This window comes from Hippocampus guttulatus, chromosome 14, assembly GCF_054856545.1.
Source record: "Hippocampus guttulatus isolate MCC_2025c chromosome 14, RoL_Hgut_1.0, whole genome shotgun sequence".
Lineage (NCBI taxonomy): Eukaryota > Metazoa > Chordata > Actinopteri > Syngnathiformes > Syngnathidae > Hippocampus > Hippocampus guttulatus.
Window position 1 is genome coordinate 5,041,442 of NC_141274.1, and position 130,165 is coordinate 5,171,606.

Here is a 130,165-nt window from a genome sequence, read left to right on the forward strand (position 1 = left end):
GTGGTGATTCAGTCATCTGATTGGTTGCCCTCTATGTCAATCAAGCAACGGGATTGATGATAGGCTGACATAGTACGTTCTGTGTATTAAGCACTGTTGTTTGAATGGCATCGCCATCGCCGAGTCGTTTTCGACGATTGTCGTGTGAAAGCCTGGGAGCTGCATTGAACCAGCCAAAGAGCCGCATGTGGCTCGCGAACTGCGGGTTGGCCACCCTTGACATAGGGAATGCTCTGAATTGTATCTAGATGTGCATGTGAGTGGTTGTTTGTTTATGCGTGCCCTCCAATTGGCTGGCAAGCCGTTCAAGGTGTATCTCGCCTACTGCCCGAAGACATCTGGGATCGGCTCCAGCATGCCCATGACCCTGGTGAGGATAAGTGGATTAGAAAATGGATGGATGGATGGATAGATATTACTGGCGGGCAAAAACACAAGATTTGGCCTATTTCTGAAAACAAAATTACAATCTATTTTTATAAGTCAAAAAAAAATCTGATCTTTATTCAATTTTGCTAATCCATCGCTTGTAGCGTCATGCAGCCTGAAAGACAACAGAATTATCAATCCACCCAGCTCCGGGCCATCCTCTCACTCAAGTTTGGATCTCGCAAACATGTCAGTCCGACATCATTACGAGCTTGTAAACATAAGACACGACTCTTAGGTCTCATCCCACAATGCAATGCGGTGCTGAGGCAAAGCGAGTGTGACCACAAGAATCTTTTGGAGCCACCGTGAAGCATCTAATTGAGCCGACTGCTGTTAATTTGCATCTTGCGCTGCGAGGGCACTTCATCATCATGCCGATGGCGTCCATGCATGTATCTGTGTTTAAGTGTGTTCTAATGATGCAGGAGAGTCTGCTTAACGACGCGTGAACGTGCGCGCGAGGGTTGCAGGCCGGCGTGAAGCCACTTTCATTTGAGAACACAATCTGTTCATGGCGAGATGGCATCGACGTCCGCTCAGTGGCGCACACCAGACAAAAGGACATTGTTTCCTGCCTCCCTGCTTCATCATAAATTTGCATTTGTGAGCCACAAGAGGTGTTGTTTGGTTGTCCTCAAAGTTTCCACAAAGGAACAAATTTTGTGTGACTGTCAGGCTTGAGGCGGAAACTTTTCAATTTCTGCATGTCACAGATTGGACAGATGAGATGCTTTAAAAAAAAAAAAAAAGTGAAATGCTCAAAGTGCTCCGGAAATTTATATTCAGTAAAATGGTTTCATTTGACAGTACATTGTCATAAAATGGACTTCGATATTTTTCATTAAAGGGGAAGTCGAGTCCAATATTTTCTATGCTGCCTCACTAGTCTTAACAGGATATACAGATTAATATTGTGGTTGTGGAATCTGAATTAAGCAGATGAATCCAACCGTTTTATCCATTTCAGGGGCGGGGGGGGGGCATTTTGCATTGCACTGCTACTTGCCGTCGACTGAAAATGACATCACAGTGCCTAAGGGCTTAGGTCAGGGGTGTCAAACTCATTTCACATTGTGGGGCACATACGGACTAGCTGTCAAGTGGGCCGAACCATTAACATTATAAAATACCTATGAATCACCAAAATATCATCTCTTTCCTTTGGTTTGGTCTCAAGAAGCATTGATTGGTGCTTTCATATCATTTGCTCCGTTGGGTCTATCTCGGTGACTGACTGAGACTGCTGTTTTCTTCCCCGATCAAAATAATGTTGTCTTCTACTGTGATCAAAACAGTGTGCCCCCTCGTGGATAATCCACAAATTGCATTTTATTTAAAATATTCATTCTGTGTCTTTAATACATTTTTTCCCCACTTTTACATTATCCCGTGGGCCGGATCGAACCTCCTTGGGGGCCGGTTCTGGCCCGCGGGCCGTATGTTTGACACCGCTGGCTTAGGTAATGGCTGCCATGGCTCGCCTGTTTTCTGGGAGTATTATGAAAAAATATATAATAATAATAATAATAATAATGATAAAACTAAATTCATTATCATGAGCTTACAGCTCTAAATGTAAAAGATGGTGAACAGTGAAAATAATGAAAGCATTATTTATTCATTCATTCATTTTCCGAACCGCTTTTATCCTCACTAGGATCGCGGGGGGTGCTGGAGCCTATCCCAGCCGTCTTCGGGCAGTAGGCGGGGGACACCCTGAACCAGTTGCCAGCCAATTGCAGGGCACACAGAAACGAACAACCATTCGCGCTCACACCCACACCTAGGGACAATTTGGAGTGTCCAATCAGCCTGCCATGCATGTTTTTGGAATGTGGGAGGAAACCGGAGGACCCGGAGAAAACCCACTCAAGCACGGGGAGAACATGCAAACTCCACACAGGGAGGCCGGAGCTGGAATTGAACCCGGTACCTCTGCACTGTGAAGTCGACGTGCTAACTACTCGACTACTGGGCCAGCATTATTTAATCAACATAAATATAACAGTGTGAATTACTAAATCCTGACCCCTCAGGAATAAAATATAAGCCTTCCAATAATAATAATAATAATAATAATAATACATTTTATTTATAAGCGCCTTTCAAGACACCCAAGGACACTTTACAATAACAAAAAACACAAAACAATACGGGTTGAGCAGCGGCAGCCAAAACGCGCCAGCGTTCACTCAACCCGAAGGTCAGAAAGAAACCACAGGGGAGGGAGAGAGGGAGAAAAAAACCCACGCTCGAACTACCCTCATTTTGAGGATAATTTGAGTGAGGCAAAAAAAAACTCCTGCACAAGCATATGACAGTTACAACAGGTCACAAGACATAAACAATGAAGACGGTGAATCAAGGGTATGTATGAGTGTCAACCTTACAATTTTTAAGTTATGGTTTATGAATCAAAGGATGACACCGTCAATTTGTTCATTTGGTCCGGTGGTTCCGCGGCTAGTAGTTAGCGGCTAAACCACTATCGTTTATGTTTTCAGGCTGTGCAAGCCGTTCTCATTTTCATGCTTTCCACACCAACACGTGATCAAATGATTCAATAGGATTGTTGTCTTGGCCTTTTTTATTTGAGGACATACCTTGCACAATTTACTCCATGTTACTTTGGGGGTGCCGCCACACACAAGCAACAGTAAGGAACTTCTATTGTCAAAATAGCTTGGCTAGCTATACAAAATAAATCAACATGGAAATAAATACAATTTTTAAAAAAAAAATCCTCTCCCTGTACGGCCTGGTACCAATCGGTGGCCAAGGACCAATGGTTGGAGACACCTGATATAGTGGCCAAGGTTTCATACAGATCGATATTGTTTTCCTCAAATAGACGTAAATGGTTTTCATGTAATGATACGGTGTCATACAATGGACATACTGTATAGGTTGTTCAAAAAATGGGCATGTCAGGTTTTTATGGGACGGTGACCATTAATTGCTGTAGGAAAACTGTTTTGAAATACAAAAAAACAAAAACCAGAATGTGTTCAACATCAGTAGTTTCACTTTAAACATGGCATTAATGAATGTTGGTTTATTTCTTGCTTCCATAATTGTAGGGACATGTTTCTCCATCACACAGCGATACATTCTGATTGCCTCTGATGTCTCGACTCCTCCTTGATGCATCCTTTTATGAGAGATGTGCCGTCGTTTGGCAGTAAAATGCAAATAAATAACATTCGCGTGACGCTACACATTTAAATGCCGGTTTGGACATTTACAATCTCCCTGCCTGCGATGAGAACACATTTTTCAGCGCAGAACAGGCATCTGCCTACCAGACAAGCATAATGAATATGTTAAATGTGGTTCATTCCACCAGCAGATGCCATTGCGGAGCATCTTTTTCTTGTGCTTGGCGAGTAGTGGAATCCCTTACAATCAACATCCTGATGAATTTGAGGATTGGGGCTATTCAAACAGCCACAGCTCCGAGAGCAAAAAAAAAAAACCTCCTTAATTCCACATTTCACACACAAATTCAACCCGTCAGAGAGGGGAAGGCAACAGCCAAGCCCAGTAACCCCGTTGGCAAATTAATCTTTCCCAAGATCAAATCTTATTGCTGTGAATATCCCCACGTTGAGGTGAAGCTATGCGGTATCATAACATTTTTTTTAAAAATCCTGTAAAATGGAAATGCTCCCGAGACATATATCAATTATTTCACAGTTTCATATTGCGCATTCGATTTTTGAGTCTTTTTTAAATAATGAGATAGTGACGACTGGTTCATATATAAAGCACGTGATTATAAAATGGACATACCGGTACATGATTTTTACATGCACGTGGACATGTGGTATTCATGTCAAAAGTGGAAATGCATGCTTCTCATAATGTGGACATACTGCACAGTGCATGTGACAGCGTATGCATAAAATGAACTTGGTTTTCAAAACATGTACATTCAAGGTTTCTCATGCCCCAATCGATTCACAAAAGGACTGCTCCGTTTGACCGAGAAGGAGTTTCGACTTTCATCCGAGTAGCCTTCATCAGTTCAGTTGCACGATCTGATGAATCCTTCTTGGATAAGAACCAAACAAATCTTCTAAGACAAACAGAGCAGTCCAGGAGAATAAATTCCAAAATGTTTAAACCCCCTCCCTCCACTACACCTCCCCCCACTTCCCACCATTGTAAAAAAGGTCATAATTGTGATTGTGTATGTGGTAGTGGGTTATTACGGCCCCTTGGTATTGATTTGTCAGCACTCCAGAGAGCAGAGCGAATGGAGGTGGTGTTATTACTCAGGCCAGAAATAATGCCAAAAAGCTGTTGTGAGATCTGAAATCCGCCTTCAAGCGATCGATGACGTCGCCCGTGATTGGCTGCAAGTTAAAGTTCATTTCACTGTGAAAAGAACATCAAGTAATGGGGGCACCAGTTTTTCCACGCACAGATCCAATGAAGTGGCCAGTTAACCCGCCGCCGTCTGGAGACTTGAGTTGACTTTTGCTTAGCTCGTGTCCTCCAAGTGCAGGCCGTCCAATCACAGTGCCGAACACTGGTGTGATGTAGTAACACAGATAAAAGCACGCGCGAGATGAAGCTTTGCGGTCGTGTGCAGGGGTCAATTTGACCCGGGCCATAAAAGGACATTAGACAATTTAAAGATTTTTTTTTTTTAAGGTGATATTTTTTCACCAAGTTTTACAACTTTAACATGGGTCAGTTTGACCCACTACGTAGTATAAATCTTTTTTTTTGTTTGTTTTTTTAAAACATTTTTCACTTGAGTTTTTAACTGTAAAGTTGACCTGGTACTGAACAAAAGCATCCATTTCAACAAATATTTATCCTTGTATATTATTTCTGGTTTTGCAAGCTTTAAACTTTACAGTGGTTCAATTTAACATGCTATATTAGCAGTAAAATGTTTCAAATGTTTTTCGAAATGTTTTGAACTAACGGGTCAATTTGACCCACTGTACAGTTTAACAGCAGGCATCAATTTCAAGAAATATTTATTCTAATGGTAAATCTTATTAATATTGCATTTTACACGTTTAAATGAGTCAATATGACCCTATACATAGAAGATTAGGCAATCATTAAAAAAAATGTAGCCTAAAAAAAGGTGTGGGGGGGGGGTTCCCCAAAAAATGTTTAAAACACAAAAACTTAACAATATGACCTGATTCATAACCTGTGGTTTAATATTGCTCAATTGAAAAAAAACCTGTCAAATGTTATTATTTGAGTATTTTTTGTTCCTATTTCTAATGGAAAAAAATTACCAATGAGTTGAAAACAAGTGCAATTGATGGCTCATCAAATTGCAACTCTTCAGATATGATCATTAATAATTGCCGATGATTTTCTTTGCCTTTGGGATTTTCTGGACTTTATTACCACCGCATCGGCTTCTCATTTCCTGTCCCACGCAGTCAAATCATCTCATCATCTTTCTTTGGTGCCGCTTTCCTCCTCGCCTCAAATAATACCATTGAAAAAGTGCGGCGGCCATTCCGAGTGAATAAGTCATGAACGTTAACAAGCGGCCGTGGAAATTGCAATAAAAACACCCCCTAAGCCCTCCCTCTCTTCTCTTTTTTTTTTTTTCCCAACGGAATTATTTCAAGGTTCACGCGCCTTGTTAATTTTCCGCCGATGTGTTTTTTTTTGCTCGACTGACTGCGGTGATGCGGAAGTAATTACTGGCGTATGCAATTTACAACAACATGGAATGAAATTAGCTATTTCAAAGCCTCCATTAAATAAAAAAAAAGGGAGCAAATTGTCTCACAGTAATTCCACATTAATCCAATGGTGGGATTCAAAAGTTTTGTGACAAATTGACTTTTTATGGTGGTGTATGAGGTGGTGGCGAATTCCATCCCTGGAACATGACAAAGTGTTGAGTCCCCAGCCCCATCCTGGGCCTACGAAAAATACTACCCCCTCATAGCATGGTCTTCTTTTGAGCCCCCCAATTATACCTTATGAGCAAAATTTCGGCAATTTGTGTGTTTAGACAAAAGGAAATTCATTGTCTGCCATAGGTAGAGGGACCCGGGAAGGCGATTCTACCGATCAGTTGATGCAGAATCCTGAAAGCAAAAACCTCACTTTGCTCATTGCCACTAAGATGAGTCTCTAAGCAGGAGAGGAGAAACGACAGTAAAACAGACCAAAATCCATATGTCAGGGGAAGAGGTTAGTTTTACACACGGTGTTTTAACCATATGTCGTGAAATACGTCTTAAGTCAAGATTTACAAAATTCTCCAGAGTTTTCCAATCATCCACTGACATTGTTCGTTGCCCATGCGCTAGGAATCTATAAAAGACCATGCATGATGGGAACTATTGTCGAAATGTAGTTCAGGGTAATTTTGAGGGCCAGAAGCAGACCAAGCTAGGAAGGTAGTACTTCCCAGAGGTCCAGAAACTGCAGATTTGAACATACTTAACTGGAACAGTTTTGTCACAGGAACTAGAAGTATCAACAACTGATGGCTTCTAGAGTCTCAGGTAGAAAGGCTTCTTAAGTCAAGTGCTATAACTTTACCAGCTATGACATTGTTGCCCTTTTGTCTCTGTTCTTGCCTTTTCACTGCAAGCTTTTGAATTACTGTACCATTTTGTGTCTGAAGCACAGTCCTCCAAAAGTACCTGGTTCCAGGGAAAATGCCTGGTTTCAATTGTTTGAATGCTATACTGCTATTAGCCGATGATGAGGCAGATGTATTTATTTTTTTAAATTACAAATTGTCAAAACAAAATTCCGCAAGCAGCAGTGGAGAAAGAGCAAATGGCCCAGAAAATGTTTGGCTTCAAGTTAACTGTATGTGCGTGAGACACATGCAGAAAATGATGAACAAGCAGAGTCGATCTTGTAAATGATGCCAGCAGCTGCTCGGAGAGCTTTTTAAAACCGAGGAAACTGTGACAATTTATCATCTTTTTTACTAGCCGACTACATTGGATTCGTTTGCAGTGTGGACATTTTCAGCAAATTGAGTACTGCTGAAAAAGGAACGTTAGATGCCCTGTCAATGTTTAATATTGTATAGGACAGCAACAACTGGATTGGCATTTGTTATTTTATTTGTTTTATTTTTAAATCTTTGTTTTGTATAGCTTTTAAGCAACTGGCTCTAGCTATTTTCTAAATTATTTTAATTCTTGCATTTTTTTCCCAATGATAAAAGTATCTGTTTTAATCTATTTATCTATGTTCTTTTTGATTATTTTTCTTATTCTTATTATTTTCTGTATTTTCGTAATTACTTTAAAACGAATAATGGGGGAGCCAATGATGAGAGTTACTGTACTGCATTTAAATGTAATTCAGTTAGATCAATAAATATAAGCAATACCATTAAAATAAATACGTATACCCAGTACATTTGGAATGATCAATCAAAATCATTTCGAATTTAATATTCCGTATTTTCGCCCTCATTTTTAGGACACTGGATGATGGAATTTCCTTATTCATATTCTGTCATACCATCATCGTTATTGGTATTTATGCTACATATAAAGGAGTTTCATTCTTATAGTACACCTGCAGCATGCTTTATATTAGGAGACGAATGTCAGTCGAGACACATGCAGCACAAATAAGAAGAGCGCATGCGTGCACACGTGATGTGCTGTACAGGAAGTAAATAAAGCGTCTTCCCGCGTCGTCGCGCGCTTTCGAAACGCGGCCTAAATGCAATTATTTAACAAAATGGACGAGCTTTATCTGGATAACATCGACGAGTACGTCAACGACCACGACAAGATCGTAAGAACGATGTTGTGTTGCTTGCTGTCACGTTCCTATTTTGTATTGTTGCAACGTTTCAACTAATTACGCTTCGGCGCGTAGCAGACAAATGTCCACTGACAAAACTGACAAAATTAAAGTAAATCTCGATAGAATGCCGTTCACATGGCGAGTAACCCACGTTGCTCAATATCATATTGCTTTACAGAATATGTGGTTTATTTCGGCTTCGATTTCATCTCTGGAAACACATTAAAACCCGTAGAAAATGACACTGAACGTTGACTGTGTGTATTGTAGCAGACGAATGCATGAATGAATAAAGCGTCGATTTAAAACAAAGCCGCAGAGTGCTGTTCACAAATGTCCTGAAGTTCAACGTTTTATTGTTTTTGGGGAATCTAACTCGGCGTTGGCTTTATCTCTGAAAAGACGTTGAATGGGTATAAAATGTCACGAAATGCCAACAATGCATCAGTTTGTAACTGATGTTTTGCAAGATAGAATTACTTTAAATGGAATAAACTAGGCTCAAAATGTTGTTTTTTAAACGTCCCTTCAATGGCAACAAGACTCGTTGCGGTATTTCCATGTTTGGTATTGTTTAATAACAATAATGCTTTTTTACTGATGAACAGGTCACCTATAAATGGCTGAGTCTCACTCTTGGAGTCCATGTCAACACAGCTAAACAGTGAGTCTTTTCCCCTCCCTTTAACCATAAAATGACATGGAAAAAAAACCCCAAAAGCAATAATTGATTTTATTTTTCTCTACCCAGAATGCTCTATCACTACCTGGACCACAAGAGGAAGGAGAGTTCAGCTCAGCTCCATGCAACTTACTTCGTTTCGGGAAAGTGTGTGGACAATGGTCACACGGTGCGCTCAAACAACCCAAATCCTATGTGTTGTTTTATTTTAGTTTTTTTAACGATTTCTGATTATTTACTCAAGTATTGTTTCTTTACCAGAGTCATAAGGCGTCAGTGGTGCGTGAGGAACAGCTGGAAGGTGTGCCATTTCATCTACGTTTTCGGAATCTTGTAGATAAAAATGTGCACTCATTGTTTTTTTTTGTTTCGTTTGTTTGTTTTCGCAGAATTCAAGTCCAAGATGAGTTTGATCGTAAGCGTGCACGTTTACAGCGTCCAGAAAGCTCTGCTGAGGGACAGCGGACCGCTCTATGCTGTCGACTACGACGCCGTCAAAGACAACCTCCTCAGCTGCAGCAAGTAAGTCGATCTCAATAGCTCACTTTGCAGGGTCGCTAAAGACTCTTTTTAATGGGAATACAAATTAGAATTTGCAAGAATAAATCAGGATCCTTTTAAATCTAGGTCAAAATATTAAATTTTACACCTTATCTGATACACTCCCCTGTTGAAATGCCACAATTAGTGACATTTTCTTCGGGTATCGCAGGCAAAGAAAGACAGTTTTATTGATTTAGCACATTTCATACGCAAGGCAACTTATCCTCACCAGAAACGTGGGCGTCCTGTAGCTTTTCCCAGCTGTCTTCAGGCAGTAGGCGGCATACACTTGCTGCCAGACAACCGCAGGACACACATGGACGAACAACCATTTGTGCTCAATTATGCGTGTTCAGTTAACCTATCATTGATATTTTTGGAATGTGGAAGGATAAAACCCATGCATGCATAGGGAGAACATGCAAACTCCACCTTGGAAGGCTGGAGCTGGATTCCAACTCATGACCGCTGCACTGTTAGGCAAACATGCTCACCAGTCTCCCACAACGCCACAATAAACGGAGTTCCTCTCACAAAAGATGATTCTTGTAGAGCTAAACTTTTTTTTAACTTCCTTTTTTGTCTTGAATGCCACTATTTTTTACCCTTTAAACTGAAAAAAAAAAATCACTTGCATGTGTGATGAGTTTGTGTTGTGTTTATCCACAGGTATAGCGCCATACGGTGCTCCAGTGCCGTTCCCATGTCCTCGGTGGAACGCAACGCTCAGCAAGCTCCGCCTCCTCCTGTTCTCGAGCCTCAACAGAGCAAGAAGCCTTCCGCTAATGGAGACACCACTTCCAAAGCCAGGCCGGCCAAAAGCATCATGGGAATGTTCGCTGGTAAAGCTGCGGTCGCTAAGAGCCAAGATGGTGGCAAAGAGGTGAAGTCAGAGCCTCAGGAAGCAGCAGCTGAGGTTTGTCCCCCAGTAAACATTTATAAAGCAGTGAAATACGTGGAATTGAATCTTCATGCAAACGTACCTTTGTGGCTGGACCAATTCCTTCTGCACTGAAGCATTCCAGCTATGCAGTTTGAACAAAGCAAGTTTACTCAACTGTAGCTTACCTAACTATTTCGCTTGCTATTGCCTTTAAAAAAACATCCAGACTTTCAGTCGTCATCTTGACATAATGCCGCGCGGCTTTTGCCCATCCCACTTACCAGGCAGTTCAAGAGATTTAATAAGATTTGTTCAGAGGCAAATTTTCATTTGGTTAATGATGTGTGAAAATAACAGATGACATCAGGACAAACCAATAGTCTTGATTTGTGGGGGAGGGGGGATATGGAACTGACCATATATGGACATACGGGGGTTCACCCCCACAAGCTCCCCGCACAACAGCGGCAGATTTTACATTTGAAAAATTACGTGGCGCCCCACCAAACAAAAATGTGACAAAAACTAGATATACCGATCTTGTCCCAATTTGCTCACAAATGGACTTGCTTCTTGAATGTGTAATGGCTCATTCTGTGTATGTATGTGTATTCTGTCTAGAGCAACATGTGGCTCCAGTAGTTAATTATGGGCCTTCCACCATCTAGTGGAAGGATGTTTATTTGCGCTGCCTGTCACTATATATCACTGGCATTGATAGATGAACAAAGATATACTGTTTTTTGTAAATACCTAATTTTCAATCCCTTATTTGGCAAGTCTGTTATATATCTTATTTATTTATTTTTAGGTGGATGTCCCCAAAGGAAAAGCATCGGCAAAGTCCAATCACATGATGAACTTCTTTGGCAATCAAAGCATGAGTAAGTGAACATTGAATAACGTTCAAATAAAATAATTAAAAAAAGAAGAAGAAGAAGCTCAAATTTAGAAGACTGTTTTGTGTACCACACATTTAAACAGATGTGAAATAGGTGTAAAAGGAAAAGTAAATTCTCCTATTTCAGAGAAACAAGAGAAACCTGTGAAGGAGGAGGAAGAAGTAGCAGTGGAGTCCTCGTTGGCGGAACCACGACAGCTTGAAAAAGTGAAAGTAGAAAAGGTCACTACAGAACCGTCAAAGTACAACAAGAAAGACTCAAGAAGGTTTGTGACAGTGTACAATGACCGGACAATTAATTAGGTACACACGGGTTATGCGATCCAATACAAAATTTTGCCAAATTATGTTCTACTTTTGAGGTTCCGTCATTTTGTTCAAACACTGAACAGAGCCAGATTAGGATGTGACAGTGCGGCAAATTTACCGGGTAACCACCCCCATGCTCTTTATCTGATCATGAATTTGAAGCTAGCGTTTTGTGAGGCTCCAGAGTCACTTTCAAGCAATGGCTTAGATTGTTATGCTTGGCGGGGAGTATTATTGTCTGCTGTCTGCTGCATGGGCCACAACACAGAGCTGCACACTAAAGAGTAATTTTTTAGTTGGAGATCAAGTGCTGCATTCACCAAGGAAAATGCTGTTACTGTTCCTGGTTTATGTGTGCTCGCTTTCAAGACTTCAGAAGGATTAATAATCATGAGATTGTGTACCGAGTAAAAAGATTCCCATAGTGTTTTAAATATTACGGCCATGATCTCTTGCAGCCTATTAAGTTTTTTCGTCTTCTTCATCCTGAAGCAAAACCAAACGTCTTCAGAGTTCGGACAGTGAGGAGGACAAAATGGAGAGGAAGAAACGGCGAAGGATCAAGAAGCCTGTGCCAGACAGCAGCGAAGACGAAGATGGTAAAAAAAATAGTTTTACCGTTCTGCTTGATTGGGCCGAACTGTTCCATTGGAGTCTTGTAGGTGGCCGTCATGGGCATAACAATAAATGGATGCCAAATGCAACCTATAGCCAAGTTTTCTACTCGACTTGTTTGGTTCGTGCTCCAACATTGGCCTGAAGTAAGTTAGCTGTAACACCTAAGCGTATGCATGTAACAAATAAATGTAATTTAATACAAATTTATGAAAACTTGAAAATTAAATATATAAATATTTTTATAACGATTCAACAAATAGTGTTTATTATTATTATTCTATTTTATTTTATTATTATATACAGTATATATTTTTTACTCGCTGATGTTGGACATGGTTGTATAAATTCTGACACAAAATGGGATTTATATCCACAACAAATTGCATGTGTCCATCTGGTCAAATTGTAACTGCGTACCACCAAGGTGATATATAAATGTATCTTTTTATCTTTTCTGTATGATCAAAATCCATAAATATCCCAGTAAAAATAAGAAATGTCTGCAGTCATTCCAGATTCACCGCCACCAGCTGCTGTGAGAGAAACCTCACCACCTCCCACCATGGAACCCGCTTCACGTGTAAATATGACAATAACGTTTATGCTTCACTTGTAAATAATTCAGATAATGAAAAAAAATGTTTCTTTCATTACAGCCGGGACTTTCTGAGACGACTAAAATACGCAAGCGCAGACGTGTCCTGAAATCTCGAACCTTCGTGGATGAAGAAGGTTGCATTGGTAAGCAAATTACAAATGTCAACTTCCTCCACGGTTTATATTTCTGATTCTCTTGTGTGGTTGCAGTGACGGAGAAAGGCTATGAGAGCGAGTCGTACTCGGAAGACGAAAGCACCGCCAAGCAAGCGGCGACAAAAAATCAGGCCAAAACCAAAACGTCGGCAAGCAACGAGAAGAAGAGTCACAAGAAAACGACAGAGAACAAAGCGACGAAACAAGCTTCCATTATGGGATTTTTCCAGAAGAAGTGATGGACAAAAACCACAGACATGTACAAACACACACTCACACACTCATTCTCCTTAAACTTACGGTGCTGTCATATAATAAACACTCATGGAAAAATGTTTGTATTGTATTGATTGTCAGTGGCATTTTTTTAGGTGCCTTTACACTAATGGATCAGCTCCAAATTAAATATGATTGAATGTTGCTGCGAACATCAAAGCCGATTCCATTCAAATTGAATATAAAGACCCTGACTATTATGTATGGTTGTGTTTGCAAGTTGGGATCTGACACACAAGCACCAGCAACATTCGACACACCCTTGAGGCAAGAGCACAAATGAGCCTGGTCGAACTGGTCTTTCCCAAGAAGAAAATGATCTCTTGGGGCGTGGTTTAAAAAAAAAAAAAAAAGATCGAGGCCTCCCTTGCTATGTCGCCTGGTGATTTTTTTGGCTGTGGCTCCTAAAGACAGCTGAGTCACAGTGCATGGGAAATATCCTCTTTGCTCTACACAATAGCACCAGTATTCCTGCTATTTCACTTCCTTCTTTCAATTTATTTAAAAATAGAAATAATGTTCTGACATTTTAGTAATCTGGGGTACATTTATATCTCGTATCATGTATTCATCAACTACATTCGGGTTAAGATTAATCTTCCAGTCTGCCTATGCAAATAAGTCCTAAGTATGTATAGTGAATAAAAAGGGGGTTATGTCAATATAATAGAAATGATTAGAAAATATATATTTTTTAATGACCTGAAAACTAAATGGACTGGCTGAATTTATGAATAATAAAATTCACTCATGATATTGTCTTGACACTATTTAGTTTGCCTTTGTAAAGTAGTCTTGTCAATTTCAAGGGGACATCAATCCCCAAATGTTCTTGAGAATATGTTTTATGCGCCTTCACTAGTCTAAACAATGCATTTTGTGTTTGTGGTACAGCATATGCGTTACACAGCAAAATCGACCTGTTTTTAGCCAACTCTGGGGGTGGCCATTTCTTCACTTTCAGTCAACAGTAAGTGGCAAATTGTGCCAAAACAGATGGACAAAACTGGTAGATTTCAAGGTTTAACTCATATTCCACATATGCAGTAGTAATCTGAATCCCGTAAACATTCTTGTAAAGATAAATTTTGGGTTGACTTTTCCTTTAACCAACTAACTTGAAATAACTAATGCTTTTCATGGGATACATATATTTTATTTATTTTATATACAATTATTAAATATTTTAAATGTAACGTTTATTTTTTTAGGTTTTCTATTTATTTTTTATGTTACTTTTAATAGATTTTTATATTTGTATTATTGTTGATATTTTATTTATGCATATATTTGTCATTCATGTTTAAAAATGTATGTTAATATATTATTTGTATTACGTACCTGTATATAAGTGGTATATTTCATGCATTATTTTTTATGTAATTTGTTGTATAATTGTAACGTTTTTCAAGTAAATTATTCTATCCATGGGTCAAAATATATTTTTTTCTCCCCACCCCAACAATCCAGTCCAAGTATTGCCAGGAGGGAGTGACGTCATTGCGATGCACACGAGCAGGGCGGGGGCGGTGGCCAGGCAGCAGCAGCCAGGACTCATCCACCGGTGTCATGGCTTCCTAACAGTCGGGGGGACTGAATGAGAGCGAAAACAAGCCCGCTTGTCTCCAAGGCCCGACGCGCTATCACCCTTTTCCCATCGAACCGAGGAGGGGGGGCTGGCCCGGCCTCGATTTTTGCTCAGGATAGACCTTTTCAAATTATTTCTGTTGCATTTGAGCCTTCAATTCCCCCCGACGTTTAAAGGCAAGCACCGCGCTGGTGGAAGATGGCCGACCCGGCGGAGTGCACCATCAAAGTGATGTGCCGTTTTAGGCCTCTCAATAGCTCCGAGGTTACTCGAGGAGACCGATACATTCCCAAGTTCCAAGGGGAAGACACCGTTATTATCTCGGTGAGTCAAACGCCGTCCAAGGCGATGATTATTTACCCCATTAACCGGGGCTCCTGAGCTCAAGTCAGCGATGCGCCATTTTAATTGTCTTGTAGCTTTACGGTAAGTTAGCGCCCTTAGCTTGTTAGCACGAAGGGTTCACCCTCTCCGCTACTTGGGAAGAAGCAACCGGTGTCCGGTGAGCTGTCACCGGGATTCGAAATGTAATATCCGATATCCGGTCCACATTTTGGGCTTGGTGTCACCCTAAATGTCAGTCCAGTTGGCTAAGTTAGCCTCGGCCACAGCTAACCAGCTGTCAATCAACAAAGCCTCCCAAGACAGTGTCAGTTAGCCACGTTAGCCATCTAGCGTGCAGCACATTTGGAACATATTTATTTACGCATAATAAATATAAAAATGGTGGTTAATACTAAATACTAAGCCATTATTAATGGTCAAGGGCTGATCTTTGATTTGAGAGTGGCCAACAGTTATCTACCAGCCGGCCTTTTGGCTAAGCTTGACCGGTCTTAGCAGTTATTTAATGAAAAGCTTACTTAGCACTTAGCTGACCCAGCTACTTCACTTAACGAAAATGCTTGGTGAAATCCATACATTTTATGTGTGTGTGTGTGTTTCTTTTAATTGTAAGGAGAAAAGCCGACGATATTGGTCTATCGTAGCCAATGACGTCAGTGGAATTGTCTCCTTTTTGACGTAGGCCCCCTATCACGTGACGCTGATTCATATCCATACCTGCAACCCACCTTTAGCGATTTATACGTCCGAAGAAAATGCTGCAATCCAACTAAAATACGATCGTTGGGTTAATTAAATGTTTGAAGTATATGGCTCACAGTACTGTAGAATTTTAAAAGGCTACGGTATTGATAAATGTCAACAGTGACACCAGGATCCATTCACTTGTAAATGGTACACTCCCTGGTGATTGTTTCGGTTTAAATACAGGTAGCTAAATTATGATGTCGAAATGCAGCTAACATCCACTGTCTTTGATTCTCTTTAATAATGTTTTTAGTGAAACCTCTCAGGTGTCTTTCTTTTCTTTAAACTTTTTATCTGTCATGCTTTAAAAATTACGTTAAGGCAATCTTAGTTTTTAAGTGAATTTGGACAATTTCCCGTGCCATACCAGATTATCTCCCATGATACCCACTGCCCCAAAACAATATAATATCGTCTCATTTTACATCATTACCCTTACAAATAAGTGGATGGCAGATTATTTGATTTCGGAAAACAGCGCACTAGAGATACCAGGGCGCTGGCGTGTGTTACAGTTTGAAAAAATACCAATTGCTGCTTTTCTTTTAGCCATTTTTATTCAATTTTCCAGGTGTTGTACCTCTGTGCTTGTCACACTGATTTGTGAGGGGCCCTTAAGGCTGAATTAAGAAAGCAAAAATCTACTGCAGCACACACGCAAATACTGTACACTAGCGCTGCAAATAATAATTATTTTTAATAAATTATTGTTTATTATTTAATTGATTATTCAATGAATCTCCTCAAATTTATTTCAAGCTGCACAAACATGATTATGACTCCGTTATTGGTTTGCTTCCAAACGTGAGAAAATGGGCATACATGTTGATCAATGTTTTCCAAAGTAAAAGCAGGTATTTGCAAATCTTATCTTGATTCGACATGTGAAGATAACCAGTTTGCTTTTGTGGAGGATAACAGAAATCTGCAAATATTTATTATTATTATTGTACATTAAACAACGTCTCAAAATGATCATCAATTCATTTGATAATGGATTAGTTGTCGATTGATCGTATTGTACCCCAGTGAATAATTAACAGCTTGAAGCATGCATACTCCACATCTTTTTTGCTGAAGTGCACCAAAGTACTTTGAAAAAAGACATGCTACCATTTCATTTTTGACAGATAGGCATTGTGGTACTTCTTTCGCACCTTATAACAGTGGTCCCCAACCTTTTTTGTGTCACAGATCAGTTGAGAAAAGTACATGCTGCTCCATTGCATTTTCTGTCAGAAGAGGGCCAGTGATCGAAAAATGATTGCTCCTCACCATTTGAAAAGTGCCATCTCCAGTTCAGGATGTGCTGCGCCCCAAGGCCGATTACGATCATCTTTCAATCTGTTGGCCTCGAATTCTGCCATGATTTTGTTGCCATTACGCATGATTGTCGAAATAATTGACTTTGCCTAATTATAGTGTCGGTTGAGCTTAATTTGGGAGACTCCCTTTCGAAAGTTTGAGACAATTTCAGCCTTGAAAATGAGCTACGTGAAATCGGGACTGTGAAATGTGAACGTTATAGGGGTGAAAACGTAAACTGGGTACGTTGAAAAGAGGTTCGATGATATTTCTGTTTACTGCTTCTTCTTTCATTTTTTTGACAGATTCTGTTCATTTATATAACTTGCAAACTGACATTTGAAAGGGGACTCCCGAGTGGCTCGAGTCACGCATGTTTCTGCCATCTCTGATGGAGTAAATTTGCTCACAGATCGCAGGTCTGTCTCTGTGCGGCGCGGTCCCAAATGGGCCGAGCCCCGGTACCGGTCTGCGAACCCTGTGCTTGGGACCACTGTGTTATAGGATTCAATCCCAACAAGTATTGCAAGGGACTCTCTATCTTTAGGTGAGCACTCAGGATACTTTTCCATTACAGGTTCCAAAACAGTCTGGTCCTACTTTGCCCTGACCTGGCGTCCGTTGCTTTTCCAGTCCAACCGGCGCCAATCAATTGTGGCGGGATCAGTGAAAATGTGCAGGGTTCTGTCGCAAGATTGCACAAGTGGTCAAGACTGTTTTCGTGGCAATCCGAATAATCGCAATTGGACAATGTGGTAACGTCACGGCCCTCCTTGGCCTGCCTTCTAGAACCTGGTTGGAGGAGGATCCGAGGAACGGTGGTGCCGTTGTCACCACTCGACCTTGAAAAAGTGACCACACACAATGGAACCGGTACAATGGAAAAGAGGCATTAATGGAACTTTAACGTTGAACCATTAGCTGCTGATGAGTTGTTAACTTCATCCACTGCCACTTGCAGTCTGGACACTTGCCAGCATCATTGTGAGATGTTTGCTCCCCTTTTTTCTCTCACACTCCTTGGTTGACTGGGGTAAGACAGGGTCACAGAAAGAGCACAAACATATGTGGATTGGCATGAATATATATTTTTGCGTGTGTGAATAGTTTTGTTAGCTTTGACAGGAAAAAAAAAGTTAATGGTGAGTCACAATGCGGCTCAGGGGCTGCAAATTGAACGGACCTTGGAGATTGTTTTGGCTCATGTTTGAATCCAACTAAAATCCACTGTCTTTGATTCATTTGACTCCTTCTTGGGAGTTTGCTCACAATATCAAATAATTATAAAGGTGACATTGATAAATATTAACAGTGAAGTCTTTGGAATACTCTTTGACGCAGAGCCCTGTCACGGGACATTGGCATTCACCTGCAAATTGAACAAATCTGGGCAGTTTTGTCTCATAAAGATAAATTGTTATAATGTGACTAAAATTCTGCCTTTGTTTCAGTTGAATGTTTTGTGACACACCTCGATCATATTTCAGTCACAATTTTGTACAATAACAAACATTACGATGTTGATCAACCTTGCAAGTGTTTTTTTGACCCAGGCTCTGTCACATCCCGTGACACTGCATCATATATTTACCTTTCACTCGAATGCACCTTGGATGCATCTATGTTTAAAGTAAGTGGAAGTGTAAATTTCTCATGAGTGCTTTGGATCTGTCCATGGTTTTCAGACAAAAGCAAGAAAATTAATTTTTGACATACAGTAGGTGTAGATTTAATTTTGTCAACGTTGTGTTGCTATGTCAACTTTTGGCATTGGCTCATTTTATAAAATGGTGGTTAAACATTGAGTGCCTTGATTGCTCTTTTGGACTTTGCTGCTTGTCAATTGCTCACCTTCTTAAGTGCTCTGGAATGATAGTCATAAAATCAAAGCCTCACAACATTGAATATGTATTTTTGCGTGTGTTGGGGGCGGGGTGCAGACTTCAGCGCAGTTGTGATTTGAAGACTATCGTCAAGGCCGACTTGAGGCATCTGACTAATAACAGACTTGCGATCAGCGCCCCTTCAGGCCCGGGCCGACCTGACCCGGCCCGGCTCAGCTGCTGACGGCCTGCCATAGTGTCAAAAGTGCTGCGTGCTTTGTGACTGGAGCAAGTGGTGTGTGTTTGGTGGAGTGGTGACTTTGACCAGTCACAGCTGCATGCAGTCAAGTCAGATGCTAAATCAGTCATCCTGGCAGAGATGGCTGGTTATTGTGCGGTGCTTCAGTGGAGGATGTGCAGGAGTGCTGCATTACTTTTAAGTCAGCTCGCTCTTGGAAAATGTGACGCAAAGTCTTATTTCTGGAAGTAAAGAAGAGTGTCCACACATGGCATTACGGTCTCTTTGGTCATGTTCTTGAAATAAATGGCCAAGTGTCGCATTGTTTGAGCTTTTTCTTTTTTAACTAGCTCGCAGCTGATTTGTTTGCGTGACCTTTTCATGAGTAGCATGCTGGTTCCGAATGGCGACCTCGGATAAGAATGCTAACGTTTTCAACACAGCTTTGGCGATCACAAAATTGCAACCAAAAATGCTGAATCCTTCAGCCATAGTCGAGGCTTTTGTCCGAAACACAGTATTCTGTGGGACTTATAAGATCATTCAAAATGCTGTAATATGGCAGGCAGAATGGGCAACATTTGCCAGTGAAGTAGTTAATTTATTCCAAAAACATGGAATCATGTATTGGACCAAGAGTCACAAATATAATTTGAATCTGAACTGGTGTATCATTACAGCCCTAGTCAATACTGTGTTATCCGCACGAAGGAAAGAAAGTGGAAAGTTGTACGTGTGGGTGTGCCATCCAGGTGAGACCATTGTGAGGAGCTGAGCTATCGTGTTGCGTTCTGCCTAGCAACAAAATCCAGTGAGATTTCTTGCCATTGTGCAACGTGAACACTCTCACCAGCAAAGCCATCAGGAAGTCCTTTCACGTGAGCGTCCTCCCGCTCCTCCTTGTCACTGTAATTTTGTTTTCATTTTCAGCATGTAATCCCATTAGACTCAAATTTAGGTAATAAGGCCGGTGGCCACGTTGACAATGAGGAGTTGACAAAATGGGTGCCGCACTATTGTTTGCCTCCGACTTCTGCCGTGGCCGATAGTGGCGTCGCACCTTGCCTACTGGCAGGTTTACACGCAAGGAAGTGAATGATCAGCCTATTAACCAGACGAGCGGCGCTTGACATGCGAGCGCCTGTTTCCCGGAGATTATATGAGGCGTGGTGCCAATCAAAGACATTGTGCGCTGGCTAACTGTGGTTCTGGAATACAAAAAGCCTCGGTCCGATTTACAATATATAGAAGCCATGTTGACGTCGTTGAAGAGCGAGGTGTGCAGTGAAACAAATAAGTCTATTCAATAGCAAATTATTAAACCTGTTTTACACTAAAGCTTGTAGTTCGGTGGTATATCATGCCTGTGCTGGGAGGAGGATGACGTGGGACAGAGCTTGTGTGTCAAATAATTCCTTCATGCCGGGACAGCCTTAACGCCTGACACTGACGTCCCCCCTCCCTCCCTCCACTATTGAAAGCAATTACTGCTGACGGCTTGTTAGCCGAATGTAATGATGGCTTTCAAGGAATAATGAGTGCTCAAGAGCAGCGCGTTGGCTTGGAACAATAGTAGCAAGGTAGAACTACATGTTTACACGAAGCTCACGGTCATCAAAGCATTGTATTGACGTTTCACATCCAAACATGAATAATTCAAAGGATAATGGATAATGTAGCCTCCCCGTTTTGACCAGAGTGCAGCGGTCCAATTTGGTTTCTGCTTTCTGTGCTGACATTCACATCCTCCACTCGTGATTTACTTACAGACTAGACTGCCTTCCTGACATGGTCATTCATGGTTTACTTCAGACAGTGATCTCATACTGTGTAGCTCAGTGGTCCCCAGCCTTATTTGTGTCAGGGAGCGGTTGAGGCAAGTTCATGCTGTTCGTGGACTGGCAACCATTTCTTTCCCCCATTGCTTTTAAATTGCCAGTTTTAAAGCACCGCTACCGACAACAACAATAATTATTCAACATTAGTAGCAATTCAAGAGTTTATTTATTCCTTTCAAACAGTGTTATTCTACTGAACAACAAATGAAGAATAAAACAAAACGGTGAATTACTAAGAAATGGACCAATTAGGAATTATTGACCTTGTAATGTAACAATCATTTTGAAGTTACGATCTTACATACGGCGTAAGCATCGTTGCGACGTGCAATTGGGATTGATCAAAAGATGACCCAATTGAGTGCTGCTTTCATCCAGTGGCTGCTCATTTTTGGGGAGCTGTCCTCGTGGATAATTCTGAGTGAGGCATTTAGTGCCTGTGTAGTCTTTACAGATTCCCTGTGCTTTGTCTTTCAGAGCAAACCGTACATGTTCGACCGAGTCTTTCAGTCCAGCACGAGTCAAGAGCAAGTGTACAATGCCTGCGCCCAAAAGATTGTGAAAGGTAAGTCACAAATAATAAAACAAACAAAAAAGTCGGTCTAAAAACAATGCTTTATGTTGTTTTGTAGATGTTCTTGAGGGATACAACGGGACGATTTTTGCATACGGCCAAACGTCCTCTGGGAAAACCCACACCATGGAGGTGCGCGTCAAAGAAACAAGTGTATAAATAAACTTCCCCATTTTTTTTCTGATGTTAACTTGTGCTGTATCCTCAGGGGAATCTCCATGACACAGACGCTATGGGCATCATCCCCAGGATAGTGCAAGATATCTTCAACTACATCTACTCCATGGACGAGAACCTGGAGTTTCATATCAAAGCAAGTTACCAGACCAGCTACTTGGATGCTGGCTGATATGAGGTTTATACTCATTATCTTCTTCTCTTTGCAGGTTTCCTATTTTGAAATTTACTTAGATAAGATCCGGGACCTGTTGGATGGTAAGTAGGGCAGACTTTGCAGACCATTCCACTCCGGCTTTCTTATTTTTTTCCATGTGATTGCAAAGCGAAGCACACACACAATGAAAAGCACAGTTGGATGTTTGCGAGCGCACCCCTCACATGCTTCAAAAGTCTTGCTGTCATCAGCAGAGATGGTGCATCCCCTAAAAAAGGCAATTTTAAAAAAGCATTTGTTTATGACGGTAACAGGATCAAAACCTGAGCCACACACACCCTTGACATGCCGACAGACAGTGCGCACGCACCCATCCCAAATGTATTTTAGATTTCAAAAAATATAGCATCACTTTCTACTGTGGTATCTGTGACTTTGGAGTACGATGGCTTTTAAAGGCGGGCCCTGGCCTCGTGAGTGACATGGGTGGCCGTAAATGAGTGTAGAGTTGGCTGGCTCCTAATCCAATCATCCCTACGAAGCTTCGATGCAGAGATTTTGCCTTGAATTTTTTTGTAATCCAGTTATTTGAGTTATTCAAATTATGGTTGCGGCCCTACAGTGCACCCTCCTCTTCTCCACACTCCCTTAAAAAGTAACTTACCAAAAAAACAAAACCATACCCATTCGTCGGCCAACATGACCAAAACGTGGGATAAAATGATTTTGAAAATGAGCTGCCAAAAGCTTGTTAAAGTTGTTTTTGACTGACTTTTTTTCCAGTGTCAAAGACCAATCTGTCAGTGCACGAAGACAAAAACAGAGTACCTTATGTGAAGGTGAGACACACCACACGGGTTGCTTAACCCGTCAAGAGCATGCGACTAATTGCACATGGTCTTGTGTCCACAGGGTTGCACCGAGCGCTTTGTATGCAGTCCGGACGAGGTCATGGACACCATCGACGAAGGCAAATCCAACAGACACGTAGCAGTCACAAGTAAGATATCATGTCCTCTACCACATAAACTGCATGTTGAGCCGCTGAGACTGAACTGGACCTTTCTGCTCCCCAGACATGAACGAGCACAGCTCCAGGAGTCACAGCATCTTCCTGATCAACGTCAAGCAAGAGAACACCCAAACGGAGCAGAAGCTGAGTGGGAAACTCTACCTGGTTGATCTGGCCGGTAGCGAAAAGGTGTGCGGCGCAGCTAGCCCAAGTGAGCCCAGAGTGATTTCAGTGTTGGCGTGTTTGGCTAATGCTGGTTTATCATCAGGTCAGCAAAACAGGAGCGGAGGGAGCTGTGCTGGACGAAGCCAAGAATATCAACAAGTCGCTGTCATCCCTGGGGAACGTCATCTCGGCTCTGGCTGAAGGAACGGTATGTATCTTCATTTCATAGCCATTGATAAGATAGATGTCATAAATGTAACATGGGTATTTTCATGAGCATTAAAAAGTGCTAAAGCCACACTATTTTTCACTAACATATCGCCGAGCCCAAGTGGAGCATTTTAGTTGACACCTGCTATATGCGTGGGGAGAAGTGCTGGGCTCAAAAGTTGCAAAAATCTGCATTTAATTGAGGCAAAAGTTATTTTGCCGTAAAAACAGCCGATTAATTGATTCTAAAAATATTCAATAGTGACAGAACGACTCTAGGAGTCACAAAGAATTTAATTTGAGCTGACCTTATTATTGGAAACTCAATTACTTGATATCCCTTTAAGTAATGCAATTTCAAAAGCAATTGGATTATGACCTGGAAGTTAGTGAGATTTATTTGTAGTTTCTGTTGTAAATTGATATTTATTTTTTTTAATCAAGGTTCAGTCTCATTTTTTTTAAACTAGCAGTATTCTACACCCCCTCATTTAGGCTTTAAAAATAACCTAAACACTCCTCCAAGCAATCGGCTTCCTTTCGTTTCACCCTTTCCACTTTGATCAATGTTTGTTTGTTTGTGACACCTCTTGTACAAGTCCGCGGGTTACTCCGTCAATCATCATACAAACGAGTGTGATGGGTTATCGGTTGAACGCGAATAATGCCTTTCAACCACCAGATCATATAACATGTCAACACACACGGAAGCCAATGGGAAATGTGATGTTTCACTTTACTTTCGTCTACCTCAGCAGCATGTAGTAGGTAGTCTTCGCTGTCCTTCACCTCTTCCTGACCCTGCAGCTGTCCTGCTGCATAAGCAAATATGAGATAATTGGCAGAGTAAATAGATCCACTGCCCCCTGACACACATTAGCATTAAAAGAAAGATGATTTCAGAAATCGTCTCTCTTGTTCTGAGATGAAATGATTTATACACACAATATGAAGCACAGACGTGAATATTGTGCATCCAGAGGTTAACACCAAGGTTGGCCGCAAATCCGACTTTGCCATTGAGATCAATTATATTTGGATTAATTTGTACCAGAGGCCAAACTTTTGCATTCATAAAAGCAGTGACTACACAAGCAATGTTACAATTAACATATTAAAGTTCTTAACAGGGGTTTCCCTTGCTCAAATTGAGTCCTTGGTATTGGGTCCTATTTCTTTTTTTTGCCTCACCATTTTTGTTGTTGCAAAGAAGTAAATAAAACAAAGGTGAACCGCTCTTAACGTTAATGATGGATGAGGTAACATTTTTTAAATAAAATGTGTATAAACGTAAATCTATTTTATGTAAAATTTTACATGACCCAAGTGACAAAGCATATGATGGCTAGCTAAGTTAGCCTTGCATTGAATACATTTACTAAACTTGTTCTATTGACATGTGCTTTTTATCAAGGCATACATCCCTTACCGAGACAGCAAGATGACACGTATCCTTCAGGATTCACTGGGCGGCAATTGTCGCACCACCATCGTCATCTGCTGCTCACCCTCTTCCTACAACGAGGCTGAAACCAAATCAACCCTCATGTTCGGACAAAGGTACGCAGGAAAAAAAACAAAACTAAACATTGCCTTGAAAATGAATCATTTCTAAATGGAAATTGATTTTGTCTGTTTCCCCTGTACAGAGCAAAGACCATCAAGAACACAGTGACTGTGAACGTTGAGCTGACAGCAGAACAATGGAAGCAGAAATACGAGCGTGAGAAGGAAAAGAACAAGACCCTGAGGAACACCGTCACTTGGCTGGAGAATGAGCTCAATCGCTGGAGAAATGGTGAGATGAATGGAACTTGATGTTTGCTCAATCATTAGAGTCATTACCCCGAGAGTGTGCAAACATCTCTAAAATCACATGTCCAAGGCGAGAGCGTGCCGGTAGAGGAGCAGTTCGACAAGGAGAAGGCCAATGCTGAGGTTTTGGCCCTTGACAACATCCTCAACGACAAGTCGGCATCCACGCCCAACGTGCCAGGCGTGCGCCTCACCGACGTGGAGAAGGACAAGTGCGAGGCGGAGCTGTCCAAGCTCTATAAGCAACTGGACGACAAGGTAAAGAGCTTAAATGTGTGCGTTTAAAAACCTGGGATATCTTATCACCCATCCTGTCCCAAAAAATCTAAACCCTACTTTGCATGTAGCTACGTTAATGTTGACGCCGTAAACCAGCTTTTCCATAACATTTGGGACACAACCTACCCCTGTTATAAAATATCAATAGCCTGTGCACTATAATGGTATGGAAAGTAATGTAATGCCCACCTTCAGTGGTAGGGCGGTGCCCTCTATTGACCAACTGCCACTGAATAACTGAAATATTTGTTCTACAGTATGAATTTCTCAGCTGTCTTGCACTGCACACCTCGGCCGCAGTGCCAATGCCGTGCCACGAATACTAATGCCACGACACGTCTGTTTCTGTGCAGGATGAAGAGATCAACCAGCAGAGCCAGCTGGCTGAGAAGCTGAAGCAGCAGATGCTGGACCAGGAGGAGGTCAGCCTTAAATTTCCAAGCTGCCTCCCCCCCCTCTTGCCATCTTAATGCCCAACTTTTTTTAAAAACTCAACTATATCTTCATCCAGCTGCTGGTATCCTCACGCCGCGACCATGAGAACCTCCAGGCTGAGCTCAACCGCCTGCAGGCTGAAAACGAGGCCTCTAAGGAGGAGGTGAAGGAGGTGTTGCAGGCTCTGGAAGAGCTGGCTGTCAACTACGACCAGAAGAGTCAGGAGGTGGAGGACAAGACCAAGGAGTTTGAAGTTATCAGTGAGGAGCTCAGCCAGAAATCGGTGAGGCGGTGTGGGGGGATACCTGAAAACATGAACTCGACCACTTTAACCTTGAAAGGAGCCATATTAGGCATTTTTGTTTACAGTTTAAACAGGTGTAATTTCTATGCAAAAACAAAAAAATCTAAATTTCCAATCATTATGAATTATGTCACATTTTTCCACATCTCATTTCCTTTCTTGCAGACGCACAGTCACAAATTGAGCGGCCAAGATTTGCATTGCATTATCATTGGCGCATGCAACATTTCATCACCAAGCCACCCGATTCTCTAAACTTGTCAATTAGTTTAGCAATGTGGCACATGAACTGACCAGACATGACATGTTTTATGATGTGGTACTTGACTTGGTTCTTGATTTGATACTTCACTTTTTGAGTTATTCTGTTTTTTTTCCACCTGTTTCTTGACAGGATTGTTGACTTGTTTTTTGGTGTGGCAGTTGATTGCTTTTTGACTTGGTTCTTAATTGATCCTTGACTGTTTTTGGGTTGGATTCTGTATTTGATTTAGTTTTTAAACATGGTCCTGATTTGGCTTTTGGCGAGGTTCTTGATTGGTTCTTGGCATGGCTTTTGACTGTTCTTTGACATGGTTTTTGACATAGTTCTTGAGTTTTATTTTTATTTTGTTGTTGGTAGTGGAATGTTTTTTGGCTTATTCATTTTGTATTTTATTTATTTATTTTTTTGACAATGTCCTTTAGTTTTTGATTATGTTCTTGATTTCATAAATGGGCAAATAACAAAGTTTACTTGGCTGTGTAATTTCACACTTAGTGGCTGTACAGGCATTACACAGACACACAAATAAATATTTGTACCCAAACATAAAAGGTACATTTTCACAAGCTGCCCCTTTTAATGAAGGAGCCCCAGAGTTGTCAGTGAAGTCTTTGTCATCTTCTCTGCAGTCCATCCTGTCATCGTTGGACTCCGAGCTGCAGAAGCTGAAGGAGATGTCCAACCACCAAAAGAAGAGGGTGACGGAGATGATGTCATCACTTCTCAAAGACTTGGCTGAGATCGGCATCGCCGTGGGCAGCAATGACATCAAGGTGAGGAGCAGCGGGAGAGACAAATGTCGATCTTTGTGGGTCTTCCCACTTCATCGTATTCCCTCTTGTCTGTAGCAGCATGAGAGCGGCAGCGGTCTGATCGACGAGGAGTTCACTGTGGCCCGTCTTTACATCAGCAAGATGAAGTCGGAGGTGAAGAGCATGGTGAAGCGCTGCAAGCAGCTGGAGGGCACCCAGTCGGAGAGCAACAAGAAGATCGACGAGAATGAGAAAGAGCTGGCCGCCTGCCAGCTGCGAATCTCGCAGGCACGTACCGCCTCCGCCAGCCACACGGCACGAGAACCTCATTAAATAACTCAATTTTCCTCGTTTTGCAGCATGAGGCAAAGATCAAGTCCCTGACGGAGTACCTGCAGAATGTGGAGCACAAGAAGAGGCAGTTGGAGGAGAATGTGGACTCGCTCAACGAGGAGCTGGTCAAGATCAGCGCTCAGGGTACGTCCGGTCACACCATAGAACCGTGCTGCAGTCAAAACCGTTGAGAAGTTTGAAATAATTGAAGCTTGATGCACCATTTCAAAGCATTCCAGGAAGAGCAAGTGAATAGTCCTTGTCCAACTATTAGAAGCGTATCGCTGCACTATGATAGAAGGAATCCTGAGATTAATTACACAGCCATGCAGCTTTTTTTTTCTGAAACCCTGTGGATAAAAAGACTCAAGCTTCTGTAGAAAGGCAAAAAATAGAAGAAACTTGAACTCATAACACATCACGAATTATTTAAAAGTAATGACTAATATCAGTCACGTGTCAAGGAGATGCCGGCCGGCTATTCAGGTTTCTTGTCGTAGTGATATATCTCCTCTTGTGTTTTGCAGAGAAAGTCCATGCCATGGAAAAGGAGAATGAGATACAGACAGCCAATGAAGTCAAGGTGCGTGACTCAGCTCTTGTCATCCGCGATCTCTCCAATCACCCCCTTTGCCTCCCCCCCAAAGAAATTTACATTTGTTGTGTCACAGGAAGCCGTGGAGAAACAGATCCACTCTCACCGCGAGGCTCACCAGAAACAGATCAGCAGCCTGAGGGACGAGCTGGACAACAAGGAGAAGCTCATGACAGAGCTGCAGGAGTAAGACAGCCCCATGCCATCGCTAAGCCTCCTTTCGGAGATACAGTACTTTTTCATAATGTCATATTCTCCAGCCTGAACCAGAAGATCATGCTGGAGCAGGAGAGGCTACGAGTGGAGCACGAGAAGCTCAAGTCTACCGACCAGGACAAGAGCCGCAAGCTGCATGAGCTCACGTATGGCCCAGTTTTAGTTGACTTTAAAACTGACAAAATACAACCAACAAAGAGAATTAAATAAAATCACTACCAGCTGTTTTGAGGCATATATCGTAATGTTGCCAGCTATCATATGGCATTTTGACCACACAATGTTGTGTTCTGTGACAATATAAGCACCAGACTTACCAAAAGAACGAGTAGGCTCTCCTCTTTGACCAGAAAAGAAAAAGAATAGTGTCTAGCTTTTTAGAATGCGAGAGTCAGTTACTTTACATTTTACATAGTTGATATTAAACAAAAATTGAGAAGCACTAACACTATCCGTTATCCCCTGTCCATCCAGGGTAATGCAGGACAGGCGGGAGCAGGCCAGGCAGGACCTGAAGGGTCTGGAGGAGACAGTGGTGAGTTCTTATTCATAGACCGTCTCACTTTTTTTAAGAAAACCTTTATTAGTCTCGCAATGGAGAAATTCTCGATTCACAGCAGCAAAGTTCCTCATGTTTTCTTTTCCCACTTGTCCTTCAAGGCAAAGGAGCTGCAGACTCTGCACAACCTGAGGAAGCTCTTTGTCCAGGATTTGGCCACACGTGTAAAAAAGGTGAAACAAATATTGAGTCTATGCGAACAGGATATGTGCCACTATGTTAGCATTTTAGCAGAAATAGTAGCGAGCATGGTATAAAATCCTTTTGCATCTCATTTCCATCCTGTGCTCTCTTACTGTGTAGTGCCCAAGGAAAGGTCTAAATGTCAAATCTTTCATCTGCTACACAGATTTCTGTCCTGTGGTTCCTATTTAGCAATACCCACTGTCGGGATGTTAGCAATTTATTGACTAATGTTTTAAAACCCACTTGGCTCGAACTGTGATGATGCCAAATCCTTTTCAGTCTGTCTGGTTTTTTTGTAAGGATTTGTCTTTTGTGTACTGCCTGCTATAATGTTAGCATTTGAAATGGTACCCAATCACAGGGCATAAAGTAAAATCCATATGGATCTGTCGGCGTGCCTTTTGTACTCCAGTTCCAGTCTTGCAATATGTTAGCATAACAATGTTAGCGTTATGGGCCATTCTGCATGTTAGCATGCTGGGGCACGCAGCATCCTTATCTACCCACAGAAAATACAAACTCAGACCAAGTCAGCCAAAAGACAGTGACACGAGAATGTCTCTGTCGCTCAGTCCCACTTTCCGTGTTTGCTTGCTAATGCTACCGTGTTTGCTTGCTAATGCTAACACTCTGTTGTTTTTTTGTGCAGAGTGCCGAGATGGACTCGGACGACACTGGGGGCAGCGCGGCTCAGAAGCAAAAAATATCCTTTCTTGAGAACAATCTTGAGCAGCTCACCAAGGTTCACAAACAGGTAGGAGGTTTGAAATGTCACGTCCACCGTCCACTCAAGCACAGTATCATAATTTCACTATGGTTGTCTTTGCTGCTGCCAGCTTGTGCGTGACAATGCAGATCTTCGATGTGAGCTTCCGAAACTGGAGAAGCGCCTTCGTGCTACGGCTGAGCGGGTCAAAGCGCTGGAGTCTGCACTGAAGGAGGCAAAGGAAAACGCCGCCCGCGACCGCAAACGCTACCAGCAGGAGGTCGACCGCATCAAGGAGGCTGTCAGGGCCAAGAACATGGCCAGGCGGGGACACTCCGCGCAGATTGGTCAGTGGGAAACGGCGATCTTTCAACTAGTGCAGCCAAGCAAAAACAATTTTGTCAAATATTTGCATAAAATGGATTCCTTTTTTGGCAAAGCCCTCAAAATATTAGTCTAATGAAAGAAGACAGAGCAAAAATTTCTATTCAATATTAATAGTAGTTTTTTTTTAAAAGCAGAACAAGCCCCGGAATATAATTTTAAAAAAAACATAGGATGTAAATCAAAGTGCAAAAAAAAAATAGGAGTGATATGTAAATAAGCTTCAAAATGATTTAGCGAGCAAAAAAATTTGTGTTATTAAACAAATGGATTTTAAAAGGATAATTAAAAGTACTTTCTCCCCAAAGATTAAAACTAGTTAGAAATGGAATCAAAACTGGGATTCAAAATAAAATGTTACCGTGGCAATATTAAATAAGTATATCGGAAAAAAAGGGCAACTTTATCATCAAGTGCTGAATAAATTATCATTTTACTATTAAAATGTAAGCTTCAAAGTTTCCACAAGTGCAAAAGAAAGTGTTTCAAATACCGGTAGTTATAATTTAATATGGACCTCAAAATGGAGACTTGTTAACCAGCCTCTTTTTTTTTTTAATTAAATATACTGGACTGGTAAAGTGGCATGTGAGTGATGATATTTCCTGAATTTTTTGCTTGAATTGTATATACCACCCAATCTAACTATTTCTTGGCTGTTGTCGTCTTCCTCTCGCACCGTCGCAGCTAAGCCCATACGACCTGGGCAACAGCCGGTGGCGTCCCCCACCCACCCCAACATCAACCGCAGTGGGGGAGGTTTCTACCAGAACAGCCAGACAGTGTCCATCAGGGGCGGCAGCTCTGCCTCTACCAAGACGGACAAGAAGTATGTCTACTGATGTCTCTTCAAATTGTGCAGCAGTCACTACCAGGGCGATAATAATTTGGGAGTTGTCATGATAGTTTGTATTTTGTTTTGAGTTTAGTTTTTAAAATTTAGTTTGTTCTAATTAGCTCTTAAAGCATATTTGTTAGTTTTTATTAACTTGGAGCCCCCCTCCCCTCAGTGTCGTAAGTGATGCTGATATCATCCATCTTGGTGTATTCATTCCTATTGTCTTCCTTCCTGTGTTTAGCTGAAACGAGCAAGATGACGGACGACACCACAGAAGAAGCCAATATCATCCGACTCCTGTCCCCTCCCTCTGTGCCCACAAGCGGCCCATGTTGGCCCATCATTCCATTACTGCTTCCCAGCCACCCAGGAGTGAGTGTGCGGATTATAAATATATATAAATATTCTCGGCTGTATAGCTCTGACCCGCTTACATCCCCGTCACCACAAAAACAAAAAGATGACAGATTAAGTTTACAACACAAGCAACTAAAAAACAACAAAAAAATTATGAATAACAATGATATCCAAACGACCAGTCTTGAACAGCCGCAGCAGCCTTGGCCAGCAAAAACTGCACGCGACTTGAATGTGTAGCTTTCCTTTTTTCCTTTCTTTTTCTAGTTTATTTTATTTTTATTTTTTGTGGCACACGTCTGTCATCGTGGTCGTCGTGTGAGTAGTTGAGTTGTGCACTGCTGCCCCCCATGCCCCCAAGCTGAATGTAACACTAATGTAATAAATAATAAAAGGTAAAAAAAACAAAAACAAAAAGGAGAGATCCTACGGCCAGCCAGACATAGCTTTGTAGGCAAAATTCAACGCTGTACAATTACACATTAGCCACACACCCGTTTGTCAACATAGATTTTTTAAGGATGACATCATCAATATAACATATATAAATATAGATACTGTATATACTTATCCAAGGTGGGCGGAATGGATGGCAGACACTTCAAAAGGGTTTCTTTTTTTTTTTTTACATTTACAGCTTTTCCATCCAGACCTCCTTTCCTTCCCCTGCTGAACATACTTTTCTGCCTTTCATCCTTGCTTCCTTTTAGTCTTCCTTTTCTACCATCCATCCATCCTTCCTTACATCCATGTTTCCCTCGTTTTATCATCTTGCCTTCATCCCATCCATTCCTCCCTGCCTGCCTTTGTACCGACCTCCCTCCATACCTACCTACCTAACTCACTCCCTCCTTCCCACCCTCCTTACCTACATTTCCACCTTCCTCCTTTTCATACTATCCATCCTCCCTATCCCTTCTCTCCTATATCCATCAACTCACTGCCATCCTTTGTCCATTTATTTTCTTCCAATCCTTCTTTCCTTTCTCCCTCCCTCCCTTCCTCCGCTCCCTCCTTTCTCCTGCCTCACCTGGCTCCTTTGATAAATTGTTTTCTTTCTGTGCGAAAGCCTCCTCCCTCCAATCAGGGAGTTGAAAGTGAGTGTCTGCCTCCTGTTGTTCCCGTCACATATCTGAAATCCAAATCAAAAGTTGTCAGCTCGCAGCTTGACATCCTCCTCACTCTTGTCGTGCATCTTTTACCTTGTACAAAAATTGTCCAAATTTGTCAGCCCGCCGCTCACTTCCTGCTCACGTGACCGTAGAGGAGGAAGAGGAGGGGGGAAATAAATAAACAACAAAAAAAAAAAGCCAAGGCGTGCAAGTGTGTACTGTAGATGTATGTAACTGGACACCTGTGGAGGCCAATTGTTTTTTATGGTTAACTTAAAGCTGTATACTTGTTGTGTCACAAAGGAAAGGAAAAGGAACGGACGCCGATGATCCAGTCCACGCTTTTTAAGGCCCGCTAAGGCTTAATCTGTAAAACTACGTGTGTTTTTACCCATCATGACGACTATTTATAGCCACCGTGGCCGTTTTGTGCGTCTTATGTGCTCCTTTGACTGCTTTGGATGTGTCCGATGGTCCTCACGTGCTTATGAGAGGGGACAGCTGCTAATGCGACGCTCAGCAAAAAGCAGCATCTAAACACAAGTCATCACAAAGGTTTATTTAATAAATTCAAAAGTAAGGGTTTTCTTTCTTTTTTTTTAAATTCACATTGTTTTTGGGTTATGTTGTTCCCCCTCTTTCTTTACCGAGTGAAGCCTCAGTGCGTTGTTCCAGAGGACTATTAAGGTCACGCAAAAAGGATAACATTAAATAAATGCATACAATTAAAGTTGTAATTTTTTGAGAATAAAGACCTATTTAAATTACATCTTCAAGGGAAAAGGGTTTTTTTCCAAAGAAAGGTGATTTTTCAAGTCTGATCATTTTTTCCCCCCAAAAATTGTCGTCGTATCAAAGTCATTATTTTTGAGGAGAACAGTCTTCTTTTTCGAGGGAAAAAATGGCATTGGAAGAACAAATGTCAGATTTTCCCAAGAAAAAAATGTCAGCTTTGTCAGACAATTAGTTGCATTTTTTCGAAGAATAAAATTTTTCTGAGAGTAAAAGTAGAATTTTTTTCTGAAATAAATGTTAAGAAAATAATTTGGATGTTTCAGCGTATAATTGGCTTTTTTTCTCAGACTAAACTTAATATTTAGTCTTTTTTTTAATGTCTAAAATTATTTTAACCTTTTTCCACCTTAAAAATACATCTGTAAGAACATGATTTTTCCCCCCAACTGAAAATATGACTGGAACAAAATCCTTAGAAATAAAACTTTCTCAAATTTTTTTTTCAATTTTTGAAATACAATTTTCTTTGAAAATATTTTTTGTTCTTGAAAGTATGACATTCCTGAGGATTTTTTTTTTGGGTTTTTAAAGTATGACTTTCTGAAAAAAATTACTTGATAAAATACGACTAATTAGAAAAAAAATATCACCGCCTTTGCAAAACAGGAGTACAGTATATCGAAATGTGACTATTTCTCAAAAATGATACATTTTCTCACGTTCCTTGTCACATTTACTTTTTTTAATTTTTTTTGTCTTTTGGGTGTGGCCCTAATATTCCTTAAGTGCTTTGTAATCACAGCATGAGGACGCTAACACCATGTGCAAGTGCAATATATACTGTAAGATACACTGTACATCACACAAACACCATGTAATATTTACCATACAAAAAAAACCCAGGATCCACTTATTTAAAGATGAAAATATTTCAACATGGACTTAACATACATGTACAGCGAGCATCTAGCATTGAAAGCACTCCATCTGTTTAGATTGGATTCTAGTGTCCCCTCCTCCGCGTATGTGACAGGACAGTTTATGTCTACAGGCGCTTTGCCATAATGTTCACCGATGAAACAAATAGACGAGCATGGACCTCCAAATGTGTCTCCTGTCTTTCACTTCCCACCAAAAACTGGATATGAAATGGAAATTAAGTTAAAAAAGTAAATAAATGACTACAAATAAAGAATATCTGTGGCTGCCATTGAACTTCATTAGAAATTAAAGGTAAAAAAAAACACACTTGCCACTTTTTTTTATTACTGTGTAATAGTTAGTCCATTTTTCAAGGGTTGTTTTTTTGTTTTTTGTTTTGGTGGGGTGAGGGGGAACGCGATGAGTGGACAAAAGGTACTGGATCATTCCTGGCTAACTGGGACACAAAGTTGGAGTTTTGACAAGGATGCAGATGAGATCACCTTTTTTTTGTTTGGTTTTTTTGGATTGACTGCATGATGTAAATGTATGTGTGATTAAATAATTATCAGTAAACAAATTCAACTCTTGTCTCTGGGCTTCTTTGGACATTTATACACATGTTAAATTTCTTTCTTTTTTTGGTAAGTGTCCGTTTTAAAGGTGAGATTTCTTTTCATGTCTTTTTTACCCTCCTGCTCTTGTAATTAGTTCATTCTATCAATTTTGAAGCCGATGAACAAGGTTAATTATAGTCATCCTAATAAGTTTATATTCTAATTTGGATGTATTTTATTACATTTCCCATTTATGTATACAGTACTATTTATTTTTTGATGTTGGTAGTCAATTTAAATCCATGTTTAGATTATAATTTTTTTTATTACGTCTTTTTTTAAACCCTGGTTTTGTTTTATTAGTAAACGTGTAAATTAAGTAATTTTAATTTTTTGGGGGTTTTAGCTTGTCATTTTCTAAGCCTATATAAAAACATTACAGTAATGTTTTTTTTGTGTGGTGTGTGGTTAATTGATAAAAAAAAGTGTCAATTTTTAAGGCCGAAAGTAAAAGTTAATTTTTATACATTTGGTGACAGCAAGTGTCAATTTTGAAGCCCAATTATTTTGCATTTTAGCGCAATTTCACAAAAGTGGTGTTATACTAATTATATTTTTCTAATAATTAAAAAAATAAAATATAACTTGATTATATTCAGGTTGTCCATAAATCTGTGTACTGCATATGGTTAAAAAACAAAAAAAGACTTCTTAAAACAAATTTTGAAACAATATTTTCAACATCCATCCATCATCTGATCCGCATATCCTCACAAGGGTTTCGGGGTGTGCTGGAGTCTATCCCAGCTGTCTTTGGGCAGTAGGCGGGGGACACCCTGAACAGGTTGCCAGCCAATCGCAGGGCACACATAGACAAACAACCGTCCGCACTCACACTCTCACCTCGGGACAATTCAGAGTTATCCTTTGTTTTGGAATGCTTGTTTGTTTTTGAATACATGTTTTTGGAATGTGGGAGGAAACCGGAGTACCCGGAGAAGGCCGGTGCTGGAATTGAACCCCATACTTCTACACTGTGAGGTCGACCCTATTTTCAACATGATTTCTATCATTTCTAATGCATATTTTAATGTGCTATGCAAAATCCAGTTGAACTCGATGGAATAGGTTTACTTTGCCGTCGATTTCAGCGCATTGACTGGTAATCGGTTCTGATGTGGTTTTTAATCATCGAGTACACTTTATATAAGTATACCTTAAAAAAAAAAAAGAAGGGGGAAAAAGGTCAGGAGAACGAGAGGACCACTCCAATCTCCTTTGTACCCAGACTTAATGGAAACGCTGTACATTGTAAGGGGTTCGTCCAATCGCTATGGAAGCATATTTAATTGGCATTACAGTACTGGTTTTGATCGGGTCCACAACCCGTAATGTTGTTGTATTCCCACGTATTAATGCCTAGGGGGCGCTACCATTTTGTTGACGAAGAAACACCTGAGGCGCACGAACCAAACGTAACATAAATCTGAGATCTTACTCCATAGGTTAATCAGGAAAGTATGTGATTTAACTTTTGGTCGGTAGGTTTCTTAAACAAAAACAACCAAATTGAAAATAAAATGAGTGAAATTTAAACTCAACTTTAGCCCGCCGGTTTTCGCGTGTGGAACCGTGACGTCAACGAACATCGGGTTGCTCATCAGAGTGGCACGAATCACCTCTCGAGACAATCTTGGGCTGGGGAAGGTGGCGAGTAGTTGAGCAACTTTGAGCGGACAGGAAGTGACTGCTTTTCGGCGTCAAGCCTTGACAGGTGGACGGCTTGTTCATCAGCCACACACCCTGACCTGGCTGAAGTTGACCGGGATTTACGCACCACTACAAACCAACCACCCAGTCATGACCACCGGGATGTGTTTGCTTTGAGGTAAGTGACTTTGACATGACACTTTTTTCCCCTCTCCGCTCTAGGACGTCCAGGTAGCCGCCATGCTAATTACTTAGCAAACCTATTTTGAAAATACGTTTTACGGCGTTTTATCAACCTGTTACGTATCATTTTGACGTGACTACTTTTTAGAAATTACAGTACTGTTTTTTTCCAAAAGTCGCACGCAGCGTAAAAGTGTCAGGAGAAAAAGATATCCTGGTGGCGGAAAAAGTTGGCTGGAATGTTTCAGGAAGTGTTACAATCCCATCGGGAATTCGCTTCGAGGTTCGTTTGCAGGGCTGGGTTGTTTGAAAAAAAAAAGTTAATTTTCATAATCAAATCCACTCGTCTATTTTCTGGAGCTTTTCCTCTCATCATGGTTGCAGGTGAGCTGGGGGAATTTGTGTTTAGATTCATGTGGCGTGCACCTGGGTCAGAAAATGTGTTAATTTGTGTTTTTGGTTAATCCTGTGGGCAATTCTGACAGAATATATTCACTGAACACTGGAATCACTCGCGAACATGTCTGTATGTTGGACGTTTTTTAAAAAAATATTTTATTTAGTTATTTTTGACGATCTATTTGTTAGAGACAGAGTTTAAAAAAAATCCAGACAAATTTTAACATGGCAGTCTGATGTGTGCATTGCAGTGAAAACCAAAAACAAACAAACAAACAAAAAACAGTTAAACTACAAGTACTTATGAAAAGAGTTATATTTACACAACAGCAATATTTACACTGCAGTTAAATGGATCAAATCAAAAAAGTTGATCACTGTGGAAGCCTTGGTATTATTGTTTTGCTGTTATTATTTTTCCTTTCTTTCCTGATTTTTTTCCTTTTTACACATCAGTGGATACCTCAGGGTCTGAAATAGGGCTGCACAATATAGATGGAAAAATATTCATAAATTCCAATAATGGCACGTGCAAAACGCGTATCGCTAAGATTAATACTTTTGTATGGAATTGTATGCATTTGTCTGATGAGAGGCAACCTTAAATGTGCATCACCAACCTTCTCTATCACCAGGACAGCAGTATCTCGGCAGTATGCGAAATACAAGGTAATGAATATACACTGGTTACAGATTATATAATACACTAAGTCTGTTTATTTTGCTGGATAAAAAAAAATATTTATTTCATTCATTTAAAATACAAATGTTTTTTTTAAGTGCCTGTTGAATATTGCAGTCATATCGCATGTTTTTCCAATATTGTGCAGCCATTGTCACGGGCCAGATCGTAGTAATAATTTCCTTCGGAGGGCCGTTTTGACTGTGAACCCAAATAAATGTGTAATGGACACATATTACTTGTACACAGCAAATTGTTGAATAACTAGTTTTGAAATCAGAGGCAAGTAAAAACTGTTTGTTTGCATATATATTTGTTTTAAAAGGAGATTGGTAACATAATTGCTTGCAGGATCGCTACCTTTTTAAAATTGAAAACAATTAGCAATTTTGGTAATTTAGCAAGAAACACAAAGTCAATGCGCATAATTTGCTTTTGCTTGACACATAAAATTACCTACACTCTCAGCAATCAAATATCCACCTTATTCCGAGGCCCCATGAGCCTTTGAGTGAATTACCGGCGCAACTGAACCGGTGTTGTGTTTCCATGTTGTTTGCGCAAGTCCACTTTCTATGACAGTTGAAAACTTTTAGCAATCGGGGAAACACCAGTTATTGCATCATAGAAGCAAAAACAAAACATACATCAATTGACTGGTCTCATTCGTTGGTGCTAATTTTGTGTCCAGAGTCAAATATTTTATGAATAAAGGGTTCTCTTTGAATTCTTGTGTGTGTGTGTGTGCGCGCGCGTGTGTGTGTGTGTGTGTGTGTGTGTGTGTGTGTGTCCGTCCCTGAATATGTCCTTGCCTCACCTGAAAACACTTTTGTGTTTGTGACTTAAGCAGGAAACAATGCGAGCAATCGCACAAATGAGCAGTGACTTGTCCGTGTCATGAGCATAGCTGGTGTGGCAGCGTGCGAGTCACGTTATTAGCATTAGCGTTCGCGTCTTATCTCCCATCCCCACGAGGCATCCGCCTTCCAAGAGGATTTACGCGTCGTCGTCTTCTTCACTTCATCTCATTAGTTTACAACCATATGAGGAAGGCTAAGACACACTTTGTGTCTACTGTGTTGTTGTTGTTGTTTAACGCACACAACCAAAGAGCGTCTTATGACCTAATAACACAGACACTCTATTAGATACACAAGCTTGTAGAAGAGAAGTGGGTGCTTTGGAATGCTGAAGATGGTGAGTCGCAATTGAGGAAATTGTAACAGAATGCTAAAAGTGGTTTGTCGCGATCGAAGTGGGTGCGTCTGGACTTTCAAAATGAGACGTTGAAGTCAGCAGGTCAGGTTTGGATTGGGATCTGTTTGGATGTTGGAAGTGGTGCATCACAATGAAAAGTTGGGATGTTGAACGCGGTATGTTGTGGTTGATGCTTGTATGTCAAGTTTAAAAGGGGCCCATTAAGGTTGAAAGGGGTTCCATGTGTTGTGAATTGTTGGTGGTGTATCATGATGTTGACTGAAGGTGTCAGGGTCTTGAACGGGGTGTGTTGGGATGCTATGTTGGTCCCGTTGGGATTGAAGGATATGTGCACGTATGTGTGTTGGATAAATAGTATATAGGTTATCATGAGTAAAATTGTGTGCTGTATGATGAGTGACACCCTTTCACTTTAGTGCACAGAAATTTTTACCCATTCACTCTCGTTAAAAGTTGCATTTTCCCAATGGCTACCTCTGCAATGCAACTAATAGGACCAAAGTAAGGCGCGACACCCTAACTCCAGAACGTCATGTCTGACTGTCCGTACCTCGGTCTCCATAGATGTCTCGGCATCGACATCTATATTTGTGGATGTCCACATAGGCAAGCTCCAGAATAGTGTCAGGGTGCCGAAACTGGCGTATTGGAATTGAAACCGTGCGTGTCATGACCGATGGTGGTGCGTCTGGGCCAGTGGTTTAAATCTTTACTCCTACTTTCGTGTTCCCATCAGCTCGACTGTGGAGGCCATGTCAGACAACGTGTAATCTAGCCCAGCGGACAGCAGGAGGCGCCATGGCGGAGCTGCCCATCGCTCCGGGCCAGGTCTACATTGAGGTGGAGTACGACTACGAATACAAGTCCAAAGACCGACTGATCACCATCCACCAGGGAGAATGCTACATGCTGGTTCAGAAGACCAACGACGACTGGTGGAAGGTGCGCAGGGAGGAGGGAAGCAAAGGCTTTTACGTGCCTGCTCAGTACGTCAAGGAGGTGCGCAAAGCCCTCATGCCGCCCCCCAAGCCTTTACCGCACCATCCCGTTAGCGCCGGGAACACACCGCCTCATCACCCCGTTCCCGCTGGAGGCATCCCACCTCATCAGCCCATTTCTGCTGGCAACACCCCACCTCAGAACACTGGTGCTGTCTGGGTGAAACCGGCCAATCTGGATCTGGACTCATCCATGGCGAACCCAGACAGACCGGAGTCCAACCCTGTGCGTTCGCCCTCCGTTCATTCCTCCTCGTCCATGCATTTGACGCCACCCATCCAACGGCGGGACAGTAACCAGCGCCAGCATGTCCCCGGCACCCCCACGGGACCCGCGCGATCTTTATCCGAAATCCCGGCCCAGAGCACCGTACCCGGGCCTTCCCACCAACTAAGCAGCACGCTGCCACGCACCCGTACTCGATCGCCGGAGTTGGTCCGGGCCCCGCTGGATTTGGACAGCCCTATGCACTCGGGTGGCGAGGAACGGCGGACCAACGACTCGGAGTCTGGAGATGAGATGAGCAGCAGTTCTACCGAACATCTCCAGGTAAAGAAACCTTTATCATTATGACTTGATGCTATTGGAGGGTTAGTATGGGTTGGGTTTTTGTTTTGTGTTGGGGTTTATAATTAGGGTCTAAGGTTCGGTTTGGAATCTGAGTTCTGGAGTCTCACTGTTTCGTCTACTCTCTGTGACACGTACATACTCACAGCTGACAATGAGGCACTCTAAAGCGTCTATGCTATCAAACTATCCAAAGAGAAAAGGCTTTTTGGAGAGCTGGAAAACTGTAGCTAGCTAGCAAATCGCTTGTCGCTAGTGCACTGGGTAACTTCTGGTGCTAACGAAGGCGCTCAAGCTCTTAAATGGTGGGAAAGGGGCAAGCTATGTCACAGAGCATCGTTTTAGTCACACACCCCAAAAGGAGACCTGAAATCGTGAGAAACATTTCAACGCTACAATTGAACATCGTACTTCGTTTTTACACATTTTCAGATGTCTTCCTAAATCATGTACTATTTATTTTGAAACAAATCTCTGCATTCACTTTACCGGGTCTTCAGGCTCAGGCTTATTGTTGGGGTTTTGGCCTGCCTTGATTGGTTAAGGTTAGTGTTAGGGATGGAATTCAGGGGTAGTGTTTGTGCTGGGTTTCGGTTTCAGGTTGGGGTTGCGGTTGAAGTGAAGACCCGACTCATTCTTTTGATAGCTTGACTATTCCAAAGTCATTTTGATTCGTACCAAGAGCAGAAAGGTTGATTTTGTTCACAATTCTAGCTTGATTGCTCCCAGAGCAAACGTACCAAACCAGAGTGGGGAAAGAACAACATGTTAGTGACGCAAAATGTAATCAAGGATGCTCGTATGAAAGCAGCCTCGCTGTGCACACTGCAAATGTTCTGACTGCGAGACCACAGTCATTGTTTTGGAATGACCTTACAACGTGACTTTTTATGACATCACATCTTCGCCAACATGTTTTGTTTTGTCCAGCCTCCCGCTAATCTTCTCATCTTGGCGCCCCGCTGATGAAAGGCCATCCAAAGACAAACATACGTTTACGTTTTCATAATCCGACTTTTATGTGAACGCCACAATGGACTTCCTTCCTTTCTCACAAATGAACTCGAGGTCATATACAGCAGTTTATTTAAAGGCCAAACAAAATGTCACTCAACGTCCTTATAAAGCCCGTGGCAGTCTAGTGGCTAGTCTTCTGCTTAGTCTCTATTCAATTGCAGTAGCTAGCAGAGGTGTTGGATGGTTTGATTGCCTTTTTTTTGGGAGAGTGCTACAGTGCTTCACTTGGGGCATAAAGCCTCTGTGTTACTTTATGAGGAAATTCTGGCGCGCGCGCGCGCGCACACACACACACACACGCACACAAGGCTTGTGGCAGCGCAGCAGTTGGTGCACTCATTTTGCTGTCTCTACTTATTTTCTTCATACAAATTCACCCGGTTTTCTCCAGGTTCTGGTCCAGTGGACCTCAAGTCGACTTTTAGTAATGACTTTTTTTTTTAACCACCCCGAAACACTGGAAAATAAGAAAGCTTAGTTTTATAATCATTCATTGAGGTAAAACAAGCCTGTGTAGTCAGTGACATGTGGATTAGCCGTTCTTTGTCAATTTCATGGTCATTTGAGCAGTTTAGTCAAAATGCCCGATGTGCCGCTTGCCGATCTACTTCTGAACACATGAAAAAACAGGAATGACGACGATGCGCCCGTCATACTGTTAGGTTTTTACAAAAATAACATCGGGTCAAGAAAGTACATAATGTGCTGCTTGCTGACGTGTACATGGTACTACTTTGACGTTGTTGCAGAAATACGTCAAAACAAAGCACTAGGCTTGGACACTCACAGTTTGATATTTTTACAGATATACGATTATTTATTGAAGATAGTGCATGATATGCTGCTGGTTGCCTTGGCTTGCTGAATACAGAAGAAAAGAATATTTATCTTAGTGTAGCCTGCGCAGGGATCCCTTTTCAAAGAAGTCTCAGAATAATCGACATTCTGCGTAGCGATTATGAGGGGATCATCTGCTGTGTCTTTGATTAGTCACAAACAAGTGTGTGCGCGTGTGTGTGTGGGAGCCACAGTTCTTTATAGAGCTTTTCGTCTTAATCCCTACAAGCGCTTCAATTGGATGTGTTTGTGTGTATGTATGTGTGCGTGGTGTTATGTCAGCAGAGCACTGTGCGCCCTCTCTCTCGCTGTGTGTGTGTGTGTGTGTGAGTGTGTGTTTATGTAATAGTAGTGTTTGGGAGGCTGTGGATGTTGCATTTTCGCCCATGTCAGACACACACAGAGTGGTCACGGCGACAGCACCACGACGGTAGCGGCCATCATCATGTATCCAGATGACAACAGCACGGTAGGTCGGACGGACGCTTCAGTTTCACGTTTCCAAGCCAGTCAGTACTTTTTACGCACGTGACGTCAACAGCACTTGTAGCAGCTGGGGAAGCGTACCACGCTATCCACTGACTGCAAGGGATGAGCTTTGAGTTGTCAAATTAATGGGCAACTATTTTGACAACGTATATATACACATCACTTATTTATTTTCAAGAGAGACTCTCTGAGTTAAAAACGCGTACCTGCAGACGTGTGTGCTTACACTAACAACATGTGTAACAAGTGTTGACAGTTTGACCTTTCTGACCCCTTTAGTGACTGTTCTATAAAAAAAGCTACTTGTGACCTTAATTCCCGCTGCGAAACAAATAACGTGAGTGGAATCATTTCCATATTGTTTTGCTTCGGCCACCGTTAAGTCGTTAATGCTAAAGACGTAGCTGAATCGCTGAATGGAACAAGCTAAACGTTATGCTGTTGTTGCCAATGGATCCATGTGGCCGGCACACAGAGGAACGAGAGGACTGACTCGCCCGTGTCCCGTGATGCTCAAAGTGATGCCGGCGAAAGCGCGAGCCGCACTACGTTACATAATAACATTTGTTTGGACAGCTGGTTGCTGAGCCGAGCTCTGGCTCGAGGACAGAGAAGGACTGGCGGAATGTACACGAAATACAGGAACATCAATGTGACAATGGAAAAGTGTTTTTATTTTTTCTCATCATTTTGGCATTTGAAAGTAGCTGGTTTCTGCTTTGTAATTAGCGTGAGCAAAAAGTCACCCTTTAGTGACAATTCATTGTATTCGCGTTCTTGTGGAACAGCACAACTGGCACAACTGCTGTTTCCTGTCGTCATCTATCGTCATTCGACACTGCAATAATCCCAAATGTTGACATTGGGCAGCTGTGGCTACACTCTGTTGACATGTCGGAATTTGTCAAACGTTTTGAAGCGCTACGCTGCAGACATCGATGCACTAATAACATAGAACCCAAGTGTGTTTTCAAAGGCTTCCTCCACAGTTAGTTTAGCTTTTTCAGGATGCTCAAATGATTTATGGAGCCTCTGTCGCCACTAAATGGGTCTACTTTTGCCCCGCCCATATGTACTCCCTCACATAAATCAGTGTGCAGTGTCATTTGTCACCTTCTTCAAGAAAGACCAGTTTTTCTTTGAACTTTGCACCCCACCGAACGTGTACTCGCTGATTAATCATTAACTGTGATGGTAAAGCACCATATAATGCCCATCCACTTATTTCTATTCTCATTACTTATAAATGATTCATCTATCGACCTGCACCGGCGAGGTCTTAATTGGTTTTTGCGGCAGATTCTCACTCCTGTAAAATTCGGAACTGTCAAGCCACTGTGAATAGAACGTGGCCACTGTTTATAATCAACGGTAAAAAATAAAATCTAATCGTAAAACATCAGAGCGCAATTTTGAATTGGGACTTAGACAATGCAAAAATAAAATAAAATTCTACCTATGATTTAATTATGATAATTATTAGTTATGTTGTAGTTTTTATTATGTGATTTAGATTTTATTTGTAGTCTGTGTAGTGTAGTTTTTAATTTGTGTATAATTATTATATATTTTTTGTAAATGTTTTTTTTTTTAAATGTATGAATATCCATCCATCCATTTTCTGATCCGCTTATCCTCACGAGGGCTGGAGCCTATCCCAGCTGTCTTCGGACAGGAGTCGGGATATACCCTGAACTGGTTGCCAGCCAATCAACAACCGTGCCATTGGCTGCTGCAGCAACAAACATTCGCACTCACACCAAGAGACAAGTTGGAATGATCATTTAACCTACTGTGCATGTTTTTGAAATGTGGGAGGAAACCACAATACCCGGAGAAAATATGGCATGCGGGGGGACATGCAAACTCCACACAGGAAGGCCAGAGCACGGAATCGCACTCACTGTGAGGCGTATGTGCTCACCAGTCGTCCACCGTGGCGCCTTAAATATTTCCCAAATGTGGAAAGTTCACAGGAAACTCTTCTGGAATGCTCCTTATTGAGACGCCTTCTCTCATACTTTCCTTAATTGTCCTTGTAAAACAATGAGTGTAGTGTAGCTTCGCATAGCCCCAATTACACTTTCGTTTCCTGTGTGGTTCCAAGCCTCTTTGCATCGTTCCATTCCAGGTTAGACGGGTTGTTAATTCTTTCCGATGACTCACTGTACACTTTTAACCACCATGTTGGTCAACATTTCGAGCGCCATGTTGCCAACGCGGTTGGCGACATGGGACCGGTCGGTCTTTGGTCTCGTTGGACTGGTTTGATCCTGACAGGTTTTGTGTACGGTTGTCTGAGAAAACCAAAGACTACTCAACCAGAAAGACCAGTTCTATGAATGAAGTGATGTGATTCCCATTAGGAAAAAGCTTTATATTTTTTCCTCCCCTCCCCCCCACGCCATGTTTTTGGTTATTCAAGGAATTCATAGAAAAATAATGCACAGACAATGGTTCCTTAATTATTGATGTCATGTATTTAATTTCATTATTTACAGTTTATATGACTGTACAGTATTGGTTTACAGTGAAGTCATTTAACATACTAGCAGGAGCTCTTGAATATCACACTTGACAAAATCTCCTCCATACCAAATAAATGCACATACATTGTCTTGACTAAATTGTAATGGTTGATTTTGAAGGCTGCCCTGGCTGACATATTTGTAAAAACCAATGACTTGAAGTCGACGTCCTCAACGCCGAGATCATTTTTCTCACGTGAATGAAATATCCTTTCGATTACATTTTGAAGCATTTTTCCTCATCGCCCACGGCCGCTGCGCAGCCACATTTGCGCACATTGTCGGGTGTAATTACACCAGGAGCCGTCCTCATCACCTCGTCCTTCTTGTCAGCGTGATGACTTTGAACGCCTCTGCGCTAATCTGCAGTAAAGCTGCCAAATATTCTCTCACGCCAAAACTCCTTGTTAACTTTGTACCTGAATTACCGGTAAGCTTTCTTCTGCTCAAATGGTTTCATTTGCAAAGTAGGTTCTGCCGTGTGTATGTGGTTTTTTTTTCTTTCTAATTATCTTTGGTGTTGTGCCAGCCAGGAAAAGTGCATGCATGAATATTCATTCTGAATGGAGGACATTTTGTTGTGTTTGTTTTGTTAAGTGTGTTAATCAGGAGCTTTTATTCAGTCCTCGTTACTTCCAAGAGGGTTCATTTAGTCGACTATAAACCAGTCGAGTCACGACAACGCCGCATGATATGCTGCTTGCTGCGATGCCTCGCTGAACTCGGGGGAGTGAGTAAAAGGAAGACGATGAGCTGGTCGACGTGTGGTCGTTCTTTTGATGTCATTGAGACAAGATACACTCAACACGGTGCACGATACACTGTGTGACACTGTGTCACATTGAACTCGGGATGAGAAAAAATACCTTGATTGGGCGTAACTTTGATGTCATTGTCATGGAATTAGCAATCTTTAATAAAAACTGCACATGGCATGCTGCTTTTTGCTATGTGCCCATGAGCAAGGTATTTCCCAACCAGCTATTCGAGCAAAAGCATAACAGGGATCAACATTTGAATGAAAGTCTTGGTTGACTCGTTTGGTTTTGAAGATTGTGCTTGTCGTCTGTGATTGGTTGCACACCCTAAAGGCCAGCCAATGGGCTTCATGCTGTGGCCAGGCGTGACTAGTACACTCTCCATGTCCTGGCTGTTACTTTATATAACTTGCGATTGCAAATCCTTTTGTACAGGAGAAACCAGAGTGGCATGTGCACGCTGCTAAGTCAATCACATTGCATTATCCGTCCGCACCTGTCCAAATGCTAACCCCTTACATGCTTGCATAATCAAAACTACACACACACACAGACATTGTTAAACATCACCACACTACTAAGAGATGAATGCACTCAGCTCAGACATGACTCTGACATCTTTTGAATGGTTTCAGCAAGTGTCACATAGCAGGAGAAGTAAATCTCAGGTGCTGAACTTTACACCCCTATCCCAGCTTTCCACTTTTCACACCGCCTCTCAAGAATGAAAAGGTATGGACACAGAACGAGGTGTTGAGGGGGCGCCCGAATTCGCTTGCTTGAGAGGTTGTATCGAAGGTGGCATGACGGCTGTGTGTGAGGGATTTCTGCAATGCAGGGACCAGGTTTTGAAATATAACACTGACACCAACACAATAGCCTACATCCTACCTTTGATACTCGCCATCAGAAATCGTGAAACCGGCGGGTTGACCTTAAGCCAAGTTCCGTGTTGCTTACCTTTCACGCAGGACAGCAACCTGGTAAAGCTATGTAGGGTACAATGAAACTCCTCTACAACGAAATCATGTTTGCAGCAAGATATTTTTCACAACAGAGGGTTTTTCACTGTAGCAAAGTTGATCTCAGATGTAAACACACACACACACACACACACACACAAACGTGAAAAGAAATTGCAAAATTTACGATCAGCATTCACTTTCACTTACATCAATTTCTTGGATAATGTATTTTATTATGCTTCCTCCGTCTTTCATTTTGATCACTTTTACCCTCTCTTCCAGCGTCAGAGCTCTTCTTGTCTTAGCTGCTTGACATCCAAAGGTTTGTTTTGTAGCCATTTTAGCAATGCAACATTCATGCTGCGTCTGAAACTAACAATAACAAATACTTCCTGGACTACTGCGTATGTGTAAACCAGTGTGGTGGTTGCTGTTGCCATTTCCGAACGAAGCAGTAGAGGTCGCTGTTGAATTAGACTTCGTTGTAGTGAATCTCGTCGCGATCCAAGAGAAGAGAAAAAGATTTCGTATAACACAACAGGGTTTTTTTTCGTTGTATGGGGGGCAGGAAAGTGGGAAGATTTTTTTCCACACTAGGGGGTGTTTTCGCCCATGTAGGTTTCGTTGTAGAGGAGTTTCACTGTACTAATTCACACAAGACCACTACCCAGGAAAAGCGTCCTTTGATGGATGGGGGTGAAAGGGGACTACACAGAAACCGCCCCGCCTCTGCATCCCATCTGACGACGCCTGAGAATCCATCAAATTCGCTGGTTGACTTGAACTCCCCATTCTGTGTGGGTACCTGACTAAACCCTGACAGAGTTTGCTTTTCAAGTGTTGCCTGGCATGTTTGGACAAGTGTAAGCATGTGGCCACTGAGTCAAAAGTATGCGTGTGCATGTTGTGTTTGCTCGGCACTCTCCTGTGATACGCAGCCCAGCGGGTTTATGTGTGTCAAAGACAAACCAGAGAGGAAACGGGGCAAAAAAATGCGGATTCCCAACCAAACCTTCAGCACTGACTTGACAGACTTTGTTGTCATTCTCCCTCCAAGAAGACATTTCAGTCAACTTCAAGCTACGGTATAGTGTCAAGTCAAGTCAAGTCAACAGTATTTATAGAGCACTTTCAAACAGCCATCGCTGCATACAAAGTGCTGTACATGGAGCAATTTAACATGCACAATAAACAGTAAGACAAATCGGTAATAAAGGCAGTAGAAAGCACCAAACAGTAAAACCAAGAACAAATCTAAGTCATGCTGAGTCGAATGCCAAAGAATACAAGTGAGTTTTGAGGAGGGTTTTGAAGATGGGCAGCGAGGAGGCTTGCCGAATGTTTAGTGGGAGGTCATTCCAGAGAGAGGGACCAGCAACAGAAAAGGCTCGATCCCCTCTGAGCCTCAGTTTAGTTCTTGGTACTTCTAATAAAGTCTGGTCCACAGACCTGAGGCGCCGGGCAGGTGTGTAGGGGCGGATGAGCTCAGAGAGGTAAGGTGGCGCGAGATTATTCAGAGATTTGAAAACAAATAAGAGGATCTTGAAAATAACTCTAAAATGAATGGGGAGCCAGTGAAGGGATGCCAGAGTAGGAGTTATGTGCTCCCTCTTACGAGTACCAGTCAAGAGGCGAGCGGCGGCATTCTGGACCAGCTGAAGGCGCTTAATGGAGGACTGGCTGACTCCAAAGTAAAGGGCATTGCAGTAATCGAGCCGGGATGTGACAAAGGCATGAATTACCATCTCAAAGTGTTCATGTGAGAGGAGAGGTTTTATTTTGGCCAGCTGTCTAAGGTGAAAGAAGCTGGATTTAACAACGGCACCAATTTGCCGATCGAGTTTGAAATCACTGTCCAGTTTAAGGCCCAAGTTTGAGACTGTTGACTTAAGATAAGGAGACAGGGGGCCCAAGTCTACAGGATGGAATGTACAAGGGCCACTGGGACCAAACAATATCACCTCTGTCTTCTTTTCATTGAATCTCAAGAAATTTTGTGCCATCCAGGTTTTGATTTCTTCCAGACAGGATAGGAGTGGCCTTAATGAGAAGGCGTCTTTCTTGCTCAGTGGGACATAGATCTGGCAGTCATCTGCATAGCAGTGGAAGTGTTTATAGTAATAAGTCAGGGAATTTGGGAAAAATCCAGCAGCCCCTGAAGCCAGTTTCTCTGAGGAGTGTGGAATTTGGTTGACATGTCAATCATGAGTAGATGAAACAAAAATGTATCAAGAAGCCATGCGGGAAAATGAATTGAAAGTCTGCCATTTTGCTTCATATTGGCCATGTTGTAGCAACATGAAATTTGGTCGGCCACAAAACAGATTCCAGAAAACCTCCCTGAAAAGACACAGGAAGTCTAAGATGTTTTGAAGCTGCCATCTTTGGGTCGTTTTGGCCATTTTTCAGACTTCCTTCAGAGACAAAATCACCCAGGAGATTTTGTGTACTTGCTTCTAACTTTGATCCTGGTCTTCTCAACAGATGGGTGACAAATTGTCCTCCTCTGACTTTCCCTTAAGGCGGCGCTTTGTCACAGTGAGCGCTGAGGTCAGGTGATCATGTTGAGCATCCCGCCGCGCCTCGTCCAATCTTCCTGACCTCCATATTGATCAGCTGCTAGCAGCGGGGTCTGCCAGTAGCAGCTGCTGGCTAATACGCAAACGCCATTAACACCATCATGGAGGTCACAGCGTCGCCATGCACATTTAATGAGGCCGTAAATTACGTAACTCACTCGACCCCTTTCACACTGTGAACTGATGCTAGTAATGCTTGAGAATAAGAGCCAAATTTAGCAAAAGCGCCCACCGTGCCCCTTCATCACTGAGCTAGACCCCAAATTAGCAATGGCTCTACCCCACAAAACTGTCCTTATTGTACCCCTTTCACACTCACCTAGAGCTGGTGCGCAACTGAAGTCAAAATTAGTACTAGTTCTTTGATTTTCTACTGTATAAACATCCACTTGTACCCCTTTCATACTGAGGTAAAGCTAAAATTTGTGTCTGCGCTGAGATAGTTCCGCCCCGACCCCCATCACGGAAATACCCACTTTGTACCCCTTTTTCACTGACAAAAAGACAAAATTATCACAAGTTCTTTGATGTTTGACCACAAAAGGAGCCTACTTAGTGTATGCCTTTACCCCCCCCCCCCCCCGCCCCCCCCAAAAAAAAACTCTAGGGGCTCTTGCACCAGATCGGCGTGAAAGGGGGTAGACAAGATGTGACTTCAGTGGAAACCCTCGTGCATGTGCTTTTGGGTGCGTGGGGGGTGGGGGGTTGCTTGCAACCTCAATAGCAGGATGCGGTCTGGCGGCGGCGGCGGTCAAAACGGGATCCTGTCGTCCCCGCTCACTGAACGGTAGATTGAGGGGTTGGACTTCCCCTTTGACGCGCACCCTTGCATGTTATCACGCGCTTGCTTGTCGCAGTGGAGTCAAGCGAGGCTTGATGGCGGTCATACCAATGAGGAGTAGTCGGCGTGCAGTCTCCATGCACGAAGAGGTAAATCATTTGAAATCATTGCTTGTTACAAAAAAGGTGGCGGGACGCCAGCGCTGTTGATGACTCGGCGCCCTCGGTTGCGCCGGTGTGAAGAGTCGCCCGCTGACCGTGCTGCGGCTTTCTCTCTCTTGTCAGTGACTGTGTAAGCCTCGGCAACCTTTTCAGATAGAGTTGTTAGTAGTGGAGATGAACACCTCTGCAAGCACACACGAAAAAAAAAAATTAAGACTGATGTATTTATTTTTCACTTGCTTGTGCAAACAAAAAGTGATGCATTTTGATTGATCTTCTCCGCTGATACTTTCTCGTTGTGGCACGGTTGACTTGAATCACCACCGTTTTTGAAAATTATTTTACTTTATTTTTTCAATTTATTTTTTTATTTATTTATTGGGGGGGGTTGGGGCAGAAATGTTTTTCATGAAATTAATAAATAACACATGTTGGGGAAATTGAAAAACATGTTTTTGTTTAAATTTTGAAAAAATAGTTATTTAAAAAATTTTTCAATTGCTTTGTGAGAAATATGACCAAATTTATCCTTAGATAGTTTTTTTAGAATTGTATTACATGAAATAAATAAATGTTTTAGCTACTGTTCCAGTTAAAAATTCCATACATTGTATGGAGCAAAACCAAAATAAAGTAAAGCCACTCACCCTTTGAGGATTCCTGACGTGGCAATACTGTCACCTGGTGATGTTTTTTTTAGAGTCAGTCATGAATGAATCCTTGTGAAATTGAATTCATTGCTGTCTTGTTTAGACACCTTAAGCATGATGATGCAAGTTTTGAAAATTGTACTAAACCTCCACATTGGGCCACTTTGAAGGTTCTGTTGCATGAGAGTATCTTTTCAGTTTGGTGGCCAATACGCGTTCCCGCATCAGGATGCGGGTCCGTCTTGCCGTTTCGCTTCCTCATTTCTACCTGACGTGGCTTCTTGCTGACTTCCTTCCTCTGTTCTTCTCTCGTCACCTCACGCAACACACTCGCCGTCACCTCCTTTCTGTGTCGCCATGACCTCGAAGCGCATTTCCATGTCCACATATACCGTCGTAGTTTGTGATGAATGCAGGAAGGTTCCCAGGCTGCTCAAGTTAGCTGTTGGTGTAACATCTGGGCATTTTGATGATATTATATAAAAGGAATCGGTCGACTTTGTTTCGGTGCACTGTGCTCACGTATTTGCTCCGAGCCTCATTTGAAAACATGTTTAAAAAATACAGATTTTGTTTTTCAAAATACACAGTCTCTTGGCCTTCATGAAAATTCTCAAGTGCTTTCATGTGTCCTCAGAACTTGTCGTCGGCGGTTCGCGGCCGGCCCCACTCGCCCGTGTACAGCAACCTAGAGGAGCTGAAAATCACGCAGTTGGCTGCGCCCCCTCTCCCGGCCGGCGCCCCTCACCAGGTGCTGGGCGACTGGGAGTCATACAAAGACCCGCACGGCCGCCTCTTTTACTACAACCGCAGCAGTCATGAAAGGACCTGGAAGCCTCCCCGAGCCCGGGATGCCAGCGGATCGCGCGGCGACAACAGCACGGGAGAAAGCAACGAGGTGAAAAGAAACACCCCTTTCACGCAGCGATGAACAGAAACGTGGCATTTCTTTGCGACCTTTGAAAACGGTAGCGACACAGGAAAAACATCTCAGGCATGCATTTCTTTTGACAACAAAAGTGAGTGTCAGATGTTAAACTTCACACTGCTGTCCCTGTGTTTTGGAATACCTTAACACACAGCCAGCATCCAGTCTTTCTTACTTAATTCAGATACGATCTCTGAAGCGGGAGAATTTGTATATTTCAATAGATTCCTCCCCTGCCATTTTTACACAACAGAGCCTCTCTGTTTTGGCTCTATTTCCCCTACCGACATCTGTGCTGTTTTCATGGAACAACATCATGGGGATGAATGCTTTTAAGGACGGCGTGAAAGCGGCTAATGGGAGGTAGTTTGCTGTGTTACAACAGTGGCACCGCATTCAGGATTATTATATGAGGAACACTTTAGCGCTGTTAGTCCAAAGCTGGACTCAAAAAGTATCAGACCGATGCTGGTAATGCACCGAAAAGCAGCAACAGGAGCTTGTTAATGTATCAAATCGAAAAGCCAAGCAAAAATGTTGTTGTCCATTTTGTCCGCAAATACACACAACACAAGAACGCCATTGGCCGTGCTCGCAGACCAAAACGGCATTGCACACACTTGTTTCTTGTCTGCATTGTTGCTTTCTGTCTCTACTTGCTATATGTCAATCTTTTTTGGGCATTTGCATGGAGTCCCAGACATGTCTCAAAAATTGTATAAAACCCACAAAATAATATCCCGTTATAGTGGCCATAAATTAGCATATTGTTTCCACAATGCAGTATTTCATTTAGTATTTTGTGGCCTCAAATTAGTATCTTGTTACCACTATTTAGGTTTCTCTATTTTACGTATGCATTAGCATTTTCTGCGCATGTTCTACCTTTATTGTGGCCACGACTTGATATTTTGTGGATGTCATTCATCTGTTTTGTGGTCACAGAATAGTATATTGTTGCCACATTTGAACATATTTTCCTTTCAAAAATTAGTAGACTTTACACGGATCCTACTAACTGGATTGGATCGGCAGATATTTTGCATTTCAAGACAAATTAGGGATTGGTTATTATGTCATAATTGGCTATTTTTTATGGCACTGATCGAATCCACAAAATGCAATGCCCTACAAATAGCAGGGCTCAAACTAAAGTTTTTTTTAGTAGATTGGATACATTGGTCCTGATCGGATCGGTTATAGTTTTTTGTTGTTTATATCGGTTATATATATTTTTTGTTTTTTGAACTTGCTGATTAGTTCTAAAATCCTGCCAATATAAAGCCTACAAATTTGCATTTTGTGGGGGTTAATCACGATTTCGTTCACACATGATACCTATTTTGTGAGCAGAAATTAGCATTAAAAATTTTTTTGCACACATTGTATCTGCCCAAATTTTTTCTCCCTCATCTCATGTCTGTGGCTCTGTACATGTGGGTGTATTATTTCTGGTGTCTTCCTCCTCTATTGGTGAAAGGTGACTACTTTCTCCCCCCTTCTTTTTTTCCTTTTCTTTCCCCACGCTCAGAGCACTCCCCTGTCGCTCTCACCATCTTTCTTCCCCTTCCTGTCGCTGCCGGCGGGCCGCCTGGGGCCGCTGTGCTCGGAGGACGGGTGCTTCAGCGCTTACTCCAGCTTGTCCGACAGCCAGTACGGCTCGCCAGCTCGCGGGTGGTCGGAAGGGATGGACGAGTACGGCCACACGCTCTATGTCAGTGACTATACTAATGAGAAGGTACCTCAACTCCTTCCGCTGTCTTGGGGGCTTGGCTCGGCTTGGCAAATGGTGGGAATTTTAGCCTTCCTGATGGGACGACCCACAACAAATGCTGGTTTTTATTTTTATTTATTTATTTATTTTGTCTCTGATTGTCCTTTTTCTGTGTGTACACTAACAGTGGTTAAAACACATGGACGAGCAGGGTCGGCCATATTACTACAGCGCCGACGGCTCCAGGTCCGAATGGGAGCTGCCGAAGGTAACGATTTGCCAGAAAATAGCAAACGATATGTAGAGTTTAGAAAATTCAGCCTCCCTGAAGCCAGTTTTACTTGGTATTTGGTAGGCATGTCTATCATGAGTTGCTCCACAAAAAAAAGTCTCAAAAAGCCATGCTGTAAAATAATGATCCCCAACCACCTCAGTCCCCTATCCTGCATGTTTGAGATGTTTCCCTGGTCCGATACACCTGATTCAAATCATTACCTCATCAGGAAGCTCTGCAGGAGCCTGATAACGAACCTGATCGTGTGACTCAGGTGTGTTGGAGGAGGGAAACATCTCAAACGTGAAGGATAGCGGCGCTTGAGGACCGGAGTTTGACACCTGTGGCTTTGTGGAAATGTGTCAAATTTGAGCAAAGGCTGTAACAGTGACTCTTGCGCTACCCCTCTCGTACAACCATTCCCCACCACAGCACCTCGCAGACCCCACCAAGACTCGCAGTCTGGACAGGAAACAGGTGGAGCCCATCGTCCTGACCAAGTGGAGACACAGCGCTTATGTCCAAGAACCCAACGACAAGGTGCGTTGATGTATAAAAGACTACAAAACGCTTGTAGAATGATCCACAGATGACTACCAAGTGAGCAGTGCTTCCCGTTTGTTGCCTTCATCGTCGGCTGGACTACTCCGGCATTTTGTTTTGGGAAATACTATACATGAAGGATTGAGTTGTAGATTGGTTGCTTTGCAGCGGACGCTGAAACTCAGACCGTTCCGGACAGGCTCTTCCCGCCCGCATCCGTACAAGCAGCAAGTCAGTTTGTGTCAGCATGTGCATGGATTACCACAGCTGTACCTCCTATTTTCTTTTTTTTTCCTGAGTGACCAATCATCTCGCATGATGATAAATCTTACTCCTTACCTCTGACTTTTTGAAATCATTCCACTGTGAGAATTTTGCGCGAATGCAGCAGTTGAGGGCAAAGAACAGAAAACAACTTGGACAGCAAACGCAACCAAAATAAAACAAGATGTACCCCAACGTAAGCTATTAAGTGATTTGTAGTTAGGTTTTGAATCTTAAAATGTCCTACAAAGTCTTAAAATGTCTCAACAGGTCCTAAAAGGTGTCGAACATCATCATCATGTCCTGCAAGGTCGTAAAAAGTCTTTAAAAGGTCTTGAGATATGCTATCAGATTCTAAAAAGTTTTTAAAAGATCTCACAGGGTCTTGAAATTATCTTCAAGATCTACAAGGTTTGAAAAAGCCATAGAAGGTCTTAAAATGTCCTCCAAGGTCCTATGACGTCTTAAACGAGTGTCAAAAGGTCTTAAAATGATCCAAAAGGTTTTTAAAAAGACCTACAATGTTTTCAAAAGTCTGGAAAAAAAATCTTCCATTTCACTTCCTTCAACCCTGAAAAAATTGAAACAAATAGCACGTGTGCGTCCATTCCAAACTCAAAGCAACCGCGCGCTCTTGTGTGTTGTGGTTATCCTGCTTTGATTGGTTGTTTATTAACCCATGTGACCTCCTTGTCTTCTCCTCACTAGGACGCACTTCTGAGTCCCAAGTCCCCCACAACTGACTCTGACTCCGGCCCCTTTTCTCCTAGGCGCCCTGCCTCTGTTAGTAAAAGCACCCCCACCAAGAACAACCTCCGTGTTGTGTATCTCATGCAAGCTTTCCCCTTTGGTTGCATTCTTCAGATGCAAGAGAACCTTTGTGGAAACCTTGTTTGTAGGCTTCTTTGAGTCGCTGCAGGAGCATTTCCTTTTCTCAGCATTGAGTTGTTTGGTGTTTGTGCTGGGGTGTGACAATTTAAAGGAAAAGCAACGAGGTCAGTGGGCTGAATTGGACAATTGCGTGCTGTCAGATTGGGTGGGTTAGAATAGTACGATGAGAGCTGTAGAGGAAGAAGAAAGTCGAAATATTTTGTGTGAAAAAGTCGTAGTGAATCTTTCATCCAAATTTAAGTTAATGGTATTGTAATGTGTAGGAATTAATCACATTGTAGTTGAAAGGAATCGTATCTTATTGCATCGTAGCATAATTGGAGTGAATCGGATGTCACACTTGGCATGAATAGTTTCTGATCGTAATTGGAGTGAATCGTATCGGAGTGTTATTATTGTGAATTGGATTGCAATTGGAATAAATTCGATCGCAATTGTAGTGAAACATATGAGATCAAAATTAATGAATCATATAATTATATGTTGATGAAGTCGTAGCCGATTTCAGGTAATTTGAGTGAACTGTATCGTTTGTTTTTTTCATATACTGTACTCATCAGACTGTATCGTAGTTTAATTTGAGCGAATCATCTGTGAATCCTACTGAGTGTTATGTAGCTGGAATGATAATCCAACTGAATTTTTAATGAATTATATGAAATCGTAATTAGTGAATCGCACGTATTGTCCTAATTCGAGTCAACTATATTGTTTGTGTCAAGTAAATTGTATTGTATCATAATTTCATGGATTGATCATAATTGTAGTGACTCGTACATGAGTGTATTGACAAATAGTGAATCGAATGTTATTTTATCACCGAAAATCATAATCGATCTTTATCACATTGTATTGGATCGGAAATCCGGGGAGTCTTATCGGATTGCGTCGTGCCTGGAGTGAATCCTATCGTACTTAGTTAAGCGTATCGTAATTCAAGCGATCTCGAAATAGAGTGAACCGAACGCAATCGGATTTTACCGTATCGTGATTTGAATGAGACAGAATGGAAATGGAATTGGATTCAATCGTATTCGATTCCGTTGCATCCTAATTGAAGTGGATCAGATCAGCTCGGGAGTGAATGTCACCTCTTTGCTTTGGATCGTAGTCGGAATGAATCGTCTCAGAATTTTATTGGGGTGAATCGTAATCTCTTTGGAGTAAATCGTATCAGAGTTTATGTGAGTATTGCATTCATACGGTGTAAATTGTCAGCATATTCCTGCTGTTATGGGCCTACGTTACATTCCTTTGATCAAGCCTGCTTGCTTTTCCATTAATTTGCCCACTGACGTGTGCATATGTGGCACACGTATTGTGTTTTTGCCTGCTTTCTTGAATGCAGATCAAAGAGCAAAGCTTTTATTTTGCGGCGCTTTAGTTTGGGTGCTGGTGTTGCCCTTGTTGTTGGCGGTGTTTAAATGCGGCCTTCCCGCTGCGATGATCAATGCTTCTCTTCAAAACGCACGTCTAAGCTGCTCGCTTCCTGTGTTTTATACTCCCCCCATCCCTTTCTCTGTGTTCAGCCCTCAGAGAAGTGCGGCGTGCTCAATGTGACAAAGATCACAGAGAACGGCAAGAAAGTTCGGTGAGTACAACTTTTTATTGTCATTTTGTGTTTTATATTGAGTGGATTTGAGCAGTCGTTTGCGGACTGTCCATCATAGGAAGAATTGGACTTCCTCCTGGACGGTTTTGCAAGGCTCCACGTTACTCTTTGCCAAAGGCCAGGGAGGCGGGACCAGTTGGGTACGTCCATCAAACCTTTCCATGAAATCAATGGCTGTTATTTTGCTGGGTGCCATTGTCAGCTATCTTCCATTGCGTGTGCGCAGTTTGGCGGCGGTCAGTCCAAACCCGAGTTCACGGTGGACCTGAAGGGTGGCTCGGTGGATTGGGCCTCAAAAGACAAATCCAGCAAGAAACACGTCATCGAGGTGGATTTCATTTGACTTGAAACTTAATTTAAAAATGAGGACATGGGATTGAAAATAGACTTCTTTTTTTTTTTAATGATTCTATGTGATTGTGTGCCAATGTGAAATCAAACAACCAAATCTTTTATCTGTCTTTGTCTGAAAGAGGGCTCTTCTGAATATGCACCCCACTGAGATGAAACACTTGAGTTAATTTTTGGAATAACCACCACAAGTTTTCCACCCATGACTAGGCTGGGCCAAGATCCAACAACAAACGTCAGGAGTCATGTCACAAAATAGTCAAGAAAACGTTAGAAAAGACAAAACAAAAACATATCGACGTTAAAAAAATGAGAATCGTCAAGAACTAAGTCACCAATCATATTAAAATGTAGTCAAAAAAAACAATCAAGAACCAATTGAAAAAACATTTAAGAACAATACAACATGAAAAGAAATTCTGTCAAAAATCATATGCCAGGCCCATGTCTAATATTAGTTAAGAACCAGTCAGAAACCAAATTAAAAACAGTCAAGTGCTACCTCAAGAACCTAATTTGAGTAAAGAGCATAAATAGGATTTAATGTGTGTTGTAATTCTTCACGCTACTTTTACCTCATCCGCAGCTGAAGACCCGGCAGGGCACAGAACTCCTGATCCAGTCGGAAAACGACGTCCTTGTCAACGAGTGGTACCGAACGCTAAGGGACACCGTCAGCAGTTCGGTAAGGACCACCAACCAACCAGCATTTCGCATTCCTCTCTACTCGACTGCAGATGAGTCGGGGCACGGTAGCTCTGTTCTAAGTGTTAAGGAGTAAAAACGTTATTTTATTCCTTTTGTCATTTTTTAAAATTAACAAGACAGGTAATTGGTTATCGGAATTTTCTTCGGTCAAATATCGCAGTCGGACCACAAAGGAGGAAAATAGTGAAAGAGTTTCTGAAAGGTAACTTGCTAACTTTTTTTTTTTTTTTTTTTTTTTTTTTCAGGCGTGTGAGTCTGATGAAGCCATTGAAGAGGACATGCCCGAGTCACCTGGAGCAGAGAAGCAAGACAAGGAGAAAGAACGCAGAGACTCCAAGAAAGGCAGAGGTACGTAAACTTCAAGGTGAAATACAGAAGACAACACTGTGTCAAAGGAGTTTCGGATCACTAATGCAGACGGTGTCTTCGAAAAAAATCGAATGATTCCGTTACTGTTCAACAATGATTTATCAGGCTTGATTCCTACCACGTCGTCACGGCGACAAAAATGTGATTTTGGACTCTTGCTTCCCATGCAGCCGTAAAGACGGCAAGCAGCATGGACGGGACCGATAATAAGAAGACCAAACACAAGCTGAAAAAGTTTCTGACACGCCGGCCCACCATGCAGGCAGTGAGAGACAAAGGCTACATCAAAGGTACTGTCGTCTGACCACCGCCAAGGCCACGTGTTTTGTTTGGTTTATTAATAATAACCATGCTCGCTAAAAAAATAAATAAAAGAAAAACCTCAGCCCTTGATGCCAGTTGCCTGTAGTCTCATGAATTTAGCAGGCATGTCTATCATGAGTAGCCCCTCCAAAAAAAAAAATCACAAATACATGCCCCAAATTTTGATGTCTTGCCGTAAAACAAAACTAGCAATAGCTTGTAAAAATGTGGAAAATTAAAGCAAGTTGCACTTAGCTTAGCATCATGAAATTTGATAGACATGCCTATCATGAGTAGACCCGCAAAAAGATCCCACAATGTAAAAAATGAACATGAAGTCAGACAGTTTGGTTCAAAACAACCATTTTACGTCCACCTTGAATATTTGTCAGATTGCAACCAAATATGAAGTATGAGTCAGATCATAAAACTGCCAACCATTTGACATATTGTGAGTGACTTAATGAGGTGCCTGGCAAGTGAAATTTGACGACTCTCGAGAAACCACCAGATTATTAAGAAGTCATTCGTTCTTCATGTTTAAAAAGATTCAGACCTTGATGCCGGTTTGACTTAAGAGCTTAATATTTGCTCGGCATGTCTATCCCAAGTAGACTCACCAAAAAAGCCTCCAGAAGGCACTCTGGAAAAGAACATTGGAAGTCAGCTATTTTAATTCCAAACGGCCACTTGAGGCTCACTTGAGGCAATTTCCAGGAGTGGGACTAAATTGATCATTCATAATTAATCATGACGTTAATGAAAATTCAGCCCCCTAAGCCAGTTTCGCAGAGCAGCATGAAATTTGGGAGCCCCGTCTATCATAAGTAGACAGACAAAAAAAGTCTCAAGAAGCCATGTTGTAAAACAAACATGCCTCCTCGGATCAAAGCGGCCGCTTTAGGCTCACGTGAGCCAATTGCAGGAGTCCCACTAAAATCTTTTGGAAAATACAGATTCTTAAGCCAGTTTCACTTAGCATCATGAAATTTGGAAGGCAGATCGATCACGAGTAGACCCATGAAAAAGCCCCAAGAATACAGATGGTAAAATGAACAGGAAAGCTGCCATTTTCGTTCAAAGCTTCTATTTTTAGGCTCCTTTTTGGCTACTTCCAGGGGTCCTTCAAAGATGAACTCCCGGAGATTTGGTCCGATTGCTTTAAAACGTAAACCACACATACTAAACCAGGGGTGCCCATTACGTCGATCGCGATCGACCGGTAGATCGCGGACTGGTCCCAAGTCGATCGCGGGGGGCGTAGAGGAGAAAAAAAACAAACAACCATTTGTGTGTCTTTGTGCATGTTAGTAATACATCTTTGGTGTTCATGTACACTGCACCTTAATCATCCTATCAGTCTCATTTTCACAAAAAGTATTGTGTGTGCGCGATCGCGGGAGGTTGGTTGATCGAAAAGTCGATCTTCGGTCCAAAAGGTTTGGGCAGCCCTGTACTAGACAGACAAATGACTTCTCAACCCGTATTGTTTTGTGTTTTTTGTTATTGTAAAGTGTCCTTGGGTGTCTTGAAAGGCGCTTATAAATAAAATGTATTATTATTATTATTATTATTATTAAAATTGCAAATTATGTTTTCATGATTGCGTGTGGGCAGAGCATGGTGTTGAAGTTTGATGAGCCACCATAAGACAGGAAAGTCTTACAGTCAATTCGGCAAAGTTGAGTCCAACCGAGACATTTTTGATTGTGTTTTTCATCCAAACTGCGTGCGTTTGTGTTTGTGTGTGCACAGATCAGGTGTTTGGATGCAGCCTGTCCAGCCTGTGCCAGAGGGAGAACAGCACGGTGCCCTCCTTCGTCAAGATGTGCATGGAGCACGTGGAAAGCAACGGTGCGTCCCGCGGCGCCACCTGACTGACGACATGCCGCGCAAGCCTTTTCCTATTTATTTATTTACATATATATATATATATATATATATATATATATATATATATCCCCCCCCTCTTCCTGTCTTATATTTTTGTTCTTGCAGGTCTGCACATCGACGGCCTCTACAGAGTCAGCGGGAACTTGGCCCTCATCCAGAAACTGCGCTTTGCCGTCAATCACGGTGAGTCCCGCGTTCTTGTTTTTTTGTGGCTATTTATTTATTACTGGTTGTTGATGTGCCGGCACGCAGATGAGAAGGTGAGCCTGTCCGACGGCAAGTGGGAGGACATCCATGTGACCACCGGAGCCCTGAAGATGTTCTTCAGGGAGCTTCCCGAGCCGCTCTTCACCTACACGCTCTTCCACGACTTTGTCAGTGCCATCAGTGAGTGCTCGTCTCCAAAAATATACACTTAATATACTCATATTGGATATTTTACTTAAGCATCCATAAATATACAGTGTGTGCGTGCGTGTGTGTATATATATATATACCTGTATATATATGTGCGTGTGTGTGTGTGTTTCTGTTTTCAAAATATACTTAATTTATATATTTTAGATTTTGTTTTAGGACCAAGCATGTTTGTGTCTGGATACTTTTTAAATGGTATTTTGTATTCATTCTGTTTTGAAATAAAAATATTTTCTTTTTCATTTTCCGTATATTATACATGAATTGCTCCATGTTGAGTTTAATTTTATTTTATTTTTGACACATTTGCAAGTTAAAAAAATATATATAACACGGATTAATAGGACACTTTAAAATCCTTTCAATATTTTGTTTTCCTAATTTTTTTACCTTGTTTTGCACATGGCTCTAAATTCAAAATGTTATTTATTTATTTTTTTAATATTTACTTTTTTTAAAATCTTGCTTTAGATATGTAATCAAATTGGGGTTTTTTGTATATATTTATTATCCCAAAATATTTAGATGGTTTCTCTTTGACCTAATTGAGCCATTCAGGTGACTTAAAAGAAACCTTTGTATTGACATTGTAATATCCTTTTTTTTACTGACTCGAATTTCATTTCGTTGCGTTGGAGTGTAGCTCTTAAGCTCACCAGAGGGAATCAACGCAACCATTAGCACAATATTTGCAATCGTTACACAAGCTCTTGTTTTTATCCCACCGGTCACTGTCAGTCACTGATCATCTTTTCATTTTCCTGCGGGGTGGCGGCCGAATCGCAGAGATTCCAGACTACAAGCAGCGGGTCCACGCCATGAAAGAACTTGTCCGGCAGCTACCCGAGCCCAACCACGACACCATGCAGGCCCTCTTCAAACACCTCCGCAAGTACGGGAAAAATAAGATATACAGTTTGTTCTTGAACATGTTCCATGGGCTTTTAAAGCTGTCGTATTTCCAGGTCTGGATTAACTTGATTTCTCGGACCATATCGGCACTCATTGAATTTTGATCAAATTGGATTGATTTGTCGAGGCAGCCTTTTTACTGCAAGTAACCAAATTGAAATATACGGAAAAGGGCTCTTTTCTGATGTATTTTCCCCCACGCTGGTCAAAATTCCAAATTGTTCCACATCCACTTGAAAGCAAATATCCATCGATCGAAATTTATTAGGTTGTCTGTCTTGCGTGTTCAGGGTGATTGAGTACGGCGAAGAAAACCGCATGACCAACCAGAGTGTGGCCATCGTGTTCGGCCCAACGTTGCTGAAGCCTGAGATGGAGACGTGGAACATGGCAGTCCACATGGTCTACCAGAACCAGATTGTGGAGCTCATCCTGCTGGAATACGACAACCTATTCGGCAGGTAGAGGACGACAGGTCGCGCTGGCGATCTGACGAGACCAAAACCATTCTTTGCACTTTGGACTAGCTTTGGGTTACTTTTCCTGACACTGGATTCTAACTTAAAGGACCAAAAAAAAAAAAAAAAACACCCCACCAACAACAACACAAAAAAACCCACAAACCTGCTGAGACCAAGAGAAATGCTCGTTGTGGATCCAAGATGAACTTTTAATGGAACAAAAAGGAACACATCTTATTTACTGAAACTCTTCCACCTCATGGAGTTGCCACCAAATTAAACACATATGAAGCCAATTAAAAACAACAATTAAAATAGAAAATCCATTAAGACCTGCATTAATTCATTTTTTTCAATTGATAAATATGTTTTTTCACGACCACCTTATTTTATGGCATTATACGTTTCCATTTTTAGGTATTTAAGGAGATTTATGCATCCTATCAGGACTTTCATGATAAAATTGATTGCTTAAATTTAAGTACGAAAGCATCATGAAAATATTCAAATGATGACATGATGCAATTTAAAATGCTATTTCAATAAATTTCATTCGATGGTGATTAAAAAAAATCTGTAGGTAATTAGAACTTGTAGGAGCTAATGCAGTTAAATAAAAAGATGAAATAAATTAATAAAAGTACGGTAAATATAGATTAAAAAAAAGAAAATAGATAAATACAATTGCCATAAAATTATGTCATTGAATAAAAAAAAAGGTTAAATAATTTTAAAATTCATTCAACTACATTTAGATGTCATAAGCAAGTCATGAAAATGAAAATGAAAATGCATTAGGTAACTAGAAATCCCAGTAGCCATGTAGGAAAAATGGTCATGAAATATGTACTCGGGAGAAAAATGTTACAATGTCATAATACGAGTGATTCTTTCACATTTTCAATAGATAAATGCATCATGTTTCATTTAATTGGCTTTGTATGTGTATGATTAAAAAACACTCCAGCCATCATCTCTTTATTTTATGTTTCTTTTTTTTCAGTTTTTTTTTTTTAATCCATTAACAATAGCGTTTGATGAATTGCTATCACTGGAACACTTCCATCGGTTTCCCTGAATTCTTTGTTCAACTTTTGTGCGGGTGGGAGGGAGATTAGAAAGTTGTATTGTACACAGAATTTAAATATAACAATAAGAAAAAGAATGCCTGAAGTGTTTAAAAAAAAAAAATCATGCCAGAAAACAAAACACTTGTTGTGATCATTGAGCTCGGCCGTCAACGTTTTAGCTGTCGGGTCAACGGATGATTGTGACATCATTCATTGTGACATTATTAAACACGTTGTCACAATAAAGTGCTGCTGGCTCCATTAAACTACAATAAAAGACCTCTGAGATACATTTGGAAAAAGATGATCTGCAGTTTCTCTTCATCCCAAAAGTCATAAGAAACAATTAGAGTTGGGCTGAAGAAGCCTTGTCAATGGATTTATACGAGGGTCATTCAATAAATAAGGTGAATTTTTCTGTATAATGACTAGCTTACTTTTTTTTTTTTTTAACGTAGTCTCCCAGCACTGTCAACACTTTTCCCATCTGTGCACAAGCTTCCATATTCCCTCAGCGTAAAAATGTTTGGACGAATGTCTCAGCCAGTCACTCACATCACTTTTGATACAAAATGATTCCTTCCGACGGATGACCCCCTGCCTTTTGTTCTTGACGTCTTTCTTGACCTGCCTCAGCAGTTCACAGGAGTTGGCACGAAGTTTGAAAGTGCCGATGATGTCAAAAGTGTTGTGACCGACTGGTACGGTATTCATTCATTTGAAATTTTCATGATTAGTTGGACCAAAGCATCAGTAGCTTAGCCGTTAACTCCGCTTTATACATTTAAAAGTACTAAAAGCCGAACATTTGTTTTTGACACTTGTATGACACTGTTATCGCGACGATGACCGTTTGATCCTCAAAAAGATGATTCCTTGATTTCCAATAGGAAAATTGTTGGTGTATCCTCGTAAAAACGTACGTTAGCTAGCCATTGAGACTGCTAATGACACGCCATGTTCTCATTTTGATGTATTTATTTTCAGAATTGATATGTATTTATTTCATAATGACAAATTCATATGTAACAGATTTTAAAAATGAGCCTGTTATTTGCTAACCTTGACAAGTGAACACAAACTTAGCTTCCGTACACGCTTAGCGTCATTACCTTTACCCACCGTCTCCCGCGCCAACACGATGGCATTGACTTTAAAAGTTTGACTTTTTAAATGAATACTTTTTGAGGTTTTATTGTTTTTGCAGCATTTTTTTTTATTTTATTTTACGACGATGATATTGAATCGTTTAATAACCCGTTAATTTTTACGGGCCGGCCGATAAGAGAGGAAGGCATCTCGGAAAGTTTTCACTCTAATCGCAATTAACACTTTGAACCGACGAGTGGCAACACAACAGCGTCAGCGTTTGTTCATTAGCACTAAAAACGCAAACAGATGACGCTCGGATGCTTTTATGATTTTTTTGTCTTTGCTGAGGGTCAGGCCAGCCGAGATTAAATGCTAACAATATTCCGCAGCTAATTACTCCTAAAGGAGTTTGCCGACCTGCTGCTATTTCACACACACGCTCGTGCTGCTCAAATTAAAAAAAAAAAAAAGAGAGAGAGAAATTAAAGTGTTGGAAAGGTTAAAAGGGTGGAAAAAAGATTGAGAATCTTCCCGAAATGATTTTGGCAAGGGGAGGGGGGGGGGGGGGGGCTGCAGCCAGCCAAGCGAGCTAAGCAGCGGGAAACACGGTTCATTTCCATGCTCAGACGTTGGTCTTAGTCAGCATGAAAGGTCAGTCATGGTGCTGATCTTAGATAAGGAGCAGCCACAATGTCCACTGAATTGAAGCGAAAACTCTTTGTCTTTACATTTTTTTTCATTAATCTTATTAATCTGTAGATATAAATCACATTATCACTGCGTCGTCATTATCACCCTGTTTGTTTGGCGCCATCTTGTGGCACCTTAGGACATTACGGAAAGCACGGAGACCATGACTCGGTGAATTTTTCAGTGAACAGTTGGAGATACAGTAGGTTCCACATGGGGACTAAATAAATTATATCTTGTTCGTGTATTCGATAAGAACGTTTGCATCCCAAGTATTAGTCATAAACCTGTTGACAAATACGTTTCGGCTCAAAATGGTCGCTATCCACACAGCCACCCACCCGTCAACGATATGTTTTTCCAACGTTTTGTCATTCTCATCCCTGAAAAATGTGAGTAGTGAACCGAGAATCGGTTTGAGATTAAGGAGTTTGGGGTGGGGGGTGCTGGATTCAGAGCAACATGAGTGTTGACATTTAGCCAGCAAGTTTTTTTCCACTCAAACAAAATGTATTAATGGTGTGACCTTTCTGTGTGTGTGTGTGTGTGTGCGTGTGTGTTTTTAAGGAACTTGAGTTTCCTTCGGAGCTGATTTAGAGATGGGGGGTGGGGGGGGGGTGCCCTTTGCAGAGATGCCACCAGAGAGTCAGAAAAGAAAAATGTGCTCGTGCAGCGCTTAGGTTGTACAAATCTCGCAGGCGATATTGTTCACTTCATCCTCAAAAACAAATGTGGTTGATGGTATGACACTACAAGTTGTATTTTAGGATATTCTGTCATTGTGGATTAGGGAAGTTGCTTTCCATCATTTATTAGAACCCAGAGTCGTGTCCCCTCCAAAAGAATTGGAACAGCACGGTCAAGCAATTGACCCATTGCCGTCCCAATACTTTTGAAGGGCACTGTCGGTGTATGGACGTGTGTGTGTGCGCGCGCGTGTGTGCGCGCGCGTACTGCATGATGCTGAATGCTCTGTGATGTCCTCCCGCTCTTCTTTTATACCTGAACACTTGATCCATTGTTTATATGACAAGAAGTGAGCGTAAAGTAAGGCAGCATTCAAGTGCAGAAGAAAGCAGACGAAACCCATCACTTTTTTTTTTCCTTCTCATCTTTAGTCTTCACACTCTTCCCCGCCCGCCACCCTCCAGCAAGTCATCTTTTCCTCCCAACACGGCAGCGCTGAGCTGTCACCCGCCGACACTTTTTGAGGCCTCGCCGCGCAACTTCTTCACGTTTGAGTCTCAGAAAAACAAAAGTGTGCTGAGGATGTCTCCTTTCTTGCGAGACGCCGGCCACTCGATGCCGCTTTTGTGCTCGGCTCTCGCATAAGCTCGCCGCGGCTCCTTTTCCGTTGTCGAGCCTTCTGGGGGCCGTTTTGTCGCAGCGCACCGATTCCAATCGCGGGAATTAATGACCCGGTGTGGCCGTGATGCCTGATATGAAGCAAAACAATGCGCATCCATTTTTGCTCGCTAATGGAATATGCACACGATGATGTGGAGGACATCTGGAGGGTGGGGGAGGGGGCGAGGGGCATTCATCTTGATGTTGACAAAATGACCCACTCACATCTCCTTGATGTCAAATTTCTCGCGTGGAACAGGGTGACTCTTCAGCGCCGTGTTTTTTATTATCAAATATCTCATCTTGCGGAAAATGTCCACCAGTTATGCTAATTAGCATGCAATTGACAGTTAGCACTTCCTCTGCCTGTAAAGTTGGCGTCAAACTCCACATTTTCACCACCTGCCTGTCCAGATACTTTTCCGGTTTCCACAAACACTTTTTTCCTCCATTTTGTCCTTCATTTGTGTATGAATGCTTTTGTGCAACTTTTGTTTCTTCCCATTGGCATCCCAATACTTTTGCCAAAATTGGACATTTTCACCAATTTTCTCTTCTAACGTGTGTCTCAATACTTTTGCCCACTATTTCATAATTTTTCCAATTTATAGGCGTCCCAATAATTTTTTTTGCAAACTCCACATTTCAACTTCACTTCGGTGTCCCGATTCTTTTACCCGCGTTTTCTCCACTTTTGGCTTCCCTTTGGTGTCCCGCTTCTTTTACCCGCATTTTCTCCACCTTTGGCTTCCCTGAGGTGTCCCAATTCTTTTACCTGCATTTTCTCCACTTTTGGCTTCCCTTTGGTGTCCCGCTTCTTTTACCCGCATTTTCTCCACCTTTGGCTTCCCTGAGGTGTCCCGATTATTTTACCCGCATTTTCTCCACTTTTGGCTTCCCTTTGGTGTCCCACTTCTTTTACCCACATTTTCTCCACTTTTGGCTTCCCTGAGGTGTCCCACTTCTTTTACCCACATTTTCTCCACTTTTGGCTTCCCTTTGGTGTCCCACTTCTTTTACCCACATTTTCTCCACTTTTGGCTTCCCTGAGGTGTCCCACTTCTTTTACCCGCATTTTCTCCACCTTTGGCTTCCCTGAGGTGTCCCGATTATTTTACCCGCATTTTCTCCACTTTTGGCTTCCCTTTGGTGTCCCACTTCTTTTACCCGCATTTTCTCCACTTTTGGCTTCCCTTTGGTGTCCCACTTCTTTTACCCACATTTTCTCCACTTTTGGCTTCCCTTTGGTGTCCCACTTCTTTTACCCACATTTTCTCCATTTTTGGCTTCCCTGAGGTGTCCCAATTCTTCAGTCCAAACTGCACCGTTTTCCTTCTCGTAGGCATGCCAGCACTCCATGTTCTCGACATTTTCTTGACTTTCTTTCCGCGTCCAATGAGAGCGGCTTAAGTATGCACATAAAGGAGCGGTGAGGAGATGCTGGATTTCGCGTCTTTCTGCAACAACGCTTGCTGTATGGTGAGAAAAAAAAAGACTTGAAAAGACAAACCTGCATTGAGCATAGCGCGGGCGTGCATGAATTTTTAGCAGCATATTGATTAAATCAAGCCCCCCCCCCCCCCCAAAAAAAAAACAAGCTGCGACTCCACTCGCTCGGTGGTTTTTATGCGGCAAAACAACGGGATTTTCTGCCAGGAAGGGGAATTACATCTCTTCGACAACACATTCACGTATACACCACACACAATCTTAGCATTCAGACGCGCGCGTCGTGTGCATGTAAACAAGACGCAGCAGAGCAGAGGCAATCCGAATCATTCAAAAGAACGTCAGCTGGTGAATAAACATCGTAGATAATAGACCCTCCTTGCACGCCTGTGTGTGTGTGGTGAAGTCAGAAGTCATCCCGCATTGATAATGTCCATATGCATAATGCATCGTAAACATGTGCAACACATGCAATTGTTGTTTTATGGCCTGCGGCAAAAAATGTGTACGGCATCTATTTTGTTTTGGACCTTATTAAGCTTGTGCAGGTGGATGGAAAAAAAATTGACATGCAGGATGGGTTCAAGTCAACATAAGCTAGGTTTGCTCTTACATTGGGACCCGTTGGTGGGTAAATTTGTTCGGCTTTATCACCATTAAAAAAATGATAACAGATCTGAGCAGAAGAGCGTACGATCAGTACGAGCCCAAAACAGTCAAACCTAGGCCCGATTTAGAGTATTCAATGACCCAACCGCGCATGTTTTTGGAATGCGGGAGGGAACCGGAGTACCCGGAGAAAACCCACGCAGGCACGGGGAGAACATGCAAACTCCAGACAGGAAGGTCAGAGTACGAATTTGAACCCTGGACCTGTGTGACGGACGTGCTCGCCATTCATCCACCGTGCCGTCCTCATTGAAATTATTTTGGGGGGGGGGGGGGAACAAAACAATGATGAAAAAAAATTTCCCCAAAATGCTGATAAACATTTAAGACACGGAAAATAATTCTAAATTCTTGAAAAATATTGCAAAAAAAAAAAAAAGACAAAAAAATAATCACTGTAGAGAACCTTAGGTTTATTAATAATCGCAACACAAAATGTCCCCAGAGTGAATGAGATCGTGTTTGTTGCAACCTTTTGTTTTGCTGATCCAATGTTGTCCTTGATGGATCAGCAAATTGTGACGTGACAGCCGATCGGCCATTTTAAAATGCAAAATATCTTTCAATCCGATCGAGCCCTTCAGATCGGTGTAAAGAATGATCTTTAGCACGACGTTTTTGTGTGGTTGAATTTTTTCACTCATTCCTTTTGTTTGGTAAACTTGAAACTAAAGCTCAACCTTTTGTGCTTTTTGTTGGTCTTCAACGCAAAATTCTGTTGGGTACGTTTGTCTTTCAACTTTTTGGTTTTATCTTGAACACAAACTTTTGTTGGATAACGTTGTTTTTTTTATGTTTGTTTGGTCTTTCTTTTACTCTACCTGCTTTTTTGGTCTTTAACGCAAACTTTTCTTCAGTTTGAACGTCTGAACCAACAATTTTTTTTGGGGGGCGGGGGGTTGTTTGTTTTTGTCCAATCAGATTTCAGCCTTAATGTGTTACCATGTCAATCTAATCTGCCTCTAAGAAATTAAGTCAGCATTTTTCTCTTGTCTGATTGGTTGATCAAAGCTGCAGAAGAGCTGCCAGTTGCCCATCCGAAAATTAGAATGAGAAACCGCGAGTTGGATTTTGTGTAGCAATTACGTTTTGTATCATGTCCATTTGTGGGCCCACAGCAGATTTGATTGGCTGGCGACCAGTCCAGGGCGTACCACAGCTCTCAGGGATAAACTTTAGCCCAGCCGCCACCCTGGTGAGGACGAGCGCTACAAAAAGTAGATGGCGAGCGGGATGGTGGCGTTGTCCGATTTTTTTTGTTTGTTTGTTTTTTTTTGTTGTTGTTTTAGGTCTGACTTTCTGGGCCACGCCGTGACACGATTCCAACTTTGGCTCATAAATGCGTCTCGTTGGAGGGAAAAAGCCAAGTCATGGCGGAATGACGGATGTTTTCCAGCCGCTTCCACCGCCGGTATATTGTTGTGGGACATGATGGCGGCGGGGGGGACAACGGTCATAAAGTGAGAAATAGCATCTGTCCGTGAGAAGAGTGCACAGGTGGAGAAAGTGTCTGCGTAGTCAGCGAATCTTTTGTGGAGCGCGGTGCCAGGAAAAAGGATAGTTTTCTTCTTTGCCACCATTTTTCATTATTTTTCCCTTCAAGTGCTCCAAGACTCCGAACACATTACCACTTCCACTTTGAACCAATATATTTTTTAATCAAAGCGTCACTTTTTGGGGGGGAGTGAGTAAGTCCAATGATTTTCTGTCACCATATTGCATTTATCTGGTTAACTAGCCTGTTAGAATAGAGTCTGTCCTATTTAGGAAACGAAAACCCTTTTTTTCTGGCCTTACGTTGGCATTTTCACATGTGCTATTTTTTACTTTTTTTTTTTTTTTTGTGGCCCATTTACGAGCAAATCTTATGATTTAACAGAAACAACATGCGTTCCTTCGAGGTGAAACCACTATTTGCATCGAACGCTTTTACCTTATTACTGATGCTAATGTCGATAGCGGCTAATGCTGTTGAGCGAAGGGAACCGAAAAAGAAACTTTTTAGGGTTTTCGTTTGTTGGCAAGAAGAAGGCTCGGTGATTTTGCAGGCGGCTTGGCCGTGTATGTATTTTGGTGGCTAATGAGGCGTGCGTTCGGGCACGGAGGCGTTTGAAAGGATTTTAACGCAGATGGCACAGTCGTCGGCGAAATGAACCATCCGCTTTCAATTCCAGTCTGGAGAGCCTCCTTGTTTGCTTCTTGATGCCTGACTTCTTTCTTCCACAATGAAACCCGCGCGCTACTGTTTTAATGAAAGCCTTTGCGGGGGGAAAAATTGAATTATATTTCTATTAAAAATAAGAAAAACATATGCCGTTGCCTCATATTGATATTGACTTAATAGTCGGCCTAACTACTTTTAAGACATATTGAAGGTGAATTTTTATTGATTTATTTTCCCCCCTGATTTTGTGGCCTCTTGTGTTTCTGTATTTGTGAATGAGATAAAATAATGCGCATGTTGTCTGCATTTCTTGAAGACAACATTCTCGCTCGCCTATGTTGGAGGTCTGTCGGTCCTTTGATGGCGGCTAATTAGGAGCACGATTCTTCCCCGATGTCCCCTTCCCGCTGATTTCTTCCTTTTGTCTCGTGTCTAATGTGCAGTGCGGCGTGTGCGATGAAATATGAGGTGGCTTTTTTTTTTTTTTTTTCTTATCGTATCTCGCCGAGCGCGTCTCTTGATGGTGTGAGGACAACGCGCGTATCTGTTCGGTCATCAACCACAACAGGGAGCGGAACGAGCTGTACACGGTGACCTTGTGGATGTTCATTCTTCATGGACTCGCCTTCTAAGTGACACGGAGAAGTAACTTTGCCGCCGTGCTCAGCCCACACGCAATGACAGAAAGTCAATGGTTTCCCAATTTCAGCCTCGGCCATCGGTCTAGTAGAACAACAAGCAATTTGGCAACAAACGCTAAAGGACACCTTTGTCTTTGAACACAACCCGGAAATGGCCAGCGTGAGCTTAAAATGGCCGTTCTGAACCAAAATGGCTGACCTCTTGTTTATTTTATGGGAAAGCTTCTTCAGAGTTTTTTGGTGGGTCTATTTATCGTTGACATGTCTACCAAATGTAATGGTGGCAAACCACACTGGCCATTTGATGGATGGTTGTTTGGTTGGTTGGTTAGCTGGTTGGTTCGCTGTTTGGATGGCTGGTTACTCCGTTAGCTTGTTGGTTGGTTACATAGTTGGTTGTTTGAATGGTTAAGTAGTTGGTTCCTTGGCTGGTTAATTGGCAGAATGGTTGATTTGTTAGCCAAGGGGTTAGTTGTTTGCTTAGCTGATTGACTAGCTAGACCACTGGTGTCAAAGCCAAGGCCCGGGGCCAGTTCTGGCCCGCCACATCATTTTACGTGGTCCGCAAAAGCAAATCAAGCAGGTCAACTTCCACGATGCTTGCTAAAGTCTGAAGCAAAATTTAAAATTGTCAGACGCAATCCATAATAACAAAGCCATTATTCTTGACTTCTGATTTCAAAACTAGTTATCCATCAATTTGTTGTTCGCCGTGTATATAATAATATGTGGAGGAGGTTAAACATTTATATGGTTTCACAAAAGGCCCTCCAAGGGAAACCGTAACTACAATGTGGCCCGCGACAAGAATGAGTTTGCCCCCCACCCTCCCCCGAGGTAGACGGTTAGTTACTTTGAGCAAACTCACCGCCAACGCTCATCTACTGTCGCTGTTGTGTTTTACGCGTGTGTGTGAGTGTTCCTCTTTTCAGGAGGATCTCTGCGGACGGGATTTTTTTTGCGATCGTCCTTGAGGATTTCCCTTCTTATGTTGCGCAGTAAATGAGTTAACTGGGGGTGGGTACTTGGCGATTTGGTTGGTAGTTAGCCAGTTGTGTACATGTGTGTGCGAAGAAGTTTTTCTTTTCTTCCCACCACCCCCATGCAAGTTTCATGCAGGGAGTCCATCTGTTTGTTATTGAGATGATTCTGTTTATTTTTATTTATTTATTTTTTCCAAAGAATGACCAATGGACTCATTAGTAGAACTGCTCCACCTGAAACTCAGTGTCAGCCCTTGTGGGATCGTTGGAGGGTGTGTGTGTGTGTGTGTGTGTGTGTGTCTCATGAAGTGGTAAATTGCCTTTTAACAGAGAGTGCCTTACCGCTATTTGAGGGGGACAATTTAATATGTTTGCAAGGGCTTTGAACTCTGGAAAGCCTGAGTCTGACTCGAAAGATGAGAAATGTTGTTTGATGAAGCCCAAAGTATGAAATTGTGTGTGGGGGGGGGGGGGGGGGGGGGGGGTTTGGGATGACGTCACTTTGTGCTAACAATGTGCGCTGCTGACTTGTATTTGTTGGATTTGCATTTTCTTCCCGGCATCACAAAGGACTTTCACAAATAAGGAGGACGGAAGCGTGCGGCAACGTGCATGCACACACAGACGCCAAACGTGCCACTCCTCTTGAAACCCTACTTTGGCACCCTAAATTCAAAGGCCAGTAGTTGCTTAGAACCCTAACTCGCATTTGAAACTCAAACCTTGTGCTTGACACCCTCACCCCCACTTGAAACCCTGAAAACCTAAACCCTATCTGGAAAAAAAACTTAAAACCTAACCCTCACTTGAAATCTGTCTTAAAACACCACCTTAGAACCCTAACCATGATTTCTTACCCAAAATGTTGTTTAAAATCCTTACTCTCATTTGAAACCCCAACTTGAAATCATAACTCAGGCTTGAAAGCCGAACCTTAAACCCCAAAAATGGCTCAAAATGTCAATTTGAAACCGTACTCTTTGTTTAAAACCCAAACACTCACATGAAACCCTCAGCCAAAACCCTAACCCGGAGGTTGAAACCTTAACCCTAAATTAAAACCCCAAACCTTGTTAAAAGACCTGACATTGCCTTGAAATTACAACTTCAAACCCTAACTCTGACTTGAAACCCCAACGTTGGTTTTAAACCCGAACCCCATCTTCAAAACCTTGCACATTCATCAGAGAGGCTGAATTGGGTTTTTTTTTGTTTTTTTTAACATGCAAAAAGCATTTTGGAAAATGATAGTTGTAAATCCGCTGGCAGCGCCGTACCTCCTCTTCATGCGGCTGAATAATTGAGCAGGCGTTCGCATCGGTTGCGTTTTCGCCCCGATGGGAACGAGCAAGCTTGACAATGCGACGGCTCGGCGGCGCCGGCGAAACGTATTGCGGGAAGACGACGATGACGCAACAGCATTGCAGGAACTTGCCGCCCTTCCTAACTCGAAACCCTACCCCGGGCTTGACACCCCAATTTGAAGGCTTGAATCTTGAACCCTGACTACGGAAGCATAATGTTGACTTGTCAGTCTAACCCTGGGTCGACACCCTAATGTGGTGTCAACAATAATTGAATCCTTCTGAAAGATTGGGCAGGAAACGCCGCGCGACACTTTACTCGGTCGCTCTCGCTTTTGCCATTGTGAGGAAAAATGCGAATACGGCGGCGCGAGCGAATTACTCAACCAATCAGACGAGCAAGTCAGGCTCACCTCGACTCCGGAGATAGACACTTTCATCTCCAACATGAAAATAACCCCGGGGGGAAACGAATCGCCGAGGAGATGAAGAGGAAGATGATGATGGGATATTTCAGGCTAAAAAAAAAACTTTCCAAAATGCCGGTGTTCATGTCCGCGACCATTCAAGTGCACATTGAGTTTGTTTGAAAAATGAAGACAAAGATGTGTTCTTCATAAATTAACACAATTCATTTCAGAAATGATATCCATCCATCTGTTTTCTGGCAGTAGGCGGGGTATACCCTGAACTAGTCGCCAGCCAATCGCAGGGCACACAGAGACAAACAACCATCCACGCTTACAATCACACCTAGAGACAATTTAGAGTGTTCAATCAGCTTGTCATGCATGTTTTTTTTCCGAAATGCAACGAGTCACCGAAAACAAAGCGCAGATTGTCTTGTGAAAGTGAGGCCGCGCCGACTCAAGTGCTCCGATAACTGCAGCCTATTTCACATGCAAATAAAAAGTGGCAGTTTGCGCAAGTAAACTGGGACTCGTTGCGAGCGCCGGCGTCGGGGGATTTCATCAGCGTGGAGATAGAGCCATCAAAAGACAAACAAGGACAAAAGGCGGCAAATTATTCGGGACCCGGGTCAGCAGACGCAGGCTTGTTTGGAAGAGAATCAAAACGGAAGACAAAGTGGGGAAAGTGACAAAAAGATTTGCCATCAGAAGAAGCTTCGAGTGATTGACGACTACTATTCCAAAGCCCACAGTGATCATTTGGGTCAACTCGCCATTCGGTCTCCTCACAATTATGACTTTTTTTTTTTTTTTTTTAATAATCTTGTTTCAATTTTAGCAATTTAGCAACTGGCTAAATAACTACTAACTCACTAACTAAATCAATTTAGTGAAGTAGCCAGTCATGCTTCCATGAGGTTGTAAAAATATGTTAGCATATTAGTTTTGTGGAAGAAGCTAAATTGTCTGTACAAATCAATGTGAGACGAAGTAGCTCTATGCACCAGGATGGATAGCTAGATAGATTGTCAGCGACAATGGTTACTTGGATTGCTAGTGAGACTGTATTGGTTAGTTAAGAAAACTGGCTGGGTAATTAGCTAGCTAACAAACTGATTGTATTTTTATTGAGTTAGTTAGCCAGGTAGCTGACTGGTTGGTTGTTTGGTTAACTAGCGGAGCTATGACCCACTAGATGAGGCTCTAGCATACCTGTCAACTTGTACATTTTCCCTGTATTTTATACGTTTTTTTTATCATTTCAAATCATGTACGGCGTATTACAACTTTTATACGGGGGGGGGGGGGGGAAATTTATTGTGAACCGATCTCACAAAGACCATTTTGGCTCAAATCCAGATCGTCTCACCTGCTGCTAGCCAACGACAATGCCGTCGTCGATCGCTACTATTGTCACGGCAAACCAGCAAAAGTAATCCTCAATCGTATATTTTTTTTCATCGCTGCATACGGTCGCATTGATAAAGCATGGTGTGCGCATGCGCGGTAAGCCGTTGTACTGGTTTTTGTTGCTTTGTAAGGGGAATCGTAATCATTTATAAGGGCAGGTATTAGCCGAGGTTGACAGGTATGCTCTAGTGTACAAAAATAATTATTGTTGTGTGTCAGTTAGAATCTGCTCTGTAATGTGCAATTGCGTCACCTACAGGACTGGAGGGGAACATGTAATGACCGACATGTTGGGGGATTGCTTGGCCTTCCACAAAGCTCCAATACATCCAAGGCTGTGTCGGAATCATGTCCATGTATTGTGTGTGGAGGCTTCCAAGTGTACCTTTTTTTTTTCCTGTGAAGGCCTTCTGTCCTCCCTGTGAGTTTAATCCTCACAAATCCCATTTTCTACTCGGGAGCACTCCATTTGTACACCCCCGTGCCTCCGCCTGATAACATATAGACGAAGGTGGCTAGCTGAGACACTTCAGTGTCATTTCAGACTCTTTGCGGAGCAGCTGTTGCTCAGCCGATAAAACATTTTAGTAGTTTTGCAGCATACCAAAAAAAAAAAAAAAAAAGTACGGTGAACATTCACTTTTCATGGAGATGAGGTTTCAATTGAGTTTAATTTAAATGTTATATATTATGTCATTAACTTCATCTCCCTGTATTTATTTAACTCCCTTGTTTGTATTTCACATAATTGGCTTTAAATCAATATTTTAAGCATTTTGGCACATCAACTGCTAAAGCACATGTACAATACTTTAAATATATTAATTTCACTTTTTGACTGTCCTCATAATCATTTGTCACCTTTTTCGCTGTTGCATTACTAATACCAGTCCACACACTCTTTATTGTTCACTTCCTCAATAAATCGTAATAATTTAATCTATAATTCCCATATTCTTCACTTTGTTTTTTTAGCTGTCACAATACGATTGTCAATATTTTCTGCACTATTTTTTTTCTGTGTCCCAATACTTCTGTCCAAACTCTACATTTTCACTTGCTGTGCTTTCTTTTGTACACATTTTTTCTTCACTCTTCCCATTGTGTGATTCAGCAGCAGCTCACTGTATTTTTGTCCTTGTCGAGGCCAACAAAAAGCCAACCCGCGCAACAAATGCCGTCGTCTGCGCACGATTGCCGACTTGCAATTTCCCGCCTGTTTCCTGTAACCTTGACGCCTGTGTCGAGGCTTAGCTACAAAACAACACCGCTGTCTTTCTTCTTTTTTTCCTTCATTGTGCCGCCACAATCGTTGGCAAATTGATTGGCGAGAGCTGAGCGGCGAGAGCTTGATTAGCTGCCCACAAAGACTGGACAGGCTCATCCGTAAAATAACGAAAATACAAACGGCAGCCGTATTGACTGCAGTCCCGGCCCAACTGTAAGTGAAATGTCTGCCAGACGCTGATAAAAGCCAATAAAACACATTTGCTGCCCATAAATATTCCTGGCATGTGCCGCCCGGCCGAGGCAAAGCATGCTAATCTGCTATGGTTGCTACTTCTATGGCAGCTCAGCGTTTATCTTGCGAAAACATCAGATGGTGACGCTTTCAATGCCAAAAAAAAAGAAAGAAAAGGAATGATTCAACTAAATTTAAAAAAAGCTCATGAATCTAGGACGAGGTACCTTCTAAAACAATTGCGGTCTTGCTTTGAAGTGAAAGATTTGAAAATCCATCCATCCATCAGGCAGTAGGCGGGGGACACCCTGAACTGGTTGCCAGCCAATCGCAAGGCACACACAGACGAACAACCAGTCACACTCACCCCTCGGGACAATTTTGAGTGTCCAATCAGCCTGCCATGCATGTTTTTAGAATGTGGGAGAAAACACACGCAGGCCCAGGAAGAACAAGATTTGAAAATGTGCAAGACAAAGACTGTTTTTTTCGCTTCCGGCTGGTGTCCTAATACTTTTGTCCAAATTCCACATTTTCTTGACTTTTTCCACATCATGTAAGTACACCAATATTTTTGTCAAGAATCCCCATTTTCATTTCCATGACGTGTCCCTGTAATGGTGTCCAAATTCAATATTTTCATGTATCATGGGTGTCCCGATACTTTTGTCCACATTTTCACTTCTGGTTGGTGCAGCAATACATTTGTCAATTTTCTTCACTTTTCCACTTGCTGTTGGTTTCCTAACACTTGTCAACGCTAATTTAGTCTTTTGTGTGTGCCATTACTTAAGTTAAAAAAAAATTCACTTCCAATTGGCTTGTCAGTACATTTTCTCCGTTCATACAAATCTCCCAATACTTTTTGTCAAAAATTCCCAAATCCAATACTTAGTCGAAAGTACACATTAATTTCCAGGAGGAAAATGTCGGCTTACAGCTGCAGCTGTTGTGAAAGCGCTATATAAATCAGAATGTATTGTATTTTCACACGTAGGTGTCCCTATACTTTTGTCCTAACTCCATCTCTTCCTTATACAAGTGCCCGTTTTTTTCCTCCGGTGTACTTTTGTGTCGTGGGTTTCCTCCTCCACGCTCAACCACTGCCCCCTGCTGGCGATTACTAGCTCTGCTGGCTCCTGAATGACATTATCGGACCATCACTTACTCGTCAACAAATTGACAAACGCCATTTGGACACAGCGGCTAATTATTGAATCAATCAATCACTAACTGAACGAGTGCTCAGAATTTTTAGTGAACTTCCTCTGATGGTGACTGTGCTTCTTCCTAATGGTATTTTCTTTTTGCACTTTTCATTTTCTGTGTTCTCACAGCACATTTATCGATGCGCTACATTTTCTTTCTAATACTTTTGTCTAAACACATTTTCCTCCCTTTGCACTTACTGTGTCCCAATACCAGTATGCACACAAAGCTCAAATCAAGGTGTTTTTCCTTTTTTATTTGTTGGCATGTGCCACTTGTTTTGTTTCCTTTTCTCCCAAGAAATGTTCACTGACCTATTGTTGCTGTTCTTTGTCTCTCATTAAGCGCGAAAACGGTGGTCGATGCCGCACGTGTGCTTCACATTTGCTTTGAGCACAACACTTTGAAATGTCAACCTCCATTCTGCTCTCGCAGAAAAAAATCTTTCCAGTTGTTGTCGGCATTTTGAAAAATAACAAAACCGTACACGTTGAAGGTTTCATTCCACTGCATTTTTTTCCCACAAGTTCAAAGAGTTCTCAGGTGTCTTCAGAACAAAAAAATTGAAGCCAAGGTAATGAACATTTCATTAATTCTTGTACATACCACTAGATGGCGCCTACTTTGACGATCCCTATGCGAGCAGAAGCAGAGCAATACTGTGAAAAACAAGCCAGCGCAAAGGTGAATGAAAGGGTTTTTGTGGCCACAATGTTACAGAGTGATCAAATACATGTTTATTAGAAGCTAACGCTAAAAGGAGTGCTAAGAGGGATTCCGTAGTTTCATCATTGGCTGATGCAGAATTTCCTCGCCCAGCCAAATTTAATTGCTGAGTCATGTAGTGGTTTGGCGCTTCACATGGCCAAACACAAAAGAAAAAAAATCAAAAAAACTTGTGGTTGTTTAATTTCACACTTGAAAATTGGGCACATTCTTGGAATGTGCACATATTTGTCTCAAAGATTAAAAACTCAATTTTTCACGTCTCCTTTAATGCAGTGGTTTGAGATGTGACATTGGAGTAAAATCAAGATAAATGATCATTCAGCCAGTAGCTAACGGAATTAATTTCTTCAACACAAAAACATGGAGGATGTACGTGTCAGACGGTCTAGATTGAAAAACAAAATACTGTGGTGCATTTAAAAAATAAAGATTTCAATAGGAGTGATTAAAGTACAATAGGCTTTGTCGTTGTGTGTTTTTCAGGTCCAACGTCGTCTTCTTCAGACACACTGAAACACAAATATGATCATACACAGAGTTAAGGTTTCCTTTTTTTTGAGAGAGAATTTTTTTGGGTTGTTTTTTGTCCGAGAATAAGGTACATATTTCCAAGAATAGTCTTTTTTTTCCCAAAAGTTATTTTGTATAGTTCTACTAGTTTTTTTTTTTTTTTTACTAATGAAGTAAGTAAGTGAATCTTTTCAACAATGGTTATTGCGTCTTTTTTATGTAAAATTAAATAAAACCTTTTTAGAAAGAAGGTCATTTCTTCTCAGAATGATATACTTCTCCAAGACAGGGTTCCCACTCTTATACTTCCTTTTTATTTATTGACCTTTTTAATTTTGAGGGTTAATTTAGCCGTTTTTTTAAGGACTTTGTCTCCTTTCATTACTATACATGGTAGTTTTTTTTCGGCCAAAAACGCCTTACTGTACATGGTCGCTTATTTTGGGCAAAAAAACTACCATGTACAGTAAGGCGTTTTGGGCCGAAAAAAACGACCATTTATAGTAAGGCGATTTTTCCGAAAAAAAAAGCCGTTTTTAGCCCAAAAAAACGACCATGTATAGGAAGGCGTTTTTGGCTGAAAAAGACGACCATGTAAGTAAGGCGTTTTTTGCTAGAAAAAAAAGGCGTTTTTAGCCAAAAAAAACGACCATGTATAGGAAGGCGTTTTGGGCTGAAAAAAACCGACCATGTACAGTCAGGCGTTTTGGGCCGAAAAAAATAACCATGTACAGCAAGACGTTTTTGGCCGGAAAAAAAAAAAACGACCATGTATAGTCGGGCGTTTTTTGCCCCAAAAAGAGGCGTTTTTAGCCGAAAAAAACGATCATGTATAGTAAGGAGTTTTTGGCCGAAAAAAACAACCATGTATAGTAAGGCCTTTTTAGCCGAAAAAAACGACCATGTATAGTAAGGTGTTTTGGGCCGAAAAAAAGGCGTTGTTAGCCGAAAAAAAACGACCATGTATATCGTAAGGTATTTGGGGCTGAAAAAAAAAGACCAGAAATAGTAAGGCGTTTTGGGCCAAAAAAAAAACGGCCATGTATAGTCAGGCGTCATTTTTTTCGGCCAAAAACGCCTTACTATACATGGTTGGGGTTTTTTCGGCCAAAAACGCCTGACTATACATGGGGGGTTTTTTCGGCCAAAAACGCCTTACTATACATGGTCGTTTTTTCCCAGCCAAAAACGCCTTACTATACATGGTCGTTTTTTTCGGCCAAAAACGCCTTAGTATATATACATGGTCGTTCTTTCCCAGCCAAAAACGCCTTACTATACATGGTCGGGTTTTTTTCGGCAAAAAACGCCTTACTATACCTGGTTGTTTTTTTTCGGCCAAAAACGCCTTACTATACATGGTCGTTTTTTTCGGCAGAAAACGCCTTACTATACATGGTTGTTTTTTTCGGCCAAAAACGCCTTACTATACATGGTCGTTTTTTTCCAGCCAAAAACGCCTTACGACACATGGTCATTTTTTTCGGCCAAAAACGCCTTACTATACATGGTTGTTTTTTTCGGCCAAAAACGCCTTACTATTCATGGTCGTTTTTTTCGGCCCAAAACGCCTTACTATACATGGGGTTTTTTTTGGCCAAAAACGCCTTACTATATATACTATGTCGTTTTTTTCGGCCAAAAACGCCTTACTATACATGGTCGTTTTTTTCGGCCAAAAACGCCTTACTATACATGGTTGTTGTTTTCGGCCAAAAACGCCTTACTATACATGGGGTTTTTTTCGGCCAAAAACGCCTTACTATATATACTATGTCGTTTTTTTCCCAGCCAAAAACGCCTTACTATACTATGTCGTTTTTTTCGGGCCAAAAACGCCTTACTATACATGGTCGTTTTTTTCGGCCAAAAACGCCTTACTATACATGGTCGTTTTTTTCGGCCAAAAACGCCTTACTATACATGGTCGTTTTTTTCCCAGCCAAAAACGCCTTACTATACTATGTCGTTTTTTTCGGGCCAAAAACGCCTTACTATACATGGTCGTTTTTTTCGCCCAAAAAAGCCTTACTATACATGGTTGTTTTTTTTTCGGCCAAAAACGCCTTACAATACCTGGTCGTTTTTTCCCAGCCAAAAACGCCTTACTATACATGGTCGTTTTTTTCGGCCAAAAACGCCTTACTATTCATGGTCGTTTTTTTCAGCCAAAAACGCCTTACTATACAGTCCATGGTTGTTTTTTTCGGGCAAAAACGGCTTACTATACATGGTCGTTTTTTTCGGCCAAAAACGCCTTACTATACATGGTCGTTTTTTTCCAGCCAAAAACGCCTTACTATATACATGGTCGTTTTTTTCGGCCAAAAACGCCTTACTATACATGGTCGTTTTTTTCGGCCAAAAACGCCTTACTATACATGGTTGTTTTTTTCAGCCAGAAACGCCTTACTATACTATGTCGTTTTTTCCCAGCCAAAAACGCCTTACTATACATGGTCGTTTTTTTCGGCTAAAAACGCCTTACTATACATGGTCGGGTTTTTTTTCGGCCAAAAACGCCTTACTATACATGGTTGTTTTTTTTCGGCCAAAAACGCCTGACTATACATGGGTTTTTTTTCCGGCCAAAAACGCCTTACTATATACTATGTCGTTTTTTTCCGGCTAAAAACGCCTTACTATAAATGGTTGTTTTTTTCGGCTAAAAACGCCTTACTATAACGGTCGTTTTTTTCGGCCCAAAATGCCTTACTATACATGGTTGTTTTTTTCGGCCAAACACGCCTTATTATACATGGTCGTTTTTTTTGCCCAAAAACGCCTTACTATACATGGTCGTTTTTTTCGGCAAAAAACGCCTTACTATACATGGTCGTTTTTTTCCAGCCAAAAACGCCATACTATACATGGTCGTTTTTTTCGGCCAAAAACGCCTTACTATACATGGTTGTTTTTTTCAGCCAAAAACGCCTTACTATACATGGTTGTTTTTTTCGGCCAAAAACGCCTTAGTATACTATGTCGTTTTTTTCGGCCAAAAACGCCTTACTATACATGGTCGTTTTTTTCCCAGCCAAAAACGCCTTACTATACTGTCGTTTTTTTCGGGCCAAAAACGCCTTACTATACATGGTCGTTTTTTTCGGCCAAAAACGCCTTACTATTCATGGTCGTTTTTTTCAGCCAAAAACGCCTTACTATACAGTCCATGGTTGTTTTTTTCGGGCAAAAACGGCTTACTATACATGGTCGTTTTTTTCGGCCAAAAACGCCTTACTATACATGGTCGTTTTTTTCCAGCCAAAAACGCCTTACTATACATGGTCGTTTTTTTCGGCCAAAAACGCCTTACTATACATGGTCGTTTTTTTTCGGCCAAAAACGCCTTACTATACATGGTTGTTTTTTTCAGCCAGAAACGCCTTACTATACTATGTCGTTTTTTCCCAGCCAAAAACGCCTTACTATACATGGTCGTTTTTTTCGGCTAAAAACGCCTTACTATACATGGTCGGGTTTTTTTTCGGCCAAAAACGCCTTACTATACATGGTTGTTTTTTTTCGGCCAAAAACGCCTGACTATACATGGGTTTTTTTTCCGGCCAAAAACGCCTTACTATATACTATGTCGTTTTTTTCCGGCTAAAAACGCCTTACTATAAATGGTTGTTTTTTTCGGCTAAAAACGCCTTACTATAACGGTCGTTTTTTTCGGCCCAAAATGCCTTACTATACATGGTTGTTTTTTTCGGCCAAACACGCCTTATTATACATGGTCGTTTTTTTTGCCCAAAAACGCCTTACTATACATGGTCGTTTTTTTCGGCAAAAAACGCCTTACTATACATGGTCGTTTTTTTCCAGCCAAAAACGCCATACTATACATGGTCGTTTTTTTCGGCCAAAAACGCCTTACTATACATGGTTGTTTTTTTCAGCCAAAAACGCCTTACTATACATGGTTGTTTTTTTCGGCCAAAAACGCCTTAGTATACATGGTTGTTTTTTTCGGCCAAAAACGCCTTAGTATACATGGTCGTTTTTTTCCGCCAAAAACGCCTTACTATACATGGTCGGGTTTTTTTTCGGCCAAAAACGCCTTACTATACATGGTTGTTTTTTTCCGGCCAAAAACGCCTGACTATACATGGTTTTTTTTTCCGGCCAAAAACGCCTTACTATATACTATGTCGTTTTTTTCCGGCTAAAAACGCCTTACTATAAATGGTCGTTTTTTTCCAGCCAAAAACGCCTTACTATACATGGTCGTTTTTTTCGGCCAAAAACGCCTTACTATACATGGTTGTTTTTTTTCGGCCAGAAACGCCTTACACTATACTATGTCGTTTTTTTCCAGCCAAAAACGCCTTACTATACATGGTCGTTTTTTTCGGGCTAAAAACGCCTTACTACACTGTCATTTTTTTCGGCCAAAAACGCCTTACTATACATACATGGTTGTTTTTTTCGGCCAAACACGCCTTACTATACTATGTCGTTTTTTTTTCGGGCTAAAAACGCCTTACTATATATACTATGTCGTTTTTTTCGGGCTAAAAACGCCTTACTATACTTTGGCGTTTTTTTCGGGCCAAAAACGCCTTACTATATGATGTCATTTTTTCCGGGCCAAAAACGCCTTACTATATGATGTCATTTTTTTCGGGCTAAAAACGCCTTACTACACTATGTCGTTTTTTTCGGCCAAAAACGCCTTACTATACATGGTTGTTTTTTTCGGCCAAAAACGCCTTATTATACATGGTCGTTTTTTTCCAGCCAAAAACGCCGTACTATACATGGTCGTTTTTTTCGGCTAAAAACGCCTTACTATACATGGTCGTTTTTTTCGGCTAAAAATTTCATCCCAAAACGCCTTACTATACATGGTCGTTTTTTTCGGCGAAAAACACCTTACGATATAAAGAAAACCACTTCAATAAGCCGGATTTATCATGTTGGTCAAGGAAAGAATGGATATGGTTGCAACCTCTGGGGATTGAACACCCAACCGCTAGTTTGGGACATGGTTTCTCTACCCCTGAGCCACACCACCACATAACTTCTAATTTGTTTTGTGTTTTCTTCAATAAAGCTGCAAATGGTGGTTAAAGAAAAATGTGACCTTGTTGCAAACACTGGAAATCGAACACCCGACGGCTGGATTTGGGACTTCAGCTTTTTACCACTGAGCTAATTCACCGCAATGAACCTTTGGGTTGTTTTGTGTTTTTCCTCAAATAAGTTGTATATGGTGGTTAAAGAGTAGACATTGTTGCAACAACCAGGGATCGAACACTCAACCTCTGGTATGGCACTCCATCACTCTACCACTGAGCCAAAGCACCACATAGAACATAGTCGTTTTTTTCGGGGCAAAAACGCCTTACTATACTGTCTTTTTTTTTTCGGGCTAAAAACGCCTTACTATACTATGTCGTTTTTTTCAGGCCAAAAACGCCTTACTATACATGGTCGTTTTTTTCGGCCAAAAACGCCTTACTATACATGGTCGTTTTTTTCGGGCAAAAACGCCTTACTATACATGGTTGTTTTTTTCATCCAAAAAGGCCTTACTATACTGTACATGGTCGGTTTTTTCGGCCAAAAACGCCTTACTATACATGGTCGTTTGTTTCGGGCAAAAACGCCTTACTATACATGGTTGTTTTTTTCATCCAAAAAGGCCTTACTATACTGTACATGGTCGGTTTTTTCGGCCCAAAACGCCTGACTATAAATGGTCGTTTTTTTTCAGCCCAAAAGGCCTTCCTATACATGTTCGTTTTTTTGGGCTAAAAATGCCTTACTAAACATGGTCGTTTTTTTCTGCCCAAACCCCTTTCTCTATACGTGGTTGTTTTTTTTCAGCTCAAAACGCCTTCAGATACATGGTCGTTGTTTTGGGCTAAAAACACCTTTTATTCAGCAAAAAACGCCTTACTTACATGGTCGGTTTTTTCATCTAAAAACGCCTTACTATACATGGTCGTTTTTTTCGGCCCAAAACGCCTTCCTATCCATGGTCGTTTTTTTCGGCTAAAAACGCCTTTTTTTCAGCAAAAAATGCCTTACTTCCATGGTTGTTTTTTTTCGGCCAAAACTGCCTTACTATACTGTACATGGTCGTTTTTTTTCGGCCCAAAACGCCTTTCTAATACATGGTCGTTTTTTTCGGCTAAAAACGCCTTACTGTACATGGTTGGTTTTTTTCGGCTAAATACGCCTTACTCTGTTTACATAGTCGTTTTTTGGGGCTAAAAACGCCTTCCTATAAATCAGGGGTGGGCAATTATTTTCCCGGGGGGGCCAAATGAGAAGCAGAAAATATTGTGGAGGGCTGGGCCAAAAGTTAGAAATAGAAATAGAAAATAAAAAAGATAGCACAATGTCTTTGTATGCCAGTAATAATGTAACATTCTCCTCCACCATCACACTCAGCACCGGTTCTCCTCAAGGATGTGTACTGAGGCCCCTGTTGTTCACGCTCTACACATTTGACTGCTCTCCGACTCTTATTAGCGGTCCAGTTTGCGGAAAGTTTTTAACATGATAACAATCAAACCATTCTAGGAAATGTTCATTTACTCGAGCCACAAGCAATTCACTCTGAGCATGGAAATTGCCAGAATCGGACTGAGTAAGAATCGCTTCCTTGTTTTTCAAAGTCTCGTAGATTTGAGTCTTTCCGACTCCAGGCGTCTCGTGAATGTTTCGTACTTTGTTACCCGCTTCGTTTAATCAGATACATATCACTTTCCCTTCCATGGTCATTACTCTCTCCCTCTTTCTTAATCTTCCCCTCCCTCCCTGTGCTCTGCAACTTGAAGTAACTGCGCCACCTGGTGTTGAAATACCTGTCATTAAAAGTCCAAAGGAAATGAATGCAATCAAACCTTAATTGTGCACCAATCTTCGGCGGGCCGGATTAAAAAGACCAACAGGCCGGATCCGGCCCACGGGCCATAGTTTGCCCACCCCTGCTATAAATGGTCGTTTTTTTTCTGGCCCAAAACACCTTACTATACATGGTTGCTTTTTTCGGCTAAAAACGCCTTACGAAACATGGTCGTTTTTTTCGGCTAAAAACGCCTTACTATATTATATACATGGTCGTTTTTTTTCGCCCAAAAACACCTTACTGTACATGGTCATTTATGCGGGGGGAAAAAGATGTTCCAAAGGTCCGTAAATTATGCCATATGATCATTACTACAACTCCAGAGCATGTGCAGTGGGACAGCTGTGAGGTCATCCCCATGTCATTCCAAACCACTAGGGGGCAGTGGTTCGAGTTCTGCTATGATCTGCAGTGCTACATCTTACCGTGAGTTAAGTGTCTTCATTATCCATTGTTTTGCCCTTCACCTTCTTCTTCTTCTCTGCAACAGAAACAGCTGCAAATGATTCCATTTCTTTTAAGACTCAGTTAGAATAGACATCAAAGACATTCACTGTCGGTCAATCGCAAACATTGGATTGTTCAAGGAAAAAAAAAAGTTCACAAACGACCTGGAGTTAATAGTTCAAACTGGAATTCAATCCAAAAATGCACTTTAGAAGTTGGCAACTCGGCAAATAAGGGCTAGAAAGCGAGACCGAGACGTTATGCCTGCACTCATTGTATTTCAAAGTCTGTGGACTCTTACGCAGTTCCTGTATTTGACTCGTGGATGGTTGCTCTCAAAATATTTGTTGAGTATTGACTATAGAATATTTACCGTGGTTTTTTTTTAATATTGCACAAAAGAAATACACAAATAAAAAGAAAAACAGAGTAAAACGAAACTAAAACAAAGCATTCAAAAACATTAAGTAATTAAAAAAACCCTGTTGGAAAACTAATTAAAATTTTAAATTTAAAAAACAAAATTCTAAACGAAATACCGTCAAACCTCGGTTTTCGAACGTCTCTGTTCTCAACCAAATCGGTTTTCAATCAAAAATTTCGAGTACTTTTATGCCTCGGATCGACGAAAATCGGTTCTCGACCAAACTGAGCGCACTTGAATGCACCACTTGACTCCTCTCGCCTTCCTTACACGAGAAAGTGACACTTCCTCGGGTAGACGAGAAAGTGACGCTTCCTCGTGTAGTGTTCCATTGTGAGCAGACGTGTTCAATAAAGATTATTGTTTTGTAAGAGCGTTGTTTCGGTTTCCGAACAAATTGGTTTTCGAAAAGCCTTCTGGAACGGATTATGGTCGAAAACCGAGGTATGACTGTATAAACTAACAGTCGTGAAAATTCTCAAACAATTATAACTAAATTAGAAATGAATCTTACTCTTCTTGTTGGCGGATGAGTCGCTGCAAACAGGAGTTTCGCGACTTTGGGCATCTTCCTCTTCCTCCTCCTCGTTCTCCCTCTTCTTGTTCTTCTTCCTTCTCTTCACCTCCAATAAATCTTTGGCATTCCCATCGTTTCCCATATCCTGAACTGCTTCCTCATTGGCTGCTCTCTTCTTCTTCTTCTTCTGACTCAGAGCCTCCAAAAAGTTGCAAGCATCGTCAACCTTCTCTTCACTGGCTGCCGTCTTCTTCTTTTTGTCTTTCTTGGTGATGCTGGTAGAAGACTGGTTTTCTTTTGAGGGGGTCTCTTCCTGGGTCTTCATCATCCTCTCGTGCGGCGCACCCTCTTCCAAGGTGACGTCACCCACGTCTCGTTTGAGGGGTTCAGGCGGCAGTGTTTGGTGTTCCTCGCTTGCGTCTGGTTGCTTTTGCATCCTGGTGTGTTCTTTCAGTCTGAGCCTCCTCCGTCGACGTCGCTTCTGGGTGGAGGAGAGCTGAGAAGTGGTGCTATCTTTGGGACAGAACAACTACGTAAGTCATGGACCTGTCATCTTACGACTCTTTTTTCAAAGTTGAACAATTTTTTTTTTCATTCCACAATCCCCCCCCCCCTCCAAGAATGGATGAAAATTCCCAAACAAAAAGAATAAGTCCATCTTTCGTCAAGTATTAGTCAGATTTTCTAAGAATGTAATTTTGTTCCCAAGTCATCTTTTTCAAGAATGGTCATATTTCCGAACAATATACAATACAATACAATACATGCAGATTTATATAGCGCTTTCACAACAGCGACAGCTGTAACAAATATACTGTATATATTTCAGAATAGTGAGATTTTCAAGAGTCATGTCATTTTCTTCGAGGATGATTTTTCATAATTGTTTTTCAACAATTCATATTTTATTTTATTTTTTTAAACGTAATTTCAAGTCAAATGTAACTCCATGAATACATTCTTACAAGAATAAAGTCATATTTTTCAAATATATATATTTTTTCCCTCTACAAAACAACTTCACTGTTTTCATATCATATTTCTCTTTTCAACGTGGCCCTAAATTAGAAACGAGCATCTCTTTGTTTTTGTACCTTGTTCCTTCAGCTTTTCTTGCAGGTCTGCGCCGCCTCCTGTTACTCCTTCATCACACGGCACCTCCTTGGTCCCTAGACCTTCTCCTTCCTCCTCCTCTTCCTTCTTCCTCCTCCTCTTCTTTCTCTTCTTCTTCTCCTCCGGTGCAGCCACATCATCCTCCACCTCTTGATGATCCTTTTCCTCCTTCTTCCTCTTCTTGCCTTTCTTCATGTTTTGTACCGGATTTGCCTGCTCTGTCTCCTGATCATCCTCAAGAGCTGTCTTCTTCTTTTTCTTCTTTTTGGGAGTTGCCACTTCTTCGTCAAGAGGAGCGTTACTTTTGCCAGAGTCAATGTTAAGGGTGATGGCGACATCCACGTGGTCTCGTTGTTCCGCCGCCATCTTGTCTAGAAAAAAAAATACTTCGTTTGAAATGGCGGAAGATTATACAAATATGTTATCACGTGCCTACGAGCAGATTGGTTTTAACCTTCATCGGTAGACTCCAGCGCCCCCATCTGGTTGTCCTCCTGCTCCGACTGGGCTGTGACACTGGCCTCCATCTTTTCAACACAAGCGCTCAAGTCAACACCGTGCCCTTAATGTTGTTCTGTTTACATCCTCATAAGTGTTTGTTACCTCGGCGACCTCTTTGTCCGGCTCAGTCATGATGTCGGCGTCTAAACACGAATGAATGGTTGGATTTTGAAGTTAGATTTACCGATCAAGTTGGGCTTTTTACAAGAATACGGTATTTTTTTTTCCAACGACAGTCATCATTTTTCCAGAAGAAACTCAAATATTCTTTCTCAATAAAATCAAAAAGGTGTGACATTATAATAATATTGTTTCTTTTTTTCCAGGAATGATGAATTTGTTCAAGAAAAAAAAGTTGCCAGAATAATCCAGTATTTTTCAAAATTAAGGGTTTTTTTTGGTTTGTTTTTTTTGAAAACCATAACACTACAACACAAACTTGAAAATTTTACAAGTGGAAGTGAAGGAAGTAGTAGAATTCCCGTAAGAGGATAAACTTGTAGTTTTTGGAAATGAAATATTTATTTATTTTCCGAGAGAAACTGCACAATATCGCGAAAATAGCGTCGTAATTTTACAAGAGGATGTGAAAAAAGTATAGGTCGAATTAAATATATTTTTTAAAATAATCTTTTTTTTGAGAGAGAATTAAATCTTTTTTTTCCAGTCAAAAAATGCTTAAAATTACAGGAGTCATTTGAAAGAGTCCCTTTTAAAATTAGACCTCTTCACTGGCGCTTGCGAGTTTTGGCGCCAAAGAGGATGTTGTGCGTGCGTAGGGCATCTTTTCCGGGCCTGTGATTGGCCGATAATACCTGCAAGAGGCGGGACATCACTGGCGGAAAACATTTCTCGGTGCTCTTTCAAGCCATTTTCATTTTCTTGCCCCTCTGTATCGCCTCCGTCGCCTGAGCAATCGTTGGTTGCTTCCGTTGCCTCTGTTTGATTGACACTCAACTCCAACGGGGGATCCATGACGACTTCAGGCTGCTGGAAGGAGATGACAACAAAGAGCATTTAACCCTCACTGCTCCTTAACAGGTTTCTGCTTTAATTTGACTTGTGCGTACGGCACTAAAGTTCTGAAAAAGCAGCAGCAAGTTAGCCAAGTGAGCAAGGTGACACCCGAATGGTGGCGCTTGCTCCAACTGATGGCAATAATCTGTACAGACACAAAGGAGATCATCTGCAGGGGAAACAGGCGAGACAGACGTGTGTGTGAAAGTGTACTGTTGTGGTTGACTGAGACACGCATGCATGCACGCACGCACACACACTCACGCAACCACACCCACGCCATTATTACGGCCAGTGGAGCGCAACTATGCATGTGCAATCAATCGGAACTTCAAACTTTGGGGCTCTGCCGCTTCCGCCTGATGAAGCCAAAGTTATTTGAGCATATGTGCACAGTTAGCATTCACTTCGGGGCTGGGGATGGCTGAGGAACTCATCATATTCTGATATCACTATAGGAGCAGAATCACAATACGGGTTGGTATTGCCATACAGTTGCAATTTCTAATGGATGGTTGACAATTTAAATAAAGTTTTTCAGCATCAATAGCTGGTATATTTCTGGGGACTTTATTTACCTCTTGTTGTGTTTGCTCTTCCTGTTCAGGTGGAGGTGAGCGGCAGCCATTGTGCTCGCATCCGTTGGAGCGTTCCACGTCTTCTGTCTTGGAAGCTAAATCAAAAGTCAACTTTTACAAACAAAACACAAACACTTCTATTGGGGGGGGGGGGCATACCAAGCAGAGCCTCAACATCCACGTTGTTGTCTTTCGAGGGCCTCTCATCAGCGCCACCTTCAGGTTCAACTTTGCAGGGCGCCTCAAATTCATCAGCAGACTGCTCGCCATGCTGCTTATTCGAGCACAGCCTGCACACCAACACAACATACAAAAACGCTCAATCTATTGCCCCGTAGCATGTTGCCACTAGCATACTTCTTAGCAATGTATTATTTGTGCTGCGTTGGCGATGGCAGGAGTCATTTTGTGGGCAAGATTAAATTTCAAGTTCTGCTTACTTCATCCAGCCTTTGTAGATGTCTTGTAGGTTCAGACTCGTGTTGGGCATCTCTACCTGCACAAAAACAAATTGGCATGGGCTTACAGCGGTGCAGTAAGTTCTACATTTAAACAGAAAAAAGCTCATGTTGGGGCAGTCCGGCAAACGTTTCGCTAACATTTGCGATTGTGACCGAATCCTAACGAACTTTGACGAAGACGCAACATTCGCTGCCTGAGCAAATACTCGTAATTCTTCGCTGCTTGGTGGAATAGGGGCTTCATGGTAAAGGAACACAATCAGTCATTAGGTTGGTGGCAGACCGTCACTGTGGCTTCGGTGTCAGGAGTGTCCTCTATAGATGGCAGCGGGGTCAGGTGTCCTGGTTGGGAATCGGTGCATGGATAAACTGTTCTCAAGGAAAATCCTGTTTTGTCTGGCGAAGAGGGGCGAAATGGCTCATGCGGTGCACACTGACGTCAGACGTTTCCGTAAGAAAATGTGGGTTAAAAGGAATGAAGAATTAGCGGAGTCGAATTCAGCCAGCATCCTTTCCATCATTTCGGATATCTTCCCATAGCAGAGGCCATTGGGGGACGGCAGGCGGTCTGCTTTTTCCAGTTCAGACAGTTCGAAGAGTCCCATAAGCAATTCCATGAGCACATCGTACTTGCGTAATAGCTGGTGAAGCCTCCAGCAGCGCCATCGCTCTGGCTGTTGTTCATGGAAGTACTTCATAACATCCTGCATTACTCGGTGGAACTGGGCCTCGATGTGCTGAAACCACGACCGTGGATTGGGATGCCAAAATCAGTGGAAACTCGGCCATTGTGGCGTAGATGCTGGCATGGACAGCTGACATGTTGCTCACGTTGCAGTTACCAATTGAGAAGATGCGGTAAATAAGGATACCAAGGCGAGTCGTCGTGTTTTTACTCTCCACAACAAGTGCTTTCGGAGCCAGCAACAAGATACCCTCCTTTAACACTTTTAAGTCTATCATAACTTGGAACCCAGCAAAATGGGAACATTCAGGTGTATTCCTAACGTATTTTTTTTCCTGATTACTGTTTATAAACCAATCGTATTTTTATGGGATATTGTTAAGTGATGAAAAAAATATAATGAAGCAATATCACACAAGAGTGAATGATGTTGTCCTCACCAACCATTTTGAAACAGATTCAGTCATTGTTTTCCAAAGTAAAAGCAGATGTTTGCAAACCTCTTGTTCTGATGAAACAAAAGAGCAGTCCGCTTTTATTTAGGACTACAGACACCAGAAAAGAATTCCTGAGAGGCTGAAATCTGAACATTTTGAGCAATGTTAAGTTAAACAATGGCTTCAAATCATTTCTCAATGATTTGAAGAATTTTCGCTTAATTTGATATTCGGTTTGTGGTCGATTAATAGATAAATATGAACACCTCTATGAAATAGATAAAACATTTTTGTGAAGTTAGAAAATCCCTTCATCGATCCATCCATATGTCTTACAAATCGTCTTGCTGTACACATGGGGGGAAAAAGAGAAACATGATGCCGTATCAAAAACGGGTGCACTTCCATAATAATATAAAAGGTCGATATTTGACAGATAAACATCGATTTTGTGTTGGTCAAACTTGGCAATGTTAGCGATAGCTAGCTGGAAATGGTCGGTGGATGGAGTGAGGGGTTAATTGACACACACCTACAACTGGACGTCTTTTTCTAGTCCTTCCAGAAAGCCTGATTAAAAACCCTCTTTTGAACTCGAATTTCACATTTATTTCACCTTTATTTGTCCCTTTTCTTCGTCGCCGGTCTATGATTCAGCAAAATGACAGCAGTTGTTACGCACGCAAAACGGATATTAAAAAATGTCAAATATTTTTCTCCTTTTTTTTGGTTACCTGGCTCACATGTTCCTCCAGCACTTGAGCGGCGACCAGCAAGCCTTTCATCTTTAAATGCTGTACAATGAGAAAGAGCAGCGACGAGTCTTCCTTGCATGACATGACGAACAGTACATCAATTTGAATTGTTTCCAGAGGAGGCCCTGCTGCTTCACTTTAGATTAAAACACACTTCGCTTCACATCGAGATGCATCGTGGGAGTTGTAGTCTTCCTAAGCCAAATCACTCAAACGCGGAAGTAACATTGGGTCAATCAAAGAAGGTTGTTAACGATATCTATTAATCACGACACACAATAACAATGTGGTATTATTCATTTTTGCAACGGCAATCATGACAAGGTAAATATTAACGTTAATTATTGTTGTGTAGAAATGGTGTTGGAAACGGAACATCTTTGGAAGCCAACTTGCTATTCTGTACAAGAATAATTTATTTACGAAATAAAATTTCATCCATCCATCCATCCATTTTCTGATCCGATTTATCCTCACAAGGGTCGGGGGGGGGGGGGGGGTGCTGGAACCTATCCCAGCTGTCTTCGGGCAGTAGGCGGAGGACACCCTGAACAGGTTGCCAGCCAATCACAGGGCACATAGAGACGAACAACAATCCGTGCTCACACTCACACCTTGGGAAAATTTGGAGTGCTCAATCAGCCTGCCGTACATGTCTTTGGAATGTGGGAGGAAACCGGAGGACTTGGAGAAAACCCACGCAGGTACGGGGAGAACATGCAAACTCCACACAGGAAGGCCGGATGTGGAATCGAACCCGGTACCTCTGCACTGTGAAGTCCATGTAGTAACTAAATAAAATGTATAAGTTATTTGTTCATTAATTATAATTCAATTCTAAGACAATAAAACGATCATTAATAACAATACAACAAAGGTGACCACATGATGTTTAAAGATGAGCGTTAAATTGCCCAGAGATATTAAGATGTCAATCAGGTTGTTGTTTTGCATTTAATGTTCAGGTAAATCATCCATAGAAATCCTGATCTCGTTTTGGAGGCATTTTTACGTGACATTTGAGAATTCCTTACTGTGAAGACACCTGGAGATCTGGCAATGCTCCCCCTTCAATAAATCACTCAGCACATTCTTTCTCTAACATGTTTTGTATCACTGAAATATGCACACGCTGCAGATTTGAACACTGAGCACACTCAGTAGCACGCTTAAAAAAAACAATAATGTATTAACCACAGTGCAAAAGATACTTAAAACATCCAGTTTAAAAAGAACATTTGTAATATTTTACCCACAACATCAGCTAAATGCAGCAAATTAAAACAGTATAGGATTCCATTGTCCAGCTATGCTCTGTTATTCTTGCAATACATGTTATCTAATCACCCAATTAATTGTGTGCTTATGGTACAAGTAACATATATGCACTCTCTACAACATTGGAATTAATTTTGTGTATTTGACAGGTATTTGCTCAAGCCTGTTGCTATTCAAAGTGCTCTGGAAATACGTTTGCTTTGGTTTAGGCTGAATGTGCTTCGTTATTACATGCATCATGCATTATGCATTATTGCCAGATGGCCTGTTTCTTGTTACCGTACGTATTCAGCATTCGTTCATATTAAAACCAAGAAGCACATAATGTTCAAACATTCAATATTTCTGTGTTAGTTTCCACGAAAAAGTAAAGGAAAGTGGAAAACGGCGTGAAAAGATCTTTTTGAGATTCATTTTAAGATCAAGTTTCCCACTCGGAAAAAATAGACACCGGCAGCTGCGGCGGATATATAGCCCGGTTTTACTTTTCAAAATAATTTACACTTTGCTGTGATTTGTCAGTATTACTGTAAATATAACATTAATTAAAGCTTGAGGTTATTCTTTGTGTGGCCGTAAACAAAACGAAAAAAAAACCCGCTTTGCGTGGCCGTCTAATTTGTGCTATTTGCTATCTAGCCGTTAAGCATCGGGAGCTACTAACATTTTTTTAACGGGTCGTAATCAACCAAAAAGTCCACCTATGGATATTTTAATGATTATTTCTGTCGTTAACAGCAACAATATACTTGGAATTTGCGCTTTGACGTTGCTATTTTGCCGCTTCGGAGTCCTCTGCAAAACCTTTATTTCGGCGGATCGATGTGGAATTTTTGTTAAACGATTTCGTTTGACTTGACGATTGTGGATTTTTTTTTTCTTCTCTTTTTCTTCCAGTGGGAGTGTGAAGTTTTTGGGAAGGAGGAAAAGTTCGGCTGGAAACTTGAGGACATGCGGCGGCGTCCTCGGCGAACTTCGAACAGCAAGAACGAGAATGAAGTGACTCACTTTGGGTCCACATCGAGGTATATTATTGATTGACTAATTGATTGCTTGCTTGATTGACAGATGGCTGGAATTAATCTCATTCTGTATCACGTCAGATCAGATGTGGTGTCATCTCTTTAATTAAATAAAAACACAATTTTGTGATAAATGCATGACATTTAAGTGACTAGTGGTTAGCACGTTTGGCTTGCAGTTCTGAAGGTCTGTGTTCGAATCTCGTCTGTGCGCGTGGTTTTTGCATGTTCTTACTTGTGTGCGCTTTTCCTCTCAAATTCCCCAACATGCTTGTTCGCTTCATGGAAGACTGTCGACCAGTTTTTTGTGTCTACATGTGCTCAATGAATGACTGCTACCACTCAAATGTTTGTCAATATTACACCCAGTTTTTTTTCTTGTAAGTGCCTTCACATTTAGTGGCGACCAATCCATTGATTGTCCTTTATGTGCCTTGACACCGGCTGGGGACCAGTCCACTCAGTGGCAACATGGGCTGACTGATGACCAGTCAATTATTTGTCTGTATGAGTCCCGTGTACGACTGGTCACCAGCCCATTGTTTGTCTACATAGGGACAGTCTAAAAGGCTTAATGTTAAATAGAATAATGTCGCTTTGTCTGAAAAAAAATTGATCGGTTGTCAGCAAAATTCATGTTCACATCTGTACTCATGCCCTCTTCAGCTTATGAAGATAATTAAATGATCACCATAATATTTTGGATGTTGTGGGCGTCAAAAGTTTTCCTCTACATATAAAAAGCTCAGTCTCACATGATGTCAGAAAACTGCGACCAATCTTCACCAAAATTTATGTGGACATCTCTGCTATGCTTCATGTCCAAATAATCCTAACAATTGCTGAAAATGTTCTAATAATTTTAGAGTTTGAAGTGGTTATAAGTACAGATGTCCACATTAACTTTGGAGACTGATTGCAGGGTTTTTTTTCTTTACTTTTAGCAACGTTAAGATGTTTGTAATGTTTTCCAAATACCTGGAAAAACAAAGATATGTATTTTTTAAAATCTTGTTTTCTGGAAAAAAAAACACGAATATATTTTAAAATATATTCGATGTCCTAAATAATACGACTATTTTTCTCACGCAAGTGTAAAAACAAGCTAACTAGTGATGACATCACTTCTTGGGTACATTCTTTTTCTTAAGAGCCCCTGCTGACGTTGTTCCCTCTTTTGGAAGCCGTCAAAAACAAAAGAAAAGAATGTTGGCTGAAAGTGTTTTTGGAGGTGTGCCCTCTGGTCGTGCGTTCACCTAAAATCCGATGTTTGTGTTTTCGGTCCCCGCAGTAAAGATGCAAGCCGCCGCCGCCACATCGCTGCTCGTGCTGCTCTCTGTTGTCCGCCTACACCTCGGCTGCTGTGGTTATCGGGACGAGCGTCGCATTGACGGGAAAGACGATGTAGAGAACGACACCGCGGTGGCGAAGGGTGGCAAGAAGCAGCCACACATCATCTTCATCCTCATCGACGATCAGGTGGGTGTGAAATGCGGTGGCCAGATGTTGTAAAGCCTGCTGCTGCCATCTAGCAGTGGGGGTCTGAAGTGCGCTAGAATAAAATCAGATAGAAAACCTGCAAGTCAAGCAGTTGGGTTTCAAGGCGCCACTGTACATAGGGCGGGGTGACAACAGGTATAGTCTGTGTTGTATGTTGATGCCGATCACAACGACCTGTGGACTTTTCCCCATCAGGGCTTCAACGACATCGGCTACCACAACCCCAGCATCAAGACGCCCACGTTGGACAAGTTGGCGGCGGAGGGCGTTAAACTGGAGAACTACTACGTCCAGCCCATCTGCACGCCTTCACGCAGCCAGCTACTCACCGGGAGGTACGAGTGCACTACTTATAGAAGTACTGGTACACTGCTCATACTCGAGTGTCGCACGAGTGTTGTTTGGAACTGGCAGGTACCAGATCCACACGGGTCTCCAGCACTCTATCATTAGGCCAAGCCAGCCCAGTTGCCTACCACCGCACTTGGACACGCTCCCGCAAAGGCTGCGACAGGCCGGCTACGCCACGCACATGGTGGGGAAGTGGCATCTCGGATTCTACACGTGAGCGCCCAGCAGTGAAGTCCTTACCTGCGCAACAATCCGATCGCTAAGTCTGACTCGGCTTCAACGTCTTGCTTCCAGGAAGGCGTGCCTGCCCACCAGAAAAGGCTTCGACTCCTTCTTTGGATCCCTCACAGGAAGTGTGGACTACTACAGGTGCTTGCCTCTGGGATCTTCACGTTTTCAAGTTTTTGGATGTCGCAACACGAGTCACTCACCACGTGACGTAACGTTGTGACTCAAGTGCGCGCATGTGTGTGTGGCACGTGTGCAGTTACGGGTCGTGTGACGGCCCCGGCTTGTGCGGTTACGACCTCCACGACAACGAGAGCGTGGCCTGGGGTCATGAGGGCAAATACTCCACCACACTCTTCACGCAGCGAGCTCGCAAGATCCTCCAGAGTCATGATCCCACACGCCAACCAATCTTCCTGCTCCTTTCCCTGCAGGTAGGTCAGTCACCAAAAAAACCCCCCAAAACATTCACAATTTATTCTGTTAACCCTTTCTTGCACCTTGTAATCTGATAACATGATTAATTGATTAATCGTCCACTGTAGTAACCTCTGTCTCTGAAAGTATATAGACTTTAAAATTCATCATACCGTATTTTCCGCTCGAAAAGGTGCACCGAAAAGCCTTCCATTTTCTTAAAAGCTCACAGTGCGCCTTAAAATCCGATGCGCCTTGTTTATGGTCATTACGGTAATATTTCGACCCCAAAATGGCTCCTTGCTCGAGACACGCTGACAACGCTGAGTTCAAACTTAAGGCGATCGGTTACGCAGTTGAACACGGAAATAGAGCAGCGGCAAGAGAATTCAACGTTAACGAGTCAATGTTATAACTTGCCGTTGGTTTAGTGAACTGTATCGCTGCTTTATTAACTCATTTACACCCTTTGACGTATAAATACGTCAATTTGCGCATAGCCGTTCCCTCCCCGTGACGGATTAATACGTCAATCACGTGTTTTCATGGGGGGAGGGTGCAAGAGAGTCCAATGCAACTTCTCACCACAGGATTAGGCTTGACGGCAATGTTAAATAGCAAAAAAATGACCATCGGGTGGCAGTGGTGCAAAAATCAACCAGGATCACGCAGCAGAAGTAGTAGAAAGGGCGTACAGTGAAGGAGGGGCATATGTGGATAGTGGATTGGAACATTAGCAACTAGCAACGATGGAGAAAAGGAAATAACTAACTAAAAATGATTTTTTTTCGGTATAAAAGCGTCCTCGAAACAAAACAACAAAGGAGATGGTGTTTGTGTGGAAGAGAAAATGACGCTTCCGTCACTAATCGAAAGCGGCACCCGTCAAACGAACGTCAGCCTGCACAAACGTGTACACGCAGCCCGCATAGCTCACGCCGAGTTTCGAGTTCATCTGATGAAGATGAACTTGCTCCACGTCAGCGATCATCGCTTGGCAGAGCATTTTGTGCCTCCCGATGCCCCACGTCGCCCACAAATCGTCTCCCCGGCGACTTCCAGCGATGTCGGCAAAGAGGCTGCATTGCTTCGCATGGCCGACGCCGGGCACACGTCAGCGATTCGTTGGAATCGTCTGGTAAAGACGACGGCGAAAACGATGAATTGGAGAGCGATTTGGATCGCGATGTCGGACGAATATGTGCCTTCGGACATAACGGAAAGCAGCTGAGAGTCCTCGCCAGAGCCGCTGGAACGAGGAGGTAACTGCTGACTAGCTTGCAAGTTCCCATTCAAAACTTCATCACTTCTTATGCCTCCTCAGTCACTTTTATGTACCGCTACATTCCCCGCTATACTATGAAGTTGCCAGTAACACTCATCATTTATGTACGGTTGATGCGTCTCGTAGATGTGGATGAAAAAATGCGCTGACTTGCACGTCGCCATAGGTTTTCAAAAAACAAACAAAAAAAACAGGACACATTTGGTCCGCTCAGCTCTGCTAAAACCACTAGTGTTAAATTCATATTCCATTTCATTTCAAATTGGATGCTGAGCAACGTGGAATGAATGGTGTAAATAGCAGTGTGCGAGCATGTATGTGTGTGTGTGTGAGAGATGCTGAAATGTAAGTGGAAAGCAACAATAAAAAAAAATAGAAAAATAAAAGTGTGGTAATTGTACATACTTCTATACATTGCAGATTGTCCAACCAGAAGCCAAAAGATGACGACTCCTCGCTTTGGTGGTGGAAAGAAAGGTAAATAAAATGATTGTACCTCACTCTGCAGCAAGATATATTTGCAACTTTTTATGTTTCTATAATTTATAGGTCGTGCATCTGGACGTGGTGGGATGAATCGATGTGGTGACAAACTGGATGGAAGCCAAGAACCATCTTCTCCACAGCTGCACTTTTGTTCATAGTTCAATAGTTTTGTTGTGTGCAAATAAATTATTTTGCGACAAAAACATTATTTGTAATGTTCTTTTGTAGGAGGAACACATTATTGAGGTATTTGAGCTGCCACAAAAGCAAAAAATAGTGTAAAACTTGAAATGATGCTTGAAATGCATGCTTTTACAAAAAGCTCATTTTCTCTGGATTTCTGCAGAAAATCGGCATTTTCCATCTAACTTAGCAGTTTTCTAATGCTGATTGCCAACGAACGGAGAAAGCTAGAAACAAACTTTTTTTTCTGCTGAAAGAAGAGAGTCTCACCTTTCTTTTGACAGGTTGCATGTATATATAGCCATAGGACAGAAAATTCTGTGGGCCTTGCAAATCAGTCGAAATTCAGTAAAATGTGAGGGATTGAGGGGGTTGCTCCAGTGAAAAGGGGTGGTATTCAATGAGTTAAACAAGTTTTACTGACATCTGATCGTTCTGTTGGTGTTTCCTTGAGTGTAGCTCTATCCAGTGGGTGCATTGTAGATTGCGTCTTATAAAGCAGCGCGTCCAATGTATGGAAAAAAAATGACAAAACAGGCCATTGATTGAAGGTGCGCCTCATAATCCAGTTCGCCTTTTAGTGTGGAAAATACGGTAATTATATTAGTGATTATATTTGAAAAAAAAATATCCTAAAATAAATATGACCTATTGTCATGAGTTTGCTATTCTTTAGTTTGTTCCCCAATTTTTTTTTTCTCACTGCGCAGGCGGTGCACACGCCGCTTCAGCCGCCCAAGTCGTACATCTACCCGTACCGCAGCATGGCCGACGTGGCGCGACGCAAGTTCGCCGCCATGGTGTCAACGGTGGACGAGGCGGTGCGCAACGTCACCTACGCGCTGCGCAAGTCGGGCTTGTACCGCGACAGCGTCATCGTCTACTCCACCGACAACGGTGCGCAGCCCTTCACGGGCGGGAGCAACTGGCCGCTACGGGGGCGAAAGGTAACGGGAAAACACCCAGCGGCCCACCGTACACTGGCAAAGAAAACAGCACGACGAAACATTACGCTATGAGTCACCTTCATGCCATCACGATAGGTTAAAAGTCGTACCAGTGATCATATGATGTGCTGTTGTGATTTTTAGGGTACATACTGGGAGGGCGGTATCCGCGGCGTGGCGTTTGTGCACAGCCCGTTGCTTCGGCGGCGGAGGCGTGTGTCAAACGCTCTCGTTCACATCACCGACTGGTTCCCGACCTTGCTCGCGCTCGCTGGAGGAAACGTCAGCCAGGTCAGTCACGAATACAAGACCACTTTTCATGCACTAAAAGCTAGAGAAAAAAAAGCAAGTTTAACAATAGCTATTGAAAAAGATCCTTCTCATCTTGATTCTTGGAAAAAAAAAATTCTGCCAATCATTTTGCAACTCTTTTTCTAGGTCGAAACAACAACAAAAAAAGAATGTAAAAAATGACAATGCTACGCAAAACTTTATGAAGCTGTCAAAGCTTTTGCTTGTTCTTGAAAGTGCTTTTGGTGACTAGCAATAAAATTTCAATCTGTGTGTGAGCGAGCCGTGTCGGATTGTTGGCACGTTTTCCACCGTGGCCGTACCAGTAAAATGTTTGACAGTAATGGAAATGAATGCACTCCTCAGATGTCAGCGGTGCACAAAAAATGGAGCTCATGGATGCTTTTGGGTTGACATGAAACATAAATTTTGGAGTGTTATTGGCGCATCTCACATAGCGAAGTTGGAAGCTGGCTCGCCCACACACGTCTTGACAGTAGTTTTTGCTTTAGACTGCCTTGGGGAAAAAATAAATAGAGACTTCCACAAGTCAAGCAGCCAAGACGAACGACTTGTGAGCCGAAAGTCGACTTGATATGCTTGACATAACAGGTTTGCACAAAGTACACGATCGGCATTTATACTCAAGCATAAGCTACAATATTCAGCACACTCCATTCAGCTTTTACATAAGCATGAATCCTATAATACTTTAAATGTATATTTTCATATTTGTGTTCATTGATCCAATTTAAAAAAATCGATTATGAATACTATAAAGAATATTCATACAAACAATACTCTGAGTTATCCTCAAAAATGACTATGAATTTAATTATAGACTTTTTTTTCCCTACCCCATCTATGAAAGCCCTTGTGTCCGTCTTGAAAATCAAAGTTGGCCCGTGAGCACCAAGGTTGTTTGCACATGCTTTCCTTTCGCCGCAGAGCCACGGTCTGGACGGCTTTGACGTCTGGGGCGCCATCAGTGAAGGCAAAGTGTCTCCTCGCCAGGAGATCCTGCACAACATTGACCCTCTACACAAGGCCCCCACACCCACCCGCGGTGGGGATGTGCCACGTGGAGCCAAAGGTAAATCTGTGACGTGCGAGAATCAGGCCGGTGGGTTAAAAAGACACATTTAGTTGGTGTCAAAAATCCAGGAGTACGAGCAGTATAGGTCACAAATGGGAGTTTTCGCCCAAGATGCTGGTTGTAAACCAGTGTTGACCGACATAAAAATTCCCGTCTGATGACGAGAGTTTTGGTTGAACAGGAGGCTCTCGCTCTCTCGCCAAAGGATTCAAGAAGACCAAGAAGAAGAAGCAAAAGAAAAAGAAGAAATTCCTGAAGCAAAGGCCCAAGCAAAAGTCTGCGTTCAAGTCATCAAAGTCCAGAGCCACAAAGTTGTACTCCAAGGTCAAAGGTCGCCCGGACCGGACCATCGCTCGCTCGTCCAAGTCCAGAAGGACGACGTATCCAGAGCACAACCTGTCATGGCCCGAGAGCAAGCTCCAGTCACGCGTCAAGGCCAAACGCTCTCCTCAGCCTGCAGATGGCAGCAACGAGCTCTTTGAGTTGCCCGTGTGGGACACCTCGGTCCAGGCGGCCATCAGGGTCGGAGACTGGAAACTGCTTACCGGAGACCCCGGACATGGAGAGTGGGTCCCGCCGCAGGTACACGCGCACTATTTTTAATTCGGATTTTAACTTCTCAAATGTTTCTTTTTTTTAACGGGAAATCTGTTTTTTTGGTGGGATATTCTTTGAAGGGGGTGGGGGGGGGGGGGGGGGGGTATTTATTTTTTTACAAAAAAAAGTAAGAAAAAGTTCTGGGTGTAGTCTGTCTTGCGCCCTAAATCTGCTTGAGTAATGTTTAAAAATGTTTTTGTAAATTGTTTTTTTTTGGGGGGGGGGGTGAAGTGCTCTATTTAAAGGCAAAAGTATTTTGAGAAAAAAAATTGTTAGTGTTAATCATTCCAATTACTTCTGTGTGGAACAAGATATTCTGAAAAAGTTATTTCTTTAAATGAATTAGATTTATTCTGCTGATTTCTTGGGGTGAGCAGGTCCTGCCGACACTGGCGGGCCGCTGGTGGAACTTGGAGCGAGCGCTGCCATCACGACGGAGCCAAAACGGCAGTGAGGGGGTCAAAAGCATTTGGCTCTTCAACATTAGCGCCGACCCCTATGAGCGCTTGGACCTTTCCCGCCAGCGCCCGGAGGTGGTGCGCCACCTACTGGCACGCCTCGCCCACTACAACCGCACCGCCGTGCCTGTCCACTTCCCGCCCGATGACCCGCGCGCCCACCCTGACCAACACGGTGGCGCCTGGGTGCCGTGGATTGATCAGATCCAGGAACGAGACCGAGATCAAGACCTGGATCGAGCTAAGACGTATCAACAGAAGGTCCAGCAGAAGAACAAAAAATGCAGACTGTGCAAGCTCAAGGCGTTCTTCCACAAACTCAACACCAGAATCATGTCCAGTCGCATTTGATTCATATCACAACAGCAATTACATAGGACAACATATAGGAAAAATACAGTGACTAAATGCGGACCAATCTTTTTCCCTCCCCCCTAATAAATAGTAACAGTATTGTCAATGTACTTTTTCTTGAAAACATTTTTACTAAATTGTTTCTCAAACATAAAGCATAAAAAACATTCCACTAAGTTCAAATATAAAAGAATTTGCCTCTGAAAATATAAAATTTTAATCAAGAAGTACCGTTTTTTCTTCTCCCTCATAAATCACTTGTACAATTTTTTGTTCATAATACTATTGGTTCTCAACGGCTACTTTGTTCATCAAAAAAAAACACTCAGGCTGAGTGTTGAGTAGTTAACATTTAAATCGGGCTGCACACTTTTTGGATGAATCCTAAATGTTCCTATTTTAAGTCGAACAGATGACTGTTCTTTTTTAGATTTGTGACACACCTTCTGAAATGTGGATTGTTTACCACACTATATTCTTTCTATTGTGTTGTGAGTGACAAACATTTGTTTCATTGTCATTCGCAACCATTGTGCTTTTCTTCATCCACAAATATTTATTGTCCTGACAAGAACTGTTTTCAGTACTTTTTACAATACTATTGCCATCGGGTGATGTCGGTGTAAAATGTCTATTAAACATGCCTGCCCCCACCCAACCAACATGTCTTTTCATGTGTAACACATATCAATTGTTTGAGCGTAACTCGCACATATAGTATGTTTTTGTGTCTGTGTGTGGGGTGTACGGGCACATCAATTGGCCACTAGGGGGTGCCAGATAAATATTTTAGTTTTGCTAGAAGTCAACTTGTGTAGAGACAGATGACGTCATTCACGGTCATGATGATGAGCAGCAGCCTGTCTCAGCTCATGAATAATACTCAATTTAGGGACTGTTCCTTTTTTTGGCCGTACATTTGAGATTTGAACGTTTGTTGTGCTGGAGAAAAGCCGCAGTGCACCTAAGTGTGTGTGTGTGAGAGAGAGACACACACACATGCAGGTCACACAAGCTGAAAAAAATAAACTATTGGTAGCAGCAAATTTGTCGTTTTTTAAAAATACATTAACCTTTCCTTTAGCTTCATATTTTCTGTAAGGATCATAAGTCAAGTTCATTCTATTAAAAAAAAAAAAAAAAAAAAGATGATACATTTTATTCATGGTCTCTTGTGCATATTGCAGAGGCGGGGGCGCTCAAGACAAAGAAAGATGTAGACAAAACAAAAAAATGGAGAGCAGAGGCGTGATAATGCCCTGGATGTTTATTTCATTGACTGACACTTTTGTTGAGGAGTACTTCTGACACTTTTGTTGAGGAGTACTTCCATTCATCTTAGCCGCATGATTGCTGGCGTGTCCACACCAGCACACACACACACTAGGGGGTGCTCACTGCCATACGTACACAAAAAAGGGGGGGGGGGGCTGAGAAGCTTAGGTACCCAACTCTTCACAGAAGAGATCAGCACATCAATGACCACAATGCCTTTAAATGTCCAAATTAGCTTATTTTTGTTGTTGGTGGTTTTTGTTTGAAGTGGAATGATTGGTCCTTTTCTGCCATGTCCCAGCACAAAAACAAAAACTAAACAATGTGTTTCTTTTGGCGGAGTCAAATCACAAATCAAGCTAAGAAAAAAATGAGGTACAAAAATATTTATTGTAGAAAAAAAGGTGTGTGAAATGACGGGTGGGGGTTTGGTTGAAGAAAGAGTGGTCGCAACGGAGGATTGGACGTAAACGTGGCACAATAAATAGACAAGGGCTCTGTGGGGGGTGGGGTTGAGACTGGTCGCAGCAGCGGCGTTTGTCCTCTAATATTTTTTCCAACAAGTCGAGTGCAAAACATCACAAATGAACAACTGTGTATTCAAGTCATGTTATATACAAGAGGGGCGGGTTGGCGGGGCCTACAAATATTCAGTACTGTACATTTAATAATTGCTATATTAACAATTTACAGACAATCTCTTATTAACAGTAACAAATACGGTGGAGTTTTTTTATATTTATATATATACACACACACATATATACACATACAAATATACATATATGTGTGTGCGTGTGGATGAGTGGCTCCGCAAAGCGGACACCGCACAGTCAAGTCCAGTCAGTCCGCTCATTTTCAAGCCTAATGGACGATGCATAGCACCTTAAAACAAGAAAGAAAGAAAGAAAAAACTGTGGGGTCCTGTATGCGATGGGCTACGTCACCTCCATGGCCAATGTGTTCTCAGACAGACTGCTCAGTGGCGCCGCCTTTTCCTGCTCGTGATTCTCCCTGTGGAATGCAACATCAGCACCATTCACGTTAGCAATGTTGCCGTGCAAAGATGCCATGACAAGAAGGGAATGCCGGTGGCACGCAACGGCACTTTAAGTCTGCTATGACATGGTGCCCATACATTCATTTGTCTAATGTGTGACTACGTTTTACGTTCCTTCATGGATATGCACAGGAGAATACAATTTTCTGTGGTTTCGAAAGTCAAAGCACAAAAAAAAAAAAAAAAAAAACGCTGGCATTGAATGCATTGAGCGTCAGTTGAAGTCGCGCTTGCAGGGCACTAGTTATCATTCTAGCTCCGGTACGCTAATAAGGGTGACGTAGCAGCCAAACAAACCATCACTAATCAGAATATTCATCATGTTTGTTTAAAGACTATTCTGTTTTGTGACAGGATGTAATTTTTAACCTTCTGGGCAAGTTTTGCTTTCAATTTTCTTTTTGGACCACATTGCCAAGCCCTAGGCTATTGTTCTAAACTTTTACTGCACTTGAAAACTGTATGTATGTCTATTCTGTTAATTCTAAAATAAATTCTAGTTCAGTGTGAGCAAGGTCACCATGTTCTCATCTCTTTCTTTCACTCTTGATATGGTAGGATCGCTTTGCCGAGAAAGATCAAGATGTCTGTCTGGAGAGGCAAGATAAACGCTGCCTGGTAATGTTAGCAGCCAGGAAGTTATTTGTCTTTCAACTAGAGGTGTCGAATTTAATCGGCAACTTTTAAATGAGATTGTATCTGTCAATTCTCTTCAAAGTGCTTGTGCTGTCTTTTGTCTAGTCAGGAATAGCATTTTTCTCGTGACAATTACCTTTTCGTGTTTGTCTTACCTGGGCACGATGTCAAGCGGCGACACTGCGGTGGACGAGGGGACCTTGGGCTTCTGACAGTTGGCGGCGGCGGCATGTGCCAGCTTTAAGGCAGACGCCGACATGGCGCTGCTTAGCGTTCGGGGGGCGTGGACCCGTTTGCCGGTGGGCACGGCCAGGCGGAGGCTGTTGCTGTTGCCCAGCGGGACCTGAGTGGCATTAGTGGTTGTGGGGCCAGCGTGGTGGGCGGTCCCATTGTTGCTGTTGCAGAGGGGTGCGGCGTTGGTTGCGCTGCCCGGATGTAAGGAAGCGGCGCTAGACAGAGTGGCGGGAGGGGCCGGGGCAGCCAGAGAGGGGGAAGCTGTGCTAGAGAGGTGCAAGCCCTTGTAGACACCTAAAAAGCAACAGCAGGAATCAAGACAACATCTGTGCTACTGCTAAAAACAACAATGAGTAGTGAAGAAACATCTGACAGCACAAAAACTGTCATGTGACAGCTACAGCCTGAGTTTGGTTATTTTCAACTACAATCGGCTCATGATGTGCCCTATCACAAAGGCGGAGGTCACTCCTAAAACAAGCAACAAATTGTCTTTACTACAGCCTTTGTTGACGAATTTGGATTTTCTAAACGGTATATCACGTTACGTGTGATTGAGTATGTAAAAAGTGATCTTAAACTTTGGTAAAAAGTGATTATTCAAGGTGAGGTGGTGAGTGCTTTTAGACAGAAATACAAAAAATAAAATATATCTAAAACAGACAACATTTTTAAGCCAGTTATGAACCAGTCAAGGGAATGACCATAATGGTATCGCCTTTGCCTCAATATGAGCCAGGAACACCCCCCGGAAGCCACCACCGGTGTCAGAAGTGACGCACCCACAGTTGTTGCAGTTACGTACCTTGACACAATTGAGCGAACCACACACCGAGCAACATGGCTTAACTATAAAAGAGTAACCCTCAATTTCCAAGCGTCCAGTGTTTCCAGGCGTGTTGGCCAAGAGGACGTACCTGAGGGGGTTAGGATGCCGTTGACGCCGCCACCTAGGCCGAGCTCCTCCTTGGTTTTCAGAGCCAGAATTTGCTCTGTCGTGACGAGTGCCGAGGCGGCAAACTGAGCGCTGGCCTGGTCCAATGTGTTGGCAGAGACCTGAGGGGAGAAAGAGTTTAGAGCTGTGGCGAGCAGCAGATAGCGCGAGTTTAAGAGTTTGGTATCGTGATCACCTGTGTTGTAGTTGTGCTGTGGGCAGTGGTGGCTCTGTTGGCTTGAAGTTGCTGCTGCTGCTCCAGCTGCTCCTTCTGCATCTGCACCAACTGGTCCTGGTGTTGCTGGAACTGCTCAGCTGTCAGGGCTGCCACGCGCAAACACAAACATGTTGGTTACACACAAACTACTGTAGGAGCGAGAGCATTAAACGCATTGTAGCCAGTTTCAGCAACATGCGGTCCCCCAAACACGATAGGGATGGCTGCGTGAATGCCAACATCAACAACGCATTTCAATGTATGTCGTGAAAGCAACTGAGGCAGTAACAAACTTCATATAAACAAAATAAGGTTGTGCAGATGTTTCTTCAAATCACTGCTTTGACTTAAGCTTGGTTTATGCTTTACGCACCCCGTCTGCACGGTTCCACGCAGCACAATGATGTCATTTTGGCAACCAAGGCGTGCACATTGCCCAAATTTTCTGCACTGCGCACTTAAACGTAATTGCACCTACGCTTACAACTTTTCTTTTGTGAAGACTTAAGTATGTCTTTGGTTGGCTGTGACATCATTCACTTGCGGTCATGAAAAGTAGTTGCCAAATGTGACAATCAAAACTTCAGAGGCACTTTAAAAACAAAAATACTGTTTTACGTGATATAAAAACACTAATACCCAACTTCACATTTTTTAAAATCAATTATCGGTTATTTAATCCTGCACTGGTAATGGGATACATGCTGCTGCCATCCGTGCAGACTGTACCAGAGATTCCCTGGTCAGTGCATAGATTGATAATAGATAGATAGATCGATCAATAGATAGAGATAGATGTGTATGTGTGTGTTTATATCATTTAAACTTTAAATTTCAAATATTTATTTAATTTTTGCCCAAAAAGTGCACACAAGACTTCGGGCCAGCTCTGTCCTGGGCTGCTCCCTGGACACTCTGGAGGAGGTGGGCAACAGGAGGATGCTAGCTAATCTAACAGCTATGACGGACAGACCCTCCCACCCCCTCCAGGCCACTCTGACAGCACTGGTCAGGCTCCTTCAGCCAGAGACCGATACACCCATGCTGCACGAAGGAGAGATACCGGTGCTTGTTCCTGCCGACTGCTGTCAGGCTCATTGAATAGGCTGTCCTGAAAACTTGGGACTCCCCCCAACTCACTCATTTTTAAAATGCTTCTATTTATATACTTTTTGTCTTCTACTTTCTCCCTTTCATAATTTTGCTGCTGTAAATTGGGAATTTCTCCATTGTGAGACAAAAAGGTTTTCTGATCTTTTCTTACCAACATGGGGCTGGGGCGGCGGTCCAGGCCGTAAGATGCGTTGGGCGTAAGGCCCGATATTGGTGAGCGGTCGCTTGATGCTGCGACTTAGCCTGCGGAACAACGGGTGGGCATTGTCCAGTTGGTGCAGCGGTAGCGTCCGCGGTCGGAAGTGGCGCCACCGGCACGCCTTTATGCTCAAAAGGATCTGACTGAGGTCCGAGGGTGGCGAGGAGGAGCTTCTGTCTGAGGTATTGATTGGTGAGGTACTGGCAAACTTGCTGGCGGCCGACGAGCATGAGCCCGACGGGGGCGGCGCGCAGTCCAGCGTCTTGGTCGCACAGTCCAGCGTCTTTGGGTCCAGTTCGTGGAAAACATTATCATAGTCTGAGTGTGCTCGGTCCAGTAGGACCCTGGAAGGAAAGGACGCAATCATCATGACCTTGAAGATCACAGTGGATTTCCGACCTCTAAATTATAATTTTTATCTGTACTATGTTTCATATTCAAGATCCACCGGTACTGAACAGCTGTACTGCTAGTCAAAAAAAAAAAATCTCCGATACGATAACACCGAAGGCAATGTTAGCAATGTGGAAATTGTTTAGGGAAAACACAGATGACACCACGATTAGTCAACTCCCACACTGTACTTTGCAGAATGGATGATTTATTTCACTCAAGCAGGCCGCCTAGTAGTTGCAAAACTGAATGCCACTATCAAGTATCAGTGCTTGACCAATTGTGTTAGTCATCATTTTCTGAGTAAGGCACTCTACTCTGAAGGCACTTTGAGCATGTCTAGTTCAAATATAATGCACATACATTTTTTAGGAAAATACATTTTTAAAGTATTATTTCTTAACCGGTCTCATTTAGGTGGGGCGCGACTTAGCTAAAATAGGAAAATGTTGATCCCCGTGTGACAACAGTTGAGACCCAATGCTCTTAAAGGATTGAATGCTACTACTTGAGACTCTGGAGTCCCGGACCCCTTAGTCCTGGCAAAACTAAAGTTTCCCTTGTGGAATGAATAGAGCATCAATCTAATCGAGAGTGCAGTGCCCATTACCTGCCCCCTCGTCCCAGCCGTCGGCGGGCCAGACCCTGGCATCGTCGCGGTACAGTGAGCGTGGTGAGACTGTAGCAGTACCGGGAATGTGCCAGGCCACCCTCCCAGCCTGGGGACCAAGGCCACGCCCCGACACGATCCTGATGAGCCTGAAAAGGCGCGCGTGCGTGCACACACACAATTTTCATCTCACAAAGCTCAACAAGGACGAGCATCTGTATGACACTCACAGCGTAATACTGGCAGCCTGCCTTCCTTCGAAAAGCGTAGGCGCCGTCCGGGTCATTCTCCTCCTCTGCTTCTGAAGAGCCCGAGTGAAGCTGTGGGCGCCAAAAAAGTACGTTCTGAGTGACTTCTGCTCTTCTCTTCTATGGTTCCAAGCATCCTTTAGATGCCCCCAGACAACATCAATAGGCGACTTAGTACCTGAGGCTCTTCATCTGAGCTAGGGAAGTCATACTGGTTCAGGTCCTTGGCGTTGAAGACTGCCGGACCTTGGTGGTGCGCAGCACTGATTGACAGCGGAAGAGCTTTCTGTTTCTTCTCGTATTTCCTCTTCTGCCGAGGGACTTCCGTCTTCTCGGACTTCAGGAGGAATGCAGAAGTACAGGTTCATCCCCAAGACTACTACCAAGAGCCCCAATAAAGACTTTGGCGACCATGCGCTCACCTTGGACTTGTAGTCCTTGTGGTCCATGTGGTACTGGTTGGTGAGTGGCACCAGCGGGATGATTTGCGGTCTCACCAGTGCCCGCTCTGCCAGGACCTCAGCCAGGACCTCACCACCGTAGTCTGACATGACATTCCTGAAGAAACCACAGCAATGAAATAATATGCATCCAAGTACATAGTGTACAAATAAATTTCACAATTCTGTCGCCATTTAATTCTGTTATGTTGCTGCCAGGTCGATTTAATACAGGCATGTGTGCGCACATTCCAAAACGCGGACATTCCATTCACCTAAACGTCAAAAATGGACATGGGGGTTTTCACAAGACAGCAAGACTAAATGTGACAACTCGGTCTTCAATTGTTTATAAAAAGAAACAGACTATGCTTTGACTACAGTAATTTTAACACATTTTGATTCACATCTGTTATGCCAAACTAACCATTTCTAAGACGTGTGGCATATTTGAGAATTCCGCATGCTTTCAGGCCTTTGTTTTAGCCAATCCGAGAATGACTACAACTTTTTACAACACCGTCTTATCACATTAGGTCAATAGAAAACAACAGATCAGAAACCTCAACTAACTAGGCATGATGAATTGAATATGGACAAGAATAAGACTCCTATGATCCCCAACAGGAGGAGGCTTTTTAAAAGACAATCTAATTCTTATGTTAAAACACACGCACACAAATCACACACAAAAACCCCCAACAACAAACTGTGTCCGTAGAACGGTCAATGGCAGATTTAAGGCTTTGAAAACATTTTTAAAGACGGCGTTATCATCATTGGCCAATGGAATGTGATCAATCAGGTTTAGTTTACTGACCTCTTCTCAAAAATCTCCAGTGTGAGGTGCAGCAGTTCTCGCTTGCTCTTCTCCCTCCTTTTGATCATCTCCAGAATGGTGACAGCCCGGCTCAGATCCCTGCGGAGTTTCAGCATCTTCTCGTACGACGCCTCGTCGTTCTTGCGGTTCTGTCATCAGAATGTTGAGCAATGCTCAATGAGTATCGAAATTAAAAATCTTTTAAAGGACGCTGGGTGAGATGACCCACCTTCCTGGTCTGCATCTTCTCTGTGCGCCTCCTGAAGGCCACGTAGGGGTCGCTGGTGCTGGAGCCGTCGCGCTTCTCCTGCTTGATGATGTTGATAAGCGAGTGCGCCTTGCTGTTTTTCCTCTTGCGGCTCCAGTAGTCAAACACCTCCTTGATGAGCTCATCGTCCTCCTTGAGCAGCAGCTTGGCCTCGGGGAGACTCACCAGCTTAAGGGCAAACGCAGTTGACCCACCCCGACTTAGCCACTTATCCACTGGAGGGAGTACAATTTCAGACGTTTTCAAGTCGACAAACCTGCTGCCCGCTGCCTTTCTCCAGCCGGTCAATCATCTCCTCAAATTGCAGCAGGCTGATCTCCATCTTTTTTTTCAATTTGGCGACAAAGATGTCGTCATCCGAGTCCAGGTCGTAGTCCGGCTGCTCTGTGTCCAGGCTAAAAGCTGAATGAGGAGGAAAGCAGAAAAAAGAATCATCAACATACAGATATACGGACTAAAACGGTCACTCCAATGGGGTCGCAGTATGCCGTGGGAGATCACGGCATACTGCGACCTTACGCACCCTTTCAACCTCACATTTAAGAGTAAAATAACCGTGGGAATGTGTGGTACTACATTTTAACTACGTGGCTGATTTATGCACATTTTTCTTGCTTTAGTGCCATTGGTGAGGCGTAGAGATGATTAATGGCAATGCCGTAGGAGTTATGGAATATGCCCGGGGTGAAACAGATGCTTTTGATGCCCTGATGTTTTGTTTTTTTGGTCAGCGGAGTATAGGGGGGCATTTTTCTCTTAGGGTGTGAACCCAATTCAGGCATTGACCACATCCCTTGTCTGTACTTGTCAAAATACGAACGGTGACGGCTTAAGTGCAGCTATGATGAGTGCTAATTTTAATCTTCTGTTTTCACTGTTTGTTATTGTGTGATTGATTTTTACCTCTTGGACAGCACTTTGTATGCTAAATCAGCACTCAGGATGTTTGCCGCAAGCACTATTTATCACTACTCTACCTCACCGACAATAACCGACCCACATTCTCCCGTTGGCCACAATGCAACGAATGTCGGGCTTTGTAAAATACGGTGGGCACTGTATGGTGTAGACAGAGCAGTATTTGATTCTTGTTCATATACTATTTAGGGCAAAGCGCTTATTTTTCGGGAAATACATGAGACGTGAACTGGCCGTTAAAAAAAATGAACATTGAATCAGAGTTTTCTGATCAAATCATAACGAATCACAGCCTTTTATGGCGTGTAGTCTTTACCGTTTGCAAACATGAACACCTGACTGGTGACACGAACTCTCTGGACAATTTCGCGCTGGCTAGGATGAGGCTGGTATAACACAAAGCGGGTGGATTTAAAATGATGACGTGTTAACTCGTTCAGTACCAGCCAATTCTATACCAAGTCTGAAAAGACGTCTTAAAACGTCTTTGGGAGTGAATGAGTTAAGTACAAGAAGTAAATACTACTCCAATAGTTGACATTGCCAAGCAGATTGCTAACAGCTCGGCATGATCTGAATTACATTTCAAATTGAGAGCCACCGAGAGAAGGTAGGACAAGTGTGACTTTCTTTTTTTTTTTTTTTTTAAACAATAAGGCTAGCCAGCAGAGAAGCGTGTCACCCATGAAACTCACACACTGATGTCACCGCAGAATCAGCACTTTCACTTTGACTAACACGTGACAGCTCTTACAACATGACACAAAACAAACAGACCGGCTAATGCAATTCTGCGAGTAACTCCTTCAAGCTCATTATTTCATTTACCATCTCCATCAGATGTACCTTCTCTCATACCCGTTGAGGTGAAAAGCCGCCAATAGGATCCAGTTACATTAAATGCTACCAATTCCCGCCCCCTCTGCCCCCACCTCCAATCAGACACGACTTACGCTGTAGGTGAATGAGCTGCTTTGGCATCTTGTAATCTCCGGGGTACAGCGATTCATAGTAGGTGATGTTGCTCTCCGCCTCCGGAACTGGGATGACCATATTGTCCCGCTTCTCGCCGTAGACCTGCTGTGCTGAGATGGCCCGTTGGAGGTGATGTTCCTACATGAACACCAGGGGACTCGTGTTAGCAACTTCACATCACTTCCAGTTCTGTTCTTACACTGGTCGACACTGCCTGCTTCAGTGACAAATTAAGGTCACACCAACTAACACTCATTAAAGTTCAGTATGTAGACGCACAAATGACAAAAGCATGTTTGCAGCATACAGATGAAGTCCTTGGCTTAAAATCCAAAACCTTGTTTTATTATTTGAAGCTTTGGTAAGTTTGGTAGAACCAGTTATAGACAAAAAAAGCTAAGCCTGCACAGCATTTTGCACACCTTTTCAGCCTGTTCATCCCACATGAAGAGGTCCTTGATTATCATCCATAATATATCATTTCGACTCGGCAACTGTGATGGGGCCAGAAGGTGGACCGGTTCCCTCGTTTGGCCAAGATGTGCAACCATTAACTGGCAGTCCCAGCGGCAAGCACATTGAGCAAAAGATTGTTAAAATAATAATAAAAATAAAGCTTTATATAGCTACATGTGCCATGTCTATTAATACCACATGTTAATAGCCAAATATGATATCTCTCTAGGAAGGCATGTGTTTTGTTGACACTTGGGCATCCTGCTGCCATCTCTCACACCCATTTTTTAGGAGGCAAACTGTTTACATTTTGTCCTGCGGTTACCGTTGTAGTCGAAAGTGTGGGTGGATCCAGGACAAGCTGAATGAGTGAGTGAGATTGTATGAATGAAATGAAAGCCGGGGTCGGCCATGCTCGCATTTGACCTTTGTCAAGTCATGTTTTTCTTCTGGAAATCATATGAGGGCTATTCCCTTGTAAACCACCACCACCTGTCAAAAAATAAATAAACAAACAAACATTGATTTCAATGACATTTTCTGTACTTGTTGATAGTGATGGCACAACCATAAATCTGAAATTTTAGGTCTATCGGAGCAGTGGTTTGGGAACCAAGGCCCACCAAATTTTAATTTATCAAAATTGCTGCTAAATTTTTTTTTAAAAGTCTGAAACACGATTGTTTTATAGATTGTGAGAGATTACATTTCATGAAAAATGTTAAAGTCACATGATCCACAAGGTCAATTTTAAGGTCAAATTACAGGTCAAAATTTAAAGTTACGAAAATATTCACAAATACTCTGAATGACGACAGCAGACCGATTCCTCGAATTCTCCTTTCAATACCTGTTTTGAAAATTGACCCAGCAGTTCCTGAGATGTCAGGATTCAAAGGAAGGCGGACACACTCCCTTTTTGCTGAACTTATTAAAATTTGGTGAGACGTAGCTCCCAAAGCGCTGCTCTGACCTAAATTTTGAGATTTGTGCCATCACTATCAGCAAGTACAACAAGATTGCTTAAAATCAAAGGCCGCTTGTTTAAACCCAGTGGGCGATATGACATACAGTATATTAGCGGCAAAGACAGTTACTCGTTCTCATATAACCTCACTGTGTTCTACTCAGTTCAGAAAGAGTGCACAGCGCATACACCTTCACGCTGCAGACAGACGAAACGCAAGCTGCGCGACCACCGGTAAACATTTTGAAATAAAAAGCTGAACATTTTGTTCAGCTTTTTTTTTTCATCCTTGTGGTGCTCTTTTGTTCAGCGCACCACAAGGTTGGCTGAAAGAGCGATTACTTTGTCTTTAAAATGTGACAACTTCAGACCTTGAAAAGCACCAGCTCCGAGCTATAGAACATACCGATTACAAAAATCCATTTAAGACCATTTTAAAGAATGAGGTTATTTTTTTCCCCGGATGGTACCCTGGTCACGTCTCATACGCTTCCGCATTTTTGATAGGAAATACGCCAAGCTGGCATGCATAGTAGTCCATTGGTGTTGAGAATGTACTTCACTACGTAACACGCAGCAGCAGAACAACCAGAGACACGGAGAGCTTGGTGAAGTAACAACAATGTGGGACAATATCATCACAGTGTGCGGAACTGAGAGGTATGCAACATAGCCAGCTTCCGAAAGTGGCCGCGACTGAGCCAAAAAGGAGCATAAAATGGGGAGCGAGAAAGTTGGCATATTTGCTGAATTTATTGCTTACAGCTGTAGAACTGAAAGTCACTAGACTTACTAGCAATGTTCAAACTTTTTTCAACTGTCTGAGGAGGAGCCCCACCTCTTCTCCACTTGACGCACCCCTATGTAGTGCCCCCGCTAATAAAGGCACACGAGACACACAGGGTCACAAAATATTTTGTTATTGGTCTGAAACTTACAAGATTGACGGTCTTGCACACACTACTGATGCTCTACACTCATAGTACCTAATATTTGACAGTGTACAAGGCATATGACATTTAGCCAACTAGTTGTGTGTTGTATAGCCACACTTCTGAGTTATTCTTGTCGACAAAGCAGCAATTAAACAGAAAGAAAGCAGCCACGTCACACTTCCTGGATGGGATTCTAACTAAATCTTTCACTTTAAACTTAAATAGGTTGAGAGTCTGCATTTTTGGATTACACGAGTAGTTGATGGAATAATCTAAAAACGCTAACTTTGTGACAGCCCAACACTACGTGACAGAATTATAAAATGTCACAGCCCACAGCGCGCCGATACCAACCACGTATGAAACTAATTCACTATCACCCCCCCCATGCATATAGGCTAGCATACCGTGGTATCCCCAAAGCACCATGCATACACACACACACACACAACCACATACATGGACACGATCAAACAGCCTTGAGCAAAAAGAGCTCACAGCCAAACCAATCATGAGTGTTTGTTTACTTGGCAGGGTGTCTTGCTATTGGCTGGCGTACAAATGAGCTCGGGCGGTAGCGAACGGTCGCAATTTACAATCACACTGGCGTCCCGAAATATCCTTGCAGAACTGAACGCATCCATCATGATCCCAGATGCGGCTAGTCACACTTAGCGTGACGGACAGCCTCGGGGACGTGGGGGTTTAAGCTCGTCTGCTGGAGTTCCCGCTGCTTCAGGAGCACACACGCCGCACAAGGGGGTGCATGAATAAACGTGGGAAAGGGTGAACAAAATGCTGTGATTTTGGTTTGACATATTAAATACAAATCAAACAAAAACCTGACAAACTTTATAAATAGGCACTATACGCATCAAAACTTAAGATTGCTCATTGCCTCACAGCGTGAAGTGACAAAGTAGAAAAACAGGCGACTGTACGTTGTTGCCGACCACTTTAATATAACGTCCTCCTCTCCCACTACATTGCGAGGCAGAAACGAAAGGTTTCATTCATTTAAATTGCAACAACATATATTGTTGGTGTTTTTTCTTTTTAAGTTATCGGTGTCAGCCATACAGCAGTAAATCAGTTGTCGTTACCGGTTAAAATTGATCATATGGCTAAGAAAAATAAATAACTGGAACAAATCATTATTCTAATTTTAAACATGAATGAACAATTATTTTGTATAGAGAAAATTGGTGGAGAGCAACAAAAGGCCAGTGCTCCTATTGCACTACTGTGAGGTGATATGCACATTTTCTTAATGTTTGTTAAGCTGCCTTATGTTTCTCTCACACATTAACAAAAGATTCATTTGTGGCAACGTACGTCACATCAACATCAGCCTTTCAGAAACGTAACCACGGAGCATTTCACTCTCCGCCATAATTTTCAATCACTTGGAGCACTGACATTGCAGTCAGCAGTGGTGTGCTAAATGATAGAAATTCGTGCTTGAGTTACTTTATTCTATCATCTGTTGAAAACTCACTGTTGCATCACTGCAAAAAGTAAGCTACAGACACCCAAAAAAAAAGAAAAGAAAAAAACACGACATTCCGGTGTCGCTCTCCTGGCATGACCAATCAAAGCAAGACTAAACCAGCTTCTTATGTTAGTGTAACACTTGGATTGTGTGTCAATTGATTAGTAAGGCCGAGTGATGAAACGTTCAGATGCCAGCCTGTGCGACACTGGCTTTGAAGCCTGACTAAGTTACAAGTCACCCGTATTAACTGATTCTAAACACACACACACAAATATATGAGACTTGGTACCCATCCCGAATGAAAATACTTTTTACTTGACATGTGGCACTGTACTTCAGAACTGTAAAGCCATTTCATCCGCTCAGAGAAAAAAAAATCTGATTAATACAAACTGAGGCAGTAACTGAAACATCGACAAAGCTTAAGTGAGTGACCATTAGGGTTTTACTGAGTGGTTGAGTGAAACAGTGCATTTAAGTTCAAAACCGTTTTGACCTTTTCGGTATTCCCCCCAATATCCATGTTGAGTGTGTGTGTACATGGCCTAATTTCTTTAGATGACAGCTTGTCAGTCATCCATGTGCCAACCCCAGCAACTGGCCCAATACAGTGTCAGCTGTGAAAGACCCACTTTCCACAATGGTGACATGTGCCACATTCCAGCTAAGTCAAGGTCTGTGTGTGTGTGTGCGTGTTAGAGCTAAGATCGGTCCTAAAAAAAATAGAGCCCGACCCGAGGGTATTTAAGCCCGACCCAGCCCAAGCCCGATCACTTAGCTTGATTTGCAGGCCCGAGCCCGAAGAAAACCCGACATTTCATATTTTATTTGTGAGGACTCAGGAGGAGGAGTGGTGATTTCTGATAACAAAGCCTGTCTTTTTAGAACTAAATCGAAGTTAAACAAGACTATAAACATTTACATCTTTTATATTTCTGTTTCTGAAGAGGTTACATTAACCGACAATTTTCTATCATTGACGGATTTTTTTTAAGAGTGGACGGGGAAAATTTAAGGCCGTCCGTCATTTTGACGAGTTGAAAATTGGGCCGTAAACCACAGCAGCAGTATGTCCTTAAGGCACTTTGAGAGAAGCAGAGAGACAAAAAAGAATAATGATGGGTGGATCATAGACAGAGACAGGAAGGAGTTCTTTGAATTGTCATCGCAAGAGTATGTGTTGCGATGAGGCGACTTCTGTTTTTTTGCGAACCACGGTCTCTCATGGCCAAAACTATTGACGGCCTCGGAAAAATAAATAAATAAAAAGTCACCGAGAGAGAAGCCCGAACCAATGATTGACATTTTAAGGCTTCCAATACAGATGTTAACCTCACTTATCAACCAACACTACTCAGAACCCCCCCCCCCCCCCCAAACATTTCATTTTCACTTGCAAAGTGTACCTGAACCTGTTAGTGTAAACATGCCAGCTGCATGAACAAACAGCAACCCGTCTTAATTACAAGACATGATACTGGGTCTGGCATCGGTGCATCCCTTCATGACATTGGTGGCTACATTTACAAGCAGCAAATAACCCTTTCCAAACCCAAATATTGCCAACTATTAGGAAAAAGTAACAAGTGTAGCGTATTCACCCCCACCGAAGCTGTGTTTACCGATTCAGGAGCAAGACCGTAAGATGTTTAGCAGGCAGGCAGGCAGCAGTAGTCAGCCAAAGCCTGTGGCTAAATTTGCAAAAGCTCGAAGACCCGGCTGCAGATTGACATTCGCAGCCCAGTGAAGATCTTCGGGATGGTTTTCATTTTTCAATTATCGGAATGTGATGTGAACCACAAATCTATGTCAAGATGCTCACGCGCAGACTAATGCCGATGTCAGACTACACGAATGTAGCTGATGTTGAACCGACAAGCGTGTTGCAGGCTAACAGAGACTCGTAGCCGATTTTGGATTGTCTTGACGTGTCATAGCCTCTGTAGCGTGACATAGTCAATGATTGGTAGTCCGGGACGCTTCACGACAATGAAAGTCTGGCATGTCAGAATAGGGGTACGTGTTCTACATCTTCCTTAAATCGGTTCTTTGGCAAAACAGTGCCCTTCTACTTATGACGAAAGACCGGACGTGGCTCACACAATCACGAATATAGTGGACAGTATTTTTAAAATGACTAACAAAAGGGGAAATAATGGAAAATATAGGTCACATTTCAACCCAAGCTATGTTTGCTAACTGCAAAGCTAGTAGCTGATTAGCAAACGTGGTCTCAAACAAATTCATGACCCCAAGTTCTTTATGGAGAATAGATAGTTCGTACGATACTCGTCCCACCGTTTTTCCTCAAGACCAATACGGCACATCATAAAATCACACCAAGTTGCTGCAGACCAGGTCTGCAGCTATCAAACATTGATACAATTAATTGTTCTGTCACACATCCCATCAATTAATCAAACAAACGGGTTAGTATGTCCGCCTCTCACAGTGCACAGGCCAAGGATGGAAATCCTGGTTCCCGGCCTTGCTGTGTTCGCCTTGCCTGTGTGGGTTTTCTCCTGGTACTCCGGTTTCCTTCCACATTCCAAGAAAATGCATGGAAAGTTAATTGATCGCCCTAAAACAAATGGTGTCCAAACTATGGCCCGGGGATCATTTGCGGCCCACCATCTATTTTCAGCATCCAGCGACATGACAAAATGGATAATACAAAATATTACACTTGATATGAGCCACAACGCGAGTTAAAAAGTTGAAGGTGGGCAGAGTGAGAACGGAGAGTGTACTCTAGAACTTGTTGCTATATTCAAAAATACAAATAAAACAGCAATGATAAAAAGAATAACAAGTTATCTTCAAAACACTGCGGTGAATAAAGATAACCACATTTTAGGGGCAAAAATAGTTTCCTCCACTTTGAGCTCAACGGCTGATTTATGAAGACATCACAATGGTGATCCTCAAGTAACTGAAAACCTTACTACAGTTGTTTCTTTTATTGGTTCCGAATGTAGAGCTGGATCTATTCTGTGAGAAAGCTGTTGGCCACCCCAAAAACATGGAAAAATAAACTATTTTCATGAACACCTTTAACAGAAAACGAATGCAATTAACTAGACTATAGAAACAATACATAACTGCTTTCTTGACTAATGAGCATGTTTCAAAATGTTGACGAATTTTAAAATGGCCTTTTCATCCTACCACAGTTTTCTGAATGCGGCCCTCAAATAAAAAAGTTTGTCTCGAGGTATGATTGTGAGTGTGAATGGTTGTTCGTCAATATGTGCCCTGCAATTGGCTGGCAACCAGTTCAGGGTGTACACGCCCTACCTCCAGAAGACAGTTGGGATTTGCTCTGGCACGCCCGCAACCCTTGTGAGGATTAAGCGGTTCCGAAAATGGGTAGATGGATGGATGGATGATTAAACAACCAAATGTGTGCATTAAGTGCAAGTATTACTGCTGTCTAGTTGAGATGGCCAATCCTTCATTCTACACTGCCTGACTTTGAATGTGTGTGCCATTAAAAGGTTGCGCCTGGCCTCTTAATGGGTCTCAGCAAATGAGTGTAACGTTAATTAGCTAAACAGTGGCCAGTCTGTGTCAATATGCTACCTACTGTATGTATTTATGTTAATTTCACAAAGCAGTAGAAAGTGTACCGAGGTTGTGTCTATCCATGATCACTTGTGGGGTTGCTAATGACCCCCAAGAAAAAAAATCTCAAAGCCTGCTCTGTGAGCCTCACACTGAGGGCAAACATTTGCGTTTTGGCCCAGCTTTTACCATATTTGATTATGTAACAGAGTTCCAGCTGAGCAAGTGACAGTGGCAACCCACCGACCCCATTCCCACCAAGCTCGCTTTGACTACCCCTTCACCGCCTCCTGGGCGCCACGTGCCCGCCCTCCGGTCTACAGACCTGCTGTGCCATTTGACACACTGAACCTCTGACACCAAGCAGGCAGACAGTCAATCAAAAAGAAAGAAAGTAAAAAAAAAAAGAAAAATGAAGTGAGCAGGAGTAGTTGTAATTGGACCTGCACATTGGCCTGACACTCATGAGTCACCTGCACATCCAGCATCCTTCAGAGGGTGCGAAGGCAGAAAATCAAAAGCCCACTTTGTTACACAAGTGTAAAATTGGATGAAAATAAGACTCCCACTGGGATGCATGCAGTGACGCCATAAATACTAGATCAAACTGGTTTTGGGGCATTGAAAACACTAAAAATACACTGAAAGTGACTCAGCATGTTTATCAAACGTCTTTGACAGCTTCCCGCCAAAAACAATCACAAGAAAGCAACAGCAATGTGGATATATGGACATAAACATCATCATTAATTCACTCGTATTGCTAAAAAGTAACCAAAACACGTTACTAAACGATGAGTACACTTGTGTCTGCAAAAATAATGTGACTAAATATGCTCCTGTAAATTATGATATCCCCATGTTGCAAAAGTATTGCATTTAAAGTATTTTACATGTGACAATATATTTCCCTAATTTTACTAAGGAACATAACCAAAATACAAATCAACAAACTACTGCTAAATAATCACCCAAATACTTATCACTGTGAACTATGGCTACCTTTACAAAAAAGGGACATTGTTTGAATGTCCCTTTCATTAGGCTAAAGCTAAATTAAAAATTCACATCACTGTAAATTATACTCCCCGCCCTCCATATCATTCTAATACCCATACAAAAACTATCTGGCATTTAAAAAAAAACAACCATACAATACACACTATAAATCCTGACCCCGTTTATTTCCCCCCCAAAATGCATATAATTTTAATCTATGGTATCACTTATTGCCAAGGGAGACCACAACACACCACCATGAACTCCAACATACCTCATATTGATAAATAATGCAACCAAGATATTAAAAATTGCTTACAGCATAATGCTCTGCACGTGGACAGCAGTGCAAACTAAATCCCCAATCATTAACAGTGTGGCAGTTCCAATCAATAGCCAGTATTATAATCCAAGACTTTTTGAAAAGTCTTACAATGAAACTCCCAGGACAAGTACCAAACAGTCTGGTTCAGGTTATAGATAACACTAAGAAATACCAGATCCAGACAAAAATGGAAGCGGCACAGTGATCGACTGGTTAGCACGTCGGCCCCGCAGTGCCGAAGTACAGGGTTCAATTCCCCGGCTCCGGCCTTGCTGTGTCGAGTTTGCATGGTCTCCCCATGCTTGCGTTGGTTTTCTCCGGGTACTCCTCCCACATTACAAAAACATGCATGTCAGGCTAATAAAGCACTCTCAATCATCCCTGGGTGTGATTGTGAGAGAGAATGGTTGTTCATCTGTGTCTGTGCCTTGCGACCGGCTGGCAACCAGTTCAGGGTGCACCCCACCTACTGCCCGAAGAGAGCTGGGATAGGTTCTAGCACGCCTGCGACCCTCGTTCGTGAGGATAAGCAGATTAGAAAATAGATAAAAACTGACCCACATACACATCTCCGTAACCCATGACATCATTCATATTGCTGAAAACCTGTGACTTGAATACATATCACAATAAATGATTGCCCTATATTACTAGTGTGAGCTAAGTACACCTAGTAAATTATGACACCTCTCATACTGCTACAGAGTGACCCAAACAGACGACTAAAAATAACAATATAACATTCCCGGTACGAGTAACAACGGACCCAAACATAAGTATAACAACAACAACAGTATTTATAGAGCACTTTCAAACAGCCATCGCTGCATACAAAGTGCTGTACATGGAGCAATTTAACATGCACAATAAACAGTAAGACAAATCGGTAATAAAGGCGGTAGAAAGCACCAAACAGTAAAACCAAGAACAAATCTAAGTCATGCTGAGTCGAATGCCAAAGAATACAAGTGAGTTTTGAGGAGGGTTTTGAAGATGGGCAGCGAGGAGGCTTGCCGAATGTTCAGTGGGAGGTCATTCCAGAGAGAGGGACCAGCAACAGAAAAGGCTCGATCCCCTCTGAGCCTCAGTTTAGTTCTTGGTACTTCTAATAAAGTCTGGTCCACAGACCTGAGTATAAAACCGTGACTTCCCTCATATTACTAAAGAATTTGCGTGCAAACTATTAGAATTGAGTCACAGTTCACATACTACAACCACAACAGTGGATCACTACTTGGGTATCAGTGTCAACAAAAAGCCAACATCTGAAACAAAAACTGTGTCGACTCTTGTATTCAAGTCTCCAAACGTTTAGGTTAATCTCGCGGAGAATAAAAAGACCAAAACACACATGGCCAATGCGAACATGTTGCAAACCAAAGTGCCGAAGCTAGCGAGCTGGCATCCAGTTGTCCCAAGCGAGGCGTGCGTGCAGTGTTGACATTCCCCTCGGGCGCCCCCTGCCGCTCTCCCCTCACCACTACGCCAACACAAGGCCCCGAGACAAAATGTCCGCCGCGCCGAAGTCACATGATCCCTTTGTACTTGGAAAACGGCTTCACGCTCAAATTTCCACCGAAAAGCCGATAAATGTATCCAAAATGAACGGAGCGCGTCCCCAGGTTGCCCAAAACGTAACTCAAGCACGGAAAAACGCAGTTTTGGGCTCAAAATCGTCGTGTTTCAGTCAGGAAAAAAACGGGCGGCCATTTTGTGAGGGCTTGCGCAGAACATAAAGGAAGGCGACTGTGATGGTGGAAAAACGAGCAAAAAGCACATTTTTAAAATGACATGGTGGAATAAAAGAAAGCATACCGATTCCTCCTCCTTCTCCATGCCCGTCGGCATTTGTGGCACGGCCCTGTTAATGGACGCATACTCGTGCAGGTCGGGTAAATCCTCACAACGGAAGACGGGCAGCGGCTTGGTGGCGTCCAGCGCCCGCGCCCGAAACGACAATTTACTCATTTTGATGCTTTCCAGGTCCCCCCTCTCACAAATAATGTCTCTCCGAGCTTCTAAGATTCACCGCGGTGACGAGTGAAGCTTTCATGGATGATTCTGGGGCGGCCAACTCTGACGTTTTTTTTTTTTTTTTTGTAAGCTTGTCAAGCGCTAAGGTAGGGCGTCGCCAGCCCGGAGCCGCCGTGTGATGTGGTGGGGGTGGAGGCCCGGATGTCGGTCGCTGAGTGTCGGCCTGCGTTTTCCCGGCGCTCCGATTCCCCTCCGCGTTGGCGGCTCAGTGCGCCATGGGCAACATGGCGGACATTTAAAAGTGTTTTGGCGTGTTTTTGCTCAGATCGGTCGAGCCCTCCTCCCCTCCTTCCCCCTCACTAGCCTCCTTAGCCTTCCCACCACCACTCCCTCCATCCTCCCCCCACTACCCCCCCCCAACAAACCCGCCCATCCAGCCCCGCGACCATTCCCACGCGGTTCCGAGCGCGTGCGCGTTGCGGTCACGGGAAATAGCGCGTGGAAGTGGATGAAAAAAATTGGATTTTATAGTTATATCTCTGTGTGGAAGTGTATGTCCTGTATTTGTGTGGAGTTGAGGATAAGCGATTCGAAGAATAAATGGGGGGAAAGACTAGTCCCCGCACAAAAAAAAGTTGATTAAAAGGTTAAAACGACAAGACCGACATTTGAAAGGGAGGACTACAACATAAACACTCTTGTTAATATGAATGTAACAACTGATCACATACTTAATTTAAAGGTATAAAAAGTTGAGCAAATATACACATGTAATTTGAACGCAATTTGCAAAAATCCAAGTGTGTTTTTTACTGAAATATATGCAACATAAATATATTTGACAAATTTTATCGGTGTCACACAAAAAAAAAATCCCACAAATACAAATGTAAGCGTGACATGATCACAAATATATGCCACAATAACACCCAAACTGAAGAAATGAGTGAATTATTTTTTTAAATATATTTTGCAAATTACAAACATAACTCTCATTCATATTTTACATTTTTTCTCACATCTTTACTCACATACTGCACATTTAGTATGAAAAATAGTTTTATCCAAATTCATATTGACATATGTTACTAAAGAGTTCAAATGTAAAACTGTGCTTTAATTCTTGGGGAACGCTCGATTTCCATATTTCCTAACTTGTCAATTTTTTTATGACAAAACTTCATGTCAGAATTTGTATTGGTGAGAATTTGTTTTTTTACATTTTTACAACTTTAAAGGTCAAGTGTGAAGTAAACTTGGGCAACCATCTTTTGAGTAATGCACGGGGCTAAAACTATTTTAAGCATGCTTCCGTCCTGCCACCTACCCAGGTTCCAAGTTAGACCCACAGCAACGAGCTTGATAACGAAAATGCTTTTGTTCGACAATGTGACGTTTTTGAGAGTGACGTCATTGACAGAATGCCGAGTTGCCAGTTATCTATTGTACTGCATTTTTTATTATCCTGTTAACGGATGGCTCTTTGCCATTGTTAGTTATTCGGCAAAATGCCTCGGCACTGTGTGGCTATGCAGTGTGTACATTCAGTCAAACAGTTGTTTGGGTGGTCAAAACAATAACATTAGGCTAATAATCACAGCCTATTTAGCCTACCATTCTTCTAATCTCAATGGTCTCATCAGCAATCCATGTCCAGTAGTTCGGGCGCAAAATTTTCCGCATCCTGAGCATCTGGCTCATACATGTTTGGTCCAACATTCATCTTGCCAACAACCTCCTCTTCCTCCAACTCTTCAAACACCTGGATCCCCTCAGACAAGTGTGAAACATCGATTTCTTGCTGGCTATGTACATTTTCCATTGTGAACCCTGCTACTAGTATCCTAAAAGTGATGTCATACTTCCAGGTTTGACGCTCATTAGAATCTCACTTTGGGAAAACAATTCCCATGTCAAATTTACAAAATACAAATTATTTTTTCATGTTTAATTTAATGTATTTTATTTACTTACATTACTTGTGACATAAAAATATTTGATTTGGTATTTTCTAAAATTACTTCACACTTGTACTTTAAAACAGCATTTACCCACAGCAATATTATGAATATTCTCACAAAATATTAATTTTAATAACATTGCCTGTCATGAAACACGGATGACACATTTGAATGTAAAAATACAGGGTATAGAACAGGTCAAATACAGACATGCCAAGTTACATCACAGAACAAGAATACACAGAGTTATCGTATATATACCATCATGACCCGATTGTAGTAAGTGGTTTCAAAAAACTGCAAATTAAAAAAAAAATACAATATGGGATATTAGAAGGCCAACTGAGTTTCCCCAGGGGGAAAATATGTACCTGCATAATTAAATCAAAATAATTGTATTAGCTTTTATTGATATTAAATTTTTTAAAAAGGAATCGTGTTTTCAACTGAAAGGTCATTCACAACCTTGATCCTGTTCAGTCATATTTGAACGATGACTAAATAATGGTATAAATTAAGATGAGTCATCCCTTGCGTCATATTTACAGACATATCTGAGACGAGTAATAAAATGTTCGCCTAAATGACGATAAATTGATTGAATCCGCTCAATAATCTAACATTTCAAAAGTGGATGAGGCCCTTTCCAATGTCGCCATCTAGTGAACTAAGGCATAAAAGCACCTGACGTCAAGTCGAAAATTTCATTCAATTCTCAATTTTGACAATAGAAACCAAAAATACAGAATTACAAACAGTTTAGAAGATATTTTCAAAAGGAGTCAACACAATATAAAAATAGTCTTAAAATTCACCTTACCAGCCATTGTGAAGTCAAAGTTTATCCCGGATCTTGCCAAGGGAAATCCACTTTTTTCGTAAAATCCATTAAATACAATAAATCCAATACAGCCATGGTGAGCACCTAAGAGAACACCAACGATTTCATGAGACCATCAAATCTTCATCAGTATGTTTTGTAAACACAGATTTTTGTAAATGCTCCTGTAAATAGTTACCAATAGCCAGTATAACTATTGTAGCGAAGGCCACGGCTAACGCACAACATTTATGTAACAAAATGTGGGGAAAAACTATTCTTCCCATGTAAATTATTGAAAAGTGGTCAATTTCGGTAGGTGTACTGGATAAGGGAAAGTCCCACCCCTAAAATGATCCAATTGCATCACAGCAAGAAACTTGAGGAAAAGTATGTCTATCATTCATGATCCTTGGATGTTTTTTTTTCCAACGCATGTTATCAAGGAACTTGGAACAAGGAACTATTTTAAAATTGAGAAAAATATGTCCCCTTTAAAAGTCCATATAGGGAGGGGATTAGGGCCGTGCAGTTCCCCAAACTGCCTGGCGCTGTTGAGCTACACGCCCCTTTAAGAAAAAAAAAACTGCCAACCAACAATGTTTTCAGCGACCAACCAGAGGGGAAGGCTTCGCAAAAATATGTTGAAAGCGACCTAAATCTGAGTGAGACGAGGTGAAAACTGAGAGCGAGGAGCCAGAGTCGACTTTTTCATTTTTATTTAAATGTTTAACAATCGAACACCGAACAACCAAAACACATAAGATGACGTTTGCGACCTTCTGTTTTTGTCAGTCATGTGAAGGAAAAAAAAGTCTACTACATGTCGTCGACACCCTGAAATCGACATTTTCCCTTCTAAATGTGATCATATTAACGTAACTTTTTGTGGAGATGGTGTGTGTGTGGGGGGGGGGGGGGGGGGTCATACCAAGACTGAGCAGCTCATTATTCGATTGAGATTAAATGAAATCATCAGCAAAAATACTCTTTCGAGACGAGGGTGCACCTCTTTTTTCCAGAAAAAACGTGACGAGAGAATACTTACAGGACGCGAAGTTTCCAAACGGTGACTTTTAATGATCCAAATGGTGGCGATTACGCGAGTGAAAAAAAACGAGAGGAAAAACGACGTAGCTACGACTAGCCCCAATAACATGAAGGCTACAACCAAGCTTCTCCTTCCTTTTCTTCGTTGCTGTCATGGTGGGGTGAAAAACCTTTCGGTGCGGTCTCTTCGCTTAAATAAAAAGCAGTTTTGTCATGTGAAAGTGTCAATTTCCGTGTCGATGTTGAAGCAGGTTGAAAGTAGAGGTGGCCACCAAAAAGTGCTGCTGTTGGGGGTTAACAACTTTGCTGGGAGAGACGCCTTCTGATTGGACCATCCTGGCCACCAATCAGCAGCAGACGAGATGGAAAGGAATGACGTCATGCATCACGGGGCGAGATCGGAAAGGAATTGGTCGGCAAATGCTCTAGAAATTTGGTATTCTGTGAAAAGGCTCAAATTAGTCAGCGTTCTTTCGTTCCTTTTTTGTTCATGTAATTTTATGACATTAACCAACAATAGCAAAAACTAACCAGCTTTGTCAACTCCAATACGTTTTACCGGTAATTGGTAAAAAAAAAGGTCTTTTAGGTGCCAATTTACCAATTGGGGGTCCAAATATGGGGTAATACCGCATTGCAATACTATTATACAGAATGTGTACATTGAATGGTGACAATTCTTTTAAAGGCCATTTTGTAATGTTATGTACCCTATGTAACAGGTTTGCTTATCTTAATAAACACAAAACCAGAATTACTATATGTAATAAGAAAATGACAGTACGTTGTAGCATTATATAATGAACTCCACATTTTATATGAATTAACATTTTTTAAATGAGAATAAATTGTTGGCTTCCGAGACATATATTTATTTTCCCCAAAATATTTTTCCTTGCGTTTTTGGGAGCGGTAACTCATCTCAATTGAATTGGAACAAAATCCCCCTTTAAAAAAAAATAAAATAAAAATACATTGCA

General features: G+C 42.1%; 6 protein-coding genes across 12 annotated transcripts; 4 read left to right on the top strand and 2 right to left on the bottom strand.

Annotated features, from left to right (window-relative positions):
* Positions 1–8,051: 8,051 nt before the first annotated feature.
* On the top strand, positions 8,052–13,233 carry pold3 (polymerase (DNA-directed), delta 3, accessory subunit). Its single transcript, XM_086129195.1, has 12 exons — positions 8,052–8,199; positions 8,820–8,875; positions 8,963–9,062; positions 9,155–9,194; positions 9,283–9,415; positions 10,106–10,352; positions 11,131–11,203; positions 11,348–11,486; positions 12,022–12,128; positions 12,654–12,727; positions 12,804–12,888; positions 12,955–13,233. Exons 1-12 carry the CDS (start codon positions 8,125–8,127, stop codon positions 13,137–13,139), a joined length of 1,314 nt encoding a protein of 437 aa, XP_085985321.1. The 5' UTR covers positions 8,052–8,124; the 3' UTR covers positions 13,140–13,233.
* Positions 13,234–14,719: 1,486 nt separating this feature from the next.
* LOC147194590 (kinesin-1 heavy chain) lies at positions 14,720–34,737 on the top strand. Of its 2 annotated transcripts, none has more exons than XM_086129042.1 (26): positions 14,720–15,088; positions 21,538–21,625; positions 21,693–21,766; positions 21,843–21,947; positions 22,021–22,069; positions 22,752–22,807; positions 22,881–22,968; positions 23,045–23,169; positions 23,249–23,353; positions 24,770–24,915; positions 25,005–25,153; positions 25,241–25,428; positions 25,803–25,871; positions 25,961–26,167; positions 27,083–27,226; positions 27,302–27,493; positions 27,565–27,682; positions 28,066–28,121; positions 28,210–28,319; positions 28,394–28,495; positions 28,824–28,884; positions 29,010–29,081; positions 29,744–29,848; positions 29,931–30,147; positions 30,872–31,013; positions 31,264–34,737. In XM_086129042.1, exons 1-26 carry the CDS (start codon positions 14,963–14,965, stop codon positions 31,265–31,267), a joined length of 2,898 nt encoding a protein of 965 aa, XP_085985168.1. In that variant the 5' UTR covers positions 14,720–14,962; the 3' UTR covers positions 31,268–34,737. The 2 variants fall into 2 exon arrangements, with proteins under 2 accessions (XP_085985168.1, XP_085985169.1); XM_086129043.1 differs by having other exon boundaries at positions 27,305–27,493.
* Positions 34,738–36,391: 1,654 nt separating this feature from the next.
* Positions 36,392–64,229, top strand: LOC147194591 (rho GTPase-activating protein 12-like). 4 transcript variants are annotated; one of them, XM_086129228.1, is made up of 19 exons: positions 36,392–36,592; positions 39,633–40,444; positions 51,865–52,125; positions 53,687–53,893; positions 54,057–54,137; positions 54,576–54,683; positions 54,855–54,917; positions 55,659–55,733; positions 57,371–57,432; positions 57,512–57,593; positions 57,680–57,781; positions 58,391–58,489; positions 58,758–58,860; positions 59,052–59,171; positions 60,940–61,038; positions 61,183–61,260; positions 61,330–61,464; positions 62,281–62,386; positions 62,697–64,229. In XM_086129228.1, the coding sequence occupies exons 2-19, from the start codon at positions 39,695–39,697 to the stop codon at positions 62,869–62,871; spliced, it is 2,706 nt and encodes a 901-aa protein (XP_085985354.1). In that variant the 5' UTR covers positions 36,392–36,592; positions 39,633–39,694; the 3' UTR covers positions 62,872–64,229. The 4 variants fall into 4 exon arrangements, with proteins under 4 accessions (XP_085985354.1, XP_085985352.1, XP_085985351.1 ...); XM_086129226.1 differs by lacking the exon at positions 55,659–55,733; XM_086129225.1 differs by lacking the exon at positions 54,855–54,917 and having other exon boundaries at positions 36,393–36,592.
* Positions 64,230–79,741: 15,512 nt separating this feature from the next.
* Positions 79,742–93,960, bottom strand: LOC147194592 (uncharacterized). Its single transcript, XM_086128274.1, has 11 exons — positions 93,786–93,960; positions 91,909–91,964; positions 91,628–91,758; positions 91,469–91,563; positions 90,689–90,863; positions 89,976–90,016; positions 89,827–89,899; positions 89,354–89,743; positions 88,257–88,772; positions 87,297–87,352; positions 79,742–80,005 (listed from the first exon to the last, which is right to left on the bottom strand). The coding sequence occupies exons 1-10, from the start codon at positions 93,888–93,890 to the stop codon at positions 87,303–87,305; spliced, it is 1,632 nt and encodes a 543-aa protein (XP_085984400.1). The 5' UTR covers positions 93,891–93,960; the 3' UTR covers positions 79,742–80,005; positions 87,297–87,302.
* Positions 93,961–95,983: 2,023 nt separating this feature from the next.
* On the top strand, positions 95,984–104,944 carry LOC147194593 (arylsulfatase I-like). 2 transcript variants are annotated; one of them, XM_086129312.1, is made up of 11 exons: positions 95,984–96,109; positions 97,398–97,585; positions 97,802–97,941; positions 98,021–98,170; positions 98,252–98,326; positions 98,445–98,619; positions 101,267–101,503; positions 101,648–101,794; positions 102,743–102,887; positions 103,072–103,472; positions 103,865–104,944. In XM_086129312.1, exons 2-11 carry the CDS (start codon positions 97,403–97,405, stop codon positions 104,294–104,296), a joined length of 2,085 nt encoding a protein of 694 aa, XP_085985438.1. In that variant the 5' UTR covers positions 95,984–96,109; positions 97,398–97,402; the 3' UTR covers positions 104,297–104,944. The 2 variants fall into 2 exon arrangements, with proteins under 2 accessions (XP_085985438.1, XP_085985439.1); XM_086129313.1 differs by having other exon boundaries at positions 103,096–103,472.
* Positions 104,945–105,551: 607 nt separating this feature from the next.
* epc1b (enhancer of polycomb 1b) lies at positions 105,552–129,493 on the bottom strand. 2 transcript variants are annotated; one of them, XM_086129309.1, is made up of 15 exons: positions 129,184–129,493; positions 128,136–128,240; positions 114,618–114,777; positions 113,003–113,148; positions 112,708–112,914; positions 112,479–112,627; positions 111,641–111,776; positions 111,397–111,555; positions 111,201–111,290; positions 110,971–111,119; positions 109,920–110,311; positions 108,635–108,762; positions 108,422–108,560; positions 107,426–107,798; positions 105,552–106,588 (listed from the first exon to the last, which is right to left on the bottom strand). In XM_086129309.1, exons 3-15 carry the CDS (start codon positions 114,715–114,717, stop codon positions 106,513–106,515), a joined length of 2,244 nt encoding a protein of 747 aa, XP_085985435.1. In that variant the 5' UTR covers positions 114,718–114,777; positions 128,136–128,240; positions 129,184–129,493; the 3' UTR covers positions 105,552–106,512. The 2 variants fall into 2 exon arrangements, with proteins under 2 accessions (XP_085985435.1, XP_085985434.1); XM_086129308.1 differs by lacking the exons at positions 128,136–128,240; positions 129,184–129,493 and adding an exon at positions 125,196–125,702.
* Positions 129,494–130,165: the final 672 nt, after the last annotated feature.

Coding starts and splice junctions, on each gene's coding strand:
- pold3 (XM_086129195.1), top strand. CDS start 8,125: ATGCAATTATTTAACAAAATGGACGAGCTTTATCTGGATAACATCGAC. Junction 8,876..8,962: donor CATGTCAACACAGCTAAACA/GTGAGTCTTTTC, acceptor TTCTCTACCCAG/AATGCTCTATCACTACCTGG. Junction 12,889..12,954: donor GGATGAAGAAGGTTGCATTG/GTAAGCAAATTA, acceptor GTGTGGTTGCAG/TGACGGAGAAAGGCTATGAG.
- LOC147194590 (XM_086129042.1), top strand. CDS start 14,963: ATGGCCGACCCGGCGGAGTGCACCATCAAAGTGATGTGCCGTTTTAGG. Junction 25,429..25,802: donor ATAAGCAACTGGACGACAAG/GTAAAGAGCTTA, acceptor GTTTCTGTGCAG/GATGAAGAGATCAACCAGCA. Junction 27,683..28,065: donor GGTCAAGATCAGCGCTCAGG/GTACGTCCGGTC, acceptor TGTGTTTTGCAG/AGAAAGTCCATGCCATGGAA.
- LOC147194591 (XM_086129228.1), top strand. CDS start 39,695: ATGGCGGAGCTGCCCATCGCTCCGGGCCAGGTCTACATTGAGGTGGAG. Junction 61,039..61,182: donor GGAGCACGTGGAAAGCAACG/GTGCGTCCCGCG, acceptor TTGTTCTTGCAG/GTCTGCACATCGACGGCCTC. Junction 61,261..61,329: donor GCGCTTTGCCGTCAATCACG/GTGAGTCCCGCG, acceptor GCCGGCACGCAG/ATGAGAAGGTGAGCCTGTCC.
- LOC147194592 (XM_086128274.1), bottom strand. CDS start 93,890: ATGTCATGCAAGGAAGACTCGTCGCTGCTCTTTCTCATTGTACAGCAT. Junction 91,564..91,627: donor GGATGTTGAGGCTCTGCTTG/GTATGCCCCCCC, acceptor CTTTTGATTTAG/CTTCCAAGACAGAAGACGTG. Junction 89,744..89,826: donor GCTGGAGTCTACCGATGAAG/GTTAAAACCAAT, acceptor TTTTTTTTCTAG/ACAAGATGGCGGCGGAACAA.
- LOC147194593 (XM_086129312.1), top strand. CDS start 97,403: ATGCAAGCCGCCGCCGCCACATCGCTGCTCGTGCTGCTCTCTGTTGTC. Junction 101,795..102,742: donor CTGGAGGAAACGTCAGCCAG/GTCAGTCACGAA, acceptor CTTTCGCCGCAG/AGCCACGGTCTGGACGGCTT. Junction 102,888..103,071: donor TGTGCCACGTGGAGCCAAAG/GTAAATCTGTGA, acceptor TTGGTTGAACAG/GAGGCTCTCGCTCTCTCGCC.
- epc1b (XM_086129308.1), bottom strand. CDS start 125,348: ATGAGTAAATTGTCGTTTCGGGCGCGGGCGCTGGACGCCACCAAGCCG. Junction 112,915..113,002: donor AGAAAGGCAGCGGGCAGCAG/GTTTGTCGACTT, acceptor TTTGCCCTTAAG/CTGGTGAGTCTCCCCGAGGC. Junction 107,799..108,421: donor CGGCATCCTAACCCCCTCAG/GTACGTCCTCTT, acceptor GTTGCTTTTTAG/GTGTCTACAAGGGCTTGCAC.